At 47.4% G+C, this 105,691-nt stretch overlaps 2 protein-coding genes across 6 annotated transcripts; one reads left to right on the plus strand and one right to left on the minus strand.

Annotated features, from left to right (window-relative positions):
• Nucleotides 1-2,532: 2,532 nt before the first annotated feature.
• On the minus strand, nucleotides 2,533-68,498 carry RGS9 (regulator of G protein signaling 9). Of its 5 annotated transcripts, none has more exons than XM_034067667.1 (19): nucleotides 68,392-68,498; nucleotides 65,181-65,277; nucleotides 62,880-62,930; nucleotides 62,612-62,718; nucleotides 61,932-61,983; nucleotides 60,743-60,801; nucleotides 60,300-60,376; nucleotides 58,538-58,619; nucleotides 58,182-58,244; nucleotides 52,411-52,440; nucleotides 51,792-51,853; nucleotides 49,760-49,873; nucleotides 48,707-48,822; nucleotides 48,236-48,323; nucleotides 47,607-47,745; nucleotides 46,811-46,896; nucleotides 45,416-45,533; nucleotides 41,982-42,325; nucleotides 2,533-2,580 (listed from the first exon to the last, which is right to left on the minus strand). In XM_034067667.1, exons 1-19 carry the CDS (start codon nucleotides 68,452-68,454, stop codon nucleotides 2,544-2,546), a joined length of 1,785 nt encoding a protein of 594 aa, XP_033923558.1. In that variant the 5' UTR covers nucleotides 68,455-68,498; the 3' UTR covers nucleotides 2,533-2,543. The 5 variants fall into 5 exon arrangements, with proteins under 5 accessions (XP_033923558.1, XP_033923557.1, XP_033923559.1 ...); XM_034067666.1 differs by lacking the exon at nucleotides 2,533-2,580 and adding an exon at nucleotides 39,675-41,158; XM_013128307.3 differs by lacking the exons at nucleotides 2,533-2,580; nucleotides 41,982-42,325 and having other exon boundaries at nucleotides 44,742-45,533.
• A 4,748-nt stretch (nucleotides 68,499-73,246) lies between these two features.
• Nucleotides 73,247-99,576, plus strand: GNA13 (G protein subunit alpha 13). Its single transcript, XM_005146129.4, has 4 exons — nucleotides 73,247-73,567; nucleotides 75,229-75,455; nucleotides 90,399-90,449; nucleotides 94,875-99,576. Exons 1-4 carry the CDS (start codon nucleotides 73,285-73,287, stop codon nucleotides 95,445-95,447), a joined length of 1,134 nt encoding a protein of 377 aa, XP_005146186.1. The 5' UTR covers nucleotides 73,247-73,284; the 3' UTR covers nucleotides 95,448-99,576.
• Nucleotides 99,577-105,691: the final 6,115 nt, after the last annotated feature.

Genomic DNA, 105,691 nt, shown 5'->3' on the forward strand with positions numbered 1-105,691 from the left:
CTGTCTTTTGTAATGAACTCATGAGCAACAGTGGCACTGTTAATTGGAGCACCCACCGAGCCGGCTTCTGAAAGGCGGCTGTTTGTGTCACATGTGTGATTCTTCCTCCAGCAGGTTTGGTTTGCAGACAGACACACACATCTGCACGTACCTGCATCCTGGTGGCTCCAGAAAGCCAGGCCAGGCTCCTTTAGGAGGTTTCTTAGTGCAGTGTCCTCCAGCAACCTGCTGTGCCCTTCCAGGGTTGACCTGGCATCCCATTAGCTTTATGGAAACCAGTGGGACTAGCCACCCAAGCACTTTAGCTTCTGACTAGCTTCTACCTGCAGCAATAGTTCAATCAGGTAATTAATACCAGGCTTTAGTACCTGCGCTGTTAGAACTGCTATGGAGAAGACAGTTTTGTTATGATTCTAAAGAGCTTTCATGTGGTTACTGGTGTTTATGAAAGAAGCCCTCACCCTCGATAGCCGTCTGTACAACTTGCTTTGTGCTTCCCTCCTCCACACACCCCCTTCCATGACTTTTAGCCTGTCAAGTCATGTAACATTCCAACATGGCACAAAGAGAACAGGGGAAGAACAGAATCATCACACAGATGTTTGAAACCCCAACACCACACTGCAGCAGCAGGGCTGGGTTAGTTAGCAGGCTTATTTACCAGAGAGAACTCGGCTCCAAGATGCTGCATCTGGTATTCCAGTGAGAATGTTCCACAAGACTTCTTTTTTCCAAGAAGGAAAGAAAAAAGCCCAAACCTATGGTTCTCCAGAGGGAGCTTCATGCAACATCTGGCCCAAGTTACGTGTCTAGCCAGTGGCTGAGCCCTACATGAGAAAAACAACATATTTCTCCACCCCAGTCCCATCATTGCTACGCCTCTTCTTCCCTTCATCTCAATCTCTGGACCATCCCATGCTTCGCTTGCTGTGCAGCAAGGCCAGAATCCAAAGATTTCAGATCTGTTTAAACCACTTAATCTGTTTTCTGTCAGCCACCATGACACCTAATGCATCTAATATATAACTGCTAGCTCAGGAACTTGGGTGACTCTGAAATGATCTAACCTGGACTCGAGACAAGTGCAGTGACAGTGCAGGTACTTCATCCCAAGTGATGCACACACCCTGTAAGCTACCACATCAGCTCCATCTTCTAGCTTGGTAGATACATCCCACTGTGGGAATGAGCAGACTTGACTTCAACTCAGAGAAATATTCAGTCCATATTTGAAGGCTTTAAGTGATAGAAAATCTACCATAGATCTGAACAGGATGTTGCAATGATTAATTATGCTCAGTACAAAAGCTTCTCAGCTTATTTCTGCTTTGACCTTTGGTAGCTCCAGTTTACTGGATCTGGCTATTCTTTTGTCTGTAAGTTTAAAGGACCCTCCAACTAGAATTGATTACTGTGAATAAAGGGACCTTCTGCCATCTCTGCTACTTCAAAATGAGAACAAGGTGATTTCTCAGCACTACAATCAAGGGGAACCAGATGTGACTAGTTGCCATCCTGCAAGAGGAGCACAGCTGGATTTCAACACACACCTGCTGATGGAGGACAGCTTTCACAAGCATCCATATGGGCATGAAACCATGAACGGAGGAAAAAAGAGCTGCGTTTAGCCACTGCCTTTGGTTTTACAGTGTCTGAATTTCATGCAAGTCGCTGGTGATTTATTCCACTTCCAGCCTGCAAGAAAAGAGCAGCCCAGAAGAGCAGGGAGCAGAGCAGCCCCTCTCCTGGCCTGGGGAGAGATGGCAGGAGTTCAGGAGGAGTGAGGAAATCAGTGCTGCAGCTCTGAAGTGATCAGACAGCCACAAATTGCAGCTCAAGAAGGGATGTCTGGACCTGAGCACACAAGGGGTTTGCTTCTTTGTGTTTTTCCTTGTTGTTATTTTGGGCTTTCTATGAACTAGCACAAAGTTGCCTCCTTTCTGAAACCACGCTTAGCAGCACAGGGACATGATGAAAGCTGGAGGTCAAGGCTGACAGTGCCTCTTCCTAGGTTTTTACAGACAGAAATATGTAGATTCTATACAGGGAACAGGAAAGTTATTGTAGCCCTGCACATCCCAAGGTAAAACTGAATCAGACCGTGCTGCCTTCCCCCTTACCTTCAAGGGGAAGTACTACAAGGCAGAATGGTGTGATGGAGGCCTTGGTGGGAAGGAGGCATCACTCAAAAGCAGCAGTGGGAAAGGTTTTCTTTTCAATTCTTATGAATAAAGCATGTATTTTGAAATGAAACTTTGTTATTTCCTGAGGGTCACATTAAGATCAAATGTATTAAATATCCATCAGCCAAACCTGACCTTACTTTGAGCAAACGTTCAGGCACACATTCTTCTGAAGTGTTTAGATGAATACGTGAGACATCAGATTTCCCACATGTCTGCCTTATCTAAACTAAATCCCATTTATTCCCTGGAACCAAAGAACCTTTCTACAAATCCTGCAAGGCGCCTTCTGATTGTTTAGGCACACAAATACCTTCAGAAATGCAGGCCTGCAGCTGGGATCCATCCTGCCGCATCCAGTCAGGTATATGGTCTTAGCCAGTCACATCGGCAGCTCCTATAATCAATGGAGAGAGTGGACATGACCATGGGGCATCTCAAACCTCCTTTGGACATCAATGTAAGGACTGCAGCACTCTCCCTTTGGGCCCTATATCTATCTGTTCATGCAGAGAGTGCCAAATGTCTAATTTCATCTGCTTAGAAGTCAGGTTTTAAGTTAAATGAGACAGTTCCCACCTCCCACAAGTACACTGTAGACAGAAGTCATGCTGGAAACACACTGCAAGCCTTTTTCTGAACTGGGAAACAGGGAGGTGTGATAGAGCACAAGGTGCTTTGGGTTGTGCTTTGCAGGAATGCTCACAGTTTACCAGCAGGCAGGCTTTCCAGTAATGAAGCTTGGATTTTAAACCCTTGAACATTACCCAACAGCAAATCTCAGATCAAGTATTTCAAGTATTTTGTTAGTCAATCACCTAAGTCATTCAGCAGAAACGAGAAATGATACCATATGACAGAAGTAATTTACCGCTGCTGAAAGATGTTTAACTCTTTCAGATTAACCAGAGAGAAGAAATAAGGCACAAAAACATGTGCAAATGATTTGGAATACTAAGTAGAAGTGGTATTCTCTATAGCTGACCACATGGAGCCATCTATGCTGCCTCTGCTGAGTCATTCTGGTAAGCTCTTTGCTTCAAGGAAAAAGTTCAGCTTCTTTTCCTTAGACATCAGCATCAAAAACGTCAGCTGCAGCCTCAGAGCAAGCAGTTTGACTGAGAAGTGAAAGCAGTGGGGAACTGTGGCTCACTCTAAAGCAACAGAGCAGCAGAGGATCACCTCAAGGAACATGCTGGCCCGTTAGCAACACACCCCAGAAAAGGCCATTCTAACAACACCCCTTCATCCATCACACCCTCCCGAGGACAGCTTTATAGCCATTAGGAACCAGACTGGTAATTACAACACAGAAGTGTAGCATGCAGAGTATTCTGAGACTAAATGGCACAGGGAAGGGAAGCAGCAGCCTGCAGGCAGGCATTTGCATTTCCATCTTCAACACAAGCAGGTCCTGCACTCCTGCTGGCCTAGCTCTAGAGCTGTTCCACGGAACTTAATGCAGCTGCACTTACTACAAGGGGCAAAATGCAGGCTTGGAAAGCCTGTGCACTGAGCACATTAAATACATGTCGCTGTGACTTGCTGCGCCATATGGAAACAGCTCCCCAGCACCTGGATGGGAGGAAAGTGTCACTCTGTGCTGCAGGCAGTGTGGTGGGATGGATGGGAGGACCTCTCCCTCACCCTGCAACTGTAAACACGCACCAGGCCAGGAAAAACAACTGGAAACACTCTGCTGTTAGCTCTGCTGCTGGCTGCCCTTGTTTGTACCCAATGCACTGCTTGAGCAGTGGCTTTAAATCCAGCTCCTGGATCCCAGTACTGGGATCTCCCACCGTGTGCAGAGACTGACAGCCTATGACAATACTTACATCTTGAATTGGAAGATCCCCATTAATTACAACTTTGTAGATAGGTTACTAATGGGAAAGAATACACAGATCCAAGAGCTGTATCTTATGCCATCCCCTTCTTTCAGGCTTCAAAGATAGCTTCATGTGCTACCAGGTCATTTGGCCTATCAGTTTCTGATTACTCCCAAAGCCCTTGGCTCTTTCTACACAAAGAGCTAAATTCTCCCTGGAAAGCTAACAGAGCATGGATCCAGACATGAAAATAGCCAAGAACACAGGATGTTTGCAGTCTGTGAGATGGGCCTGAGACCCTGCATGTCAATATTTAGAAGTCTGTCCAAAATCCCAAGTTCTAAGCTTAGCTCCAAATATAGCACTTCCAGCTCCGAATCTGTTTTGTCTCTGGCAATAGACATGTCCTGCAAGTTCTAGTATTTATTCATTTGTTTTCCTTGGTCAGCCTGGACACAGGATGGGAATTATTTCCAGACAAGGTTCGGGGTAGATGTAATTAGTCTTGTATCACTACAGGGAAAGTGTGCTCTGCAAATGGGAGATTGGGAAAGATAAAATGCGAGATTTGGGAAAACAGAGGCTTCCCAAAGTTCCAGTGGCATCCACCACAGTGAGAGCCAATGTAAGCAGCAGCTCCCCAATGAGAGGGGATGGAACTGCAGCACTGCAGAGATTTCCATGGTGAGACTGGCTTTGCAGGGCCCACCAGCTCTGAGACCAGGTCCTTCACACCAGTGCACAACATGAGTGTAGAGCGATGGATGCTAAGCAGTGCACAGAGGATATACTTTGCTTCTCTAACGTGCATTTCTTACAGCAACTGTCGTGTTCTCATTGGTTTTCATCAGGATTTCTAAGTGTATGTAACATTACTTGCAGCTTCAGTATTCGTGACTTGCCTATTTGGCAAGATGGTGGCTTATCCCATGGGCTTAATCACTGCAAGGATCTGTCTGACATACTGATGACTTCCAGGGTGGTTGGGAAGCACAGTAATCCTTGTCAAATACCAGCTAAAGACACCACTTCCATTCCCAGTTCTCATTTGATTTTTCCAGTACCAGAATCAAGAACACTTTGCCTCCTCAGAGCAAAAGCACAACCTCAAAGGTCCACGCAGCTTCCCAAAGGGATTTGGGGCTGCTCTAAATGCTTGTTGGGGAAAGGGAAAGAACTTGCAGTAAGTGTTGGTGGCAGCTTGCCCAGGTCCATCAGGAGAAGCCCCAGGCTGGGCAGATGCATGGGTCAGGGGTGTGCTGGAATTACAGCAGTGACTACACCAGGCAGACAAAAACTAAAGCAGATGAGGAAAAGTAATCTGGGCTCTGGCTGGCCAAGAAAACAAATGGAGATCCCAGGACACAGCCTTAATGTAGACACTAAAGCAAAGCCCACGCTGTCTGGGAGCCTGGCACAACACGAAGAGGCCAAAAGCAGAAGCAGCATCTTCCTCTTCCCAAACCTGGCACCAGCATCCACAAGCTCAACAGCTGGCCAAGCTCTCACCCCACTCCCAACACGGATACTGGCAACTTGTCTTTTGGTACAAGTGGAGCAACTGCTTCATTTTATTGCTCCCAAGATATCACTAGTTAATTGTAACCAGCAAATCCTCCTTGCTCTGCCTCTAAGGGGCGGAGCTGGCCCTGGGCAGGGAGCATGCTCGTCTCCTGGCTCCACATTAGCCAACGTGACTCTGGAACTGTTTGCATTTCCAAACTCCTGTCTCTTTTTCTAGCAATGGGATCAGTTACCAGACACCCTGGTCCAAGGCAGAGAGGGGAAGGACATCTTGGCATGGTCACAAGCCAGAAAGCTGCATTCAGCAGCAAAAACCACCCAAACCCAGACTGAGGGACAGATGAAAGCATCAATATATATCTATAGCAGGCATAAGCTTGCATACAGAATATAGAACTAATGAGGTCTATTCAACAGTTACACATTCAGCATGAGAAAAAGTTGCTCTTTGAAGGTGTGGATTACACCTCCATCACCCAGGGGACAAAACAAGGGGCACCCACTTGAACACTGTCCTCTGGGGTTGCAAGGAGAGCTCACCCAACTCATGCATTGGTTGCCTCAGCTGTGCAGGGGGGAATGGCTACAACTGACAGGAGAAGGTTATTGTATTAATATTTATACTTCCTTTGAGAGTCTCAGATCACAAATGCCACTAGAGGAGGGCAAAGCATTCTGTCAGTAAGAGCCAGTTGTTATCCTCCTATCTCAAGATCTCTCACAGGTCACGTCCCAACACTGCATCACATATGGGCTGCTCCTGCTGCTCAGGATTTTAATGTCTTTTACATTTACCCTAAGTGAAAACTGGAAGGTGGAAATGCCAAGTGCCTGTGTTCAGAGGAACCTGCTTTCTTGCTGAGCAGAGGCAGCCCAGATCTGCCCCTGCATCTCTTATCGGTGAACTGAACCTACTTTAATATAGGCACAAGAAAGGGAAGAGGCTTGAGCTGGAACATGGGTTCAATCCAGCTCTTAGATCCTGAGAATGGAAAACTCACGGTCCCTGAAGAGGAGAGAGGCTGGATTGTGGTTTCTAGAGGGAGAAACTTAATACAGGCTTGTAGAGTAAATAAACTGCAATCTCATCCCTACGTTTAGCGCGTGAGAACCTAGAGCCCCAGGCAGCGAGGAACAAATCCTGTCTTTAATGGGTGCTGAGGTGAAGAGCAAGGAGAAACCAGATGCAAGGGCAGGATTAGCCCAACCAGGCTGGTGATGGGCACAGCAAGCAGCTCCCATGGGCCCTGCTGCTCCTTCACATGGACATGGCTGGGGCAGCCATGGGCTCCCAGGATGGGGATGAGAATGCTGCCTCCTGCATCATCCCCCACACCAAGCAGGACCTGGTCCCAGCACTCATGGTGGGTAAGAGCCAGGGACAGGAAGCTTCCCCAAATCCTCTTTAATCCATAGGGACACTCACGTGTCACAGAGTGAGAACCAGCCTGTGGAGCATCATTGTTAGCTTAAAAGATACCCACCACAAACTTCCCCTGCTATAAAAAGCCTGAGCTGAAACCATCCCAGAAGACAGCGTTTTAAACCAGTGGCCAGCTCTGTAAACTGCTGGTCCTGGGTTTTAATTTCCTGAAGTGTCGCATTTCTCTCCCTCGCAAAAGGGAGCCAGAAAAATCCCTTTTTCCCTTTTCCTTTCTCTCCTTTCTCGCAGTTCCTCTTTGAGCAAGGCCGTACCTAACAATTATTCAAGGAAACATTCTGTTGACATCACTGTTTAGAAAAGAACGCAGGGTTTTTAAAGCTAGAGAGTCACATCGTGACCATCCAGCACTAGTGAATGATTAAAAATTTAGATGACTGCCTTTGAAACAATAAAAAGCTTTCGAAGCTTCTTAATGAGCAGCTATCAGAAATAAAGCATTTAAAACTTCACAAAGTGCCTCTGTGGAAATTTCATTGTCTTTGATGCTGTAAAATAACTGCAGGGTGGATTCATTTCAAGTTCTTTTTAGCATACTGGTCGTTTAGAAATATTGGGAGATATCTTTCTTAGCAATATGTGGGGAAAACAATGTCTTGGTCGCTTTCATTTATCTGCAATTTGACAGGAGTGCAGTTTATTAACTTGAAAAGAGACAGATACATTATCTGAAACACAGAGAGTATAGTGGGTATTGCCTCCTTTTTATACCAGTGGGAGTCCATGACACTTTGAACTTGCTCACCATTAAACGCCTTCCTGAGTTGTTGAAGAGGCCTTTAAAAAGGGAGCCTGTGCATTTATGATGTAAATTCGTTATTTTGACAGTCTTTGAAATCTGTCATATTCACATCCAATTTAATGCACCGCAAAAATCCTTTTCTTTTAAAATACTTTGCTTTTAAGATTTCAAAGCCATTTTCATGTAGAAAACTATTGTTATACCTAATATATCCTGAAAGTGTTTTAGCAAAGGAACTTATATGATTCTGTTTTAAGTCATGTCAGGTTTTAAAACATGTCATTTCTTCAAATAAGCTTTGACCACACTATCTTCTTTTTTTTTTCATTAGTTAAAGTGCACTTGATTTCCATGGATACAATTAGTCAGAATATATGCTATAGGATCATCACCGGATCAAATGGAGCTCTTTCAGGCTGTATTCAGCGGAGCAATTGCCCACATATCTGAGAGCAATCCAGAGCAGCACACAGGCAGAGAGATGCAGAGAGATGAGGGCTGGTTGGGAAAGTGAAGAATTGGACTAAAGCATTGAACAAGAACCTGGACCAGTGGGAAAATTAAACTGCTCCTTTTAAAAGGGTGAGCTCTGAGTATTTACTCTAAGCATGGAGTGGGGTGAGGAGGAGCAGGACAGGAGGGGGCCGTGCAGCATCTGATGAAACCCAAGTTCAGCTTAATTCTGGTCCAATCCAAGCCTCATATATTTCAACTCCATCTTCAATCCAAACAAACCTCCTTCGGCTCACTAATCCTTATTACACAGTGGATTTTAGCTGTACCTGCACTTCGTTATCAGTTTGCAAGATATTTCCAGCCAGCACAGAGGTCTTCATGCAGCTCTGCTTCAAAGCAGTGTACAGAGGAGGTTCTGTACAGAGTTTCAGAGAGTGTTTACAGATGCCTTATCACTTTGGGAGAGGAGGTTGGTGGGCAGGGGGACACATTCCTCCAAAGCAGCAAAGCATCATCCTAATCTAGGGAAACGATCAAATAGGAGTTTCAAAGATCTCCTGCTACAAAGGAAGGCATTAAGCTCACTCATTGCTTGCCCAGACTCTAGGGCTGTTTTGGAAGACATGGAAATATGTCTGTTATATGAAGGAACCTTCCACTGACGGTTTAAGCACCATTTCTCATGTCCCCAGTGGATGGGTTTCAAATGCAGTGTATCATGAGTGAGATAAACCAGGAGAATCATTACTTCAGTGGTGTTTAACCTTATAATTGGGAGGTTTTTTTCAGCACTGATTTTATAAGGTCACCCTGTTATTTCCTTTGCTGGCTGGCTTGTGATGGTGCTCTCACATGTTATTACTCTCTTCCATCACAAGGAATGATATTTCAGGACTGAAAGGGCAAAAGATTTGTAAGGACTGTCCTTTTCCACACTGTGATTGTCTGAAAGCTTCAAATAGTCAAAGGCTGAAAGTAAACGTGTTTGAGATGGTGTCTCTGGGGCAGAAATCCCACCTGGTCTAGGGGTAAGAAAGAACTAACACCATCTGATCATCTTATAGTTAGATCCCCTTGTCCTTCTACAAAGGCAAAGTATACTTTCCTGATAGATCTTGTATCAGATATTAAACCAATACTATACTTGATCTCAGCAAAAAGGCCATTAAAGCTCACAACTTGAAAAAGGCATCGTGATCCTTGAAGCAGGGAATCCTGCAGCGCCTGCTGCCTGCTAACCCGATGGCTTGGCTGTGCTCATTCACACAATTCATCTCTGCTATCATTTCCCCGAGTGATGGATTTCGTTGGCACGAGCAAAACCTTGGGCTGCATGAGAAAAGACTTTGAAACGGTGCCTAATTGACTTGGGCCTGGTTCAGAATATAGTACGCCACATAAACCACCATAACATCCATCAGAGGGAGAAAGGATGTCCCCATGTTTGGCTTAAACTACAGGGTATTTCCTTTGCCCAAGGCATTTTAATCACACTTAAGTATAGGCTTGCTGTGGCAAAAAAGAACGACCCATTCCTGTCCTTGATTTTTCCCACAGAAAGGAAACTTCTGTAAGGCAGGAACGTCCCAGGGTTTGTTGCACCAGCTGCATTGACTTCACCAGCCTTATCCTATCTCTCTTCTCTCTAGCTTTGTGCTCTCACAGTAAAAGGCATGTTTCTGTGGTCTTCAAGAGTACTATTTCCAGTCAGGTTTTATGGCATTAAGCTTAGACTCTGGGATCTATGCTTCCCTCGCTTCTTCCTGGGTTTTATGCCCTTTTCCCTCACCTCCCCATCCCCAGGTAGTACTAGTTTTGTCTCCCTGGTAGAGGAGAAGCAGGAGCCAGTTGCTATGAATACAAAACCTGTTATTTCAAGGTTTTATTTACTGAAGACAAACAAAACCTGTGATTCTCTTGGGCATGTCTACCCTGCACAACAGAACCCATCTGCACCCCAAATCCTGGCATCTTCATGCCTCAACATTCAAACTAATCGTTTAATGACTATTATTGTCAAATCCAGGTGTTGGTTTTAAATATCTCAGGTTTTGGACCTGCAACTGTCAGGCATTTTCAGCAAGGGTTGAGTAACCTCTATGAAAACGAGGGCCCTAAATCTAAGGATTCAAACCCCACATTTGGGAATCCACTCCAATATTTGATGCTCTAAACTAACCAAGGGCCTGAGCCTGCTGTTCTGTCAACAGCTCGGTGACAACACCACCTGGTTTTGAACTGATTCTAGAGAACTGAAGCTGTAAACTATGCTATTAGTGTATGTTGCCATAGCTGGAATTACTAAGAAATCAAAGTCATGTCTGGGCATGCAGAGAGCAATCATTAATAGCTGTTTCAGTCATCATCTGCATTGCACAACGCATACAAGAACCTCACTTTATCTTTCACTTCCCATGAAACAGGAGTGATTTGCTTACAAATACCAGCACGAGAGAGGAGGAGAAGAGGGGCAGAAATACATGTTCAGCCACTCTAATAAATCAGACATAGAGCAGGAGAAGGGATGAGAACTGTGAATGAGAATAAAAGCACTGTTCTCCGAGAAAGCCATATGAAAACCCAGTCATCCTACGACATGCTGTACATCATTCTCACACACTTGTGTGCAGACAGCAGCACAAACACATACATGACAATTGCATCCCAGCTGACACCAGCCTCAATTTCTAACCTCTTGAGATACCACCTCTGGGAATAATCATGAAGTCAGAGTTCTATTGGAATGAGGTTTCAGTGATAATTCCAGCTGGACAAAGCTAGTTAATGAATCACACACGTTCATGTCAGAAAGGATGGAAAGCCTTCCCCAAGCAGCTTTAGCCATCAATTCCTCCTCTGCCTCACACAAGAAGGGCTGTTAGCTCACATATATTTACCCTGGGGCTGCACATTATCCACAACAACAGGAGCTGTTTCACATGTGCCCAGGTCCAGACTGGCTTGAATTGAGGTGTTAAACCCACTGCCTTTAACCTCACACGAGAATTGAGTGCAAGTGCAGAACTCTCTTGAGAGTAATGGGGTTTGGCAAGAAACCCAACTTAATGGGCAGGCTACTGACTCCTGCATTCCCTGCAGTTTCTAAATGGCTTTCAGGCAGAGCCAATGTCCTGCCCTAAGGGGAAAACCAGCTGTTTCCAGGGAAAAAACACACAAGGAACAAATATTATCCTGCAGCACTATGTCCCAGACGTGAAGCCACGTGCCCAGGTCCAAAGTCCTGTACTTCACTTCTGGGACTGGAAGAAACAACCACTCACATTCATTTAGGAAAGAACTGTTCATCTTGATGCAAATATTACCCAATCATGTGAAAGGGCTCAGTGCATTAGACACATGGATGCAATTCAGGAAAGAATCCAAACAAGGCAAGATCAAGGAGTCTTGATCTATTGTGCAATGTCAGGCAAAGAACAAATACAAAGAGTCACTCAGGAACATCATGGCATTGGGAGATAAGCCAAGACATCCTGACATAGAAGCTTAACCGTGCCTAAGGGCAACTGTGAAAGAGAGAATGTTGTGGCGTAGAACAACCCCAAACACACTTCTCACAGCTTCATGCTCCTTTGCTTGCTTATCTTCCCACAGTGATGGTTTTGGTTCGGGCAGACTCCCCCAACACACTTTTGCTAATACTCACTTGATATCATTGCTGTTTATCATCTGATCTTTCTTTTTCCCCTGTCCCCTGAAGCAGGCTGCAAATGCAAATCCCACTGTTGGGATTGTTGACAACAATAAGAATTAAACCACACAAAAATCAGAAGGAAAACATGAAACTGAGACACAAGCAAATCTCTCCCAGACGGAAAGGGAAAAAGTAAAACTGCAACAGTGGGTTGCAAAAGCAGAATCCACTGAACTCCACAATCCTAGCAACGCATCCCTTTGTTTATGAGCCATCTGAAGCAAGTTTCACCCTGCAAACTCCATGGGGATCCTTGCTTTCTCTAGCCAAATTAACTAATTTTCCTAACTCACACTAAAGTCTGGTCATTGGATCTGTCACTCAAAGCCTCTCCTCCACGTAAAGCAAAACACCCCCAGTTTCAACTCCACAGAAGACCATAGAAAGAATGACAGTGTCCTAAAGCAAACAGGGCCGTGCGTGCTCTATCCATGCACCTCTGTGCAGTGCCTTTTATCCAGGAGCAGCCCTAAGAGCCCATCTTCAGCAGGAAAAGGTCTTGAAAATGGTTGAGAGGAAACTATTTTTAGCTCTGGCATTATATCCTTATACAATATAAAATGATTGGCGTATAAAGTCTCCAACAGGCTGAGAGGGAGACAGGGTGACCTCAAGGTGCCTTCACCTTGGAAGCCCCTTTGCGTCCAGAAACCTGCCCCCAGGCACTGAATAACTTCAGCTACACCTGGAAAAACCAGACACCCTGTTTATACAGGCTACAGCAGGGATATGGAGCAAAGCTGGCCATAAACATAGTGGAATGACCCCAGTGGTTATGCATCTGAGACTGACCATCTGAACCAGCCCATGCAGTCAGCACTGGAGCAGGACTGCTATGGGAAGGACTGTCACCATCATTTGCCCCTTTGTTTCACAGTATTTTATACCTAACAACCTTCCAAATGCTCTGCCTGAGCACGTGGCACATTTAACTGACCTGAAAGGAAAAACCTTGTACTATCCCTGTTCCACAGACACAGAGGATTCCCCATCCAGCTCCCTCCTGGAGAGACATGGACTTTGTGCCCCCACACTAATGGGCAGGATCCCCTGAGCCCTTTTTGCATCGAGCATTTCAACACACATTTGATAACCAGTTGATAGACTTCACCCTTCTGCTTTAGAAACAATAAAGGGAAAAAAGCTGGAGAAAGAAGAAGTGATGCTTGGAGCAACTGGATTCAGCACAATGACTTAGTGGCATGAAAATGATGGTCTAATTTGTATGTTATAAGCTATAAAATCCAGCAGGTTCAGAGCTGCTTTCCCATCTTCACACAAGATTCCAACTGCTGGGGTTGTTTTCTTTCTCTAAGAAAGCTTTTGTCCACCAGGACTAGATGGAGATCCCCAACCTCCTCTGCAGTGAAGCTAATGTACCAGACACAACACAAAGCAATAACCGAAATGGAAATGCTGATGCTACCTTTGGCTTTAAATATTCACAATACCCCTGCTGTCATTTCAGCCTCAAAACAGTAAGCCCAGGTAAACAGACGCACAGTACACAGAGCTGTAAAAGAACCTGGCACTTTTTCTGATTTCCATGTTTTTATAGCAGTATTTGATCTGTTTCCCCAGCTACTAAGGTATGACTAACTACAGAGAGGCTTGACATAAGTGGTATATCGTATCTGAAATTCCTGTCATGTAGGTAGGTGTGACTGGGCACTTCAATCCACAGACGTGCTCCTACCAAGTGAGTGACTCAGTGCCAGGCTCTCAGTGCCTGCAGCTGGACATGATTCTCCTCCAGACATTGTTCCAAATGATCCATTTACCTAGTCACTCCTGCAGAGAGGGCCATGACAGCAGTATTTGCAGGTGAAAAGCAAAGAGGAGCCAAGAAATTGGTTTAGATGTATGAGGGATAGACAGGGACATCTTGCATTCACCCAAGGCCAGGTTGGACAGGGGCTGGAGGAAGCTGCTCTAGTGGAAGGTGTCCCTGCCTATGGCAGGGGTTGGAACTGGATGAGCTTTAGGTCCCTTCCAACACAACCCATTCCATGATCTCTGGGAGATAAGTGCAATACCATGCCCACGAAACCCCAACAATGCACTGCATCTCTGCCCTGTCACCCATCCTTTGCTCCTCAGCCTAGGAAGCCCATACCAGTGCAAAGCCCCATTGCTGTCCCCAGCCTTCCCTGTGCTGGCCATGCACATGCTCCTCCCTCCTATGGGAACAGACTATCAAGTTTTATAGCAGTAATGCAGGTAGGCAGCAACAAAAGAGGGAGTTGAGCAGTCTCCCTGTGCAAGCTCTCCCTCATCCTGCCTCTGCAGGAGCCGTGGAAGGATCTGCTGCTATTCAGCCTCTTTGAGTTTTACTTGGGGATGGCGAAGAGCTTGTTTCCCAGTTCCAGATTTTCTCCTGTACTTACATGTTTGTCCATGGAAAAATAACCTCCTCTATTGTAAAACTTGTCAAATGAGACCACCCAAGCAGCTGCAGGGAGGGAATTGGGAAGGAGGAAGAAATGCCTTGAAAACCATTTTCTTTTTGATGGTTTAGAAAGGGAATTGAATGTTATTGTCTCACTTTATGTTCTTTACGAGGAGGTCATGGAGCAGACACATCATTTTCTAATTACAACCACGCAGATAACATGGAAACAAAATAAATGGAGGGTTTCCAAAACAGAGGATGCATTTGCAAGCAATACAGTGTACAGTTCAGCTTCCAAGTCTCAAAGAGCTTTACCGAGAAGGAACTAGATAGAGTTGTAAGCTGTTAATAGCTTCCTTTTACCCACTGTTTTATTGTCAATGGGAAACCTAAAGTCAGTCACTGGATAATAACTGGAAAACATTGTCTGGGCTTTGATGGAGTTTTCTCAGGATGTGCTAGTGCTGCCCATGGAAACAGCCTCACTAAAGCCACTTACAGGAAAGGAGGGATTCAGACCCACTGTAGCACCACTAAGATAGACTTTTCCCAGCAGAGCTTGCTCACTGCAAACTGTGTATGAAGGGAATTGTGTGATCAAATCCCATTAAACTGACAGGAAATGAGGCTTAAGTGAAAACCAGTGTTCATTTTTAAACACCTCAGCCAGCACTGTGGAGCAAAGAGGGGACCTGGGGCTTTGTTTCCCACATTAGTGGGATAGTGGATGAGTGATGGAGCCTCTCTGATGCTACCACTTGCACCACAGCCACTAGAGCATGCACTGCTGCATGCCAGTGTCTTCACTGGGGCTTTAGGACCCTCCTGCTTGGCACTAACAAAGGTAGGCTTCTCCCTGGGATGCTGTGAGTTCAATCCTTAGCCTGGGGTGATGCAAAACCCAGCATCTTCCCAGCTGGCAGATGAAATGAGGCATGGATAAGGAGGAATACCTGCAGGAAAACCTGCACTAGGTGTAATTTCAGGATGGAGGGGACAAAGCAGAATTGGTGGAACTGATTTTCCCCATGGTCCCTCTGGTGCTCCATCTCCCAACACAAGTTTACTGAATAGGAGCAAGGTTTTCACACACCCTGGGACACCTGAAGGGTCACATCCATAGGGCTGGCTGCAGGGTTAGGTGTGCTCTGGACAGGACCCATTAGTGCATGGGATCACTGCAATGTCAGTCTCTCCACGGAGATGGAAAGCAATGGGAAAGGGCTGGGAACGTGTCCCCAGGATGCCCTTCTTGGTCTATCCCACCTGCTGAGGTCAGAGGAGGGGATGCATTTGGGTACAAAATGGGGTCATAAATTATCTCTGCAGTTTTATCTCTCCCCAGATTTATCTCCACTAGAAAAAGCATCCCATGAGCTGCAGTACTGATCCTGATTTTGTGCAAAGCATCATCTCTGCCCTACACAGGGATAATTCACATCAGAAGCAGCAGGATGGAACAGGCCAACTGCCAACCAGTCCAGGATTTCAACAGGAATAGCTTCCACAAGGGATGGCACCATGACTGTTTGTTCACGGCTCTCCAACAGGCATTTTCCCAGCAGACAAACCTTCAAGTGTCATTCCGGCTCCATTCAGCTGGATTTAACCATAATGAGTGATCAGGGTTTCCAAAGAGGGTAATTTAAATGTGTTTACACCGCCACTAACCCCCCTGCTTTGTTTGTCTAAGATGCTTAGGATAAAGGGATGTGTCTCTGGTCTCTTTGTATCTGAAGTAACACAGTAGCATGTAATTGAGTGGATCACTTTTAGGCTAAACTGTTCTGGTTACAAACCCATATAATAAAGTATAGTGGAGTGAAAGGGAAGATGAGGGGCTGGGTTCAGAACTCGGAAAGCCTGATTTGGGAGAACCCAAAGATGCCTTTGGGGTTTCTTTACTCACAGCCCTCCCTGCAAGGAGTAAACCCATCCTCCTCCTCCACAACATCTGTTTCTGATGCTCAGGACTGCAAACCCAATACAACAGATTACGCAGCTGGGAGCTTCTGACCCCATACAAAGTAACCCTTTATGGCCTGAAGTAATCCATCTACCTGGTGCAACCAATACACCTACCGCTTTTGCTGGTTCCAGTTACAACATTGAGTAAAGCTCGAAGCAACCTGCGTTTCCTTCTGGCCTTTTCTTTAGCAATTTAAACCAGGAATACAATTGAATAGATTTGCTCCAGGATGAAAAGAAAAGAAGGAAAAAGCATTGAATTAAGCAAAAGGAACCCACATTGATTAAGGAAATCAAAAGAGCAGCACAGGAGGGAAAGGGAAGGCAGGAGCACACACTACAGGCAGGGTAAACTGCTCTTTTGTTTAACTGTTTTCTGTCCAAGCCTCCCCAGCATGAAAAGCCCCCTTTGAAAAGGGGACAGAGCTGGAATTCACACCTGTAAGCTGGACCTGCTGCTCCTGGCATCAGGATGGCCACAAAGACCCGAGTCAGCTTGGATCAGTGTCAGTGCAGCGGGTGCATAAAGGGAGCTGAGCCCTTCCCTTTACACTGGATTACTCCAGAAGAAAGCTGCATTTGTTCGAGGTGAGCTGAATAGGCTTTGGGATTTGGGGAGGAGTGGGGGGTTTTGTTTGGGGTTTTTTTGCAGCTTGGTTTTGTTTGGGGTATTTTGGGGTTTTTTTGTTTGTGTTTAAAGTGTTCACTTTGTATCTGTTTCTATTCCCAAACAGGAGAGGGGTTCTGCACATCCACACTAAAGCTTCCTTTGACAGCAGTGAGGAGGATGTGCTGTCAGTGGGCTCATTCTCCTTGTGCAGGAACACAACCTGCCTCGATGCTCCAGCAAACCACCATCCCCAAGGACCAGCTTTAACAGATCACAGCAGATCAGCTCAATCCCAAACTCCATTCACTGATCCCACAGAAATCTCTTCACTACAAACAATTCCTATCACTTCCAGACATGCCGCTGCCTTCCCAACATTTCACTGACCCTTTTGGCCTTGATCCCCATCTCACCTTGTTGCCACAAAGCAAGCATACATGCATTTAATTCCACATGAGAATGACAGGAGGAAAGCAGCAATGCTGCAGCGCTGCTCTGCTCTCCTACAACACCCCTGTGGAGAGCCGGGGTCCACAACAGGGACTCATCATCCCATGTGTCACCCCAGCTCTGGGGAACAGGGTTTGAGTAGCTGGTGTGATTGTAAAGTCTGCAATTAGGAGCTGATCCTGATTCTTTTTCTTTCTTTTCCTTCTTTTCCTTCTTTTCCTTCTTTTCCTTCTTTTCTTTCTCTTTCTTTCTTTCTTTTCTTCTCCATGTGTGGACTGGAACCCAGCACTGTGCTTTCCAAGGGCTCATGTACTCCAATGATACCCACTGCATCAAAAATGATGCCAGTTACCAGAGCCATCCAAGGCCTCAGCTGGCTCAGCACCTCACCAACCTCACCAGCCAGGAACCCATGAGACCAGCACCCCTCACACAGCCCCTGATGCTCACACTGGGTAGAGGCTTTTCTCCTCCTGGCACTCACCTGCCATGGGAAGGTGGATGCTCCTAACACAGCTCTGTGGAAACACTCAGCAGAAGCCATGTCAAAGCACTCATTGTCTTAACTGCACATCTTTGTGGATCTTCACCATCACAGGACTGCCAGGTATCTGCAAGGCCAGGTTGGACACAGGGGCTTGGAGCAGCTGCTCCAGTGGAAGGGGTCCCTGCCTGTGGCAGGGGTTGGAGCTGGATGAGCTTTAAGGTCCCTTTCAATACAAATCAGTCTGGGATTCTATAAAGTCTGGAACCCCTCTAGGCCAGTTCATCACTTGTACCCCACACATGTACCCCATCCTTCTGCAAGCAGGAGGGCAGGAGGGCTGGGCTCATCCTTTGCTACCTCAGCCTCCCACCCAAAGCCATGATACATCTCAGCATGCATTGCTTCCTTTATGCTTTACAGAAAACAGCTAGACTTCCCCAAATCACACTCAAAGGCACTGTGAGTAGCATCACTTCTCCCAGTCCCAATAAATTGCATCAGGAATTAACAGCCAACCAATGCCGTGATTTCTGTCCTTAGCTTTGGACAATTCAAATCCCAGCATCTCCCTCACTCTGCACACTTCTTTCACGAGGCAATTTTAATGGGGTCAACATTATTTTCCTCCTTTTGCTCTAATCTCCTCAAAGAACACAAGGAAGTATGAAAAGAAAACACAATATTTATTGTAAATCAGTGGCTTCTGCATTAACATGATCAAAGTGTGTTTGCTGCACACTTGAAGTTCAGATGCAAAGGGATTTCCAACTTAAATAAATAAAAGATTGTTTTTCTGTAATGCAAATTGAGGAGAGATCCACACAAAGTAGTCAGACATGCGCTGCAGAAGGACTGTCCCACTCCTATACCCCACAGCCTCTGCATGGCTGATGCCCTTAATCTGTTCAAAAGCAGCACCACTCCACCAGGGCATGCTAATGCGTGCCAAGGGGATGAAGTGGACTCCACTTGATGTATTTACAATATGCAGCTTAATCATCTAATTTCTCAGTTCAGATATTGATCCTTGGGAGGGAAGCAGTGCTGGGAATAGAGGGAAGCAGGGGGTGGAGAAATATCTGCCGCCTGTTTTCTCATCTAACAACTCCCTAAAGAGGCAGAGCTTTACCCATCCCACATAGCCAGGCGTGACAGGAGATCAGAACTCGCTGGGGACATGCAGCTCTGCCTCTCAGGTAAGTTATACTATTATTAATGATCATAAAAGAAGCTATCAGGGTGTTTTACATTCCTTTCATCTGGCAAGCCTGAGAGCACATGTATTAATTGGGGAAGCCCCACTTTACTGCAAGGTGTGTTTAGTGTTTCCTTTCTATAAGTAGGAGGCTTAAGGCATAGGGATCACATTGCTCACAGCCTGGCCCTGAGCTCAGTACTATCACCATGGAGCATCAGAACCATGAAATGGGAAACAGGGCGACTGCCCCAGGTTGAGGGCAATACCCTGCAGTCTGCACCCAAAGCTCAGGCATAAGAACAGCCAATATAGTGAGTTCCAGCACACCAGCATCATTTGTTTGCCAAGGAAACTTCTCCCTCATGGCAGTGGCATCTCAGTAAATGGGATGTTTTCTCCCTTCATGTGCTTTTGAAGGTTGTTCTGGTTAACCCCATGACCACCACAGCTACTATCCTCTCGTGTGTCTCATTCATCTCAATGAGACATATGGAACCTGGAATCACTGGAAAAAAATCCCCACTGTAGATTAGGGACATGCTCATGTTGATACATCCAAAGGGCAGGAAGGGGATTAGTGCAAAGTGACTCATTAGGTTAGTGGTTGCTGAAACAAGACCAGCTCCAATGTGAAGTGGAAGTTGAACCTGGAATATCTGTGGCAGGCTCTTGAATCTGTGAAAACCAGTACATGTGTTTAACTGGATATAAGTGAGTACTGCCATTAAGTGTGTGAAGCAAAACATGTGCTTAAGTGTTTGCAGAGTTCAGGACTAAATCTAAAGCTGATGGGTAACAGGGATCAAAAATTGAGGAGAATAAGCTCCCTTGCCCTCAACAGCTTTAAGCAAACTGTTTCCCAAGATCCACTAAGAAAGGGCAAAGTTTAACCACAACACAGCCCAAGCTACTTGTACAAGTCCCAACTCTGTCAAAAACACACTAAGTTCTTACAGATTTCTGCTTGGCCCTGGACAAGGATCCTGCCGCAGAGCTCAGATTCAGACCAAAACCCCTCCAAAGCTCAGGAATATTCTATCTTCCATGTACACACATCCTTGTACAGACCTTGCACAACCCAAGGACAGTCCCCAACAGCTCTATGGGTCATGCTCACCCTGTAGGTGACCACCACCACCAAGAGCTAAGCATGAACACATTTAAGTCAGCTACAGCATCATCTGCAGTATTCCAGCTGGCAGTGATGGACTCAGCTTAGCAGGATGCTGTTTGTTTAGCTGGAAGCCTGGAAGATGTCTTTTACTTATGCATCTGGGTGAATTCAAATAGAATGAAAATAGGCACTCACAGAAATGTGACATTGCTCTGAGGATACGGTGCACCCCACCATTAACAGGTAATAGTCACTCTTTAGTTTAAAAGAGCTATGCTAAATAAAAGGAATTTTGCTTAATTACAGACAAATCCTATTTCCTCAGAACATGCAATATTTCCTTATCTCCCAAAATGGAACAGGCACACTGGAATGAAGTATGTTTGTGTGTTATCCTATGACATACAAAATCACAGGGGGCTCTCTATCTTCTATAGTGCTGGAGAACAAGGCAAGCTCTAAAAGCATTACAGCCCAGGGGGCAAAGCAGGCATCTTGGTTTGGCCAGTTTTTGCTCTAGTCTCAGTAATGGCTTGCACCCTCTTCAAAGCTTCCTATGTGACAATAACCATCAGCAAGCCTGGGGATGATGGCTCCTAACCTAGATGCTTTGTCTGTTATCTGAACAGTTGATGCATGGGCCCTCCTGCTATAAAACCTCAAGCTCTATTGCTAAGAAGGGGACAAAAGATTTCAAGAGAAGACATATGCCAAGGACCATGCACTGCTGCAGCACTGAAGACCAGGAGAGCATCCCTCATCCCAGTGCTCACTGTAGCCTCGCATCAAGTACCCACAGTTGACAATCTTGGAGTCATGTCCATCCACGGATGGGGAGGTTGAGCAGCCTTGTAGGGTTTTCACAGACATCATGACATCTTACATCTTGCAGGAAAGCACTGGCTTCATTTGAAGGAGGGGCTGGGGCTGGCTAAATAAGACATCCTATGTAATGTCCCAAGGAATCGAAAATTATACCTAAACCTGGCAAAGTCTTCCAGCTGTAAGAGTTATCCTGCCAAATTATAGATAAGAAACCCCAAGGTCCAGAGAAGGCAGCAAACCTCCCGGTGCATCCTGAAAACAACACCCAGGCGCCTTCCTCTAACCACCGGCCCCAGTGGCTTTTGTGTTTCTCCTTTCCATTATGCATCCCCTTCCTTTCCCCCTTAATGATTTAGTGATGTTTGTTCCCTCACACTGCGCGCAGACCTCGCAGATCAAAATAGCCAGTCATCTAAAAAAAATCCCTCCTCCTTTGTTCTTCAAAGAAACCAAATCATCTCAATCCTTTGAGAGAACTCAAAGGGTGAAGGCAAAGCATCAGGACTGATGAGAACAATAGCGGTGTATCCCCCGATGAACGCGCATCTCCAGTGCTGTGTGGTTATTAAAAATACTCCTTGTAGTGAAAATTCTTGGGTCAATTACTTGTTGCCACAGGGAGATTTGCCAGGAGTTTGATTGTTATTGTCACTATGCAATGATTCTGTGTAGCAACACAAAGGTGAATTTTTATGTGAAGAGATGGAATGTTTGGTAAATCTTAAACAACAAAGTAGGAGGAGGAGGAGTGATACGGGATCAAAGTCCTTATGATTCCTGGCTTTGGAGCCAATGCTAATCATTTACTGCTGCTTTCAGGGGTCTGAAGGATCCTTACCCACTTTGGAAGGTTAAATAGTGTGACAATAACAGGCCATATAACCACAATATTGCTCACTTCTTGAGGTGGCAAAGGAAAACCCTTCAGCTCCCAGGGGACAAAACCCCCAAGTCATAGTTTTCCAAAGCACACACCATATTGCCATTCTGAGGAGACAAACCTCTGTGGACTGAGGATACAGTTTCTAACCATCACCTCCCTCTGGCTTGGTTTTTGCCCGTTGCATTTTGAAGTGCTTCACACTCTAGTAACAGCAGTGATGGAGAGGCTGTGTCCATGCCTTGGGCCACAGAGCATGCTCCAACCCACACCAACTACATTCAAAGGGAAGCTGAACAATGCTCCTAAGAGATGGATCCCCTCTCAATAGAAAGCACTTCTTGGATCCAAACACAAGTAATCTATAAATCCCTTTCTCATATATGTTTGCACACATGAAGCACTTTCTTTGCAGCAGCATCCTCCAGGATGTGAGAGGGCAAACATCGGTTTGCCTTTTCTTTCTGGCTAAAGACAAAAGGAAGCATTGGAGAGGGAAGAGGCTGAAGCATTTCCCCACACACTGTGGGCTGGTGTCTCCCTTTGGAAAAGGAAGAAGTACATTAATTTTGTTTTTCAAAATCAAAAACAGTTTTCCACCCTCTGGTGGGAATTTCTGTGCATTTTCCAACCAGGTACAACAGAAATGCTCCAGTCCACAATGGAATTTGGACAGAGAGCAAAGTTTGGATTCAAAGCACATCCTCAGACTTCCCAAACAGCCCCACCAATGGATTCACAGGTAACAACCCCTCTGGCATAGGGACAGCCAAGCACCAACTCAAACATGCAGCTTTTGTCTGCATGAGCCCTTGGCAGAGCAATGGGCTGCTCCCCAGCCCCACAGAGGGATGGGATAGATGTTTACCCCATCCCATTTTCCGCATGGCAGATCTGGATTTTGCTCTGTTCATGCTACTGCAGCGCAGGACCAATGCTTTTCCCAGTAACTTGATCCTAATCCCCCACCATTCCTGCTCAGAACAAGATTTGCACATCTGAATCACATCCCAGGGGACCTGGGGGTGCCTGCAGTTACTCACAGGAGCAAAGGTACTCTCCATCACAAGGCTGGAAGAAGGAGGGCCAGGAGAAGGAATGGCTCCCATTAACACGTTGCCTGAAGAGAATTCATCGAGTAAACGCGTGCTCTGAAAGAGACACGTTTGGATGTGAGGGCTTATATGAAACACCAACTGGGTATCAAATAGGAAGCTGAAATGTGTCTATCAAGACAGCACCCTTTGATCATCAGAAGTCACTCGTCATTTACACATCACAGGAGGATGCTCAACTCCAGAAGGCACAGTCAGCCAAAAAGGGAGAAGGATCAGCTGAGTATTTGTGTCTTAAAGATGTGCAGCCGTTAAATAAATACCCAAAACCCCTCTACTCAGCCTCCCAAGGGCACTGGCATCTGACACTCAATTTATGCACATTTTACACAGCTACTGACTGCACTGCTCACCTAAGAGTTAAGAGGTGTTTTCATTCCTAATGTCACAGAGTAATCGCACTTCCGATTCCTCCTACAAAGTCATCCCGCAGGATCTCTCTGCATTATTTACAGCCTCTCAAGAGCTGCACTGTGGCTGAATGGCAGGACAATGCTTCAGAAAGCACATCTTGTGTCTAGGGGCCTTATTCTCACCATTCAGCTCATGCTTCAGAAGCACAGCCACCTATAGCTCATGGGCCAGCAGAGCACTGGTGCCAGGCTGGCACCACCACACACAAACCAAGCTGGGGGCTCCAGACAAAAGCTGCTTTGCACCTCCTCAGCATCAGGAAAGCCAAGAAGAGGGCAGAAATACAGACTTGCTTTGCTTACACTATCAAAAGTGAGTGCCATGTAAGGGATTTTTGGACTATGTGGTTAAACCACCCTCAGACCAACATCTTTTAAGGTTCAGTAAAGCAGCAGGTAATTCAGAGCACAAGGAGCCCTCAGCCTGCTCTCAGACAGGTACCAGTACACCACATAGACTCTGTACATGGCAGGGGCCAGGCTCTCCATGGGCTCCAGATCAGACACAAAATCCCTCATCCACAATCACACCCCTTTGCACACACAGTTCACCTGCATGGCCATAGAGCTGCTTTTAGGATGATATCAAACATCCACTGGTCACCATCATCCTTTGGCTTCATAGAAAGTGCTCATCAGGGCAGTGCCAGCATAGGACTCTCAACCACCACCATCACAGTTGAGCAGTTAGGTAAAAAGCAGTAATAGGGGGGTTTCAGGCCCCATATCCTGAGGAAGGAGATAGGCTGTGCTGCATCTGCTCTTAAAAGCAGGGTCAGTGGGAAAGGCTGGGAAGATACTCACAGCTCCATCAAGGCAAAACAAGAGGCACCTGCAATGCCCTCCCCTCCTCACTTAATGCGCCCACCTGAGCTCTATTGTCCTCACAAAGGGGAATGCCCTAAGGGAAGGACATCCCTACCCACACCAGTCCTCTCACCATCCATTGGGCATAAATGAGCTCCAAGTGCCTCTTTGTCAGCAGCACATCTCTGGGATACATTGAGTCCAAGCCTCCACATTCCCTTGGCTTGTTGCAAGTCCAGCATTTGGATGAGCTTTACCCAAAGCCTTTTGCTCAAGTTTGCAAAGCCCTTCAGCAAACCTGGTCTCAATTTCAAGCCAGTTTGAACTCAATTGGAGCTGATTTATAGTTTGGCATTAAAAAACAACAACAACAACAAGGACTGCTCTTTAAAATGGCAACTTTGACCATAATTTATGCGAGGCCAGATGGAACTTGGTGTTTTCAATTAAAATTCAGCTGGATTTTGCAATTTTAGGGGGTTTGTTCAGAGAGTTAGAGCAAAACAAGAAAGAAGGGATGGGAAGCACAATTAATTCACATAAAACTTAATGCAAGGGTAAGTATATAAATGTCTTGAAATGGAGTGATGTCCTTCCACGTACATCCAGCTGCAAGTGAAAGACAACGGTGGAAGTGTTGCTTTGAGCTTACCCCTGTACTGCTTGGGCAGGATTCCTTTCCACACACTAGACCTGACTGTAGCCCCTTGGATCAAGTGTTTCATACACAATACTGGTCTGAGCCATTCTGACACTGTCTTAGAGCTACTTCCCTTGAGATCCCAGTACTTTAATAGCTGGGATCAGATCACAGTAAAAGCTGCAGCTTTGGCATTTCATCCTAGCAAGTAACTTACAAATGGATGCTAATATTTGCCTGTGCTCAGTGGAGCACAGATCAACACTTACAGAATCCCTTCCTCCCAAGGTACCCAGGATGGGTATTTTGGTGGGTTTTTTTACAGGGGGATATCTGGAGCCTTTTAATGGATTAAAAATAAGTTGCAGTTGATCATTTGTTTGCAAGGCAGAAAAGGCTTCAAAGATCCACAAGCGGATTAGGCAGGAGCGTTCAGATGATTCACAAGCTGATACAGGCCACCAGGCAGGAAGCGTCTCAAATGACTTGCTCTTTTGTGCCCGCATCAAAGCAGCACGAGTGACTGGCAGCATCCCCTCTGGCCGAGGGCCTGGGGAGACCCGGGTGGCAGCAGTGTCACTGCACAGAGCAGAGGCTGGGGAGGGAGAAGAGAGTTTGCCTCCTTGCTCACCCAGTGTCCACAGTTTCTAGGACAAGCATAATGTAAAGTGTGTTTTATAGCCATAACCTCCTCCTCATGTTGTTTTTCTCTCTACTTGCTCTTGCTTTGTCTTCTCATCCCTGCTTTATCCCTTTTCTTTTTGGCTGGCAAAAGGAAGCTGTGTGAATGTAAAAGTCTGCAGCTTGATGTATGGTCTGTTCTTTGTCCTTGCCTTTTAGTCAGGGTTCCCATGCCAAGAAATGCCACCCCAGAGGGCATGGTGGGGTGCCTGTCACTGAGGTAAGGGACAGCGGAGGGTCACCTTCAGGGATTTGGATTTGCAGCCCACTGGAGACAATGGGAAGAACACCACTGACAGAACTGGGCTGCGGATGAAGCTTTGGGCTGACCAATTCAAGAAAATATAAGCGAAGGGTTGGGGGAGACAATGTTGTTGTAATGTCAGCTGTAAAAGTGCCACTGACAGTTCTGGGTCCACAATTGCTCTCTTTTTCCTTCTTTCTGCCCTTATTCTGAGGCTTCTGGAAGGGGAGAAGGGAGATTTCTGCAACCTCAGTCCTCCAAACCTGGGCACAGATGAGCAGTGGCAAAGGTGTGGGATACTTGCAGCTACACAGGAGTTATGGCTCATGGAGAGGGTCCTGAGCTGGCCAAGGGACACCTCCTGGCTCATTCACCTCAGTTTCTAGGGGTTGGCATTTCCCAGACTGAAGGAGGTCAAACTTCGGCTCAAAGGCTGCCAAGAGAAAGCTGGACCCAAGGGTAAGTGTCAGAGAACAGCTCACAGGAGGAGATTTGGGTGCCTCTGAGGCCTGATTCTGGAGGCCAAGGATTAAGCCCATTGATCTTTGCAGGAAGGCTGCAGGAGATGAAGGCTGCCCGCATTAATTCAAGGCAGATACACAAGCAGCAGCCACATGTTCCATGTGGCAGCAAGAACCTCTGAAGTTCACAGCAAAGGATGGTGATTTAATGGAGTATACTGTGAAATTAGCTAGGAAAACTCTTCATAAAGGGAAGACAGATATTGCATATACAGTGTGTGAGACCATTATATTACAGAGACTTTTAACGCCATCTCGTAAGGAGGCACTGAAACAGACCTTACAAGAGACTAAAAAAATCCTGCACCTCTTAACATCCTGCACTTTTAACCAAAGGCTTAGCTTGCACAGAGAGCAATGCTTTTCATATTTAAATCCCATCAGCACGATGGCAGGCCAGGAAGAAATATATCCAGGCTTTGGAGCCCAGCTAGGAAGGGGGAACATATAAAAATGGGGTCAGCTGGGAAAAGAAGCTGACAGCAGCCCCAGTACAGCCTCCAGCTCACTTTCTGGTTGTGAAAGGCAGTCAGTTATCCTGTTCTACCAAGTGTCCTTCATTCAAAAGTGGATCTGGAGCTCCAGCTGCTCTGTGAAAGAGCAGAAGCTGCTTTTCCTTAGCAGGGGAGACTTATGCCCATGGCCCTTGTGCTTTGCAATGGTTTGTAGCAGAACTGAGTGTAATAGTGATGGAGGTTGTGTAGGTCCATGACTGTTCTCTCCCATGTCAACCAAAGTGAGCTCTGCACCAGGCAAAGCAGATGAGGGTGGCTGCAGTCCCCTTTGCTACATCTGCCTCTCAGTGCCTGTCCCTCCTGCAGCCTGCACCCTGGTGATGATGACGATGGTGCCCATTGAAACTCACACAAGAGCCAGCAGGTTCCTCGCTCAGCAATGCCTTTGCCAAGCACTCCAGCCCTTCTCCTTTTGGATTCATGCTCACAATGCTCCCTCCTGTATTCTGGCACTCCAGCACACAGGCAGCTTCCAGCTACTGTAGCTGATACTACTTTCATTTGCTGCCAGAGAAAACTCTGAGCCCACAGCTCTGACCAACCATCGGGTTTGCAGCTTCCCAGCTCTCAGAGGCCTTTCAAAGTAGCTCTTTCTTTTGAATGTGGTGAAACCACTGGCTCTGGTGAGACCTGCTGCTTCCCTTTGGATCCGGGGTAGCTCTTCAAATAAGCACAGCTCCCTCTGCTCGTGCAGATGGTGCTCACAAACCATCAGCATGCAGGCAGTTGAGAGGATGCTGTCCTGCTTCCCAGCCCTGCGCTTGGGTCCCTTTATCCTATGAATCACAGTCAGGATAATGCCCAGAATGAAGACGAACACGTATTTGGTCCTCAGCTGGAGCCAAAGCTAGGAATGGGGTCTAGAACTCCACCTCCCTGAAGTTTTGCAAGCCCTGGCAGGTTTGGTTTGGATCTGAGTCTAGATGTGCAGCACTCAGGTCTCAGAGGGCATTGGCAGCAAGGGAGGCAGAAAGAGGCTCACAAAGGGAAGTCCAGTTTATGAAATTACTCTATTTCAGTGTTTCTAAACTAGTTTTTCACTGAAGATTGTGAATAGACCTGTCTGGGATAAGTACAATCACCTGTAAACAGTCATGTAGACCAGGATATGCAAGCAGAAAACATCAGTGGTAGGAGTGGGACCGTGTGACACAGCCTCCCCTAGCTTCAGCAGCTGGGGAGCTCTGGAGAGAAACCAGCTTACATATAGTCATCACCTTCCTCAGAGATATAGCTTTGTGTACCAATACTGGGCTTTAGGATCCAGCTCTGTCCCTGAACAACATAGCCATTACTCCTAAGGAAGACAGATGAACAAACCCTAAAGGAGAGGTGTCCTGGTAACCACGTGAAACCTATAATAGAAAGGTTTGGGAGCAGAGAGTTTGTTCAGGTGCCCAACACTTTCAACCATGGGAAGGAGAACTGACTCACTGCACAGCAATGAATTGCACAGATTTTTTTCTTGCCTGCTCTTCTTTAGTCTCCCAGTTTCCCTGTGCACAGTGAGTAACTGCACTTCAGCTCATAGACACTTACAGACATCCTTACTCAGCAAGGGCCATCCAGGAGGTGCTGTCACCGGGTGCAGAGCCAAGGGTCATGCAGGGAACCTGTCTCTGGGATGTCTCCAAAGTTCACCTTTCCTGACAAGGCTAAAACGATCTTCCAGTCAGAATGAGATGGGAAAAATGCATCAAGCTCATTACCTAATTACAAGGGAAAATCCCTGCAGCAGATGCCTGGATTGCCTAAAGTGCTGCTTACTCTTAACTGCTAACTTTGCATGGGGATCCTGCTATTAAAGCATTATTTAGTTTCAAAAGCACAACAAAGGCATTAAGTTTTTATCACGCTGTTGTGGTTTAACCCCAGCTGGCAACTACAGTACCTCACAGTGAATTGCTCATCCCCCCTTCCTGTGGTGGGATGGGGAGGAGAAGCAGGAAAAGGTGAAACTGGCAGGGCATAAACTAACCCCTTACAGCTTTTATAAAGCATGTGTGTGACAGGCAAGGGGCTGGGAGCATGGGAAGATGTCCTTACAGCTTGCTGGGACCAGTCACAAATGGCACCGGTTTCCTTTTAATAGACCATCCAGCACATGACACACACAGGCTGAGCTTCAGCTGGTGCCTCCACAGCTCTGTCAGGAGCAAAGTGTTAAATGACCTGAGGGATGAGGGCTGATAACAGAGTTATCAAGCAGCTAAGAATAAACTCAGCCAATCAACTCCCTGTGATGAGCAGAAGTTCCCCCTTTCCAGTGTTTAACTGTGATGGATCCATCATGGATCGGGTCCAGCTTTAAATCCCATCCTGTGTCGCCCATCGATGTGCAAGAGAAATAACCTTTGCTTTTGGGCACTTACAGACTAATTTCTTTCTCCCAGTGTGAGGGAACAAGTGTGAGGGCTGAAGGAGGGATAAGGAGCAGCAGCACCAGCAATGAACAACACTGAGGAGAAGAAGGAGCTGCTGCCTGTGGAAAACAGAGGTTTGAGGCAGTTTGAAGCAGGGATCAGCTCTTTGCTGTGGGATTCTCAGGCACTTCAGTCACCCCAATAACTCCGGACAAGAACTGGAGAGGTTTTAGAGAACTGCAAAAAATGACCCAACTTTTGTCACAGTTTGTCCCAACCCAAACTTCCCAAAGCCTCAGGGACACTGAATTCTCTGTCAGAAGCTTGAGCTCACTGCTGCCTCCCAGCTTCATCCCTTGGGAAAGAGGCAACGCCTTCCACGATCACCCCTACGTAGGAAAGCTCTTCAGATCTTTGTGCCCTGAACTACTGAGAGCAAACCCGAACTATTTTCCCTCCTCCCCTCTTGGGGCTGAAGGAATGCCTTAAAATGCTTCAAATCGTGTAATCTCAGCTGTCAGATGACCTCAGCGAGAGAAAACAGCCAAATTCAGAGCACACTTTGCTCAAACCTATCGTTAGCTCTTCCCCCCCCCCCTTTTAAACAAACAAACAAACAGATGAAAACCCCCACAGCCCCTATGGGTGGTGATGTTGTTTTCCTTTCCCTAGAAAGCCAAAGGAATTGCCTGGCCAGGGAACTGCAGCTATTCGAAGATGCCATGAAACCCACACCGCTGGCTGACAATCCATCCCTCTGCTTACGGGAGCATTATCAATAAGGAAAGCCATAAATCGCCCGCTGAACAGGAACTCAAAGACCAAAGTCATGTAACTCAAACAGGCTCAAAGCAAAAGAGCGCCTTTAGTGTGAGGGTGGTCTGTGTAAAGTTAGGAGACACCTGCTAGCAAGTCCTGAGACACTAGCATCTGTGTAAACTTGCCCCCTCCCTGCGCCCGCAGCCCTTATAAGGTGTTGAATGAAGGAGTTTCATGAAAAAGGCTCTGTTTGGGGCAGTTCTAAGGCTTACATATACCTAAGTAAAACAGAGCCGGTGCTGTGCAGTGCTGGGATGGATTACCAGGGACCACAGGGAGGCCTATTAATTATTGTGACAAGCTGATCTGCTTGCTGACTGGTGCCTTGAGTTGCATGCGGAGGGGTGGGTGTCTGGGCGATAACAGCCCTCTCTGTGCAAGGGGTTTGGGATAGCACAATGAAGCCGAGAGGATCTCAGGAAATCAGAACATGAGGAGGGAACCCAAAGCTGAATGAGCATATTCACCTGGGGCTGAGAGCTGGTGGGGTCAGGCTCAGCTTCCCTTACATCCCTGGAGCAGGAGTGGTACCCAGCCCTGCTCCACCATCTCCAGGCTGCAGCATCCTAGGCAACACAGCACTGTGGCAAGGAAGTGGGTTGGCAGAGCAGATCTTAGCCATCCAAGCTGTGGTCCTTCACCCTCTCAGATCAGCAGCATGCAGGGTTTGAACACTGGTTTATATTTAATTGGAAAGCAAAAGCTAAACAGTGAAACCTCTCCACACGAGGCCACCACACTTCCTTATGAATTAAACAGGGGAAATACTTTAGCACCAGCAAAGCTGGAACCTGGAAATACCAATATTTCACCAAAGTGGGTTTTTAATATGCTGAAGTGTCGTACATATTACTCTGCACACAACTCTGAAGTTTCTAGCTGTAGGTGAAATCTTCTCATCATCAGCTCTCAATATAATGTGTGCTTATCTTAAAGAACATTTACTTTCCTGAGCTTACTGGCTGTATTTGAATTGTCAAATGACACTTTGCTGAAATTATTAAAACCAAGAGGTCACAGAGAACCCAACTTGAAAGCAAGAACACACATTCTTTGGTCTGAGCAAAAGTGCATATTTGGAATTTTAAACACTAATTCTTTTTTGGGGAGGAAGAATCGTTTTTCTGGCAGTCAAGTGCAGAAAATGGAGCATTTGAAAGAAACTTTTGCTGGAATTTTTGACAAGTGCTGTGAATAGAACCATAGAATCAACTCAATAGATGCTCTGCTCTGCTGCTGGAGGGAAGGGATGGAGCAGAGCCTTGGCTGCAGTGCAGTGGGGTGCTGGGGAGGGTGAGTAGGGAGAGGTGCTGTCACCCACCAGTCGTGCGACCTCAGGCTCTTGTCCTCAGCCCCAGCAACAAGCAGGCTCTCACAGCTCCGGCTGAGGAAATGCAGGCAGTATCTGGCTTATATACCCTGACTGCAGGAATGTTTTCTTTCTGAGGAATAAGGCTTATCTGTTTCCCTTGTTCATACTTCCTTTTAGGGTGTTCAGCGAAGAGATAAGAGGAGAAAGTGAAGATGTTTGGCATCTCTCCCCAAAAAATCCCGGAGCAAAACCACCTCACTCAATATTTGCAGCCCAGCCATAACCTTCCTGTCCTGAGTGGCTCTCGATGGGACGTGCCATGGAGAATTCCAGGACGTGCCTAGCTGTGAGGCCAGACCATGCCAGAAATGCTCAGGCAAGGAGCAGTGAGGCAGCAGGCTTGAAAGAGGATGAGAAGGAGCCCAGCCTGGGTGCAGAGCCAGGTCGGTGCCTCTGATCGCGTGTTAGATTGCAGTGCACCGAGCTGAAAACAAGAGCCTCAGGGCTTTTGAGGGCAGAGCTTTCCCGAAAGCTCTCAGTTACCCCTGGACCGGTTTTTGGTCTGTACCTATTGCACCAAAGCTTCATAAGCTGCTCCTATTCTGATAAAGTTGTGCTTGTTTGAGAGCTGCAGTGAAGAACAGGAGTAGCAACACGGGGATATGTTTGGAACTGCCTCTTCACAAGCCTCATCTCAGCATCATTTCACAGATGAGGACACAAAGAGCTGGAGAAGAGGTTTCACAGAGGGATCCAGACAGGGTTTGGAGCATGTGCCCTCTCATCACAGTGGAGTTCATAGTCACCGACAGTCACCAGCCCTTTTGAGCCTCCAGACTGTGACCTCCCCTCCTGTCCTCTCCTGTTTATACCACTCAGATAAAGGAGCAGAGAGATGCCAGAGTTCAGGTGTTCAGTATTTCAGCTGTGCATAGCTAAACATGAGATACTTGAGGCAAAGGATGATGATTCATGGCCCTACAGCCTTGAGATGAGTGTCTGGTGGCTTTTGCTACCTCAGGGACATAGTCCATGAGAGGGCCAAAGAAGTAGTGCAGCCCAAAAGTTGAAGGTGAGCACCAACATCACAGAGGTTACTCCGAAGAAGAAGGATGGAGAAAACCTGCACATGATCACAGAGGAGCTAGGGAATGGCCCTTCCCTTTCCTCCCCTTCCTGTACTACCAATAAAGAGTGGTTTAAGGTATGCAGACTCCAGCTGGTAACAGAGGGCAGTGACATTATCATCAATACACCTATCATCTGCAAATATACTCTGAAATCCAGGTTGTTCACCTCCCCCTGGGCATTTCACCTACACAACCTGAATTATTTGGGTTAGATGTGCTTAATTTTACTGTGAATCCAGACCCTTCTTTACCAACATAATGCAACCTGATTTAACCATGACATGCTTCATCCAGTGAGGAGGAAGGCAGTGCTGGAGCCTGGCAGCTTCACACCCTCCTCGCTATCAGCAAAGCCCGCTCCTCAGCAGCGCTTCCGTGCCTCCTGGAGAGCTCCTCGGTGCTGATCTGAAGTTTGGATGCGGTGTTGTTTTTATATATAAATGACATTATGACAAATGATGAAGGATTAAATTACACTTCAATCAAATCAAGCCAAACCAGTAGGGATCGAGGTCCCAGTGGAAAGTATACATGGAGTTCCTCAGCTTCCTGATTTGAATGACTTTGTTCTTCTTCCAGAGAAAGAGGGGGGGGAACGAAGTAGAAGAGAAGGGAAAGGGAGAGGAGGGGGGGATTTGGCCTAAAATGAAACATTTTCCTTTTAAGTTGAACATTTGAAAATGGCTGGGAGGAAAGAACTGAAACCCTGTAATGGCTGATACTGAAGAACAGCCTGGGACTTTTGCTTTTCGAGAACAGAAGCCAGGGAGAGAGCTGTGGTGTGAAAAAGGCAACGCTGTGTGCCTTGAAGGGGAAGGTGTTTGCAGCAGCCCATCTCCTGCAGACACTGAAAACCCCCTGCAAGGCACTAACCCAATTAGCTTTGCGAAGAGCTGTGCTGTGAAAAGGCAAAGGCACTGACAGTGGTTTTGGTAAAGGCTAAAGACAGCTTCACTCTGCCTTGCACTCCCATCACAGTCACTTTATTATCTTTGCATTGCCACGTCTTGCAAAGGTTGGCCCAAGAGCCTTTAGCTCTGCATCTCTGGCCAGCTAGAAAGGCTCTCTTCGCATCGTGCTGCTCCCAGCACTGTTTTGAACAACAGAATGTTTCTCAGTTCTGCAGAAACAGTCATTCCATAAATGAGTCTTCCTGTAGAGAGACACAGAGGCCCATGGGCAGGCAGATACTGTGCTCCAGAACATGCAGTAGGCACCTTGCTCCAGAGGTTGTATTAAATACTACTCACAGCCTTGATATCTGGGTGCAAAGCTTGGGTATTGTGTCCAATAGAACCCATCAGTGAAGGTCCAAACAAGTCAAGCAGAACACATCAGGGTCTCCTTTGGCTTGATGGCTGACCTGAGAGACAACAACCATCAGGTTGACTTAACTGTGACAGACTTCGCCTTCCTGTCTGCAGATGGTATCTGCAGGTCATCCATTAATCTGATTAAGGAGTGATGGGCAAGTTCCTCTCCCTTTAAACAGGGCACTTTGCACTGTTCTGCTCATAAAATACATTGTCCGCCGTGTGTGTAGCTGCTAGGAGACCCTCTTCCATTTCAGAAATGAACATTTTCACCTTAACTGAAATGAAAGGCAAAAAGAGCACTTCACCTGGTATAGAATATCTCAGCTCATGGTAAAGCCACTTAAGCTGGACAAAGAATGAAGCCCACAGAAGCACACACATGTCCACACATGTGCCCAGGCACATGCTCCAGCCTGCAGCTCCACGGGATAAAAAGCAGGAGGTCATCCATCCCTTTCCCAAAGCCTTTTTGCTATGCACTTTCTCCCTGTAGTAATGGGCTTTGCAAAGTATTTTAAAGAACAACTTGAGCAATAATTCCCAGGAAACCATTTGTTACCTATAGTTCACGTCCAATGTGTTCACATTACATCTCAACTTTCTGACACAGAAATCAAGGAGAACATTTGCAGAAATCAAGATCCAAATTGGTTCAGCCTCTGAGGATAAGAAAGCCTTAGAAATATGTATAAATTTAAGTGGTTTTGAATAAGGGCAGCATTTCAAAAAGCAGCCGAATTGTTACTTTGAAATAAGCCATTATTTTCTGCTTTTTTAAATTCCAGTCTTTAATAGGGAATGAAATCCAGACTGCCAAGAACCAAGGAGAGGTTTTGATGCAAATGAAAAGCAGCATTTAAGAAGTGCAAGTATCCCATAATAGAGCCCACACCGAATTGCCAGCTCCCAGACCTGCCTGGAACATTCAAGGGTCCATCCAGCCTAGCAGCTCAGAGCAGGAGGGTCTAGAGGATGTGTCCTCTCAAGTGCTGACCTTGGGATTCACCTTCTTGCTCCTGGTGAGACCTCAGGGCTCACACCAGAGACCCATATTCAAACATCTCCAGTCAAAAAGTGTCTACCTGGGGTCAGACCCAGACACACAACATGGGCAGATGTTGCCATGGAAGGGAAGGGATGGGAGGAGAACTCCTGACGTCTCCTTGGACTGTTTTGCTGATCCTACCCCTGCCCAATGTCCCAGGGAAAGCTCTGTTTTTCAGTGGGGTTTATGAAAGAAAGCCTTTCTATCCCCTGGTGCCAGAGAAAAATCCTCTCCAAGGAAGCATCACTGATATGAATATGAGTAATTCACATGAGTTTAGGATCTTCATGCTCAAGACCATCCATGGACACCCACTCCTGGCAGCAGGAATATCTTTGCAAAGCTTTGGTTGACAGGCTGAGGGGAAAGAAACAATATCTGGCTATGGTGCAGCTGAGAAGGCAGCATCAGGATGTCAGGTCCTCTCTGTCCTACCCATGGAGACAGAAATGGAGCAGCGTGATGCTTTCCTTGCTCTCAGCCATGCCAAAGGGTCTTCTTTGGCTGCAGGAACACCTCTTTCTTGAGCTGGGAGAGCAGAACTTGCTCTGCTGAGGGCAGGGAGGAACTGAAGCAGTGGGGATGAGATGGTAGACAGGGGAGGAAGGCACATCCAGCTGAGGATGAAGCTGCCCCACATGCTTAGGGCTGCCCCATGGCATACATGGGGAGAGGGAGGAGACTGCTGCAGTGGAGCAGTGCCCAACAGGAGAGCATCAGCAGAGTGAAAACCTGGACAAAAGGCCCAATTACCTGTCCTACCACAAACAAACAGCCTCTTGCCTGACTCTGCCAGAGAAAGAAAAGGGCCACAGGATTGGAGGGCTCAACCTAAGCCATGTACATCTATTTAACAAGAAAACTCATTGATAAGCAAACCACCTGATGCTTGCACAGCAGCAAAGAAAACACCTGGTTCTGCCTGTGGGTTGATAAGCCAATATCTTTAATCTTTCCTTTTTTTTCCCTCTTGATGACTGAAGTACACACTCTGTGCGGCCCTATGCTCCAGCCACATTGGTAATAGTAACAAAGCTTTGATGTCCCCCTCATTCAACAGAATGTTGTTTAGTTCAAAGCGAAGAACAGAGGCAATTCTTTGCTTTTAAATTATTAGCTCCCTAAGTCTTCTGTAATGATATAGTTTGACTGAAGTGTGCAGTTTATTAACTACATAAAGACGATATTATTAGAGCGGAGAAAGGCAGCCGAAAGTTTTGCCTTTCAGCTCAGCAGCAGGGGTTTTTGATACTTTGATCTCAATCAATGCTAAATGTCTTTGTGAGATAGAGGGAGCAGCAGAAATTACCTTTGGCACCATGACTACATCAATTATTTAGTTCTTTTTCTTATAAATTAAAGTGTTCTTCAACTTTTACCCCAATTTTTTTTCCTCTTTTTTTTCTTTGCTTCCCTTCAGCTGATGGGGGGAAAATGGGAAAAAAGCTGCCTGGATAAAACCTGTCTGTGAGCAGTAATAACAATCCCACTGGCCTCTCCCAGCCCTGGTCTGGAAGGGTCTGCTCTGGGCGAGGAGGTGGATTCATCTGAACAACAACAGCAAAAGAGCAGCTTGGTTAATGCGCTGTTTAACCAAATGACTGCAGAGGTTGTTACTGCAAATCTGTATCTAGCCTCATTTCTTTTCATTTTGGTCTTTTCCAGTATTGCTGGCATGAATTCAGCCAGAAAAATGGGACACCTGATTGAAACCAAAGGGTTGCTCTAAGCAGGATTGGAAGTGTTGGTGCTTATTGAAGTTTAGGAGCAAGAATGAGGCAGCTCCACCTTGAGTAACAGCAAGAATTAACTGAGCTGTCCTAAGGGTTAAAGCAAAGAGCCAGAGCACTGTACGTGGAGCTGCAGCAGGTGCCTACACGCTACAGAGTGCACTAACTCTCATTAAAGCCACTGGTGTCAGGCAATCCCACCCATCTATAAACTGTCACCAAATCCTACCCATACAGAAGTTGTGTCCATTCCCGAGTTAGTCCCTTAGAGCAATGGAGGGAATAAACCACTTCCAAAGACGATTTATCCCAAGAGGGGTGGCTGATTCCTCCCCTGGGAACAAAGGGAATCCAGCATGATGGACTAGAGGTGAGCAAGGATAATGCAGTTCAGTGCTTCTGCTGGATAACAGAAATGGGTAGATATTCTAGGGGGATCTGTGTTCTTTACTACTCAAGGAAAAGACCAAGCTGCTGGCCAGGGAGCAGAGCCAAGGGAGGAGGTACTCCTGCAGTTCTGGGGACAGAAGCTGGTGGCTGGGCTTCAGTGCTGTGGTGAACCAGAGCGTGTTAGAAACCACTGGAACCAGAACCCTGGTGGGGAACAGCAGCAGCAGGACCACAGTGGTGCTGAGGAACCGGCAAGACTGAGCCCACTGCAGCTCATGATTTAAAACACGGTCCTTTGGCCAGACATGTTTGTTTTGTGAGTGAGAAATAAGAGAGGTCTTTGCAGAGATGCTGAAGTATGAACTGTGGTAACTTCAATATATTTCTATGTAGAACGTGCTGGAGAACAACAGAATTCTGTTTTCATGGTGATCAAAGTTTTGCAAGAGGGAGGACTCGAGACAGTGTGCTAAGCTGCTATGGCAACAAGAATCTTAAGAAGTAAACTCACTTGCAAGAGCTTATCTCTTCCTCTTTAGTGCAGTGTAGAACACATCAGGGAACCTCTGTCCTAAAAGGGATCCTGTGAGGTGCTCACCTCTGGGCCAGGTGTAGTGGAACATGCATAAAACATATCTCCTGTGGCAAGGGGAAAATCATCCTGGTGACTGGTTTCCTCCTGTACCCCTGAGGCTGCTGCACCCCAAAAAGCCAAGTCACGATGACTCTTTCATCATGTATTTATCATAACTCAGGTATTCAGATGCTGGGGTGAATGTACCATGAACCACTTCAGTATGACTGAGATCCTATTCTGGACCTGAGAAGGATGTAATGTGATGCAGCCTCTGCACAGGGGTGAATTCCACCCCCAGAGCACCGTTTCCAAGAGCATCATGACGTGGGCTCAGTTTACATCTCGGCTTTCAAGCCACCCTCTCCAAATGTGAAGGCAGCGGTGTCAGGAACGCTTCTGACAGCTCCTTTCACAAGGGGATGCTGTGAAGAGCTGTCATGCTCTGAGTCAGCTGTTCTGCCATGGCTGGCATTTGAGGCAGGAAGAGCCTGCTCGCAGAGCTATCCCAACCACAGTGCCTGCCAAAACCACACTGGGAATCTCACGGGAACAAGCCCTCTCCGGAGCCAGCTGGTACTTCCTGCTCCCAAGGCCTGATCCTGCTGGATGCTGAGCATTCTTTGTTCCATTTTTAAATTAACGAGACTTGAGCAATGCACGGGCCAAGACTTCAGAGGAGGACCGGGCCCTTGGTGCTTTTGGCACTTGGGCTGCATGGCCCAGCTGGAGAGGGGAGAGTGAAATGTCAGACTTGAAGGGAGACTTGAGGGATGCCGATTGCCTGGAAAACACATCTCTAATCAGGATGCTTTAATCGGGCTGGCCATGCTCCTGCATCCTCCTCTCCTTCCACCCTGAGGGCTGGATGTAGTGTGATGTATACCCAGCCCCACGGCACGACCACAGCTCACCAGTGCAGCCGGAGCAGGTTACCCCAGTGCTGTCACAACCCACACCAGGATCCACCTCCTGCCCCTCGCTCCAGCAAGAGGCTCACTGAGATTCACTGCATGGGACTCACTCCCATCCTATCCCAACAGTGTCCCCTTGAGGTTGATGGCTGAGGCAGCCTGGGAAGAGCCCACATAGAGGTTTGGGGAACCTCAGGAGCTGGTCTTGCTTTTCAGCACTGCAAGGCGAGCACAGACATGAATCCCATGGATTAACCTGATCCCAAGGAAAGGACACTTTAGGAAGCCACCCCAATATGGGGTGTGGGACCTCCCCATGTGGGATTGCAGCTCCTTGTCAAACCACAAGGCTAATGCATCATCTTCCTTCCAAGTTCATTCAAACAACATCCGAAGTCTGACTACTGCAGCCCCTCCTGCCGCACATCAGCTCAGACCTGGAGCATGGGAAGCACTTCCAACACGGATGAGCTGGAGCAGGACCACGGCTGCTCCGTGGGTCTGTGCCAGCCACAAGGAGCAGCGGGATGCAGGATAGCAGAGCACTGTGGCGAGGGCACAGGGCTGCCTGCTGCTGCTGGAGTCTCCTTTCTTCTGTCAGCTGAGCAGCGGGGAGTTTGCTGAGGAACTGCCCCCGGGGAGTGAGTACTTTTTCCAGTCATTAACCTTACACATCCCTCACATTATCGGAATACTTTGGATGTTGAAGTTGCTGCAGTGAGCTAATTCCTCCAGGTGACTGCAGGCAGCGTTCAATGGGCTCCTGCACAGCGAGGGGATCTGAGCTGAAAGCGCTCCTGACTCCACATGCCAGGCCCCCAGCGGGGGTGACATCCTCAGATGTCACTGTGTGAGCTCAGCACGGTGGCATAGGCACCCGGGGCCTCTGGAGCAGTGGGTTTCAACCTGCAGTCAGCAGGGGTCTGGGGGTGATGGCAGGAAATCAAGGCATGGGCTGGAGATGGATGACACAGGGGAAAAGGCTGTAGGAGTCCTCAGGTTGAAAGATACTGGGGGAAAAAAGCAGTGCCCTGAAGGGACAGATGCTGGGAACCCCCAGTCTGGCCTCTGGGACATGTGTGTACCTGTCTGTCTGGATGTGATTGCAGCAGGGTTGCCATGCTCTGGATCTGGGATCCTGAAGTGCTTCCTCTGATTTAGCAGATGAGCATGAGGCCAAGGCACCATTTGATTCCTTGGCAAGGAGGTGCACAAGAGGAACCCCAAAGCAATGAAAGGAATATGAATAGTAGGATAGCTCTTATAATACGTACATAATATTAAATATAGTATTATTAACACATTACAAAGTTTTCCTGTCGTGTTTCCTAGATTATCCATGACCAGTGTCCTGTCAGGAGTGTCAGAGGAGCAATGTTAACAGAAACAGTCACAGAAGACACCACATTTGTCTCTCCTTAGTAAAAGGTGACCACCTCTAATGACTGCCAGAGCAGAACCAAATCCTTCCAACCAAGCAAAGCCAGCAAGAGCAAACACACATTCAGACATGAGAACATTCTTGGGCAGTGCAGGTTGGGGTGCTATACCTTTCTGATCCTCTGGGAAAGGGTCTTTGGAAACAGAAACTGCCCTGTGATCAGAAGCGTTATCCCAGTCCTGACCACTCACCACACGTGAGGAGAGACTTGAAGTCCCACAGCAGAAGTCAGCATGATGAACCTCATCAGCCACACAAGCAAAGATCCATTACAGTTAGAAAGCACCAAACAGCAACACCAGAAGTCACAGGCCACATGAATCTACAGAGTAATGACCCACATCACACACAGGAAACACTTCCATGCTTGGACAAAACCCCATCTTCAAACACTGACATGACATAAGGGAAGCAGCGGTCTAACATTCTTGATAACAACACAGGTAAAGACTGGCACTGCATCATCCTGCATTGGAGAGGCCCAAAACACCAACACGGATTTGGTTTGGATTTTCCCAGGTGTTCAGGTAATGGCTCCAAACCCCATCCTGGCACCGAGAGGCCACAGAATGGAAGCTGGAGCTAACGCAGAAGCGCTCCAGAGCCTTTGCTCTCCTGCACCGCTTGCTCTTTGGGATCGTTTTTGGTTTGCATTAAGGAATACCATTCAGGGCACAGCTGCTTTCACTGTAATATCCCCAGCAATAAGCTGCCTCTTAATGAACTTGCTTTGAGATTACAAAAGCATTATTAATAGTAAGAGGTGGACCCAAGCTGGGGACACAAACATGCCCCCATCTTGACACTGCAGTCTGAGTCCTCTGAGGAATGCCTGCAAGCTCTGCTCCAGCTGTGCTGTGTACAGTGTGCTGACACCTCATGGCCAAGCAAGTAACTCAGATAAGACACCATTTCCCAGGATATAGATATACATACATTCTCCAGCTGCTAAAAGGCAAGAAATGAGGTTCATTTATCAAGAGGTTTGTAACAAATAATCTGAATATAGCAAAGATAGGAAAGAAAACCAGTCCAGAAACGCTTCGCATTGTTGAGTTACAGATGGGCGCACCAGGGTCCGTTATCCATAACTGTGGTAGTCTGAGCTTCCATGATGTTGAGGGATGGCTTTAATGCCCTTCTTCATTTGCACAGCTCATACACTGAGCCATACCTTGTGGTCCCAGGCCTGGAAAGAGTGTACCTGTCTGGGCAGTGCATTACCCGGCTCTCCCCCCTTCCATGGGGCATTCCCAAGGGCAGATCACCTCCTTCACAGAGCCCCTCAGAGCCCGGGCGTGCTTGTCCTCTCCCTGCTCGCAGTCTATGGGGTGGATGTGGCTCTCTAAAGGCGCACCCCTTCTTACCTGGAAGAAGCTGTGTTGTGAAATGAAGACTCATCAGGCACAGGGCATTGTTACTGTGCTCCGAGGCAACGAACACGCAGTGTGGAGCCTGGCTTTGAGCCTTACGCTGCTTGAACCCCAAAACCCACAGCAAAACTCCTGGGCACTCATGGAAAATGAAGGGAATGGGCACTCACAGCCCTCTGAAGACAAAGTGCTCTGTGGTACAGCGCTGGCAGTGCCCGAGCACAGAGCCAGGTGGAGAGGGAGCCCTCAGATTTGAGCTTTGGAACTGATAATGTGGACACATGCACTTACAGTGAGATGGGTTAGAACAGGGTGAGGACACGGTGCTCATAGTGAGGGACATGGACAGGGTTTGCTTGCCTGACATGAGGCAGGAGAGGAGCAGGACCCCGGGCCTGGCAGCCGCCATCACACCGAGCCCCAGAGCAGGCAGAGATGGGGCAGACAGTGAGAGATGACTGCAGGATGGATCCCAGCCTGGTTTGGGTTGAAGGGACCTTAAAGCTCCTCCAGTTCCAACCCCTGCCATGGGCAGGGACCCCTTCCACTGGAGCAGCTGCTCCAACCCCTGTGTCCAACCTGGCCTTGAGCACTGCCAGGGATGGGGCAGCCACAGCTTCTCTGGGCACCCTGTGCCAGCGCCTCAGCACCCTCACAGGGAACAGCTTCTGCCTCAGAGCTCATCTCAATCCAAAGAAGCACAATTCCCACTTTAACAGCCTCAGCACATCCTATTTTAACCTCTCTTAACCCAGCTGATGACGAACCAAAATGGCGCCGGAGACAATCGCCTCACGAGAGGATCCACCTGCCTGCGCAGTCCTTACCTGCTCACAGCCCTGGTGTCCATCCGGAGCCGCCGCTCCCGCCTGCCCAGAGGCTGCTCCTTCCCATGGGACACAGCCGAGGCCTCGGGGGACACTGTGGTGAGGGCAGGAGAGCTCCAGCGGCCGCGCCTCAGCAGCCGGCCCAAGGACATGGCGGCCGCACGGGGTCTCCCTGCGCCTGAGGGGAAGGGGCAGGGGCTGGGGCTGGACCCCTCAGCGCTGCCTAAGGCCGCGGTGCTGTGGGGCAGCACCTGTGGGCTATGGGGCCGGCTGCCCGGGGATGGTGGGGTGATGGTGCCGGTGTAGACGGCTGGGTGAGGGGAGCAGGAGGCATGGCGGTGTGGCTGTGGGGAGGAAGAGGAGAGAGGCTCAGTCAGGCTCAGGGCAGCCGGCGGCCCCATGGCTGCCGCTCCTCCTTTGGAGGCTGACAGGGCCCAGCTGGAAGGTGAGGTGAGGCAAACCTGGGCTGGTGTCCCCCTTCTCCTGCAGTTCCATCCCATATCCCCTTCCCTGCCCGTCTGCACCCAAAGTTGCCACAACTTGCCCATGGAGAGCAACAGCGCCATTGCTGCCAGCATCAGCCTCCAACAGGGAAGCTGGAGCTGGATGATCTTTAAGGGCCCTTCCAACCCAACCCAACCTCTGATTCCATGTTAGCTCCAGCCCCATACCTTGGATGCTGCAGGAGACACCAGCTTGACTCCTCCCTTACAACAGGTAGCTCCAAGAAGAGCCTGTTACCCCCAGCTTGACAGTGAGGAGCATGACCAGCTCACCAACGTGCACTGAGCTCCAGACCCCGGTGACCGGGTACAAGAAACCACATCCTGTGCTGGACCCCACTGTCCCTGACCGGTGCTGCAGAGCCTCCAGCTCAGCCCTCAGAACAAGCCCCATACAGGGTTTGCTCCTGTTTCCAAGGACTCGCTCCCCGAAGCTAAATACAGCTCAAGTGTCCAGAGAGAAGAGCTGAGAGCAGAGGCAGGTACAGAGAACAGATGCACACATGAGATTGATGACACAGTGAGGGATGAACACACTGAGACCAGACAGAGCAGGAGGAGAACTTGGTTCCTTTTCATTTCCTACATTTATTAGTATTAGACAGATGAACACATGGAAGCGATGGCCAAGAAACAGCACAAAACCTGCTCTGACTGCCAGGGGAACAACCAACCTCTTGCCAGCACACAGTGACTTGCAGTTTGTCCCATGGTCACACTGTACCAGGCAACCTTCCTCTTCAGGGCCCGAGCAGTGAGGATGAGGAGCACACTGGGCCGTGCCAGCTTCCTCACTGTGTAAGCAGAACAGAGCCAGGTTCTGCTGCCAGCGCGGGGCTGGTGTTCCACAAGCACAGGGGCTGCTGAACGTGCTGCATTAACCCGTGTCAGGGGCACAGTGATGTGGAGGCTGAGATGATGGAAAATCAGAGAAAGGAATGGAGAGAACATAAAAAGCGAAGCTGCAGACAAAAAATAGGAGTAGAATCAGAGGGACTGACTGGAACACACAGATTTGTTATTTATTATTTATGCCCTGACTTGATCTTCCACGTGTTCCTACACACTGGCAATCCCAACGTGCTCAGTGCTCCATGCTATACAAACTGAAGAGAGGGCAGAGCTCATCACATCCAGGTAGCTTTGGACCAGGTTCTTGAGTGTCTTTCAGTGCTCTGATATCAAGGTAGGATGTTGGTGCTCAGTACCTGATGTAAACAGCCTTTAAGCAGAATTTAACATGAATTCCTGCCTCAGCTGCTCACCCTCCCAGCATTGCACAATTTGCCCTTGCTTCCAGCAGGAATAAGAGCAGACTTAGCAAGCAGACTTTGACATCAGAGCAGAGACTCATGTAACTTGGTTTCAGTTCCTCTAAGAAGGTTTATCACCATGAGGCTAAGGGAGGTCATGAGAATCTCCCCAGCTCAGCTGCAGAGAGGAGATCAGTGCTGCAGTGACACCAGAGCAGAGCATGGAGCCCTGATTCTGTCCCTGATAACACACAGGGGAGGGGAAGAATCGCTGTTCAAAGCTGAGCTATCACCTCACTGCAGCCCTGTTCACAAGGGGCTGGGCTGCACCACCCAGTGCCTGAAGGCTCCCACTCACATCCAGCTTTCCCCATCTCCCATTTCCTATAAGATCATACCAGTAGTAAAAACCAGATGAATAATATGAACTGGAGTCAAGGAGCTCCTCAGGGCTTCCCACCCAGTCCCTCTGCTTCCCCTGAATTCTAACAAACAAGGAAGCTTTTCTGCTGCCCCCAATTCCCTTTACTGGGCTTTGCAGGAAGCTTCCCCACTTCTGGTAATTCAGGCCTGGTCCAGACATGCTGGGATTTCCCAGTAAAGCCTGGAATCTCCCTGAGCTCTTTAGCACTAAGGTAGCATTTTAGGTTGCTTCATTCTAAAGAGCAAAAAAACCCCTACTTAAAGTTGAAATCAGCTCTTAACACCTAGACCCTGGTTCAACTGGAACTACTTCCTGTTCGGGTTTCTTAACAGTGGAAAATAGAAGAGCAGGAAAAAGACAAGATGAGAGGTAGAAGGATTTGATAATAGAAACACAAAGCCAATGCTGTATCTCTCAAGCCCTCCTCCAGAGGTGTGGAGAGCCCAGACCCAGGCTCTCCATACCTGCACACTGAGCTCATCGTGTGGGAAGTCACAGGAAGAGCTGAGCTTTCTGTGATCACTTCCAACATGCCAGGGGGGAGCTGGGAGTGCTACTGAAACTCAACTAAACCCTCAGAGACACTCATCCTACCTTCTTACAAGATGTTTACCTGCTCCTCTGCCTGTGGCTTTGCTGCACTGGCTACAGGATGTGGGATACTGGAAGCAAGGGATGCACTCTCCTCAGGGGGTGCCAGGATGCACCCCTTGGGAGGGTGCACATCCCCCTGGGAGGATGGATACCAGCACAGATGAGCTCCAGCATGGGCCAACTCACCCTGCTCCCCTGTGGGTCATCCACCTCTGCTCCCAGGAAGGCTGGTTTGAACCCAAAGGATTAGGATGGCAGAGCTTTACCTGCCTTGTGCTTTGGTTTAAACCACGACACATCCCCTCCTGGAGGAGCAGGAGACAGGCAGAGGCAGCCGGGCTGCACAGCCTGGGGACGGGTGTCTCAGGGCAGCCAGGAGGCATCTCCCCCTCGAGGTGCTGCATAAGGAGTGCAGCACAGCCATCAGCCTGGCTCTGCCATGCCTGGGAAGTGACATCTGCTGCTCCAGGAGCCATGGCAACACACAGGCTGCTGGCAGAGCCGGGCTGGGAAACCTAAGGCAGCACTGACACCTTCAGGAAGGGGAGACGAAGCTCAGCACCAGCCTCTGCTTGTCTTTTCCCTGCGCTCTGCCCTGCTCAGAGCCTACTTGGGAGGATCCGCCTTGAGCTGGCTCCTGCGGTCCAGCTTGCTCATGACCTGCGTGATGTCCACGGTCGTGGCAGCTTCTCTGGCTTTGGCCTCTTCCTCCCGCTGCCTGAGGATGATGGGGCTGGGGCTGGAGCGGAGCGTGCGGCGCCCGAACAGGAAAGGGGAGCTGGAAGAGAGGAAGCAGCAGGAGGTTACTGAACAGAAAGGCATCAAAACCTCCCCCCTGGTAAGCAAATTTACCAGGAGGGTGAGCACAGAACCAGAGAGGGATGTGCCACTGTCAGCCACACAACCACAAAGAGCTGCTAATGTGGGTGAGGTGGTTTAAAGGACTCATCAGCCACAGAACTGCCAAAAGCACAAAAGCAGCCCCTGGTCCTGGTCCTCCCGAGGGGACCCAGGGCCAGGAGGTGGCTGGTACATTACTCCTTTTGTTGTGTTTGCACATAACTAACACTCAGGGGGAAGCCAAACCACTGCCCTCAGTGGAATTTAACCAGTGCCCTCAGTAAGATCAAGAGAGGGACCAGTCTGGGTGTTGCTGGTGTCTGTGATACCATCAAAACCCACCCACTACTGCTTCAGCAAAGCCATTACCAGCAGCAGTGGAAACAAGTGTAAATAACCTCTAGGATCCTGAGTACTGAGTGTCCAGGGCAAGCACTGACCAATACAAAGGTAGTCACCAGGATCAACCTGGGACATGTGATGTGTGGCTCAGGTTAAAGCTAACCAAACCTAGGCAAGTCAGCAGAAGGGGTTCTTCCACTGCCTTGAAAATGGGCTTTACATGAAACAATAGTGTGAAAAGCCTTGATTCCTCTTTCTCACTTGTTAGGTTGATGAGTGGAAGAGGAACAGAGAAAGCAGCACAGTGCCCAGTCTGGCCCTAACATTGCATGCACAGCTTAAAGAATTAATATGGCCTAAACTTGCTACACAGCCTTCATTTTAAATGGGGACAAAGCCATTTCACACCTCTTTTATGGCCACCTACCTCGAGCCAATAGTCACTCACAAGTAAGATGCTGTCTGTCCCTTTGTGGCTGCCTGTCACCTCTGCCTCACAACGGATAAGAGGCTTTGTCTGGACAGAGCTGAGCAGAATCCATGGAGGACCCTGCACTGGACCATGTCTCCTGTGGCAGTAAGTGCCTCAAGGGTGGGAGTTTTCCCATGCCCAGCACACAGTGCTCTCTCCTTCCATCCAGGAAAGGAGCCATGATCAATTCAACCATCACAACCTTTCCAAACAGACCCAACACACAAAGCAGCCAAGCAACCACCACGTCATTTCTCTCAAAGCAAGGCATCTCCTAAGTGAAAAATCTTATTTAATTAAGCAAACATCTAAATCACAGTCATTTTGCTGCAACTCAGGCTTTTTCTACCCTTGCTACAACAAGAAAATCAAACCCCACAATTACATCCCATTTCACTTGCCTTTTTTTGACAGTCTGTTGTGGCACAACAGCCTTGGCCAGCATTTCCTTGTATATTGGAGACTTTAAATAGCGGCCATAGGAGTCCTACTAGGAGAAAAGGAGACAAAGTGGTAGTTATGGGCTGCAAACACCCTTATTAAAATCATCACCAAATACAGCTGCTCAGGAGCCAGGAAGGCTGGGAACTGGATCATCTCCCCCAGCAGCCAAAGGGACTTTGCCTCTTGCAGGCAAATGTAGCTGTTTATACCAATACCCTTTCATCTGGGTGTCAAATTCCCAGGATTTTCCATCTCACAGTACAGCTTCCCAGGTAAGAGCCAGACCAAAAGGTCTGAACTGAGCTTAGCTCAGGCCAGCAGTGTTTGGTTATGCTCTTGGTACAAAACTCATGCAGTTATATCACAATTGCTACTACTTTTCCCATCCACAGCTGAAATCCAGTTGGAGACAAGCATCCCACCATAGGAATACCTGCTGTGTACAGAGGTACACAAACTGGTACTAACTGAGTGAGGCTGAAAGATTTGTTCAGGCTTTGAATGAGCTGGTACCAAGCTGGTATTAGAGAGCTGGACTTCAGCAGACACCTGATGTCCACCACCCTGGGGACACACAGCCTTAGAGGGAAGCAGCAGCAGCTAAATACAAAGGCCTGAACCAGTGCTTGCTTCAGTCAGCAAAAGGGATTTTCAATCAAGGGCCACTTGAAAGTGACAATTTCTAGCACACAAAGGCATGGAAAGGCTCAGGATACTGGAATCCCCCCAAGGCTTTGGAAACAAGTAACAAACCTTTTTCATCAGCATGTAAATGTGGGTCTGAGCAGCATCCAAAACATAACGATGAGGGTGCTTGAGGCCTTTGACAGTGATGCCCATTGTTGTGCCATCAATGTTAATCCAGCGCCTTGCTCCTGGAGCCAGAAAGAGCCTGCAAGGAGAATCAGCAGTGCCAGTAACAACTGGAGAATGCCTGGAGATTGCTGTCTATGCAGGAAAGGAGAAGTCCCTTCAGCTGCCTGCTGCAGTTTGCTGTCCTGATCTTGGACAGTCAATCTCCTGATTGAGGAGTCACTTCCTCTTGCACCGTTAACACATAACATGAACCAACTTTCAGTTCACTAGAAGCAAAAAGGGTCTGGAAGCCCTGAGATCTTTACTGTTCCACACCTCTGTTCAAATTACATGCTAAGACCTAAATGTAATAGTGGAGAATAGAGGAAAAGTAACTATAAAACAACACAACACTTATGCTTTCATCTTCAACAGCTCCTTTCCTACGTGGGGACATAGGACAGCCACATCTGATGACAGCTTACAAAGAAAAGTCTCAGGAATAAGCCATTTGCAGTATGACAGGGTGTGGAAGGTGATGGGGCTCAGCTACAAAGAGTTCAGGAATGCAAAATTATCCCACTCACTTGTAAATCTCTTCTGCTTTCTCTTTGACCTTGGATTGGTCTCCGTACTTGAGATCCTCACAGGCTTCCCAGAAACCCAGATTCTCTCCTGTGTGACAAGGACGCATTCAGCAGAGAGCAAGACTGAGGAAAACACAATCAATCCCATTTACCAGCTCCTAAACTGAACGCTTGACTCAATCCGTGTTGGCCTCAGTTCGTCCCTCCAATTCCTACAGCCCCCTTGAAAACCCCCTTAGGACTGCAGGAGGAAAACCTTTCCCCTGCTCCAGTGCTTGTGAATTCAGGCAGCTCCAGCCTGGGAGCAGCCCCTGCACAGGGGCTGTATTTTGTGTCCCGTGCCACTAGATGGTATTGCACGCACTGCCTGCACAGTCATCGTGCACAGCCACAGACAGCTTGTCTCCACTCAGGGCACCCACTTCACTGCTCTGGCTCAGCTGTGCGGGGACAGGGACACTGCAGACCCACCGCTGAATTCCTTCTTGAGGAAGAGCTGGAAGTTCTGCCGACCTTTGGGGTCCCGCATCAGCTCACTGAAATTGAAGGCCCAGCGCTCCACGCGCATCCTGGTGGGGATTTCCACCCTGCAAACAAACAGCAGCACCAGGTTCATGCATCCCAGCTAATTGGCAGATTAATTAAAGCCAAAGTGCCCTTTGCTGGACTGCCAAGGGACTGCTCAGCACTCTCTGAATGCTGTAATGAGCTCCCGAAGTCAGGCCGCTAAGTAAGTTGTAATTAACTTGGTACACGGTGGGATGAGGATTTAACTTGGGTTTATGCTGCTCTCCCAGTGACATCCCAGCTTTGCCGGAGGTCTGATTCAATCCCATTCTGGAGGAGGCACTGGTTGTTGCCCAAAGCTTTGCTTCTCACAAAGGCATTCTGTGAAGATATCCTTTGGGGCTGCCTAATGGGGTATTATCACTCAAACAGGATTGCTGGGCTCAAATGAGAACCATAACATGTTGTATGCTTCCAGCCCAGAGATGCCAATCTCTCATTAGCAAATACTGCCTGAAGGGAAAGCCCAGGGATACCTCAGAGAGGAGATGGACTGCCAGGATGCACCTCCTAAGAAGCAGCCTGAGGTGTGTGCAAAGACCAAGGCCCAGCAGTTGAACCCTGAATTGCTGCACCATTGGCAGCACCTCATTTAGCACTTAATACTAAGCCAAGTGCTACACCTGAGTGTAACTGGTCTTATTCTATCCTGTGCTGGTAAAAGTGGACTGTGCTCATCCAAAAGGAGGATCAGACCCTCAGCAGGGGCTGAGTGCACACTTGCATCCTCAGTTTAGGAACTTCTGTAATGTTAAGGAAGACTCCACTTGAAGAAGGTAATGCTCAAAGTTCAGCATGGGGTATTCCCAAGAGATGGCTTCTTTATCATTGCCAAGAGAGGTCAGAAAAGGAATGCTCCCCTGCTCATGATCAGAGACCAGGTGTCAGGATGCAGTCAGTGGTTCCCCTCTGCATAGTGGTCCATGTAAACCTGGCAAAAGAATTACCGATACCTACAGCTTTGCATTGAGATCCCAGAACTCAGGGTCATCTGTTATCCAGGGGTTGCTGGGGAGACACCCAGACAGGATGGGATCATTGGAGAGGAACTGCTCCGAGTACTTCACAAGCCTGCAAGTAAACCCAACAAAACCAGTGTTCATTCTGCAGAGAGAACATCTGCACACCAGCCCCATCACAACCAAATGAACAGATACCTTCTGAGGTATCTGAAGATCCTGTGCCCCACATCACAGAGAGGAAAATGCCATAGAAGAGGAGAGCAAGCACTGGATTTCCTCAGGTGGGTTCTCCACAGCCATGGGAGCCCCAGGATTGGTGAGGGAATGCTGAGGGCAAATCCCAGCTTCTCTTTCCTCTGCTCACCTACAGCACAGCTCATTCACTGCAAATGACTCTGAGGGCTTGGCACAAAGCAGCAATGTCTCTGTCCCAGCAGGATGCAGACAAACACTTCTCCTACCTTCGAAGTTGGCCAGACTTGTAATTACAGCCCCTTTATTTCCCTGATGTGCTGGGATTTCAGCTTTCTCCTTTTTTCACTCTTGAAAACCTCATCTGGTTTCTGCATTTAAAATTCCTTCCAGGCCAAACTGCTTTCATGTGCTCAGAACTGGAGTGCACTGTCCAAGGGCCCGCTACTAAGAGGCACCTTGGCATCCATCCTGCATTATACAGTGCTGCTGCACAAAGCATACCACAGCTTTGGTGCAGACCTGCTCGATCCTATCTTCTCACAGGCAATGCCAAGGCATTCAGCACCTGCATAATTCCCTCCAATCCATACATGCTAATCAGGCTATAAATCTAAACCTGTCAACACAGGTAACATTGCCCTGTCCTTTTAATGATGAGTGCTTTGCAGCTCCTCCTCAGTCAATGCAGTGCCCTGAAGTGTGCACATCGATGCACATCAATCACAATTTGATTTGGACCTAATCCTGCAGCTGAGCTGGAGACCCAGATTTCCTGAGGATTTTTTGATCTAGGTGATAGGAGTTATCCCATCAGAGGACTGGAACTAAGAAGTGAAAAGCTCCATTGCCAAACAGTCAAGCATCATAAACTTCCTGGAAGGCAGCCCGGCATTCCCTGCTCCAGCTCACAGCTTGGCAAATTGAGGCAGGAGAGTTTGAAGTGAGCTGGGAGGCAGTGACACTGAATGCTGGTGCCTGACAAGTCCTGCTTCTCAGAGGACAGCACTGCTTCCCAGACTTCCTCCCAGTTCATTCATCCATGACTATCTGCTCCCAGGGAACAGGCCAGAGCTCCCTGTTTATCTTAAATTCTATAGGAGCCTCTGGGTGGCAATGACAGTGTGAAACAGACTGGTGCACAGACTGCACCTCTGGGCAAGTGGCCAGCATGTAAGACTTGCAGATAAGAAATGCCTGTGGCAAACACCCTATGGCCAATGGCACTTTGCACTTCATTGGCTTCATGAAGAATCTGATCAGGAAAGACTCTTGAAACACTGAGAAGAGGGATTCCCAGTTCACTGCTTGGATGTTCATGCAGAAGTGTAGGTTCCTTCCTAATACAGAATAACCATCCCCAGCTTTGTTGTCTTCTGGTGAGCATCACATGTGAGCCAGAACACTCACTGGGGCTGAATCCAGAGGGCTGGGACCAGGGACAAGAGGGTCAGTGTGTCCCTGCTGGTCACTCACCCTGTATCCTCCCAAGACAGCCTCCACACTGCAGAGGTCCCAAGCATGACCCAGCCCCAACCAGTGTGAACATCTCTTGATTCAGAGACAGTCTCAAGTGGGAGGCTGGTGCTGCTCTGCAGACACTCCCAGCAAAGCTCTCCTTAGCTCCAAGGGAGCCTCCTCATCCTGTCTGGGATGGGTCCCTCCTCTCCTTGTGCCTCCTGGCACAGGCAACACAGCCCAGACAGCACAAACAACACTGTGTGAGGCCACCGCATGGATTCCCCTGCCTGAGTCACCAGACAGCTTCATCTTCTCATTAGGAGATAAGTGCTGCAGACTAATTAATGTGTGGAGAAGGGGAAATCAGGACTTACCCTCCAAGAGAGACGGAAGATTTCACTCTGGTCTTCATGATGGCCTGCTGATAGTACATGATCTGAGAGAGATCAGACACATCCATGGTTAGGAGCATGGAGATGTGAAGACAAGGCTGTCTCTATCTGAACCTCAACCATGCCCTCTCCCAGGTAGTGAGGCTAACTACAACAGGAACTGCTCCTTCCCTAATTACTGGACAGCCAAGGAACCAGGGAATCCCTAAACCATCTCAGTAAAAGGCTGTTTTCACTGAGCTCATCGCAAATGTCAGAAGAGCATTTTGCAATGTGCAAGTAATTAAAAAGCACTCCCCGTGCTACACGAAAATTGGATAATAGCTACTATTCCAGGCACCTACAATGGCTCTGGATGATTTAGCATGTAATTACCATTGATCCTTGGCTGTCTCTATGCTGGCACCACTGGATGCATCTCCTAAGACTTCCCCACCACTAATTGTGATCGATTGGGTTTGAGCCCTGGTGTCTGTCCTTGGCTGAGCCTTCCCATCACTGCCTGCACTGGGAGGTGCAGAGGCAGGAAACCTCCTGCTAGGGACCCTCTTGCACCACTGATGTGAGATGAGCACTGACAAGTGACAGGAGGAAAACTCACCTCTCTCCTATAGACATCCAGGGTTTTTTTCTGCAGAAGAAACAAAAACCATTCAGTTGGGATGGGTGCCTCCACCTCCCTGTTTGCAGACACGAAGCCACTGTTGCATTGTGCCCTGCTCTCCAATTAATTCTCATTACAATTAAACTCAAAGGCAGCAGCTCAGCTAATCAGGGTCTCATCAAAGCTAAGAGCATCCACACACCGTAAATCACTCCATCAGCTGTATTTACTGTTCAGCAGTGCTGCTTCCATCGCTGCCTGCATGCCTTCAATTACAGGGTTATTCTAATGGAGCTAAAAGAGATGCATTTATGAGACGCAGATTAGATCATTCAATATTAGCTAAAGGAGACAGGAACCAACACATTGCAAAATATAAACAGCACAATTAAAAGCCTCAGAAGCACTGTGTGCTGTGCAGAGGGTGTTTACGTTGTGATGTGAATAACTGAGACTATGTTACATGTCATCCACAAATGAGCAAGCAATTGAAGGCAAGAAATTAACTGCAGGGTGTTTATGCATGCAGCTGCCTTTGAAGCACTGTTACTTTGTGGGAGGCAGAAGGAAAGACAGGCAAAGTCAGGGATGCTCCCAGCAAGCCTTTAAAGGCTTACACAGTGTTTCAGTTCTTCATCTCCTGTTCTAGCCAGCAAGAGCTGCATCCCAGCATTATTCTATCAAGCTAACCCTGCAGCAGACATGGTCTACAGAGAGCCCTGGTGAGGGGCAGTTTGTGACTGATGATGGATGAAGCATCGGGTATTGAATGCAACAGGCTGCCTGCTTCTCCCATATCCACACCAGAGAACCTGCACCCTGAGCTTCCCCTGCTTTGGGAAAGGCAAGATGCTCTCCCAGGGCTGCTCTAAGGGGACCTTCATGGGGGCATTGCTTCTGTATTTAACCATTGTCACTGGTCCTGCTCAGGAGGGAGAAACCCTTCTATGGAAGAACAACCTGCACGTTTTGCTGAAGCTCAGCTGGTTTGGGAGGGCACACTCACCATTGCAGCAGCAGGAGGTAGATATGCAGCAGATCAAATCTGTACAGCACTACCATGAAGCCAGCACATCCGATCCCAACACAAACCCAGCCTGGCCACTGTAGTGCTGACAGAAATCCTCACTGGGGCATTGCAAGGACAGGAAGCTTCTGCTGGGAATAGCATGACCAGCTCTGAATGACTGCAGTGCACACAGTCCCAGCAGGGACAAAGTGCCTGCACCAGCAGTGATGCTCTGCTGGACACACACAAGAACTGTGTGAGAGTGTAAGGGCTGACACATCAAGGGGGAGAAAAGGCTCTTGGACCACAGGATCTTTGGTCACAGGACTGAATAGCTTCCCTTGGTGGTTCAGAGGGTCATGGGAGAACCCATGGACTAAGGAACAGCTTTTCACCCTTCTCTGCTCTTAGCTGCACCTCCGCTAAGGCCAGCTTACACACAGACACTGTTTCTTCCCCCCAGTTCCAAAGCATCAGCATTGTTTCAGACGGATATAGAAATGGAAGGAAAAAAACCCAAAACAGACCAAAAAACACCTGCCTGTGCAGAGAAATTCACTGCATTTACTGCCCTACAAGTGTCCTCTTTAGAGAACTGAAGTTTCTGTTTCAGGCCAGCTATTTCCTACACAATAGGAGCTCACTACCTCCTTGGGGAGCCCAAGACATGAACCAGACCCCATCAGATTTACAGCTGAACTGTCCCATTTGATGGAACTTCAGTGTCAGCAGGGCATGTACTTTAGGAAAATCAACACATTAACATCATCAGGTGGTTTTAAAAGCCCCCTCATTTCCTCCTCTGTATTTTGAAGTGGAGCCTCGGACAGGCCTGGTGCAGAGGAGTGAGGAGAGATGGATGCTGGAATAGTGGCTTGAAGGCAGCTCTCATGGTAGCAAAGTCGTGTTATCTTCTACAGGGGCCTTAGAGGCAGGCAGCACACCACACACACGAGACAAACAGCTGGTGGGAAAGAGAACACAGGAAGTTAAATGTTACACAGAGCAAGAAAGGCATGAATTAAAATGCCATCACAACAGGGAAATTATATGTGGGTAAGTTAAAATCAAAGCTAATGCCATGTCTGCAAACAAGGAGAGATTACTTATTTTAAGCACATCCTACACCAAGGATCCCCTCCTGCCACAGCCTCAGTGTAAGGTCAGCCCTCTGGATAGCTGGTCCTGGGAAACCAGGGGGCTTTGGGCTCCAGGGTGGGAGGGGACTGGAGGCTGCAGGTGCTGGTTGTGCTCAGCCCTTTCCAGCTCCCAAATCCACAGTAACTGGGAAGCATCTCAGCAATTTCACCCTGAAGCAGCACATGGTTCATTTCCCTTTATCCCACAGCATTTCCAGGACCAGTTTCCAGCTTTGTTGCTGGTACAAGTGTCCCTGAAGCCTCCCCGTGTCCTGTTGAACACTGCCAGGTGTCCCCATCATCCCCATCCTTCCCCATGTCACTGACAGCAGCAATGCCCAAGTGCCCTGTACCACCCTCCTTCATTTGGACAGAAATCACATGAGGAACAAAGGAGCAATTCCTTGCAATGAGATGAATGTTGCAATGCCCTGAACAAGTGACTTGTTGCAATTACCACGGATGAGCTCCCAGCCCTGCAGGCTGCAAATCAAATGGCAATTAGTGAAAGGCCTCGGTCTGTGTGGGGTGAGTGCTGGGTGCTGTTAAACATCCACCTCCTGAACATACAGCAGCACTGGGACACCCTGCACAGCCCCATCGCACCCCACTGCCATCAGATGAGCATCCCCCATGCACACAGGGCTGTGGAGCTCAGCTGGGAGCCGGCCAGGACCTGCTCCAGAGCTCCATGTCTGGAGCTGATCCACATGGATGAAGCTGTGAGAGCCGGGATATCTGCTGATTTCCAGCTAACCATTCACTCCTCTGCTCTCAGCGTGGGTCCTCCTGACCACATTGTGGAGACAATGGTCACTCTGGTTTGGTACTGTCTGGCCAGTTCAGTGCTTACAGAGGCCATGAGCAGCTGAACAGCTTCTGTGTGTGTGCCCAGATGGAGTGAAGAGCAAGCATGGGTCAGTGTTATCCAGAGCTTGTTTTGGACCAGGGCACTGCATATCACACCTGCACTCCATGCACACACAGACACGGACCTTTCCCTACATGCGGTCAGCTGAGAGCCCCGCAGGCCAGAGGTAAATTCCAAGCCTAGCATAAGATCATCTCAAGGTGCATCTCCACTGTGCTGGTGCTTCCAGCCCAACAGTTGGAACTAAACCCGTAACAGTCCATGCACCCAGGTTCATACGAAGTCCTGGTTTTCCCCTGTCCTGTTTCTCTGCTTCTGATCCTGCTATATGATTCTATGAAAAGATGCAATGCATGCAACAGAAGTGATGCATTTACCAGGCAGCCAAATGGAGAGGAACTACTGAAATGAAAGGCCAGCAATGACTATGATGGTCTGGGCCTCATTTACTGCATTACAGTAAGCCAATTTCATTCAGCCATCCCTGACTCCAGTGCAGTGATTTTTGGCTAAGCCAATGCACCTTCCACACAGACACTGTGCTTACAGAAGGCAGCACAAGCTGAGTGTGTACCTGCAGGCGAGTCAGTGGGCTCTGGCAGTTGCTTGGTAACTCTCTAAGCAGTGAAGCTTGATCATGAGCCCGAGACCTGGGTAACAAAAGGCTAAAGCATCCCTTAATTACCTGTTCCATGGACAGCTACTTCTGCCTTACTCCTCCTGCCCAACTACAGCTCCTAATTCATTATAACCACGAGGGATGCCCATGGATCAGTGAAAAGAGCCCCTTCAAAAGAGTGTGAGTGCCTGTTTATCCCCAGAGGATTCTATCAGTTAGGGAGGGAGCAGCCCACCAAAGGGTCTGAGGCAAGAGAAAGAGATGCTCATGCCAATAGCAGCTTCACAGAAGTCATTCTGATGTCAGGAATTCATTATCACCAGGAATTCTTTCTTTCTCAGCTGCCAAGATAGAACACAATTAATTGGCCAACAAAATGAAGCTGGATTGAGCAGGAACAGAGACACAAATCAAATGGATTCATGCACTTTATGCTCTCACCTTTTCACCTATGTCAGAGCCAGCGACAGGGTCCACAGGAAACATCAATAAACTCTGCACTGGCTTCACAGGGGTAGGACATGGCCAACACAGCACAGTGCAGCTCAGCATCTACCTGAGGAGCTGGAGCTGTCCCTTCTGCTCCCCAGAGGCTGTTGGGCCACAGGGGTTTGTGAGAGCTGCTGGTCCACAGCTGTCTCTAGGTGAGCTTCTGGCTGCCTTGTGTATGGCAGTTGCTCTTTCCAAAGCAGAGCAGGAGCAAGAGGAAACTTCCCCGTTCTGCTCAGAGACCAGAAAGTCTCCCCGAGCCTGTGTCCTCTGAATCATGGAATCAACCAGGTTGGAAAAGCCCTTTAAGCTCATCCAGTCCAACCCTTACCCAAGCCCTGCCCCATGGCACTGAGGCCTCGTCTCCATGGGGTGTGAACCCTTGCAGGGCTGGTGCCTGCAGCCCTGCCCTGGGCAGCCTGTTCCAATGCCTGAGCACCCTGTGGGGCAGGAATTGTTCCTCAGCTCCATCTAAACCTGCCCTGGGGCAGCTTGAGGCCGTTTCCTCTTCTCCCATCACTTGTTGCTTGGCCCATGCTCTCCTCGGAGTCTCTATTGACAGAGGGAACTGATTCACGTACAGCACAGGCATCCCTCAGCTCACTTCCCCTGTGTCACCAAGCAGCTGGCTTGGGGCTCTCAGACTGTTTGCAAACCTAAACCCTCCTTCCATGTGAGCTGCAGAACTGTGGGCGAGATGCTGGCTGCTCCTCCTGCATCCCTCTCCCTTCCCACCACTCCTTTCCTCTGACAAATAAAGGGCTTTCAGCAGCTGCTACTTAGAGCGAGGAAAAACAAAATCCACCCCAAGCCTACACTTTGCTCATTTCCAGTCTCTATAGCAACAGGACACAGTTGGCCAAAGCAATTACCCTGCCTCTGGCTGCTGGGATGTTTAAAGGCTGTTAGGAAAATGAGTTGTGGGAATCCAGTGAGTGCGATCAGAGCCACATTTGCATTTCATTGCTGAGAGGCTTTGACTGCGCTGCCAAATGAACACCATTAAGGGCACAAATACGGGATCACTTAAGAGGACTGATGGAGAAAGAGAAGAGCAGCTCCAGCTCCTCATCCACTGCCTGCATTTGTCTTGCTGGGGACACTGAACCAGTTACAGCACCAGTTCATCAATTCTGTTTGTGCTCTCACTAAACAATGTGTGTTTTTAGGCAGTGTTCTGTGTCTCCCATCCACCAACCCAACTTCTCCATCTTCCTGCCACACATCACCCTTTCTGGTATTCTGTCCCTGTATTTAAACCTGATCTTTCCACTGATCCTTTACACCCCACACAGCTCATCCAGCACAAATAAAGAGGCAGCCACGAGCATCTGGGGAGAGAGGGTTCCTGAATTCAGTTTCAGCAGCACAGAAAACACATCCTGTAGCTAAGCTCTCACACCAAGTGGTGTGGCAAGAGAGCTGACAAAGTATTTTCAAGCCTAAAGGAGCTGCCAAAGCCTATTTTGAGGGCCCCACACCCTGGACAATGAGACGGCTCCAACCTCTGGCCTGTTGGGCTGTCACAGCAGAGCTGACTCACCCAGCCTGCAGGGCCCAAAAACACAATCACAGGGATGTTGTCTGGGCCCTGCCAAGTCCATAGGTGTGAAAACCAAAGTCCTGCCTCACCTGGTTTACCTTGTTTTCATTGGGATCTGTCACACGGTCCAATCCGTACTCCAGGACATCCAGCATGCCGGGCTGTTGTGGATGAGAACACCAATGGCTTTATAAGTCATTTGTGTTGAGGTCTGTGGTTTACACAAGTGCATGAGGAGACCCCTGAGCCCCAAAGGGCTCTGCTGACAGCAGCTCCTGGCCACCAGCAGTGTCCATGGAGGGGCTCTGAACCCTGAAGCTGGGAATGCTCCCCTCTTGGAGCTGCACCTTAGTGAGCAAGCAAGGAGGAAGGTGGCCCTAATGCCCTCAGCTTGTCCCCAGTGGCTGCAGGGGGGAACCAGCGAGGCACCAAAGCACCATCACACCCTACTTACAGGAGTTCGGTTCACAAGCCAGTAGGCTCTCTCCTGGCAGTCCAGAGCGTATCTGTCCACCTTCTTCCGCTCCTTCCCTGCCCTGCAAGGCCAAGAACAGGATTTACTCGATAGGAATTCACCAATTCTGCTCTCCTAAACTGAGTGGGATGAGCAAGGAGCAAAACCTGCACTGTCCCCTGCCCCATGGCTCCCAGCCTGATGAACGATGCTGCAATGCAGCCTCCTGAGCACCTCTCCCCCCAGCTCATTCTGGGGCGCAGATCATGCTGCTCACATGGCCACACATGACTGGAGCCTTTGGGAAGCCATCATCTTGCTGAGCTCAGCTGGGAGCCCACACATCCTCTTTGGATTAAACAGACAGCCCTTGGGTAGCCTTATGCTAACAACCCATTACTTGCGGTCAGCCTTGCTGCCTCCTGTTTATCCATGCCTGATGTCCCTGGGCAGTATCTGATGGCTGTCATGCAAGGGATGCATCCCAGACATGTCTCATCCCTGTAAAGGGGCCATTTCTCACAGGAATTATTTGGAAATGGTACCAAACAGTGTTCCCAGGCACTAAAACCCAAATCACCTCCCCTATTAAACACAAGAGGCACTAAGCATGGTTTGGGCTTGCACCAACTAATCCTTTCCCAGAAAAGTCCTAGGCACGATTTGGGATTTTGCATGGGCAAAGGAGGATTCCCAAAAAGCTGTTTGCATGTGGCCAGCCCGCCGTGGTTAACAGGGTGGATGCAGGCTGCTCTGCCCCAGTCTGCCCCAGCATCACCATCAAACAGCCTCAGACGTGTTTCATCTGCCCATTCAGTGTTGGTATCTAACTTTAAAAGTGCATTTGGCATCTCTTAGCCCGAGTCTGACCTCAGTTTACAAGAACAACAGTCTGGTGTCTAATGAGACAGTTATCTGATGAGCTGTATGCGGAGGACTTGGCTCCCATCCCAGCAGAAACAGTGCTGAGCAGCAGCGCTGCTGCACAGGGAGGTGAAACAAGGTAAAAGGAGCCTATAGAAGTAGGGAAGATGCTGTCTCCAAAGGAGTAATCCCCACCTCACATTCACTGACTCTGCTGCGAATGTGAAGGATTCAGCTTCTAAAATGAAGTCACTTTGGCTGGTGCCCAAGTCTGCATCAGAGTCTTCTCCATCAATCCCTGCTGGGAACACTCACTGCTCCTTGGTTCAAGCCATTCGCTTCAGCTGTGACACACATGCAAGCAGTGACTGAACCAGGAACAGCTCCTTAACCCAGTGGCCTGATCCATACATGCTCAGGGACAGCACCAAGCTAAAAGAAGCTGTTTCTAGCGAGGGCTCAAATGCTGCAGCATCAGACCCTGGCTTCTTCACATCAGGTGCAAAGTCTAAACCTGCCCTTGCACACTTGCAAAAGCCATGTGCAAAGAGGCAGGAGCATGTGTCACAGGGAAGGACCCACCTCTGCCCGTGCTCTCACAACCACATCGATCCCATGGCTTTGGTGGGCAGGGAAAGAAAGAGGGGTGCAGAGGATGAAGCTTTGCAAGTGGGCACCCAATTCTTCACTCACAGAGCATGAAGTGAATAAAGCTTCTATGCTACACAAAGGAACCCCAGGCTGACATAAAGGCAGGTTTATTTTACAGTCCTGAGGGGCACTTGCAGCTTGTTTTTGATGCTTTCAGACTGCAATTTATCCGTGTACTGAGACAGGGAAGCTCTGCTGCCTCACACCCTCCCCAGCGATGCAAACAAGGGAACGTGAGCCAACTCACTTATACTGCTCTTTGGCCTGCATGATGACAAAATCCCACTTGTAGTTTATTTTCTGGTTGAGCATGTTGTAATGTTCCTGGAATAAAAACAAAGCAGCAGTGAGTGTGATAATTGTGCACCAGGAGCTCCATGGAAGGCTTTTCTTGACTCTCCATGGCTCAGCTAGGCCAGGCTGGCGGCTGAGCCAAGAGATCCGGATTGTTCTGCATGGAGTTACAGGGATTGCAACAGTTCAGGAATACCACTGCAAAGAGCCATTACCCTGATGCAATCACCATCGAGTCACAGTGTTTTCCTCTGCCGGTGACTTTCTCACTTCCTACATTTTGGCTTTTGGCACTGCTGGAGAAACCCCTTGTGCGACTGAGGAGGTGGTTCTTTGCTGTGCTCCATCTATTACAACAGAGGGGGTTGCAATGGAACAAGTGCAATATGTCCTCACCTTTTCATATTCTTCTAGAACACCTTTCCTCTTAATGTTCTTCTTTGCCAGGTAAATTGCTGTGGAGGGAGAGAAGCAATATGGAGTCAGAGCATCAAATCCAAGAGTAAGGAATTTACCCCCATGACAAACACAGGAACCTTTGTCTATTACAGAACCTTCCCAGGCAGGAGATCCAAGCTCACAAAAGCTCACTGAAGAAAAATTAACTTGGGGCTTTCATAGAACCATGGACTGGTTTGGGTTCGAAGGGACCTTAAAGCTCATCCAGTTCCAACCTCCTGCCATGGGCAGGGACACCTTCCACTGGAGCAGCTGCTCCAAGCCCTGTGTCCAACCTTGAACACTGCCAGGGATGGGGCATCCCTTTATCACTGCTGCTTCAGGAGGCAGTGACACAGAATGGGCTGTGTGTGCCTCTGCCAGCATCACCCCTCCTTTGGGAACTCAGATCTCACAGGTCAAAGGATATTGGATCAAATGTTTAAATGCTGAGGTTCTTCACAGTTTGACCTCCAAGTTCTCCCAACACCAGCCAATGTTGTGCTCCAAGTTCTATTAAAAGCATCCCAGTTTAAACCAGGCTTTTCTATTTCCCCAGAAGATCTACAGCATATGGAGATAAAAGCCACAGAGGACAACCCTGTACAAACGGATCAGTCTGTGAGCTCCACAGCCCACACAAGCAAACCAAGTTTCACGACAAGACCTATAATAAAAAGCATTATAAAGGCAAAAAGAGATTGATATGGAAAAATGCTAGCAGGAGATATTGGAAGCCACTGGGCATTATACAAAGAAAGAACCATCTCTGGAGGCAGGACTTGATCCACATTGGCAGGAAGTCTTGGGCTCAGATCCAGGAATACACTTAACTACTCCAGAAATCTAATCTTGTGTTTAAAGCCTCCTCTGCCCAGCAGAGTGTTTCAGATGGGTTCCAGTCTGATGGAGCTCAGTGGAACATAGGAGAAACTTAAGCATTTTCTCTCATCAAGGCCACACGAGGTGGTCACATCCAGAACATTCCCTCAATTCAAAGTACTGGGAATCACCCATGAAAGAGTATGAAAGAAAATGCAAGGGATGGCCATAGCACACTGACACACAGCACAAAGATGAACAGCAAACACAGTGCAGGGCTGTGTGCTTGCACTACACCTCCTAACCACGCAGTGCTGTCACTTACCATAGTCTGTGTCATCTGCAGGCCACTTCTGTGCAGGCCAGAAATAAGGGGTCTGCAGGAAAACAAGGCTTTCATTAGCAGCCTGGAACTCACACAACACCGAGGGAGAGGACAGCTCTCCTCTGCCACACTCAGAGCTTCAGCTCCATCACTGCGTGTCAGCTCACAGGGGTACCAGATACAGTGGAACTGAGCCCAGCACACTGCCAATGTCAACCCACTCCTGCTCTGTAACAGGTTCCCGTGGCCAACCTCCCACTGCTGCCTGAGCACTGAGATGCTGGAGACTGATTCTGCACCATGGGGGAACCAGACTCCTCATTCAAAGTACCCAGGGTACCCTGATTTCCCATTGTAGTGGGAACAGTCCAACCATGAACATGGATAACATCCCGTTGTTACTGTCTCCCCAGATCATTCTGTTTTCAACCAGGAAATCCACTGCTACTGTAAGACCTGGAAGGGAACACACATTTGGAAGACAGCACAGCTATTCTGAAGTAGAACAAATACACCAATTTAGCTGAAGGAACTACCAAGAGTTTCCCTATAAACCATAATCTGACATATGGAACTGGCCTGAGGCTGCTCTGTGGATCCCTTCCTCCTGCACACTGGACAACGAGCACGGCTACACAGCATGGCCTCAGGATTAAGACTTTACAGAAGATGCAACTCACCTGAAACCTGTAGAGGCTTCCATCTGCCTTAAGGGTGAGGTTCTTTGGCTCCTGAAGAGGGTAGATGTATCCATATTTGACAAACAGGTCCCCCAGGTGGAGTGCCTCTGCAAAGGGAGAAGGCAGACGTTTGGATTGCTCAGGGACACTGCATTGGAGCCTAAAAGTGAGCTGCTACTGGGGAGGGCAGAATTCATCTGAGGGGTTTTGTCTATGGAGACCTTCGAGTTTTGGAACTCCAAGCCTCAAGTGTTACATTTCCACCCACCTTCCTGCGTGACCTGCAAGCGCTGCAGAATCCACTGCCATATGTCATTACCTGCAAAGCAAAGAACAGGTCAGCTGCTTTAATCAGGAGTGAAACCAGACCTCCCCAGTCCTCACCTCTCCCTGTGCTCTGGGTCCCAGTGACCCCTTCTTGCAAACATGCTTTCAAATGCACCGTGCAAGAGAAGTGATAAAGAGCATATAAAGAGCAGAGATAAAATGTGCTGCTCTCACTGGCCCTGCTGTCATTCAGGCTTTCTCCTGACCAAGCAGGTATCAGGCCCTGGGAGAAGAAGCCAGAAGCAGGCAGTGAGCTGAGGACAAGTGTGCAGAAGCACATCATGGCCTGAGCAATAACACTTAAACCTTCAGCACTGGCTTAGAAAGGACATAAGCAATGCAACAGCTTCTGCACCCAGGGAAGGTGAAGTGCCCCTTGTTTGAACCAGCTTGTCTTGAAAGATTCACTGTAAAGTGTCTCCAGATTCACAGAGCAAGGTCCTGGCTCACGTATGAGAACAGTGACAGGTCCTGGGGAATCCTTTAAGGAACACGACTTCCAGAGCAGAAGGGATGCCCAAGCCTCAGATCCAAGCTGTAGTGGTAAAAGGACATAGCAAAGATTTCTCCATTCACACTTCATCTCTCCCAGTTCTTTTGCTGCAGTGTGACCAGTCAGACCCAAACCTCCAGCATCCTCCTTCCATTTAAACAGTGCAGGAGTGCACTATCCCCTGATCAGTTATTGGCCTTTTCCTCCAAACATCCCCTAGGATTGCAGACTGAGGTGTTGGCCTTTCTTGACATTGACTTAACTTTCTAATAGGGGCTCAGGGCTCTTATCCTGCTGCCTGCTTCCTGAAATAGATGAAATTAAAGGATTATCTCATCCCTCATTTCTAGACAGCTCTCTCTGCAAGCACTTTCCCCTAAAGGTGCACATTTAACTTGGTCTTTTCTGTTGTGAGCCATTTCTCTGCACTGAATTTAACCACTTGGCTACCTGCACATGAAGAGACAAACTCTCTTCAGTGGGTCTGTGTCCACTGCTCTGATGTCTTCACCACCCCCTCACTAAACATGAGGCACTGTTTTGAAACACCCAGAGACCAATAGATACATATATGTATGTTATATATATACACACAGCTTGCACAGCACTAAAACATCATCATTTCGAGTGATAAGCACCATGCCAAGAGACTGGAACTCCCCTGCCTATGAGAAGTTGACTGCAGGAGTTCTGCAAGAAGGAACTTGCAGCAAGTCTGGTTGAGGAACCAGACTGAAGCAGAGAGCACACAGAGAGGATGAGCATCAACGGGCACCTTCTCTCCACATCATCCAGCCATGGACCTTCAGGAAGTGGTGTTTTGCACTGGTCAAACAGCAAGAGAAGTGCTTGTTCCCTGCTCTTCTTCAAGGCGGCACATCATCTTCAGTACACAGGAAGCTTCTCTGTGGTGCTGCCTCAATTATTCACTGACAGCCAGGGATAACAGAATCTGTTTGACCAAGTTATATCCGGAGACACCTGGAGCAAAATCACTGCTTTCAGGGGGAGATTTTATCCTTTGTGTTCTAAAAGGCTGCAGAAAGACCAGAGTAAAAGGAGGGGACTTTGCTATGGCATCAATAAGTATCTACAGTGGAGGATCCCTCACAAGGGCTGGAGAACCGGGCAGCAGAGGCAGTGACAATGCCCTGTGAAAGGAGGCTGTGCTAAGAGCTGCTGTAATGCCATACATGATGCAGCACAGCTCCCTGCCTGCCTGAAGGAGGAAAAGCTGTCATTTACAGGTAGGAAAGTGGGGCTGAGTGTTTTGTTCTTTGCCTGTGTTCTGAAGGAGAACCATTATTAGCAGAAAACCTTACAAGGGAGACTGTTTATTGCTCCTTTCTGAAGCACCCTCTTTCAGCCTGACTCCAGGCTGCCTGTTTTAGTTGGATCTTCATATTTATCCTGATTTGGGATCCAGCCTCACCGGGAATATAACAGGTCTGGAGGCTGAAACACCTACTTACCTCTTTGCTAAATGAAAGCAAGGTCACTTGAGTTAAACTCACAGGAGACACCTAAAAGAGTGTGATTCTCACTCTTTGTGCACCTCTGATTCAAAGAACTAGGAGTGAAATGAGATGGGAGTGAGAATGAGATAAAGGGAGCAGGCATGGCTCGAAGGATGTACAGCAAGTATTTACTGGGATATATCCAGTATGCATCCAGGCAGTGGTAACCCTGGAGTGGCCACAGGGTCCTCACACAGCCTTTCTTTGATGGACTTCCTAGTGCAGCTCCTACCTGCCACAGCATGTGGGATGTCGTTGACCATCACCTTCTGCGTCTGCGTCTTGATGCCTGTGTCTGGGTTCTGCATCTCCATCATAAGAGCTTCGATCTGCAAAGCATGAAGCAGATGGGATGTATTACAGAAGGCCTGGACCACGCCAGCTCTGGGCAGCATCCCAGAGGAATGAGCAGTGGTGTTGTACAGGAATGGATGTGATGGCCACAGTCTTCTCCAAACCTCCCCATGCCATTAGAGGTGCCACCTGCAAACCTTGCCAGCTCTCACACTGACTCACGGCACCACTTCCTTCTCCTATAGGAGACACAAGCACAGGGTTAGCAGATGAGGGACAGGTTGTAACCACTCCATGAGAGCTATGAAAAAGGAATCTCTGCTACCCATAAACGTTCTTCTCTGGTGCAGAGGGCTGTTTGCTGGGGCACTAAGGAAGAAGGAATCAAGCTGTGCTTCCATTGCACAAACACCTCACCAGTGCACTTGCAGACACTGCACCACGCACCAAGAACATACGCAGTATGCCTCAGCCCCATCTGTGGGCAGCAAAGCTCAGCCCCTCCAGGACAGGGCAGAGACACACCATCCAGAGCAACTCCTCCCCCTGTCTGGCAGCATCCTCCATCCCATCAGCAAGCCCTGAGGGATGCCGATGACTTGTTTTTAACAGATCATGTTATGGAGGATGAGTCTCACCCTCAGGGCCAGATTTTTTTCTCTTTCTGGTTCCAAATTACCTTTTGTTTCTAAATATGAAGGTTTTCCAAGGTATTTTCCTCCTCTTACATTTGACTTCTTACTGGCAGCACCCCAAAGGCACAGCAGCCTCCTGCTTGCACTTGGGATGCTCCACTAAGACAGCTGGAGATGGAGTATGCTCCTCATCTCATTTTAGATGACCTGGCTTTGCAGATGATACTCTTTTTGTCTTCTGCTACTATTGGATACTAAATCAAAGCTGGTCCAACAGGACCCATTCCATCTCTCTGCACATTCATGTGGAGCCAGGCTGTAGATTTTAAGGAGGATTAGAGGATTTAACGAGGGTGACTTGATGACACTCACACATAATGGAGGGTATTGTCTTCACAAGCACCACAGTGACTTTGAGCCCAAGTCTTGCCAAGCTCAGTGAGGGTTTAAGCCTGTAGTGACAGGATGCGCTCTGGGCTTGACAGTGAAGATTGATTTTCAGCTGGTTTCAAAGCCAGCATCACATTAATGCTGAAACAGAGAAGCCTGGGGAGACTGCAGCCAGGCTGGAGAAGCCCCCAGCCACACTGCAGACCCCACTGGTCCCTGCCCGCTTGTGGTGCTGCCATCAGGGACCAGTGTAAGCAGGATGCAGAGGAAAAAGGAGAGCAGCATCCATGAGCCCTCCCCACGAGCTATGAGTCATGTGCAGCCCTTGGAGCACAGCGAGAAGCACACAGATTGTACTGAAACAGAGGCACTGGGGAGCACAGCCCTGCTCCACCAGCTGATGCCCAACAGGCGGCTGAGGCAGACACCAGCACCAACAGGTTGGGCTGATTTGAGCTCTTCCAGCACCTGGCCACGTGCACACAGCCCAAATGCACTTCAGAGGCTTCCCCCCTGCTTCAACAGGCTCCTGTGCTAATGTTTTTCTTACCAAGACAGTTTAGGAGAGGAGAAAAACAGACTAAACCATCCTAAGTGTTAGTCATGAGGATTTCATGGACGGGAAGGCATTGCTGGGCCTTAGAGAGGGCTCTGATCCCTCCATGGGTCAGCCACGAAGCTCTGCATCCAACCCATGCACACAGAGCGGCCTCACAGCACATACCCAGCACTGCCCATCATCCCTGAAGCAAACCCCTTTCCTGTCCCCGCATCTGGAGAGGCAGCACAAGGGAATCCCTCTGTGTGCTGGGCCAGCTGCTGGCAAAGCTGGAGCACAGCCTTCAGTACCTAAGAAAGCTTCTCTCTGGGATTTTAGCTCCTCGTGGATCTAAGGTGCTCGCTGGATGCACGCTGAGCATCCTCAGATCCCTCCATAGGCAACCAGCAATGATGCTCTGTATTGTAGGATGCGGTTGTCCCCACTGCCACGGAACAGCAGATCCATATGCAGCTTCCCTAAGGTCTGGAAAACCAGAGGGGGAATGAAAGCAGAGATGAGAGCTAAAACCTTTCTGTGGCCAGCCCCGAGCTTCCCTTCCCAATGCCAACAACAGTCTGAGCACCAGAACAACCCAAACCTCACTGCTCACACTGTGAGCGCTCCATGCTTCCTAGTAGGAATTCCCTGTGTTTTACCAGCTCTTCCCACCTGAGGAACTCGGAGCCATTGCACAGACTGCACCAGCTGCTGCTGGGGTTGTTTCCCAAAGCACACAGCACCTTCAAAGACACAGCACCGAAGAAAACACCTCCTTTACCTCCCCTACCATGAAGAGTACAGTGCTTGTATTGCTAGGATCGTGCCTTAGCCCCGCAGAGCCTGAACCTCCCCCCTGGCTCATGGGAGCTACAACTCCAACAGCAACCGGCTGTCCTTGTCACTGGACATTCAGTTAATTCCCCTCAGCAGGATAAGCCACAGCAGGAGGTGGGTGGAAGGGAAGCTCAGCACTGCTGATACCGGTTGTACTAAAACTGGCGTCGCTTTTGAATGAACCCTATGGAAAAACACCAACTGCTTTACAAATCACACATCCGAGCCCAGAGCGTGGGCAAACACCTGCCCACTCCTTCCAGCGCTTCTGGAAAACTGGGAAATGATTTGGCCGTGATACAGCCCAAAAAGCGGATGCACATCAGCTGCAAGCCTCGGGAATGGTGGCCCAAGCCGAGGGGCCCTGCGCTGCAGATGATGGGGTTACCCCTGGGAAACAATGCAGTTTTGAGGGTGTTTGGGGGGGAAAGGATGGGAGAAGAAGGAAACGTTGTCAGGAGAATAACTCAGCCGAGGTTAAGCCACAGAACTAAATGAAACCACGGGTTTAGTTCCTTCAGTTCACACCTTGCACCCCCAGAGCCCAGCCTGAACCCCGGAGTCACAGAGCTCTGCAACAGGTCGTGTCCCAGAGCCCCGGGGCCGGTGCTGTCCCCTCGCACACCCCTCAGGGCCGCGGTGAGCCGTGCCCGGGCAGGGCGCTGTGAGCACCGGGTCCCCCCCGGCCCGGAGCCCCGGGCACCGCATGGTCCCTCCCGGTGCAGCCCCTGGTGCTGCCCAGCCCTCACCTTCTTCAGGAAGGCCATCCTGGGCCGGTGGCGCTGCCCCTGGTCCAGCCGGGTGACGGTCATGGTGCGGAGCGGGCCCGGCTCAGGTTCACCTGCCTGCGGACACACACCGCCGCCGGCTAGCCGGGTCTGAGGTGGCGCCAACGCTGCGCGCTGCAGCCAATCAGCACCCGCCGCCACACGCTCATTTGCATGAAGGCGTAGGGCGGTGCTGGAGCCGCCTCTGGGCGCTAGGGGGAGCCCGCCGGGGGGGTGGGGCCTGGGCATTGGAATTGGGACAGGGAATTGGAATTGGGACCGGGATCAGGAGCAGCAGATGGGGCTGATGGAGCTGTAAAGCCGCTCTGGAAGGTGCTGGGTGCCTGCAGCTACCCGGGTGAGCCAGCCTGAGTAGTGCCACTGGAAACGGCCCTTACAAAAGGTGGTGGTGGGCAGGAGTAGGCAAAGTCCCCATTCACTACTGGTTCCCCTGGAGAGGGGAGAATCCACCCCCCCAAAGCGCTCCTGGTCTGGAGCTGGAGCTCCCAAGGCCCGTGGTGCCCAGGTCGCAGTGGTTGGGACTCAGCAAGCAGTGCTGCAGCATCTGCTCCGTGCATGCTGCTTGGTGCAGCAGTGGGTGCAGTGGGTACAGGAGCCAGACGGGTGGCTCTGGGGAGCTGGTATCATGGCAAAGCCATGTGAGAAGTTGTGACTTCCCACAATGGGAAGTTGTGACTCACGGTGACCAGAGGCAGACCACGGTACTAGGGTGGTTCCCCACAACGGGGCTGTCTCACCTCGATGGCAGCACTGGGAACCTAGAGCTCCCTTTCCTGGTTTCTTTGGAAAACGGTGGGATTTCCACCTGCAGCCCAGGGCTCAGCCTGCCAGCACAGCAAAGCACAGCCAGAAGAGTGCTGGGTCCTCACTCACCCAGCGCATAACTGTGTCAGGCTTGTAGGAGGCATTCCCGGGAATGTCATGTGGGCACACTGCTTACTGCACATCACGCACCTACGGACGGTGTGTGTGTACCTCCCTGCATGTGCTCACACCTCGGGGTGCACAGAGTGAGTGAGCAGGCACTCATGCCACACTCTCCATGAGAAGATCCCACCCAACACCATCACACACATCCATGTTGCCAGGTCCCCCACACTTCCCAAACCCATGTGTAGCCATGTCTCAGGGCAGTGCCCTCCCACCATGGTGTTTGTGACTGCCCTGATGTTACATGTGGTTTGCATGCTTGAGCAAAGCACATGGACCAGAGCACTCTTTCAATTCCCAGGAATACCCTGAAGGCACGGGCTGCTTTCCCAGTCGCTTTGCTGCCCTCATGGAAGTGCTTCATCTTTTTCCCTGCGCATTCATCCCTCTGTTCAAGGCAGTGCTCTGCAAGGCCTTTCTCCTGTGTCTGCTCAGTCATTCCCATGTGGAATCCCCCTGTGAGTCACAGCAGTTGCTGCATCAGACATTTCCACAGTTTTTCCACCCTTTTTTGGTCCATGAGTTAACCATTGCGAGTAACCTCCGTGGTGCCACATGTTAGCATCAAAGCCATCATATCTCATGCTTTAAGGCATCAGCTGACAGCCAAAAGGAGCAGAACTGTCTCATAGCTCAAGTGCTGAGGTGCTGTTTGGTTCTTTGAACCAGGCTCAGATCCTAGTGGCTCTCTGAAACAGCAAAGGTGACAAACTCCAGTAGCATTGAGTGCTGGAGGCAAAGAGCTGGAGAGAGGGAATTCAGAGTGGAGTCAGAGGAAGGAAAGGAAAGGACAGTGAAGGCACACAAGCATTTTAGTGATGGTAGCTAACACAGGTGCTCTCATCTCTAGGAGAAACAGACACTGGCAGGAGAACAGGATCTCTGTACAGGTAATTCTATGGACATACCAGGGTAAACAGCACACAGAAAGATGCAGCTCAGTTCCTTGGCTGGAGAGGGAAACTGGGAGAACTTGTTATAACTACATTGGTTCTTCTGAGCAGCTCTTGTCCTTTGCTGTCCTGGGGTGGAAGGACTCAGAAGTCCTTCAGGCGAGGTGCTGACCTAAGGAAAGGATCAATCACCAACAACTGCATGTGCCCCACATACTTAAAGGAATAAAAATGGTCATTTCATCCCAAAATACTGACTTTAAAAGTTCACTGAGGAGCAGAGGCATCTATATCAGAGAGAAACAATTGCAAACCTTCAGAGAGAACATTTCCTTGCAGGACATCCAGGGGAAGTAGCTCTGCAGTGCTCAAGCTCAGGTGTGAGCTCTTCAACCCTGCTGAACTCCAAAGCTCCCAGTGATTTAAACCCTGCTGATCCCTATGACACCCCCTGGAGATCAAGGTGAGGGTTTTTTCCATTTCCAGTCTTCTCAGACAAGCTAAACTAAAGCCCATGGGTAATACTCTCTCCATCACCAAGCTGCTCCATGTCTGCTACAGAAGATCTCCAGTGGAAATTCAGCTTTGTTAACATCTGCAAATGACCCAAAGCACTGAACACACAATCAGAGATGAACATTTCACCTGCTGCCCAGGGGAAACGTCCCAGCAGTTAATTCTCTACAGATCTGCCACGTGAAGCACAAAGTGTTTAAATCAGATTATAGAGGCTTGTAAAGGGCAGACACCCCTGGGCTCTAATCACAAACCCACACTTGTGTAAAGGAAATGCTTCTCCAGTCCCTGACAGAGTCTGGCTAATCGATGCGTGAATTTGTCCATCAAGAAAGTAAGGGACTACCTGTGGGGAGAATGCAGAGAGCACCAGCAGAGCTGTGCAGAGTCCCTGCTGATTTCTGCTCCCCAAGATAATCCTGGCCTTTCTGCACCCAGATAATCATAGAATCCCAGCCTGGTTCATGTTGGAAGGGACCTTAAAGCTCTTCCAGCTCCAACCCCTGCCACAGGAAGCTCCCCTTCCACTGGAGCAGCTGCTCCAAGCCCCTGTGTCCAACCTGGCCTTGAGCACTGCCAGGGATGGGGCAGCCACAGCTCCTCTGGGCACCCTGTGGCAGCTGAATTTTGTCCTGGTGAAGCCCCTGTGAGCTGTGTTCACTCAAGATTCTCATCAGTTTCTCTTGTAGGAAGCACTGCAGAGGGAATCCCCTCCTGTCTGTAAAGATCACATTTCCTACGTGGTTGCCCCTTCTTCACACACCAGAAGCTGAATCATGCAACACAAAAGGCGTGTGGTGAGTAAACTACCTTTCTATCTAAGGAAACAGGGGACAACCCTGAGGGGAAGGAAGGAGTAATGTAAGTGAAGCAACGAGAATGGTACTGCAAGCATGGTGAGCAGGGGCTGCATTTCCGTAGGCAGTTCCTTCCAGGAAGATTTCAAAGCAGTTAGGTAAACTGCTATATATATATTAGCTATATATAACATAACTATAATAAACAATATATATATAGTGCGAAGTGTGGCATAGAGAGAGACACGACTGAATGCCAGGTCCCTCAGCAAGGCAGTTAAAGCAGTATCTCCAGAGCCCATTGTCATGTCTGGTAGGGCACAAGCACTCAAAGTCAGAACCTTCCTTCGCAGCCCCATGGGAAGAGCTGTGAGCAGGAATGGGCAGCATTTGCTTCCCGTCACTCCTGGACTTTCCAGGGACAGGAAAGCTGAGGGAAGAAGTGGCAAAGAGGAAGGAAGAAAGCAAAATGGAGAGAGACCTTGCGCGCCCTGCCTTAGAGATGAAGCCTGGCTGCTGGGGCAGAGGAAGCAGCTGGGTTAACACCTGAGGCAGGACAGAGCAATTCAGCTTCCCCTGCTGAGCCGGATGACGCTGAGCCCATGGCAGTGTCCACTCCAGGGAACAGAATCATCCTCAGGGCAGGAACAACCCCTTAAGCAGGGGAAGTCCAGACTGGATCTAAGGAAGCAGTTCACTGTGAGGGTGGTGAGGCACTGGAATGGGCTGCCCAGGGAAGCTGTGAATGCTCCACCTCTGGAAGTGTCCAAGGGCAAGGAGGATGAAGCATTGGCTGACATGGTTTAGTGTAAGGTGTCTCTGCCTATGGCAGGGGTTGAAAATGGATGATCTTAACATCCTTGTAACCATTCTGTGGTTCCTGATCTGCAGCATGCAGGGAAGAAGAGGCCAGTGAGTACCCAGCCCTTGGGTGATGTGGGCAGCTGGATATGTGACATGACCATCGTGTGCTGACAGGGACAGCAGGAAGTAGATGGGAACATGATGCTTGCTCAGGGCAGCTGCAGGGAGAGACCAAAGGGCAGTGTTAGCAAAGACACCAAGCAGCCAAGCCCATGAAGCAAAGTGAAAGGAGGGGAAAGAGAAGGACAAAACCAGCAGGAGACCAAAGACAGATGGAAGTTTAATTGGAAAGAAGCCCTATAAGACGCCTGCCTTTACTATTAAGCACTTGAAAATCCTGTCTTTGCTTCATTTAACTTAGTAATGGGTTAAGAAACTCCCCTGCCCCTCACCCTACACACACAGCCCCATCCAAGGCCCAGCCCCGCTGTGTGTCCAGCCTGCAGCCCTGCACAGCTCGGAGCAGCAAAGAGGAAGTCCGTGCCGAGCGGCTCAGCGCCTTCCTAACCGAACTCTATGAGAACAGAAAACTGCTTAGCTGGCAAGCTCCATCCTGCCCTCCATGACCGAGGGCTGCTCTTCCCCGCGGCTCCTCGCCTGCCAGCACCCCTACAGAGCACAAGACCCACCATAACGGGGTCGGTTTTCCCTCAGTGACCGCACATTAAACATTGTTTAGAGACGTTAAAGACAACCGGACACCGACCGGAGCCACCACAGCCACCTCCCGCTCCGCCATTTCCTGTGAGGCGCCGCTCAGTGGGCGGGGCCTGCGCAAGGGCGGGAACACGGCGCTGCCGCGCATGCGCGGGGCGGCGGAGCGGGCGCTGCCCTCGCTGGCAGTGCTCGCTAAGATGGCGGACTTCCTGCCGTCCCGCTCCGTGCTGTCGGGCTGCTTCCCCGGCTGCCTGCTCACCAGCGGCGAGGCCGAGCAGCAGCGCAAGTCCAAGGAGATCGACAAGTGCCTCAACCGAGAGAAGACCTACGTGAAGCGGCTCGTCAAGATCCTGCTGCTGGGAGCGGGGGAGAGCGGCAAGTCTACTTTCCTCAAGCAGATGAGGATCATCCACGGGCAGGACTGGGACCGGGCGGCCCGGGAGGAGTTCCGAGCCACCATCTACAGCAACGTGATTAAAGGTGGGTGAGAACGAAGGGGCAGCCCCGGCCGGGGTCTCCCTCAGCCCCGTGGGTCGCTGCCTCCTCCCGCCCGGGCGGTGGTTTCGGTTCGGCCTTTCCCTCATGGAGGAGCAGCGGCCCCGCACTGCCGGTGGCACCGCTCGGGGGGCAGCCGCTCTCCGTGGGTCTCACCGGCTATGGGGTGTGTGTGGGGGGGAGAGGCCGCGGCCCGGGCGCGGCCCCCGGAGGGAGCAGCGGTCCCGAGCGGTGCCATTTCCTGGTAATGCGATCGCGGGGATGAGTGGGGATGGATGGGGCGAGATGCACCTGAGGGTGCCGGAGGATGGGACGGGTCCTGCGCCCCAGGAGGGAGCGTGTCGGTGCAGTGGAATAAGGCTGTTATCGTGTTGGAAACCAGCATCAAACCTGCACCGAGGTTCGTAAAGGCATCGCTGAAACCTCCATGCAATGGGTTGGGAGCGGGCTCTTCATTTCACTGCTGTCATCCTTATTGAATCGACCGCTTTTGCCTTATCATTCTCGTCTAAATCGCCTATCAGTTTATCAGTTTGGACTGGGTAATAGTTGGGCAAAGTCCCAGCTAAGTTTCTTGGAACAGCAGAGCAATGTCAGACCTCAGCCCTGCTCGTGAAGGGGGCTGAGGTGCAGTGAGTCTTGAAGACAGTTGGTTTACAAAGCTGGTTACAGACCAAGCCTGGGGAAGCTACAAATAGCAAGGCAATAGGAATCACAAGCAACCTATGTTGACCAGCTTACAGTTTGTTAGCAAAATCTGGTGCTTCCTACTCTGTGGAAGTATACACTTAGGAACTGCAGCTCTTTTGGAGGCTGCCTCTCTACAGTCACTGCGTTTGACAGATGGAAAAGTCATGGGAAGGGAATGAAGCCTGAAGAAACACTCTGGTATTGAACAAGTGTGTTTTTGTACAGTCATTTGTTACTACACCTTAATATCTTTATGTTCTCCCCATGCCTCTACAGTTGCTTGTTCTTCATGGTATTTTTTAAAGTCCTTTCGAAGGGAAGCTTAAAATACTGTGTTTCTCATAGGGAGTATGTACCAAAACAGCAACAAAACAAGTGCAGGGAAGTCTCTCAGTGATACAACTCGTCCTGCATGTAAGCAGGAAAAAAAACTTTTAGAGAGTGCAATGATTTAGTAAATATTGTGTTCATATCTCTGCAAATGTTAAAGGCAGTGATAACTGTCTACAGGTTGAGATAACTAGATACCAAGCTCATAAGAATACAGAGATTAGGGAGCATTGAAATACACAGTCAGATGGTTTGACATATTCTGATATAAGCTTTCAAATATACTTCATTTGAGTTGTTTTGTGCCAGGCAAAAGTGTTTGTTTGGTAGCACAGATTGGAGGCTTAGTAATTAAAACCAGCACTTTATCAAGAGTTAAACCTGTGCTGTGGATATTACACTGTTGGCTGTGGCCATGTTTTTCAGATCGTAAGTATCTGAGGTTTGGTTTTACCTGGAAGCACAGTGCTTAGAGTCAGTTGTTCAGAGACTGTGATTTCCTCCTGGGTGGAGAGACCCACTGAGCTTTGACTGTACAGAGTAAGTGCATTGTCTGCAGCTTTGTAGGCTACTGAAACAGTAGATGGTGAGAAACTTAATTGCAACGCTCTTTCATCCTGTTAAAGGTGTGAGAGTCCTCGTGGATGCCAGAGAGAAACTTCATATCCCCTGGGGTGATCCTGCGAACCAGAGTAACGGAGATACGATGATGGCGTTTGACACCCGCTCAGTTTCAGTGGTGCAGGGCATGGTGGAGACAGCAGTGTTCCTGCAGTACCTGCCAGCCATCCGAGCCCTATGGGCTGACAGTGGCATTCAGCACGCGTATGACCGGCGCAGGGAGTTCCAGCTGGTAAGTTCTGTGTTTGGGATTGAGTGTGTATGATTCTTGTGTGAGTGTATACAATGCAGCTCAGGCGGCCTCCTCATGGATCTTAAGCCTTTTGGAATAGTACACTGTTACCCTGTGGTATTGCAAACAGATGCATTTAGCTCCTTCCCTCCCCCTTTTTTACAAAACTAGAATAAAGAGCTTCTGACATAATTGTCCTCATTTCATATGTGAGAAAGCAGAGGTCTGGAGGGATTTATGTTCTGTAACAAAGCTTGTATGTCTGTAGTGTTTTTATCATACGATTGTTTCCTCTGTGAACTAGTGCGTGGACTTCAAAACCAACACAAAACATGGTTTGTAGTAAAGGAAGATTTAACAGTAATGTGATTTTTAAGAAAAGATATGCATGGGTTAATGAGAAAAATTTAAAAACCACTCCCTTCTCTGTTCCAGTTTGAGCAATCTAGCAAACATTCCCTCTGTATACTTCCTGTTTAATTTTGAATGTCCATGTTCATGCTCATGTAATGAGATTTTTGTTGTGTTCAAGTTCTCAGCTGAAGATGGAGTATACAGGTTAATAGTGGGGTTGAGATGGAGTATGCAGCTCTATAGTGGTGATGGAAAGGAAGGAGAAACATACCTCAGTTTTGAGCCAGAGCTTTAACTCCCTGTGACAGCTGAAGTCCCTTTGCTCAATTTCCAGGCAAATGCTGCAAAAGGAAGCGAAGAATTGGAGTTAAATTTGCTGTTTATTGATTCACAGACTTGTGTAGTAAATGGCAATGATACAGGGATTTGTAGGGGTGGAGGTGGAGAACCTTAAAATAGATCAAATCTGTTCTTGCAGGTCTCTTGAACCTAAGTGGCTTTGTGTTTTTTGTCTTAAAAATAACCTTTGTGTTAGTGTGAATCTGAACAATAGCTGATGATGTCTCCTGTTGAGCTGTTATGAATGGTTGTGTAATTGTGCTCTGGCTAAAATAGGTTGTGTAAATATGTATTGCTCTCATCATGGAATACCTTGTAGAGACTGCAGGATGGGCAGGTGCGTGTCACCTGCCCTGTGAGCTCTCAGTGATGTAATATGTTTCTGAGGAGACCTGTTGCTCCTTGCATTTTACCTTCAAGGTGAACATACAAGGGTGATTGCTCTGCTTCTGGTGCAAACGTGACTTAGTGACACAGTTGCTGTGCTGGAGTGATCTGGTTTAAAAGCTGTTAAATAAACTTGTCTCTGCTAAGCATGGCTGGTGACTGCAGGGGAAGCAGCAAAGGAAAAGGGACCTGTTGCCATTCCATCGTCTTGAGTCTGAGGAGAAGGTTCTTTCCATAACTGAAGCTTGTATAGAGTTTCATTTTGAGTAGGATTTGAAGAATGTGTGTGCTTCAGGCAGAAAAAACCCTATTGCTTTCTTTTGGAAATCCCTAAATCTGCATAATGTCCTGGATTGTGTATGGATCTTGTTATGTTTTAGGCAGAACTCCAGAGTATTTTTTAAGTGCTCTTAATAGTTGACTACTATCCTAATACTAATTTTGAAAGTAAGGTAACAGCTTTATTTATACTTATATTGCTTTATTCCCTAAATCCTTTCAAAATCTCAGCCTGAGATATTTATGCCAAGTTATAAACATGAAGAAAAGGAAGCAGCTGAATAATGTCACTGTATTGAGTGCAGCAGCTTGAGCAGTGCTGGCCAAGCATGAAGTCTGGGGTTTTACCCCCGCTGAAGCTATGACAGAGCTCCATGTGGGCAGCAGAAAGGTGGAAGATTCCTGGAAGCAGTATGGACTTTGGCCATACCTGCTGGCAGGCTTTGGAAAAGAGTGCTCAAGAGAGTTTAGGTATGTGATGTGCTATGGAAGGGAGACACAGATAGTTAAGGAGGGAGTGATGGGTGTACCTCCAAGGCAGGAGGTAGGGCAGGGAGAAGTTGGAAGAGACACAGACAGTGCTCTTGGGTTGAGTGCTGACTCCTGAAGAAAAGATCCAGGACTGAAAAATGTTAGTATTGCAGATGGGGAATAAAACTGTTTTCTACTTCCAGTTCAACTGCTTGGGACAACAGATGTAAGGAAAAGAGAGATGATGGCAAGATCTGTGCACGTTTGTGAGAAATCATTGAGCTGTTCATGCTGTTCTCCTTCTTCACCATCATCTTTCACTTATAATGCCAGAGATGATGCTAGGACCCTGAAGAAACCATGTGGTCTTTTTATAGCAGCATGAGAGGGGGGAAAGCAGAACTTGGTTCTATTCTAATGGAATTAGAAATCAGCATTTCCATGCCTTGTTGGCTGGAGCGTCCTTCCTCATTTTGTTAATGTAAGTGGGTAAGTGGTCATGAGGATAGTCAATATGATTTATTTTCCTTGGTATAAAAATAGGGGCCTTCTGGCCACTAACAGCAGGATTTATGAAAATTCATGAGGTCACTTATGTAGTGCTTTGAAACTAATTACAGCTTAGTGCATGTGTGCCACTTCAGTACTTCTCAGGTGGTTAATATTATAATCCCTCAAATTTTACTACAAACTGAAGTCATTCAGGTGACAGTTCCACTAACACAGTTAACTAAAGACTCTTGGCTCTGTAGCTTAGTCAGTTCCTGTAGCTGTATATTTTGGTTGACTTCAGGCTTTCTGTCCTTCATGCACTGAGCTTATTTCTGCTACAGCCTCTGGTCGATGTCTGATGTGGATTAGTTACAGAGTTAGTCTGAATCAGCCTGAAGCTCTCTGACATTTAATGAACATTGCAGATTTCTCCTTGCCAGTCGATTTCCAGTTAAGATCTCCTGAAATGACTTGGATAAAACACACTCATCTTAATTCTACAACATGCAAAGTGATTTAACAAGATATTTCCTCCCCTTTGTATTTATGCTCTTGAGCTGTTCAGTGCTGTGGTTGGAAAGGTTTGCTGTTCTCACTGGGACTTGCTCTGAGATGCTGGCAGCGGAGGAGTGGCTGGTAATGGTGCTGCCTATCTGGTAACACTGAGGAAAGCACTTCTGAGTATGGTTGTACACTGCTGCACTGCCTCTCACTTCAGCAGGTGCTGTGAACTCACATTTGCTATGAGAGTTGTGCACAGAGGAGCATTCTGAAGTAGTCTCCCAGAGTCTTCTCATTCTCTGACAATGGAAGAGTAGGATGAGAGCTGAGTAACTCAGATGCACGATAAGCTTTGAATGTGTTACAGGTTTGTTGTTGTTAAAAGAAAACTTTTGAGTGGGTTTGGATGTTTGCTACCAGCAATCATTGATCTGCAGATAATGAAGTTTTGCCCTACTTGCAAATTACAGAGTGTTTTTGTGGTGTTTTGTCCTTAATGCCATGAACCTGAAGTGTTCAGAGGCCGTGACAACACTTTGTTCTGTCCATATCTGCACAGAACTGCAGATGTGGATGGTACAGTAAGGATGTGCATTTACCTCTGGATCATGTTTACTTCTGTGATATGTCTGCAAGTGCTTGATCAGATTATAGAAGACAGGAAAAGGCGTGTTCAGCTCAAAGTTATGCTGCTAGTTTTGCTGCAGCTTCCCTGCAGCATTTTCCTGTTGCAGAGCAGTATTTTAGAGGAGTGTTGTTCAGTTGAACTGACTTTTATCTTGCCCTGGTGGGGCTTTTCTGGGTTCTGTCTCTGCATATTGATGGGGCTGTTTTACACAAGAGAACATTACGCTAGCTCTAGTGGAAATGAGTCCTCAAATGGCCACTGCAGAATATTAGCAAAACTTACCATTCTTTCAGGTGTGTAGGCAGCACATCCTTGAAATGTGCTTGACTACAGTGATGATGATGAGGCCAGTTGTATTTCAAGCCAGACCAGATTGCCACATGCGAGCTCTTTCTCAAATGTGTATGCCCATCTCATGGTCAGTACTTCATCTCTCTGAAGTCACAAGTGTAGAACCTGGAAAAACAGTATCTGTCATTCACTGAAAGCATCTACAGTATATTTGTGACACTGAATTTCAGAAGCCTTTCAACACCTTGTGCCTTCTGTAATGTGCTGATAACTCCTCCCAGTATTCACCCTCTGCAGCCTCTCCACACCCCAAAGTTGGGGGGTGGTGATGTCTTTCCCCTTCCCCAGATCCCCTCTTGGTTCTGGGATTGGGTGTTGGTTTGCTCCGGTCTGTTTCTGGGTGAAGTGTGGAGATGGTGCTTCTGTAAACACGTGGATTGGCTATTCAGGCACTTAATCATATAATTCACAGTTAATTTGTTATGTTATAATTACACTGAATATTGCTCAAAATTCTGTGGGGAAAACAAAGCTGCAGCTTTGTGTTGAAATATGAACTATTTTCCCCTCTTTCCCCAGTCAATGGGTCGCCAAACATCACATCACAGGGTGGTGCGTGTACAGTAAGCATGACTCCTTACATCCTTGGAAAGGTTAGAGCCACTTTTGGTCTTCATCTGAAAAAGATTGATTAAAGTTTCTATGGACAGAAAAATGCTTTACAATTTTATACTTAAAAAGGAGTCATTTAAATCTTCAGAAAAGACTCTGAGTTCTCGAGGGTTTGCTGTTTTTCCTGCCCCAGTGACAAGATAATGCTGGCTTTGAGTTTGCCTTAGTAAGGCTCTGTATGGGCTTAACACTGAAGTCCAACAATGAGGAGGCTTGAGTTTCCTTACTCTGGGTTTGTGGCCAGAAACCCTTCCATGTGTGTACTGGTGCTTTGTTAGTGGGAATCGACTGTAATGCTGAGCTGAACAAGTGAACTTTTACACTGATTTAAGTGGCATTTCTTTATCATTTTTCAAACTGGGATTAGGATTTCTGCTTCAGTCTCTGCTACTTTTAAAATGCAGTTTCACAATACAGTGTGGGAGCAGAGCCATGTGTTCTTATACGTACTCTGTCTTGACAAGCTCTGTCGTGTTGATGATCACGTGCCTTGGTTCCCTAAACATTTGGTTGCAGAAGACTAAAAAGTGACCTACTTGCAAGAATTTGCATTCCTGAGCCTTGCTTGAATAAAGGTAGAATACGTTGTGTCCTTCTGGATATACTGTGCATGCCAACAACCTGAAGGCTTCAGAGGAAGAGACTTCCACATCTTGATGTGTGAGCCTCTTCTCAGCGCATTCTTTTAAATGCGTTAGATGAGCTTTTGCTGCTTCTGCTGCTTACAGAGTAACATGAGACCGTGGTACAAACATTCGTTCAGAGCCCATTTCCTTGCTGGCTGCTAACCTGCAAGGTCCTACATGTTAGTACCTGTAGAGCTGTCTCATTACATTGCTTTACAGGATTTAAACACAGCATAGCTGTGCCATTCTCTGTCCATTTAGAAATGACTTATTAATGTAAGCCCAATCTACACTACAAAGTGGCAGTATTCATAGCTGTCAGCAAACCTCTGTGCTGGCAAAACATGTGGTATGAATGCAGCCCTGATCTTCCATCTATATATTGTGCACCCGAGGCAAAGGATATGGAGCCATCTTTTTCATATGTAAATATGGGATCCTTTAGGATTAAGGTGTGATGCCAGGGGCAGTGTTGTACTGCTGCTCCCTAATGTGAGTTTACTCTGACTACAGCCTTAGAGGCCAGTTAAGTTTGCTCTCACTGAGCACGTATAACACTCAGGTTGTATTTGGATGACTCTTTTGGCTGTATTTATGAGTATACTATTTATATGTTCTGAGTTCATGCTGTACCTCTCATGCAGAACTAGCAAAGTGGAAGGAAACTTCAGCTTGTGGTAGCTGAGGAAGTTGCTTAAGAAAATGTCAGAAAACGTAAGTGCAGCTGACCTTACTACGTAAGAAAAGCAGTAAAGTAGTCATGTTTCACACAGAAGGCAAGATAATCTCCATGACAGCATTTGGCTGCTGGCACTTGGGTTTTTGGAAGTATCTAAGTTTACCACAAATCAATTGAGAAGCTCAGAAGGTGCAGAGCCTGTCCTGTGCACAACACCGAGCTGGATCATGGTGACATGGAGTCTGGCTTGGACCAAGTGGCATCTTGTTCTGGAATATGAAACCTTTATGTGTTAAAGGTAAATAAATGGGTCATAGAACACAATATTAGTTAAATTGTCAGACTCAAACAATAAATGTATTTAATACAGATGAAAATCTCTGAATAACCCGTATACTCTACAGCCAGAGTAGTTTGATGGCTCAAATTTAAATGGTGCATAATGTTGAAGATTGTGCCAGAAGCTAAAGAAGGTCCTAAATTGTTTTCAGTATCTTCCCCACTTGCATGTCTGCATTAACAAGAAACAGCAGGTAATGCAGCTGGGAAAGCTGAGGAATTCTGATTATAAAAACCACTCTGAATTCTTTATCATCACAGTAACTGACAGCTTCAACTGGGTAAGAGAAGTTTTGGATTATTACAAGCACTGAGCTGCCTTTTACAGCACTTAATTCACTGCATTTTGTTGCACACTTCTCTGTCATGGTCATTCACACATTAAATGTTTTCCCTGTATTCCACAGTCTCCTCAGTTAAGATAAGTGGAATATTGGGCTCCTTTTCTGTGACTTAACCAAGGAACTTAAAAGACCCCTAAATTCTTTTTATAGATGAGAAGTACAGACATGTGTCATCACCAGTGAGCTTGCTGGGCACATGATGGTATTTGGTCACCCACTGGTGACCAAGTAAAGAGGATGCAGAATTTCCAGGAGAGGAAATACAGTGCACTGACGCCTTCTGTAATTCAAAAGATCAGCACAGAATAGTGTGTAAACCCCCCTACCCCTTGATTTAGGGTGATCTACTGGAATTTTACATGTGGATGGTACTGGGGCTTTTAACTGTCTTCACTGTTCTTTGTGTGCTTTAGACACAGCTTTTACTGATCTTTAAATACACTGACATTCATTTAAGGATACCTGTAGGTCTTTCACAAGACCTAGCAGATTACCACTGAATCTTGTCAGATAGCTGGTAACAAGAGCTCCTGTATTTATATGTCATCATTTGCAAACAGAAATACCAGAATGTAATGGAAATGGATTCTGTAATTGAGGCAAAGGAAGGAACTAAAAGCATTTGCTCATCTGGGTTTCTCATGAGGCCGAAATACGAACCAAATGTACTTTAAAACTGAGTCTGAGGGATACTTCAGTGCCTGCACTCATGTCTAGTTCAGGGTTCTGCTTTTGAAAGTTGTGATTTAATTTACAGTTTATGTAATGGGCTTTTCAAGCACCTTAAAGTTCAATGTGACCACTTTTAGTGCTGGTGTCTTTCCACATGCCAAATATTTGTCATGTTTTGAGGAGCCTTTGCTGGTCTCGTACAACTTGGAAGCAAGTGAGGCTCCAAATGATGGATGGCAGATTTGCAGACTCACTACTGCTTCAGCGTTAGGTTAAATGCAGTGTGAGTTGCAAACACATGAAGTCATGGAGCCAGTGGGTCAGTGCACTGAAGGAAGAGCAAATGTTTACGGTCTGGTTCCAGTCTGTTTTGTGTGTAAAACATTTGAAGTTTAGATAGATGCTTCCCAGAGTGTAAATAGTAATTGGGAGGTGGCTGTTCCGTCTGGGTCGGTGCATGTCTTCATACAGCTTCTAGGTCTGTCTGTGTGCTGTGACTTGGGAGGTCTGGTTCATCAATGAAATCCGACAATCTTTAGTTAAGTATCCATGTCTTTCCTAAAGTCCCGTTCTGGAAGGGGAGTTTGGATTGTAGATACTTCCTGAAAGACAGAGTAAAAAGAGCTTTGAAGGGAGAACATTCACCTGATCCTGTGGAAAGTGTATCCTAATTTGCTTTCATGGATTAGTTTCTGTTCAGGTTCTTGCCAACAGAAACATCTTCATTAGACATTCTGGTTCCTCATGGGTTGTGTCCCATTTGTTACATTTCTTAACCTGTCTCTGATCTCTAGAAGGGGCTGCAGTAGATCCGAGTTTTCTTCCTATTTGGGAGCATTGGTGATCCTAAGAAGAATGACACTCCAGGGAAAATGCTGGGTACTCCTCAGGCTTTCAGTTCTTGGAAAGAGTCTCTTTGGGGTTTACTGTTGAGCTGTACAAATAGAATATTGCTTCATACAACTCAAAGGGTTTCTTAGAACTCTCAGCTGTTTATAGAATATGGCACAGCCTGGTCTCCAAGTAGTCTTTCAGAAATAGAGTTATGGTAATAGTGTCTTGCATGGAAGAAATTGTAGTTCTGCAGTCTTTAACAGAACACCGTTTCTCGCCTCAAAGCTGTAGTGAATGTTTGTATCTTTGAGCAGGTTTTGTTAAGAATCAGGCAGTTGCATCTGTTCAGGAGAGGGGAGGGATTCCTAGCTGAGAAAAACAAAACTGGATTTCTTCCTTCTTAGGGAAGTAACTCAAAACTGGAGCAGTTTGCTCTGTGGCACACCAGTATGTGGATGAAGTTCTTAGTGCCTGATCACGTCTTCATTTGGTTAAGGGGGATAGCACATTATGTCTGAAACCATGGAAATGCTTCACTGATTGGAGAAGATTTGGTCTGAACTGTGATTGAGGCTTTTGAAGGGTAATGCAAACCTGCAGTCAGTGCAGGAAGGAGAAACAGGGGATGCTGGAGCTGGATTTGGAGCATTGAGATCCAGACTGGCTTGAGCTGTGTGCCTTTTCCCCCTCATTCACTGGCAGCTGCAGCGGATGCTGCCAGGCAGTTGTGCTGCAGGAGCTCAGGTTGGTGTGCTCTGGCTTCCTCCGTTTGTTATCCACATCGGAGAATTGTGGATTAATTGGATTACACGGTAAATAGGGGATAATAGATTAAAGGGATATTATTGGGTTAAGCCCCTTCTTAAACCCCTTCACCTTTCTTTGTTAATACCATTATGCAAGATAAAAATGTCAGTCATGAAATAAACTTAGTGTGACTCCTCCATTTCATGGTGCTTTTGTAGCTTTGTGCTGTTGAACACCTTCCACCCAATGCGATCCAGCTGTTCTTGGTACAAATTCTGCTCTGCTACCAAGAGGTTTTACAAAAGATCACTTCTGTGAGTCAGGACTTCAATGTTTCCTTGGTTTAGGACAGATATTCAGGGTGCGTGACTGAACACAAGACAGGTTTCACTTCTACACTGCGAGATGCTATTCTTATTGCTGTGAAAACAGTTGAATACAACTGGAGCTGCACACAGGAAGTGCTGAAAAGAGGAAATGAGTTGGTGCTCTCAGAGGTGGGATGAGATGTGACGCATTTGTGACATGTATTGGTGGAGAACAGGATTATTTTGTCCTGCTGTAGAAGTAGATGTAACCTGTAACTGAAACTGTCCAGTCATATAAGGAAGCAGCAATTAATCTCAGTGTATCAGTAACATAGAGTGGTTTGGGTTGGAGGGACCTTAAAGCTCATCCAGTTCAACCCTTGCCATGGGCAGGGACACCTTCTACTAGAGCAGCTGCTCCAAGCCCTGTCCTGGCCTTGAACACTGGCAGGGATGGGGCAGCCACAGCTCCTCTGGGCACCCTGTGCCAGTGCCTCAGCACCCTCATAGGGAAGAGCTTCTTCTTAATGCTAATCTAAATTTACCTTCTTTCAGTTTAAAGCCATTTCCCCTTGTCCTGTCCTTACAGGTGCTTCTCTAAAGCCCCTCTTCAGGTTTCTTGTAGCCCCTTTAGGCACTGGGAGCTGCCTTAAGGTCTCCCTGGAGCCTTCTCTAGCTGAACAACCTTTGAAAATGGGCAGGTCAAATCTGAATGATGTTTGAAATGGCTGAGTTGCAGAGAAAGAAGCTCAAAGATCCTGAAATACCTGATCTGGATGTACAGTACCTGCGCTTAAGCCCTTTCAAGGCTGGTCTATTAATGTTTCCACTGGCAGCAGTGCTCTTTTAAAGAACTTTGTGCCTTTGGATTAAGCTTCTAACAGGCAAAAGACCCTATACATAATAAAATGAGTGCCACAAGGATTATTAGGGTGTTGTAAAATGCAGAAGTGTAAGGCTTTGGTTGTTCCTCCATCATCTTTCTTCCTTCAAACAGCTTTTCCCATGTTATGGGTGATTGGTTTGTGTGTCAGTTTAGGCATGTACCTGGCAGCCTAAGAACACTGTAGTTACCTCCTCTTCTAAACTAGGCTTTTAAAAAAGCTTTTTTTTGCCATTATTTTTGTGGGTTTTTTAATTAGATAAAATAAAAAAAGGTATGTTTTACCAGAAACTCAGGTAGGGTCAGGAAGAGAAAAGGTTTGGTGGTTCCTGTAATTCTAATCTAGAGTTACTCAGTTATATCTCCTGTTTCCTTTATCTGATTTATCCTTTCAGATATTTAAGTCCTGTCCACTCAGTGTGAACTTGCAGCCAGAGATGGTTTGATAAACTGTTCATATCTATCTTTAAACCTTGTGATGACTGAATCTGTATTTGATGCTTTTTCTTGCTTTTTGTATTTTTTGAAGTGATTGCTGTTGGAAAGAATGTGCTGTGTTGCCCTGGAACAGCTAAAAAAGCCATTTGGCGATGCTGAGGTTTCAACAAATCATATTTAGATTGCTGACATTGTTTTCATGGAAACCAAATAAATTGGTGCCACTTCCTGGGTTTAAAAGATGTGTTCATCTGTTGTGTATTTCTTGTAATAGTCTCTTTTCCTCCTTTTCCTCCCCCATAATATTTTAGTGGTTGCTCTGCTTTAGGCACTAACTAGCAACGTTTCAGACAGTAATCTTTCTCCTTGCCAAGTGATGTTTATAAAAGATAACTGATCAGGGTTACTTCAGAACACAGCTACCACACTGTTGTCTTGCAGGTAGATGTCCAACATGTGCTGTAATCCCATCTCTGTAGGAGTGTGTTACGGAAAGCTCAAGATACTTCATTGTATAGGCATGAGCAAGACTAGTTGGGATGGATGCAGTGTTGTACGGAAAGCTGTTGTTGTAATATCAGGTACCTTAATGAGAATAGGAATTAGTGGTTTACAAGAAAACACAACTTGTGTGCTGAGGATGAAATGAGTTGGCTTTCCTCAGGGATGATCACAAGACTGCAGCAGGCACACAGGCTGTTCTGAATCAAACCGTGCTGAAAATGGAAGAGTTGACAGTTATGAATAAAGTTATTTAACAGTCAACTTCCTGTGGTTTACATGCGTTTCTCAATACTCCCATCTGAAAGAAAAAAGGCATCTTCTGCAAGCAAAGTGATTGTTTAAAATCTCATGTTCTGATAGGATTCATATTAATACTGTAGGAAACTATCAAAAGCTCTGTGACCTGACACTGGAAGACCTTTGAAGCTAATGTGTAGTCCATTCATTCTGTTGTACTGGGGGTGTTCAAGAAGGTTGCTCTATTGCAGTATATCAACACACATGACAGATGTGCTTAAGCTGGTGTTTGTCACTTCTGTTCACATCTTTTGGCCTCTGCTTTAAGCTGAGCAGAAGGAAGTGGACAGACAGTGGACAAGGAAGGGTCAATGGTACAGTTCCTGCGGTGTAACAGGGCATTGGTGACTTGCAACAGACTTAGGAGCTGGCAGTTCACAACAGCTCAACTGTAAAAATGACTTTAAAGGGTTCACCTGCGTTTGAAAAACCAAAGGTTCACTTGTGACTAATTTAAGACCTTCACATCACTGTATTTCTTTAATGAAATCTTCCCATTTCCATCATACGTGCTCACAGAACATGGGTGTGAAGCCAATGGGAATGAATGGAGAACTACAGAGCTTTTTGATGGCGGCAGATCCTGTAGTTTCTCAGTCTTCTATTGATTTTGTCCTTGCTGTGGCTCCTTTGTGGCATAACAGCAGCAGATTGACTGTTAGAGCAGCCACATGGACGTGGTGAGCCACACTGGAGTTAGTGGGGCAGAGTGGGGAAACCCTAGTTTCTGTTTTCTAGTCATGTTGGGTAAACCAGAAGGTTTACAGTTTGTGTAAAGGGAAATTTTAGAAGACAACAACTGTCTGTTGAATACAGCATTTAAATATAGCAAGTCATTGATTTATACAGTGTGATCTAGTTCTGGATCTAGTATCAAGCAGAAGTAGCCTAACACAGATGTCTTTGGAGCTGGTGTTGTGAATAGATCAGTTTCATACTCATTTTTAACAGTTGCTGGCATTAAGGCTTTCATTGGTTGTTGTGTGGTGGGTTTTTCAGTGAGTTTCTGAATGCTGCATACAGCACACACCCCTTTGGGAAAGGACTGAAGTCTTGCTTGGTTGCTTTGTCATGCTGCTTTTTTGAAGCTTGCTTAAAATGGGTCAGAACTGTTCAGTTCTGCAGGAGTGTGCTCTGTTAACCATCTGTTAGTGGTGGTGGTTGGCTGCTCAAGAGTAGCTGTAGTTATCAGAGCTGAGCCTGCTGATCTGAAGATGTCCAGGCCAGATAGACAGAAAACAAGCAGAGTCAAGACACTGGCTTGTAGCTGTATGATAGGGGAGGGCTGTCTGGAATGTGATGGAAGAACTGCTGATGAACTTAGTGCTGTTTTAAGTTCTTGATGCTGTGCAAATGGATAAAATCCAATGGCTGAACAACTTTTATCCTTAAATACTGAGTTGAGTCATTGTGACAGCACTTTCTTGGTGTGTCATGTTAGTTGTCTGGATAGATTTTCATAAGGGAAGAGCTGAGTGAGCTGCAGATGTGGAGGAGGGAAGCTGGTATGTCACTGCTTTATTAACTGTATCCTGCTTATAACTGACTGCTTTTAAAGCTTAACCTCATGAGCTTCAGAATGGCCACCTTTATACTTGTCTGCCCTTGACTTCGATACCTGACAGTGTGGAGACTAAGCAGTCCTCTTGGTGTCCTTCACTTTTCTGCTGATGTGTGGCTCTAGAGCATTGCAATTGCTGCAGCCCATGTAGTTTGCATTCGTGTCTTCAGGAAATCCCCTCATTTGGGAAGCTGTTTCTGGGGGTGTTCTGTGACCTTTACAGGCTGTGGTTTACTCCTGCAACTGCTCAATCCATTGCAGTAGCAGTAAGCCCTGGGACTAAAAGGAGATGTACTAACTCATGCATTCCGGTAGTGTGGAGTTAATGCTTCTTTAGGGAGTAGGCATTGCTGTAGGCAGTATAAAGTAAGAGTTGTCTAAGATTAAAATATATGTCTGCATGTAGCCACACACATCCATACTTACAGCCTCTGAGGCCCAGGTATTGTAGAATGAATACCTCCACTAAATGAGTCTGAAATCAGTCTGATTTTACATAGTCCTGAGGGGAGGGAGGGTTGCCAGCTCCTACTAAGGACTTAAAACAGAAATTAAGCCTAAGCCTAACTTTATTTTGTCTTAATATTCAGCTGCGGACTGTGGTCTTAGTACTTGGAAGGCTTCAATTCTGGTCCTGTTCCTCCTGCTTGGGAAGCTTTCATGGATTTGTGCATTAAGGTTGTGTATTTCTATTTTCTGTGGAATGGGAATGCTGCTCCTCATACACTTCCCTTAGAAGACTGAGGCTAGAAGGGATTTTGGAGTGCTGAAAAGGAGTATGTGTGGAATACTGCTGTCACTGCAGGAGTTGCTGTTCTGTGCCACTGGCTTTGAGATGGTTCATTAATGTTAGTGTTGCAGCTTCTCACCCAGAGAGAATCAGTAATGATAAACTAAACAGAAGGTAAAATAAGGTAGTAGAAGTGTGCTGGACTCTTTCCCTGCAGGTGTGTCCAGCACAAGGTATGTTTCAACCAGAGTCCCAGTCTTGCCTAATGAAAAGCTGATGTTCAAATTGCACACTGGAAGGTGAGGTGTCTGCTGCTGTTAGGTAACTTTAGGACCTGGAAAACCTGCAAGGGGTACGTGCCTTGTGTTATGTATCTGCCAGAACCCTTTTGGGACTGTTATTTACCTTACCCTACTTCACTGCTGCTTAGGTGACACAGTTTAATATTGAGGTTTGATATTCTTCATAGATAAGGTCTATTTCAAGTGAAGGGAAGTGATTATCAGGGTGTAACTCTTGTCCTGGTTCACACGTCTGGCTTAGATGTAGGTACCCGGCCCTGGATGCTGCTTCAATTGCTCATCAAGAAAATTCTGTCACTATTCTTGCTCTTCTGTACCCAGAATGAAAACACAGATGGTTTCTTTTCTGTACTTACTATAAAGTAAATAGGTTACAGCTTGGTAACCAAGAGCTTTCAAAAGGAAGTGTGGCTCTGCTGCTGTGTTGATGCTGAGAATCCTATAAAGGTGCTACCTTCCTTTGCAATAAATTCAGTCAGTATGTTACCTGTTGGAAGTGAACTGTGGTTCAGCAGCATCCTTGTAAGAGTTTTTCCTTCATCCCAGCACCCTGATGGAGTTCTGGACAGTTGACTGTAGTTCAGGCTAGAGAATCTTTAGTTCCATGTTACCGGAGGGATTAAACACTTCAGTTCCTATTTGCAAGGAAAGGAATGGCTTGAATCCAGAACAGAACCTGTATAGTAGATGTGATATCATGCAGTGTTGCAGTGTGGAGCTTTGTCCATTATTCCCAGAGGAAGGATGTCTTGTCCAGCTTGGTCTTTAGTAAAATGCTTCATGAGTTGTGGTTTCTCATTCTCTATTCTGGTCATTGGCAATGCTCAGGGGATGTACCTTCATGAATGGGCTCGTATGGCAATGCAGTTATAAATGAATCATCTGCAATGATTAATCCTGCACTGAATGCTTGTATGTGCAGACTCCTCAAAGGGTTGGAAGAATTGAATGCAGCTTTTCCTAATGAAGGTGTGGTTGCTTCATTGATGCTCCCTGTGGATAACACTGTCGAATTTACTTAGCAATTCTAAACTGGAAAGAACTTAACTGTTATAAATGTGCCTACCCATGCTTTTAAGCTTAAATATTAACTGACCTAGAAATAAAACATTAGTTGTGTTCTTAGGAGAGCTGCTTGAGAGATGGTAGTGATTAAAGCTTAAAACACTGATTTCTGGATGTTGGTAAATGAACTGGACTTCACAATGTAAACTCTTGAGATCACCTGTGCTGCTTATTTAACTAACTGTTTGCTTTGTTTTCAGGGAGAATCCGTAAAGTATTTCTTGGACAACTTGGATAAACTTGGAGAACAAGTAAGTCTTTTGGGTTTCTTTCAGTCTTGAGTTTTAAGCAGTTTTTGTGATCTCTGGGGTTTAAACAGATGAAATGTTATTAGTGTCTACTCAAACAGCTTTAACTTTGACTGTTCCATTATCTCAGCAGTTCATCACCAACATGTCAAAAACAGAGGGCAATGCAAGGGCCAAGAGACTTTCTGGTAATAAAACTTCTGTAGAAATTAAACAAAACCCAAGTTACAAATGCTTGTCCAGTCAAAAGACTATTAATGTAACACGTCAACACGAAATGATACCCAGAAATGAATGCTTTTGTTTGTACATATCCGTTTAGGAACACCCAGTTAAATTGGTGCATCGGTCAGTGGTACCATCCTGTAGCATCTGCTTCAAAATCAACACATTTGGTACAGAATCACATCTGTGTTCTCTGGGGGGGAAAAAGCTGAACCTTTTGGGTAGAACTCTTGGTGACTGCTTGAATAATGAAGTTGTCTGATGCTCATTAGTTGTGCATTGCAGAAATGGCATGTGGAAAAACTGCCTGTAAAATGGGATGCCAGCTTGAGCTCCATGGGGAGGCAGTTTCTCCAAGGTCATTTCCAGCTGATGGCTAACAAATGCTGAAGGAATCCCAACCACTACAATTGAATCCTGTTGCATCAGGCTTAATTCTGGTTTTCTCTTTAATGGAGAAAAAGTTAGTTTTAAGCTTTTAACTGTAATTTGTTTTTCTGACTAGAGCACTTGTGATTACCTTGCAGTATCCATGTGCTTCCCAGATACCTCACTTGAAAGCCCCAACTCTTGGTCCTTCAGTTTTGATTTGGTCTTGAGTTACACAGCAGTAGGAGAACTGCACTTGCTTTAGTGAAATGCTCAGCTTTCTGCTAATGATGGATTTCTCATGGGTTTTGAACCCAGTGCCCCTTGAGTTTTGGTTTTGGTTTGGTTTTTCTGCCCCTGCACATTTGGGTAAAGATTTTTGCATCTTCTTTATTTAGAACCCTTGGTCCCTTCCTTGATTCAAGCCTGAAACTTGAAGTCACTGTGTTTTCTTTTCTATTTTTATATGCACACACACTTATTGTAGGTTTGGTGTTGCTGTGGGAATGCTGAGCTCTGAATTACAGCGTTTCCAGTTTAAAGTTAGCCCAAATGATGTTGAGATACAGAGGGATCCTACAGGATCTGCTGTCATAGAAAATGTTGGCTCACTTTTAGGGAGTGAAAGATCTGATGGGTTCTTCTGGTTTAATCTTACCTATATGCAAGATTTGTCTAATGATTATTCCCTCAAACTATGTATTAATACAAGTATTGTACTATTCTTATCTGTTCTGACACAACTGAATTGCTTATAAACAGACTTGGAATTCATGTGCCTCTTGCCCAAAGGGAGCACATGATAACAGTGAGTAGGGAAAAGAACTTTAATGTTCAGATTTAATCAAATCAGCAAAATACAAGTAGTTGGCTGGGATCAGCTGGGTTCCTGCATGTTTGTTGTTGTTTCATCTGCCAGTGCAGACTATATGTATCCAAAATACAGAGACACGTCACTTTCCATGTTGTGACTGCATCTTATTTGTGCTTTATATTCTAACTGTGGAAACAGTGATGTGATAGTTCAGAGAACTACCTGATAACCAAAAGAAGTCCTTTAGAAGGAAAAAGAGGAGTGAATTTGAGGAAGGAGATAATTCAGAAAGCAAGCACATGTTTGGAGTCAGTATCAGTGTGGATCCTTGGGAAGAGCTGCACAGAAAATAAACCAAAAAACCCAATAACCCCCCAGAAACAACCAAACAAACCAAAAAAGGGTGAGGGTGAAGAATGGAATGGACCTTGAGGATGACAACAGTCAATATGAAAGATAGGGCAAAGTGTAGAAGAGGAATGTGCCCTTTAGGATGCTTGCAGGAAAAGTACTGACTGACAGTGGCAAAACGCTGAAAGGATTTAGAAAGATAATACTCAGTTCTGTCCAAGGAAAATACTCTCCTAATGCTGCAGTCTTTTGATATGGAGAATGGGATCTACAGTGAGAAAGGGGCTCATTCAGAATTGCTGCTGGTATCCCAAGGATCTGGGCATGAGGAAGAAAACATTATCCTTACAAAAGACAAATGCTGGAGCTTTCTTAGGAGTTGTTGTTTGGTCTCCTGTACACCCAGCACTTGGCGTCACTGCGCTCACTTGCAGGCTGGTGCATAAGAGCAGCCATCATCTGGTCTAAAACATGGTAGGTCTTCTGTGCATGGAGAGCTTGAAAGCACTTGAAAGGATTTTATTTGTGGTTGCAAGTGTGGAAGGAATTTTAAATGAGTAATAGTACTTGAGAGGGAAGTTGTCAGGAATTTTAGGGATAAGCTTCTTGCTCTTGAAAGCTTTACTGAATAAACATTACAGGCTGACTCCCAGTAGAGTTCTCTTCATGCTCTTGGTTCAGTACTGAAGGTATAGGTGGCTTTGCCTTTCATATTAATTGATTTTGTTTATTTGCTTTAATAATCTCAGTCACTCCTGAGCCTTCCTAAAACTCTCTGGTTTTGTTTTGAGAACTTGAGATTAACTTCCTGAATGACAGAAGATGCTGTGTTCTGTCCGGAAGATGGAACCTGTGACATCCTCTTCCCTAGGTGCTAACAGTCACCTTAAAATCCCTTCACATGTGCTCAGTGACATCTGATACAGTCATTGCTCTGTTCTCTGATTGGTCTTCCTCTAACAATTTTTGGTGGAAAAGACCAAAGATAAATTTAACAAAGAGAAAAATCTCATTACCCTTTAATGTTGCTTCTTTTAATCGGGGCCCTTGACTGATTTGTGGGTGCTCATTGCTTGGTTGGAAGGATCATGATGCGACTTCTGCAGTTCAGCTCTCTTGCAGATTGAGGATGTGTATGTGTAATAGTGGCTATGGATGTGTAATAGTACAGCAGCAAAATGTGCAGGGTGGGAGCCTGTTCTTCAGAGCTGCTCTGTAATTCCTGCCACGATAAAAATCAGTGCCTTAATCATGGGCAGCTCCAGGAAAGAAACACAGGAGTTCAAACAACAACAGTCTCTGTAGCTGGTTTCACTTTTGAGCTTACATTGTAAAGCAAAGTGATCTCTGAATTTTTGGAACATTACACTCCCTAAGTGTTAACACCATTTTCTTAAAGGCTGTGGATCAAACTTACACTTGGAATACCAGTATTTAAGTAGCCGTGTAGTTGTGTGCATGTTCCCCTGCCTCAGCTCACTAGTTGAATCAGACTTTTTGGACCCAGGTCTTACACATCCTTGTAAAAAGTCCAGGTCTGGCACTGTCAAAGGAAGAGTTTAGATCACTCACTAAGAGGAGACTAAAGTTCTGGAACCGAAGTCACACTCTCTGAAGTTGTGAGAAACGCTGGAAAGGGGTAAGGAAGAGTTTCCATAACAAGTGAACAACAAAGCTTTAAACTTCAGTGTCAGCCAGCTGCCTGTTAGAGATGTGCTTTTTAGACAGCAAAAAGCCTTGGACCATGTGCCAAAGTGTAACTCAGAGTGAAGAAATCCCCCATACGAGTCTTGAATTTCAGGCTGTCGAAAGCTGACTAATAAGAATTCCTCTTCCTGTTAACATCTGCATCTGTTGATAATGACCAGTCATGGAACACTGAAACAAGTAGTGAAAGACCTACTTACCCTGCCTGTTTAATTCTGGGGGAAAAGGTGAGCTCCTAGGCTGTCCTACTGCAAGAGGCTGCTCTCCTCAGCTGCCACTTTCTTCTCTTCTACCAGTTGCCCAGTATGTTTTGGGCTACGTTTTGAGCTCCCAGATGTGGCACATAGCTGATAGAAGTGACTTTTTGGACTGATACGATGTGAAAGATCCATGGCAAGAGCAGAGAAAGTTGCTTAGGTTGTGCATTTCTGGCGTAATTGCCTTAGAACTGACTTAGTGGAGTAGTTCTTGGAAGCAGTGATGCAGTATGCACGAGAACATGGGAGGAATGGAGCACCCACAGTTAGAATGGGATACTCCCCGTGGTTACAGATTGGAGAAACCTGCTTTAGACCCTGATTGCTGCATTGCAGTGTTGGCAGCCAGTGTGTTTCCCAGCACTGTGGGAAGAGGATGACTGAAGCAGAAAGTAATCCAGAATGAGGGAAACTGGCATGAGGAACTGATGGTGTGGGTTGTTTATGGATCCTTGTCATGTGGCAAATGGAAAGCTTCAGTTCTCTGGGGTCCACGTTTGATTAATATGGGGTGTGTTTCCTGCTTTGGATGCTAGATCTTTCCAAAACACTTCAGTGTCAGCATATAAATATGCATTCGTGTGTATGTTTATTCATAACCTTGTGCTGTTCCTCTGCAAGCTTCTCTCAGTGGCAGCTCAGTTGCGATCACCAGGCCTGCACCTTGTACCCTAACCAGCAAACTCTCCTTGATGTCTCTTTCAGGACTACCTTCCCTCACAGCAGGACATCCTGCTGGCCCGGAAACCTACCAAAGGGATTCACGAGTACGACTTTGAGATCAAAAACGTCCCTTTCAAAATGGTTGATGTAGGCGGCCAAAGGTCCGAACGGAAGCGGTGGTTCGAGTGCTTCGACAGCGTCACGTCCATACTCTTCCTCGTCTCTTCGAGTGAGTTTGACCAGGTGCTGATGGAGGATCGGCAGACGAATCGCCTGACGGAGTCCCTGAACATTTTTGAGACAATAGTCAATAACCGGGTGTTCAGCAATGTCTCCATCATCCTCTTCTTGAACAAGACGGACTTGCTTGAGGAAAAAGTAAGAAAAGTGAGCATCAAAGACTATTTCCCCGAGTTCGAGGGGGATCCTCACTGCTTAACAGATGTCCAGAAATTCCTGGTGGATTGTTTTCGTACCAAACGCCGGGACCAGCAGCAGAAGCCCCTCTACCACCACTTCACCACTGCTATTAACACAGAAAACATCCGGCTAGTTTTCCGTGACGTTAAGGATACCATCCTTCACGACAACCTCAAGCAGCTTATGTTACAGTGATGTGCAAAAAGACAGTTTTATTTGAGTAACTTTTGTGTGTTGTTTTTGGTTGTTTTTTTTAAACTAGGAAGTTTACAGCAGGAGTAGAGAAATCCAGATCCTGTCAGACTTCTCTATGTGGCTAAAAGCTGCTGCTGAACACATTATTGCCAATTTCTGCAGAAATTCAGGCTTAAATCTCTTCCAGTGTAGCTTCAAGTTGACTCCAGTTGTAATTTTATAGCAGACCTATGTCAAAGTACCTGTAAAGTGATAAATCTGACCTTTTATGAACATATGTATTATAATCGTAGGAAAAAGAAATCATTCCACCTTCAGAATTCCAAGTCCAAAGTTCAGCGAATTTGTTGCAATTGTTAGACTGTGGCAGTAATATAAGGGGGGAGAAACTCTTCACATCTAACTCTGTTATGAAGACTGTGATACCATAGCTGACTTAATGATTTCTCAGGTCTATTGTTGGTTAGAAATCCCATAAATCCCTTGCTGGAATCATCTCTTTGAAGCTAGGATTCCCGGGTGTAACGTACTTCCTGTTTAAGTACCGGTCTTTGCATGGGATTTGACTAGGAGATGGTTTAAATATACTTAGGTTGGGAGCTTTGGCCAATCCTGGCAGGAAGTACAACCGCAGGCAGAAGTCCAGTGATGAGGAATTAACAAATGGCACAGTACACGGTTTCACTCCACTGCATTGTACGGACGTCCTGGAGCCATGGCAAAGCACAGAGCACTGCGATACGGTCCTCTTGAGAGTCTTATGTGGGAAGGGGGGAGCAAGCTCAACTTGTATTTATCTTCACTAACCAGATACTACATGTAGGTACCTTACCCTGTTCTTGAAGCGCTTTAATATAGCACTGGTTTATCTTTACTTTCTTCATGACTTACAGAGTGCCTCATCTTAAGCAGTAGGCATGTGGTGATGGATAGAAGGACTTGCAAACCTAAGTGCCTCCTTGTGTTCTGTCCTACGGTATTTCCAGTGGCCTTATGTGAGCATCCGTGTTCCCAGCAGAGGCCTTGTGTAGCTGACACCATGAAGATGAATGTTTCCTTGTGCAGAAAGAACGTGTCACAGCAGAATGTGCTTCAGCTGATGAAGTTCTTTCTGACACATCCCAATTGGGTCTAGCAATCCTAAGTGTACTTGAGCCAAATACGTTGCACAGCGTACTCCAGAGTGCTGCTTGTGACTAAGAGTATCTTACCAAAAGTTCCAATGCAGGGTTTGTTTTTGTTGTGTTTTTGGGGGGGATGGGGGGTGTTAAGGGGAGGATGTTATTGTTGCCATATGATTTAAAAGTATAATACAAAATACTTCTTTTGCCCAGTAATCTTCATACATCACCCCGCATACATCCTGCAAAAGGAGAGTAAGCTTTTGTCAGCTTAAAGTGTTTAAAGAGCAGGTTTCCCCCAGGCTGTAGTGTCATGTAGGCAGTTCAGCTGGCCACTTTCCCCATGGAACAGACCAATTCCTGTGGATCATGATGCTGGCCAATACTTTGAGTTTTTATTAGCATAGCACATGTGGCAAGTGGTGCAACATCATGTTCTCGCTGCTTGGAGCAGTGTCCCTGCTAGGATGTAGGAAAGCTGCCTGTCTTCTGAACTTAGCCTTTACTTACTGTGATTGTAAGTTGTATTAACATCTCTGTACCTCGTTCCCCTGTCAGTAGAAGGGGAATACTGTGTTTTTGTTTAGTTAGGTGCTTTGAAAGACCTCTATTTTTTTATCTCATCCAATGAATAGTCATAGATTAGTCTGCGATTCCTGCCATAAGGCACTATTTGGCATGTAATAGGCATGTAATGGGAGTCCAGAAGTTCTCCGTTTCCCTCTTTGGAGAAGGATGATCTGTTGAGCTATAAATGTTACATGAGCAGACACCAAACCTCTGCATAGCCTCATAGTCTAGTGTTGGGAAGCAGAAGCTGATCAAGTCCATACCCTCGTTAGTCAACGGAGTAGGCTTGGTTTTTCCCTTTGCTGACAGTTGTCTGAACAAGTGTCTTTATGAAAAGAGACTTCTCTCTGCTCTAATTACAGTAATTAGTTTGGAGAGGTCTCTAGTATGTGTGTTGCAGGATGGCAGAGCAGATGCTGCAGAAATGACTAAAGACTGGATAGAAAATGATAGGAAAATGACCAGGAATTTGTCTAATCAAATTGTTTGTGTAAAATATTGATGAATTTTGTGTCAAGGGACCTGCTAATTTACTAAAGATCCTCAAAACTGATGTCAGTCAGAGGGTGTATCAGTATCACCAAGGCACTGGGTACTCAGCTAAAGAGGGGAAAACACTCAGCAGGCTTCTCCCCTGAACCAACACCAAATCAAATGGGTTTACTGCTTTTTAGATCACTTGCCCTGTGCACACTGGGGCTGGTAACACAGTGACGTGACCCCTGCAATGCTGGGCCATTCTGGCAAAGCAGGCCCTGGTAGATAAGCACTATATGAATCTCAGGCAGAAACAAGTTTTATTTTAATGAAATTGAGTCAAATCACTTGTGTTTCCCACTGCCACTTATGTAAAAGGGAATGAGGGAATGGACCTTGCTGTATCTCTTTACATGGTTCCTCTGTTCATACTGGCTAAACTGAAGCACTGTTTGGCTTTTCCATCTTCAGCCTTACTCTTCATTAGCTGCCTGAGAAAGAGCACAGCATGTACTGTTGTTTGTCTTTCTTTTCACAATGGTTTCTAAGTGTTGTGTCTTTATAACAGAACATCATTTTGGTACAAGAGCTGAAGGATGGATGTTTTGAATCAATTTTATCCTGAAGCAATGAAATGAATTGCAGTTGGCTAGTAAAGAGTGGAGCCTGCTCATGTAAATCAGTCTGTGGTACAAGGTCAGAACATACTTCTAGTGAAGGTGGGAAAGCAGGTGGAAAATCAGGTTCCCCCAAACTCCCTTAGTTCTCTTTGATGGAGTGATCACTGACCATATGGAGATATACCACTGTCTTGTACAGCCTTCCTGTACTTGAAGGTGAAATTGGTGTTTTAGCGACTGTTCCCTGCTGCAGTGTGTTTGATTTGATACCTGAAAACTGTGGCTGTTCATCAGGGCTTTAAAAGTTTTACTTTTTTAATATATTTTATGTGGGAGCTTAAGCCATCAGGTTGTGTAAAACTAAAGCTTTCTTCTCGAATATCTGCTCTTAACCAAGTCAGGCGGGTTCATCGATCTCAAAGGCTGTATATGGGACTCATTTGTCTAGTAAGTAGCTTCACATCCTGCCCATCAGAGTGATTGGAGCAGACTGCTCAGGTCACATGGGTGTTTCAAGCTTCATGACACTTGGCTTATCATCATACTCACGATCAGTCCCAGATAGGTTGGTCCTACTGTGTCTGCTCCACGCTGGGGAGCACCTCCCTGCTGAATGCCTTGGAACCAAGGATGTTCAGCATGTCCCTTGGCCATCGGAACACTCCTCTGGGTATTCCCCTTCCAGGACGGTTGCAGAAGGTTCATTTCCCACAGTTCCTGTTTCAGATGGATCAGACGTTTCATGCCATACCCAACGGTTCCCCAGTTAACTTTACAGGTTTTTTTGATGGTACCAGTAACATAGTTTGGTTTTGAATTACACAGCATTGCAATCCAGTGCCATTTTGCAATTTCTTTGCCTTGTACTTGAACAGAAGTTGAATTGCAGACTATTTAAATGCGCTTTCCTGCGCTTCAGTAGCAGTGAGAGCTTACCTGACGTGAAGCCTTTCTGTAAAAACTCCTTTTGTAACAACCTCATAGATCTTTAACAAACCCCAGATTTGTATTAGCTTTGTATAAATGTTTGTGGCTTACAATTTTATATGTTTTAACTTTTGATAAACTTTCCAGGGACTACTTTTTATTGTAAATTGGGTTTTTTTGTTGGTTTTCTCCTTGCTTTAGGTTCAGATTGGCAATAAGTTATTTCTAAGGGAGCTCTTAGAAGAGAAAAGCATCACTTCCTTTTTTTATAAGACGGTTAAATTGAATAGTTTCACACCTCTTCCACTCGCTTGTACATTGCTCTGTACATACCCTCCAAGTGTTGCCTTTCAGCTATTAATATTTGCCTTGTGTACAAAAATTACTGACGATGAATAAACATATACAGCCTCACTTGGTATTAGACATTGTTGTTTTCCATCGAGGCAGCCAAGTGACTCTTGTTTCTGCTGGCTGGCAAAGAGCAGGGATTGCTCCTGCTTGTGTTTCACATGAATTATGTACTAAATCTGGACTCTTCAGCTCGTTGCTAAAGGGCTCCACCTGATTTGCTTTCTGCAGCAGAGAGGCAAAAGGAAATTGCTGACTTGCATCTCACAACCAGTTTGCACTCAGCATCTGAAATATTGATGCCCCTTGTGTGTGGTGTTGCATAAGGGGCCAGAACTGGGTAAATGATGTATCACAGGCCCTTCCACTGCACAACATTTGTGCTCTGAACAGGTTTGGGCTTTTCAGGCCCGTATTACAAGTGGAATTGCATCAGGGTTCACCATGGTTTCTAGTTTGGCTCTTGTTGATTAAAGCTCTCATTAGGAATGGGTGAATGGTGGTGGACCCTTCACAGCACCTCACTGACTGATAAAGCAGTGGGGAGAGCTGAAGGATGGGCAGGGAAGGATTCCTGTGAGCAAGTTTCAAGGAAGTTTCTTCACATTCATGAAGCTCTTGATTTAACAGAAGACCTCATTGCATGTGCTACTGAATGCAGGTTGGGTTTTCAAGCCTCTTCCTTCCTGTTAAAGTAACTGGGTGGTGACACAATAACGGACATAAGGGAACGACAACGGAATGGAGTTGTGCCAAGGTCCCTTCCAGCCCAAACTGCTCTGCGATTCCATGATCCTATGAAAGGAGATGTGTGCTGAGGTGGGAGCGTGCTCCCTGCCTGTGCATCCAGCCCAGCCTCTGCCTGGCCCTGCAGAGGAAGCCAAGAGCCTGATGAATGGGTGAGCACTGGATGTGACAAACCTGGACATGGAACAGGCTGTTGGGAGCCGCTTCAGTGCCTGCAGCCTCATGTGAAGGTCAGTGTTTAAAGCCTGTGTGCTCCCTGGCACCGGCTGTAGCAGCAGGTTTGTGTCTGCTGCTCCTCAGGCAGGGAGGAGGAGGCAGGAACGTGTCTGCAGCGGGTGCAGCAAGTGAGTAAATCCCATTACTCCGCTTGGATGGGTCGAAACGCAGGGAGATGATGCTGATCTGTGCAGAGTGGTGTTTATTGATTTAGAGCTTAGAGAGCAAGAGGAAGCACAAGGTCCTGTGCATCCAGTGCTATCCTATTCACTACGTCAAGTATTCAATATAATGGATCATGGATATTGCCTGGATAAAAGATGCTGACTTCTTTCCCCACTGACTTTCTCACAGTGGCAACCAGTGATGCTTTGAGCCTGAATCCCTGTTTGGTTTCCAGTTCTCTCCTATCCAGCACCACGCCAAGCTTTTACCCACATAGCATGCTCTGTGCTCTCCTCTGTTCACTCTCCTGTTGCCTGAAACATGGAATAAGTCAACTTCTCTTACGTAGAACCAAGCCACCCACCCCTTACCAGATTCAAAGGGGAAGCCGTAGTGGAAAGGGCATGTTTTTAACATCACCCCTCCTCCAGACAGCCCTCTGAAGGATGACAGTGAATGACTGTTTCCATGCTGACCGTTTACCATGCAAATGATGCTTGTGGGATGAGACCAAGTGTGAATAACTCATCTCCAGCAGCTCACCACACATTAGAGCATTGCTTCCACATTGACCAGGGTGATCCCCAGCTCTGACGTGAGGTTCAGCTGAGTTCTCTGTGCATCCTCAGTCTTTACATGGGAGATGTGCTTTGTTTCCAGCTTTTACTGAAGGAAAAGGCAGCATCTGTCAGTGATACAGATCATTCTGTGCTTGGTATTTTGCACTTTATGAGTTGGATTCTCTTATGTTAATCTAAAGTAATGGTGGGAGCAGCTGTGAACTGATGACTCCTTCCTGCTGTAGCCTCCGTTTTCCCTCATGAAAAAGGAAGCCAATGGAAAAACTTCAGTGAAACCATCATTATCAGAGCTATTAACATCAGGGTTTGCAGGAGAGCAAGCCTGCAGCAGCGTGTATACATCATGTCTGTTGCTCACTAAGAATTGCCTGGAATTGAGGGAAGACTTCCTCTTTTATTCATGCAGATGATCTACACAGACTCCTCATCCCCACTAGGAGATGTGATGCAGTCCCTGCCATGGACAGGGACACCTTTAGTTGCTCCAGCCCCCATCCAGCCTGGCCTTGAGCACTGCCAGCGATGTTCACAGGTGCCCTGCTCACAGCAGGAAACCTTTCACTGCTCTGCAGTACTCCAGGAGCCAGCATGGAATCATCAGACCAAGAGAGCACAGCCTCTCCCCATTGTGCCTGTGTCCAGTCTTAGCCATAAGATGCATGAAATGAAATACCACTAAATCATTTCTGCCAGCATGTAGCAAATCCTAAATTCTTGTTCCCTCTCATTGCAGTGGCAATAAAGCAGGGCACAGTTACTTCTGCTGTCATATGTGGGGAGACCACTGGGGTAAAGGAAACATCTTCACATGTACCAGCATCAGCATCGAGTTCCCTTGTTGTGCCAAAGCACCAATAGGTACCATTGCAAGATTCCTTCCTTTCGAAAGCCAATTGCCTGAACAGATAGATTAGATAATGGAGAGGTTCTCCTTATTTAATATTCATTGCCAAAGTAGCTCCTCTCTGAAGGCACACAAGGTGAAGTGCTTTGTTTTCCCCTTTGCAGCAGCCAGGATCCAATGTGAAAGCATCTGGAGGACAGCCAGTTCCACTGGAGCCAGGCTCCCACCCCTGTCTCCATACCCTGTGTCTCCATACCCCGTCTGGTTTGCTTGCAGCAAGACGAATGTCTGTGATGGTGCCAAGGTAAGGGGAGCAGAGGTGGAGAATGTGGTCTGGCACCTTCACTTACTGCTGTGGCTCCTGTGGAGGTGGAGGTCAGTGATTCCATGGGCGTGGGGAGAGGTAGGGAATGTTGCTTGGAGCTGGCAGCTTCAAGGGCCATTTATAATCAACAGAGAGCAGCTCTTGGCCTCAAACAGTGTCCCAGGTATGCTGGAGTGAGCAGCCCAGACTTGGTCACGGCTCTTTCAGATACCTGGAGTGACATGAATCCATCTCCACCCCAGTGCCTTGGGCTGTGACTCACTGATAAAGAGATGCAGCACAGTGTGTGTCAGTGCAGAGCTCTCTTGAGCTCCTCGGAGGAACAGTCTGCCTTATCTGCTTGCTGAGGAGTTGTTCTCAGTGCGGGGTCCTCCAGTACCACTTCATGGCAGGATGTCACCCATCCCATCTCTACAGTCGCTTTTGTAACAGTCGCAAGCCATTGCAAATAAACACCTTCAGATCTTAGCGGTGCCATAGGAAATTACCCCACATATTTTACAGTTCCTTGCTAAATCCTCATTTAAATTGCCAATTTCCATAGCTGGAGCTCTTTGGATCACACCTTTCTTTAGCACAGGCTGATTTTTTAACTCCATATTCTGGCAAGATAGGACTTCTGTTTGTGCAGACGTGGATGTCACCCTGGCTTTCTGTCTGTGGGTAAGCCCAGGCTCTTGGGAAGAGCTCCTGATGCAGTGCTTATGGAAAATACTATGGAGCTGAGCCTATTAGAAGGAGAAACAACAGATCTGCAATGCATCAATAGTGTGTTTGACTTAAATGGCACAATTAATCACTGCACACCACTCTGTTTGGGCCCCAAACTGTTCCGATGCCAGCATTAACACCACGATGTGCCCCAGAGCGGCATCAGAAACATCAGAGCTGTCTCTGCTTGCTTGAGATCAGATCACTGCGGAGGGAGCAGCGCCGTGATATGAGCATGGGACTGGATTCCAGGAACATCTGAGCACTAAATATAGCAGCCGTGCTGGCTCAGCGGCATCAGGTCCAGCAGATAACACCCTGCATCAGGACAAGGCGACGGGACAGATCATAGCAGGAGGTTTGAAATGGAATCTCTGCCACTGCATTGGCAGTGCTTCCCAGGAATCCCTGGATCCCTGTCTTTGGTGTGTGTCTGCAATGCTTGAGAGAGTAATGATATAATGAGGGGGAAAACCAGAACATTGATGTACCCATGTTGGAGCAATGGGTTACACTTTTGTGTCTGAACATAGTCTCTCCCAGCAAGCCTCATGGTGCTTGTAAAGGCATCTGAGCACAAAAAGTATCACATGAGCATGCGATATCAGAGCTTTTGTTTGTTTTATAAACCCACCAAAGGTCTATTGGGTGTGTTGGGGAAATGCTGCTTTTGGCAGGGGAATAGAGAGGACACGCCTTGCTTGGATGCGATGGGAATAAGCAGTAAGAAAAGCCCTTATCTGTGGAGACAGGAGATTCCCAACAGTACAGGAATTACTTCAAACATCCGTGTCGCTGTTACACGTTAGTTTGGGCCCTGCTGCCTAGTTCTGTTTTCCTTTATTTAATGGTTAAGATGCAAATATCAGTGTAACAAATTAGTGTAATTCTCAGGAATTGTACAAGGTTACACCTATAGTGCCATTTAACAGCGAGTACATGTAGTTTGTCCGCTGAGGAATGGATAGAAATCTGAAATCCATTAAAAACTGAAATAAGTGGGAATATTACAGCTCCGAGGGCTCTGCTGTGGCTCCCGCAGCCTGCGTGGATGAGCATCCACCCGGTGGTTCCCGTCCCCAGTATCCCCAGTGCTCCTGGTCCCCAGTGGCGCTGCGGGGCCGGCAGGGGGCGCGCAAGGGCCGCGCAGCCGGGGGATGCCGTGGGGGGGACCATGAGGATGCTCTGCCCATCGGGAAGTGCTTTGGGAGCGCATCCCATAGACGGGATCGCGGGTGGGACCTATGTGTGGGATGAGGGGGGAGCAGCAGCATCTCCCCCCGCAGCTGCTCTGCTTCTGTAGCTGTTTCTCAGGTCTCAGCAGGTGAGAGCCCCGGCCCACCCTGGGGTGCTCAGGGTAAAGCAGAGGGGGATGAGGCCATGTAAACAGGGACACTTGGCCTTACACCGGCTGTTTATCAGTTCCTGATGTGTGAAATTTGGTGTATTTCTGGTGTCTGTCAGCACCCATGGCTGTCAGACATGATGTGGGGCTCCAGTCACGTATCTGTTACAAGGGCATGTAAGGACAGGACAAGGGGAATAGCTTTAACCTTCCAGAGGGGAGATAGAGCTGAGCTCTTAGGCAGAAGCTGTTCCCTGTGAGGGTGCTGAGGCGCTGGCACAGGGTGCCCAGAGAAGCTGTGGCTGCCCCATCCCTGGCAGTGCTCAAGGCCAGGTTGGACACAGGGGCTTGGAGCAGCTGCTCTAGTGGAAGGGGTCCCTGCCCATGGCAGGGGTTGGGGCTGGAGGAGCTTTAAGGTCCCTTCAACCCAAACCATTCTATGTGTCTGTGAGTCACCTGCATGAACCCTATAGACACCCCCTGCATCTCTGCTCTGTGTGTGTGATTACAGAACACTATAGGATCAGAGTCACGGAAGCCCCAATCTTTCCTTTCCACCCCTTCTCCAGCCTTGGTTCTGGAGAGCTGGAAGAGCCTGGACCTGTAGCCCATGTTCTGGCACCACTGTCCGGTTGCTTCCCACTGCCCTACAGAAGCAGTACTCAGGAATGCAGGAAGCCCACCTCCAATCCTACAGCATCCCCTGTTTCCAAGGCCTGGGGATGAGGGTCAAGTGTTACCACCCGAATGCTCGGGGCAGCTTTCTGGCCACCCTTGTCCTTGGGCAGCGCATTCCTGGCTGTGTGCCTGTCCCACACTGGGATGCTCCATGAGCCATCACCCCATGTCAGAGCCCGGATCACCCCCCAGCACCATGCAGCCCTGCCTTCCACTTCCTCTCAGGCTGCGTTTCACAACCCCATTAGTTTGTGTTTCAGCCGTTGCTGTAGATACTGCAGCTCCTTTCTTGTTTGTCTCATCTTCCTACAGGCTCACAGACGTAAAACACGAGCAGACACACGGGGTCAGGGGTTCCAGAGGAAGCTGTGGTCTGAGACGTGCAAGGCAATGGCAGCAGAACAGAGTTACACTTGTGGTTAGCAACTGTTTGTTTGTTTTGCTAAGTAGAAGCAGGTGCTACCAGAGATCTGGGGCAAGGAGAAGGTTCTGCTGCTCACATGGGTTGGGGTTGGAACCCTTCTGACCAGTATGAACCATCTCGGTTTAAACACAGGGAGCAGGAT

This window comes from Melopsittacus undulatus, chromosome 11 (genome assembly GCF_012275295.1).
Source record: "Melopsittacus undulatus isolate bMelUnd1 chromosome 11, bMelUnd1.mat.Z, whole genome shotgun sequence".
NCBI classification, from domain to species: Eukaryota; Metazoa; Chordata; class Aves; order Psittaciformes; family Psittaculidae; genus Melopsittacus; species Melopsittacus undulatus.

Bases quoted from the DNA above. Each gene is read 5' to 3' on its own strand.
- GNA13 (XM_005146129.4), top strand. From the start codon at position 73,285: ATGGCGGACTTCCTGCCGTCCCGCTCCGTGCTGTCGGGCTGCTTCCCC. The intron at 73,568-75,228 runs GTGGGTGAGAAC...ATCCTGTTAAAG, and splicing joins CTACAGCAACGTGATTAAAG to GTGTGAGAGTCCTCGTGGAT. The intron at 75,456-90,398 runs GTAAGTTCTGTG...CTTTGTTTTCAG, and splicing joins GGCGCAGGGAGTTCCAGCTG to GGAGAATCCGTAAAGTATTT.
- RGS9 (XM_034067666.1), bottom strand. From the start codon at position 68,454: ATGACCGTCACCCGGCTGGACCAGGGGCAGCGCCACCGGCCCAGGATG. The intron at 62,931-65,180 runs GTAGGAGCTGCA...TTTGCTTTGCAG, and splicing joins CATCCCACATGCTGTGGCAG to GTAATGACATATGGCAGTGG. The intron at 51,854-52,410 runs GTGAGTTTTCCT...GATCTCTCTCAG, and splicing joins TGGATGTCTATAGGAGAGAG to ATCATGTACTATCAGCAGGC.